The following is a 144,179-nucleotide window of genomic DNA, read 5'->3' on the forward strand; positions in this document are numbered from 1 at the left end:
GTATTTAAAGGGTCTTTCACTGGGGAAATATATATTTATTATGGTTAGGTCTTCTCGATCTATTATTTCTTCAATCATTATGTGCTATCCATTCTTGTCATTGTTATTCACCTTGAAGTCTATTATAAGAGATTAATGTTTCCACACCTGCTTTTTAAATTGCCATTTGCTTGATATTTTGTTCCGTCTTTGATTTTTAGTCTATTTTTGTCTTTGTGTTTGAGTTGTGTTTCTTGCTACTCTCTGTCTCCTGACTGGTGCATGTAGTAAATTAGCATTCAGTGACAATATTGATATGTCTGATTTTTTGCTTTTTATGTTGATGTTTACTTGTGTGTGTGTAGTGTTATTAGTTTCTTTGTTCTTCCTATATTTTTGTGGTGTTCTGGATATTGCTTTGAGTGTGTGAAGAATTGTTTTGTATGTTGATCTCAGGTTTGTCTGCTGTTCTTGTTGATTTGGCCACACTACTTGGCCTTTAATTTCTCCTTGTCTGAGAATAATTTTATTTCTCCCCCATATTTGAGTGATTATTTTTTTATACAAATTTTTTTTCTGTCTTCCTTCACCCACTTTTCTGTTGTCCCCAGGGAGGAGGTCACATTTAGATCCTTGTAATCAGTTCCCTCTTTCAAACCCACCCCCCCTCTACTCTTCCAGTCTCGCCACTCACACCATTGGTCCTGAAGAAATCATCCGCCTGGATTCCCTGCGTTTCTAGTTCCTACCTGTACCAGTGTCCATCTACTGGCTCAGCCAGATTTGTAAGGCAGAATTGGGATCATGATAGTGGGGGAGGAGGAAGCATTTAGCAACTAGAGGAAAGTTGTATGTTTCATCGTTGATACATCGCATCCTGACTGGCTCATTACCTCCCCGAGACCTCTTTTGTAAGGGGATGTCCAGTGGCCTACAAATGGACTTTAGGTTTCCACTCTGCACTGCCCACCTCATTCACTATAAGATTTTTTTTGTTTTAATAATGCCTGATAGCTGATCCCTTCGACACTTCGTGATCGCACAGGCTGGTGTGCTCCTTCCATGTGGGCTTTGTTGCTTCTGAGCTAGATGGCCGCTTGTTTACCTTCAAGCCTTTAAGATCCCAGACACTATATCTTTTGATAGCCGGGCACCATCAGCTTTCTTCACCACATTTGCTAATGCACCCATTTTTCTTCAGTGACCGGGATACAAAAATTCTTGGTTGGCTGGTTTTATTTTTGTCCTTCAAATTCATATATATCACTCCATTGTCTTTTTGCTCACATGGCTTCTGCTGAAAAATTCTAGCTTATCGATTTTTGTATGTGACTGTCCTTTTTCCCCTGGCTACTTTCAGAATTCTTTCCTTGTTTTTGATATTGGAGAGTTTGACAAAAATATGTCACATATTTTATTTAGAGGTCTATCTTGATAGGGGTTCTCTCAGCTTCTCATCTTTAATCCAAGTAGGAAATTTTTCTTCCAGGAATTCTTATTCTCTGAGGAACTTTTTCCCCTTCATGTTCTGAAATCCCAATAAGTCATAGGCTGTTCCTCTTGATTGTGTCCCATGAAGATCTTAGGCTTTCTTTAGTCTCTTCTGTATTTGTTGTTATTGTTGTTGCATGTTCTTCTTATAGATTGAAGTCAAAAGATTTGTCTTCAAGTTCATTAATTTTCTTTTCAATTTCTTCAATTCAATTTATCTATTCCTTTGTAGTGTTGTATAATTCTGTTATCTTCATGTTCAATTTTGGGGTTTCTGTGTAGAGTTTTTCTTGTAAAACTTATAGGGAGATTTCTAGATTTTGATTCTTTTACTTTTTCTCTTATGCTTATTCTCTATCTGTTGATTATACCTGATAAGCATTATTATGAATTATTTTTCTGTCAATTCCATTCTCTTTTAAATTTCAGCCATTTTCTTTTTGTCTATATATTGTCCACTTGTTTTTGCCTTTTTTTCCCCCTTCTGATGTGGACCAATGTTTCCTTGACAGATTGGTGTAGTTGTTAGAGGTGGCAGGGAGATTGGGTTGGGTAATTTCCTTCATCGAGACTGGAGGGAAGGGGAAGAGAAAAAGAATAAAAGGAAATTTAATAGAAGAAAGATTACAAATATCTGGTAGTACTAATTGAGGTACATAAAACAGTAAAAAAAAAGGGAAGAAAACCAAGAAAATTATTTTTTTTCTTATTTTAAGAGAATGAAAGGGTAATAATTTAAAATGAATGATGTAGTGCTTTTTTATTTTAAAGAAAAGGAACAGGAGAGGAGAATAAATGAAGAGCCGTTGCTGTTTGTTGGGGCCTCAGCTGGTCCAGTAGCATTATAGCAAGATGAGAGTGTTTCCAGGATAAGAGTGGGACGGCAAGGTGAGTTCAGGACCTGGGCTCTAAGTTCACATAGCACGGGCCAGTTGAGCATTTGGATATAGTGTTCAGGGGCAATGACTCCAGCTGGTTGGCTATTTGGATTGCCTGGAATAGGCTTAGGCTCGGTGCTGACCTGAAGTCAAGGGGTCAAGTGCGGCAGCCCGAGAGGAAGAATGAGAGCCCCTGCTCTTTGGGAGATTGAAAGGTTCTGCAGGGCAGTCTGAGGCTGTGTGGATGTGAGGCTCCTGTCTTTCAAGAGGCAGTGGTCTCTGAGAAGGACCTGGGGAGGAGGTGGAAGACTTGGGCACCTTTTATTGAGATGGCCCAGTAGAGGGGGGTGAGGAAAGCGCAGTCCCAAGGGGGCAAGTTATTTCTCTGAATGCCTTGGGGAGGTCTAAATGAGGTGCTCCCTGGGAGATGAGAGTATTACTGATTTAAGAAACATAAAAATAGTATAAAATTTTTTATTAAAAAAAGAAAAGGTAGGGGCGAGTGGGTGGCGCGGTGGGGGGGGGGAAGAAAAGGTAGTACTAATTAAGAAGGAATTGTAAAAATATAACAGGCTATTTTTTTAAAAGGTAAAACAAAACAAAAAGATGATTTAAACTTTGCCTATGTGTGCAGTTGGAAGACCTATGTGGGTGCAGTAATGTGCTGCAGGTACACAGGCTGAAGACCAGTTTAGTTGAAAGGAGCACCTAGGGGCTAGTGGCTACACCCCTTTGTGTTCTTGGACCTGCCAAAATGGGATTAGGCAGACTCTGGCTGGGAGGTAAGGGGATTGAGTGAGGCTGAGGGGGCCAAGGGACTGGAGTTCTTGCCATTCGCCAGGTAAAGTGGTTTCACTGATTCAGAGCTGAGAGTAACCACTCTCCTGAAGGGACAGAGGCAAAGTTGTACAGCTCAGGTTGGGCCAGAGGGGCAGGACTCACACTGGAGAGGAATGGTCTCTGAGATGGGCCCATGGTGGAAGGAGCTGAGCCAGGCACTTTCCTGGCAGAAAGTAATCTCTTGGGATGCCAAGGGGGGGTGGGGATGGGGCAAGGCAAAGCCTTCTCAGAGGACAAGCTATTGCTCTATGGCCTGGGGTGGTCAGCTGGGAGTCAAAAAGGCTGCATGGGCAGTCTGGAGGTCAGGTAGATGGAGTGCACAGTATTTGCTAACTGGCTAGATGGCCGCTTGTTTATCTTCAAGCCTTTAAGACCCCAGAGGCTATCTCTTTTGATAGCCGGCACCATCAGCTTTCTTCACCACATTTACTTGTTCACCCGCTTTGGCTTCAGTAGTTGTGTCGGGAGGGTGAGCATCATCGAATGCCAATTTAATAGAAGAAAGTATTCATGCATTGAGGTAGTGCTTGGCTCCTCTTCTTTAGAAAGACTGCTATCAACAACTTTGTTTTCTTGAGAATCATTAAAGTCTATTAAATAACAAACTTCTCTGATATAACTGTCATGGTCAGAGTTTTCTTCAGAAGTTTACAATCATTTGTAAACAGTTTGCTCTTTTTATCTGCTCCATCTTTATGAAGAGGTCACTGGGGACAAGGGTGCTACAGCACAGTGTGGTGCAGGAAGCATATGGTGCCTGACTATAAATTGGAATAGTATCTGTGGTATTAAAGGCTTGCATTCAAACAAGCAGCCTTCTAGATGAGTTGTCAAGTCCACATCAAAGTAGCACACCCACCTCTCTTAGTTCGAGGGCTTCCAATAAGTGCTCCCTGCCCCCAAGGGTAAGCTTATGACTCATTCCTGCCCTTTGTAACACCATTGTGCCTTGGATTTCATATAGGTCACAACCCCATCCATGAGCCATTCATAGCTGCCAGGAGACTGCTGCTGGCCTTCTGAGAGGCCAGGTCCTCTCCCTTTAAAAACAAAACAAAGAAATGTTTTTGTTTCTTCATATATGGTGTCTTTGATATCACGCCACAACTCATATCGCCTTGTCTCTTTAGTGTTCAGTGTTGAATTTATTCTTGAGATGGTCTATGAATTCATGTAGGATGTCCTCAAGGTCATTGAGCTATAGTAAAAGAATATGATCCTTATAGCTACAATCCCTTATGGGATGTATCATAAATTATAACCTCAATGCCTATGGTTATAATCCCATTTTGAAGGGAGTTCTCTGCTATGCTAATGAACAGGATTAAGGTACAATGTATTCTATGTGCCCACCTTAGTAGAGGGAATGAAGCAAGTCATCACCCTTTGTTTCCTTGGATACGGTTTGCTGAAGGACAAACAACACATCTACATCAAAGCTATTTCTTTGTATATAAGAGCTATTTCAGAAGCACAGAGAAAGATCCAAGGACCACCAGAAAGAGAGTAACCAGTGGCACACATTCCTGACCTCCGTTTGAGGTTTGGGAGCTGAGCCTGTGGCATCGAGACTACAGACAAAGCAAAGGCACCACGCTGAGACCAGAGGCAGAGGCCATGAGAGAGAGAGCAGAAGTACAGCTAGAATGTTCCTTAGAAGCAAAGATGATGAAACTTTGTCTCATGAACTTTGGACATGATATCAGGCAAGACCAGTAAAGGACGTCATGTTTGGGGGCGTAGAAGGACAGTGAAGAAGAGGGCTAACATGATGGTTTGAAGTTATTTTGGTAGTTGGTTTGTTTTTGTTTTTTGACGAGTGGCTGTAACGGTGGGCTCTGGCGTAATGACAGTTATGAGATGGCACAGGACTGGGCGCTGTTTCACTCTTTTGCACATACGGTCTCGGAGTTGGAATTGACTTGATGGCACTTAACAAAAACAACACATCTTACTAATCCAACAGTGTGTACTTTAAATTCTACCTTCTATATTGGACTTCTCAGATATTTTAGAACTCTTTCAGTATTTACTGTACAAATCATTCAGTGAGCACCTATTGTAGTCATTTATTATAGCCAGTTTTCATGTGTAGATGTTTCATTCCTTCCCTCAAATTCATCTTTCTGGAGCTCAGGGTCTATATCTTTCATTTTGTGTAATGTATAAAACAATAGTAATTGATGTCAGAGAAGGTAGTGAGACTTGGGTAGGCAGGGATAGATGGGCTAGAGCACTGGTGGTGTACTTGTTATGCATTTGACTGCCAATTGCAAGGTCAGCAATTTGAAATCACCAGCCACTCTATCAGAGGAAGATGGGGCTTTCTCCCCACATAAAGGGTTATAGTCTCAGTATAGGGTGGCTATGAGTTGGAATCGACTTAATGGCAGTGGGAGGGCTAGAAGAGCAACTAGTGAGACATTGCATGGTTTGTTCCAGGAAGGGGAAAGATAATACCAGATAGAGTCTAGATCACTTTGTAACAAAAAGAACCATCAAAACCCAAAAACAAACAAATGGGTAGGCTTGTGCTACCCATTATTCTTTCCTTATTACTTTTCTCCAGACACAACCAAGTTTTTTTCTGTTGCTGTTATTATTTTTAATAATTTCAGGACTTCTGTGTGTGTCATAGAAAATATGATCACCAAAACATAGTAAAAAATTTAAATATACAAGAACAGGAAGGAAAGAGGGGGAGTGTGTACCAAGTGTAGGCCCCACACCTCTGTTCCTTTCTATACACAAATCACAGGTATGGGCAACAGAAGGATTTCTCCCGGTGTCTCCCCCAAATATATGCCAAACTTAGCTGGTTGTGAATGACTATTCACTTGGAGGTCATCAGAAGTAGATCAGGGGTCATTCTCCCTAAGGGTTATCAGCTATCTAGACCAAGCAGTCACCACTGTTTATCCCACAACAAGTAGGGCCCACTCCCTTCTGATAAGGATAGTAGTTGTCTGTTTCCTTGTAGGAGACCCCAGAGAGGTCAAATCCACCCAAGGATGATTAAGGCTAGGCTGCCATCATGAGTCTAGGGTCTGCCCATCTTGTCACATGTACACCCCTAGACCTTCCCATTGCTGTGGGCACACCCCTAGCTCATCCCCTTCCTGTCATGCGTATCCCTATCACACATCCCCTTCCTACAATGTGTGTGCCTATTGTACTGCCCCTCCTGTGACGTGTGGTTACCTGTAATCATGCCCCCTGAAGGAGATATAATCATTGGTTAGCAATAAAGTGGAGGATCCCTCCTGCTCTCAGACCCAGGGGCTCTCTCCAGCTCTCGCAGCTGGGCTCCCCCCTCTAGGACCATCAAGCAGGGCTGAGGTGTGCATGCTACCATGAATGTGTCTAACTCCATTTATTCCAATATTTCTCTTCTATCTCTCATGCTCTCTGTGACTTTAATATTTATATATCTCAACCGTACAATTGTGCTTAGTGAACCCATGGGTAATGGTGGGGGTCTGGTCCCCACAAACCTCATACCACACACAGGGTCCATTATATACCCGAGACCCCCAAGTAAGAGGCCAGCAGGGGATGAAATGCCTCATCGCACTCCACAGCATGGGCTGAGGGGAGCCTTGATTCAAGGTTTGTAAAACTCATCCAAGGCATGCCGAGTGAATCCGTTTGAAAGCAGTTACAAAATGAACATCTGTTGTCCAAGACCTCCCTGTAAAGTGTTGAAGAGCAAGGTGTGACCCAAGTAACGGTACTTTCAATGCCCTCACATCCATGGAAAAGTTGGACCATGAATAAAGAAAGCTGGAGAACTGATGCATTTGAGTTATGGTTTTGGCAAAGAATAGTAACTTGAAGTGCCAGAAATCACACAAATCTGTCTTGGAAGAAGTATAGCCAGAATGTTCCTTGGAAGAGAGGATGACAAGATCTGATTTCACCCACTAAGGTTATGTGATCAGGAGAGAGGACATCATGCTTGCTAGGGGTCAGCAGGGGAAAGAGAAATACCTGAAGCAGACGGACTGACATAGTGGCAGCGACAGTGGGCTCACACATCACAATTGTGAGGGTGGTGTTGAACTGGGCAGTGTTTCGTAGGATTGTACGTACAGTTGCAATGGGCTAGAGTCGACTTCATGGCACCTGACAGCGACAGCAACCACACAGTTTGTTGAGTGACACATTACAGAACTACCAGATCAGACGAGATTTTGTCTTTCTCGGAAACTAGCATCTCATGCTATCAGGCAAAAAAATCATGCATCCACACTGAGAAAGGCATTGTTCTAGGGAAAACATTACTGACCCCCAACAGGCAAAATTCCCTGACTTCATGGAACTTATATGGGGCTGTGGGGGACAGATTAAGCAAAGTTTATACACAGAAAAGTTGAGAAAAAGGGTAGAAAAATACACTATGGGGCTACTGACCAAAGGAAAGCTTACCTAGTTATATTAATGTAAATTAAACATGTATTATGACAAAAGTATCACTAGTCGGGCATTTCATAATGCTAAAATGGTGCATTTATCAGAAAGATCATGTGCTTTCATTTCTGCATGTGTACTAAGTTTGATTGTACGTGAAACGAACAGCTGGTGGACTACAATGGAAAAGTCAGAGCGGGTTGATTTGGAGAAGCAGATTTCTTCCCTCTCCTTTCCCTGATATCCTTGCACTGCTCACTCACTCTCCCTCTGCAAAGGTCACCTCCTCAGAGTCTGAATAGCAGGTTGTTCTAGTTACAATAGTCCCTCACTCTGTCATGTAGGATTTCTCTGAGTCAGAAGGGACTGGGCAGCACTTACTGGCAACAGTAACTATTCTTTATGGCACGTGCACTCGTGCGAAGTTAAAGTATTCCTTTACCTCTTGAGTGCAAGTTCTCCTCTACTAAACTGTATTCCATGGGGCGAAGCGATCCTCTAGTTCACCAGGAAATCCTTGCCACCCTAGTGAATTTTCATCACATAAAATATGTTGGCTGAAAGAAATGCGTTATTAATAGCTAAGATGAATGGACATTTCTGCAGGCCAGGCAACATATTAGAAACCTTGGCAGTTTGGAATTCAAAATCCATAGGCCGTCCGACAGGCTGGAGATCCTAGGTCATCTTCTTACGGTATTGACATAGACTCCTTCCTTATCCCTTGGTAAACCTGTTCTTACCCTTATAGCCTTTAACTGGTTGGGTAAAGCCTTTCTAAATTCTGGAGGCAATGTTAATTACATGCAAATACTTTTAGAGCAACGTCTAGACTAGTGCTTAATTGAACTACACTCCATGTTGTCGTTGTTAGGGTCCATGGCATGGATTCTTACTCATGGAATCCCATGTGTGACCAAGCAGCTCTGTTACACACGGTTTTCTTGGCTGTTAACTTTATGGGAGCAGATTACCAGCTCCTTCTCCTGCAAGGCTGCTGTGCTAATTCACATTACCAGCCTCTCAATTAACAGTCAGTCACATAATCATTTGCGTAGCCTAATTGTCATTGTCTAGTCTAATTGATACATGATTAATCATTATACCACCAACCTTTAAATCACATTTGCTGTTAACTTCTTGAGGCTTTATAATACTATATTATTTTACCCCTTGTCTTTCAAATAGATATGTAAATATATACATTTATAAACACATGTATATATCCATACATTTATAAATATATTTATATTATATATTATAAACATAATGTATATTGTATATTACATGTATTATATATACATTTATAAATACACATTTATAAATATATATGTATGTATATATGTATATAAAACTTTTAAAGTTTCTTCTGACATTAGGCAATTTTACTTCCTTTGTGGTAGTGCTATGATTTAGATGTTAAGCTACTAACTGCAAGGTCAGTGGTTCAAGCCCATCAGCTGCTCTGTGAGATACAGCTGAAGCTTTAGGCTCCCATGAATAGTCTTGGAAACAATATGTAAGGTACTATGTAGCTTGGTTTTGTTTTTCTGAGTTTGATGTCGTCCCAAGAAGTACTAAAGTTTGCTTTTTAAAACGACCTCTTGAACCACTTATGATGAACAGATTAGGGAGGAGCAAGGATGGAAGAGGGATGATCAGTGTGCAGTGAAGTAGATGAGTTCGCGAGACCTTAGTGGCTATAAATATTAGGATTTGCTGATTAATTAATGGGTCAGGTGTGGTGAGCAAGTCAAGGATAACCGTCGGCTCTGGCTAAGAGTTTTTGAAAGAGGCTCTAAGTAGATAAAAAATGGAAAACAGGCACAAGTAGAACAAGAGGAGCTTGTCCTGATGCTGGTCTAATAAGAAACCCAAATGCCTATAATCTGCACATTACTCCTGGGTGGCGTGGCTGAGTGCATTCTTGGACGCTGGTGCAAAGCAATGTGCTCCACATCAGTAACCTAACCCTGAGAGCGTTTTACTCAACAGAGCCATTAGGCCTACTGAACTTTAGGCATGTCTTTATAAGATACAAAGGAACCGAGATGGGGAGAAGAATCTAATGGCCCAGTTACCTCATTTTTGTCCTCCAAACAACTGATTTTGCCTTAGGAATAATTCAAAGCCAGTAGCTGAACTGAATCTAGGGGTTTAACTTTAGACCAGGCCAGGAGGTCTAAGCTAGCTCACCAAATTTCAGTTTGAGCAATTGGTTAGGTAGCTGAGGTTGCTCTTGTTTCAAATAGGGAACACAGTGAACGAAGACCAAGATTCTTGTGTGTTTTGTTGTTGCTCCACTGTTGTTGCACCTGTGGGGAGGGGGAAGGAAAATATTCAGTACTGGGTTTATTGACTTTGAGGCCACTTACCATTATTGCGGAATCTAAAATGCGCAGTCATAGTGTCTGAAGCCAAAGAAAGCAATCAGGCTTCAGACCCTTATGATAGATTTGTCAGGAAAGTCAGCATCGTCCCATGCACTAATTAAAACAAGCCAGTATAATTATTAGGAAAGTTAAACTCAAGTCAAGTCTTAATTGTATTGAAAAAAGGCTTCAGGAAGTATCTTAATTATAATCTATGGATGAAGCCTGAGGTAACAGGTTATGTATGAACAAGTAACCTACTGCCTACTAATTAGGAGGCAGAAATTATTAACCTCTAATTGTGCTATTTGCAAATATTTTTTACATTGCAACATCTTGTACTACAATGTATTGTTTTCAATTAAAATTGTTGCTAAACTTCAGCTTTCTACTGTTTTTATGTTTCCGGTTTAAAAAAATGTCTTTTAGAAAATGAAGAAGTGATATGGGGAAACTTTGATTTCAGAGGGGAAAAACACTATTTCAACCCTCCTACCAAAGCAAAAACAAACAGTAATAGAAGTTGCAGGTCTCATGTAACAGCCGAGAGCCTTCAGAGAAAGGCAAGGATATTTTTAGAGCAGAGTCAGACTCCACCTAAAGCTGCCAGGGGTTCTGAGACCATGGTCACTATGGCCATTGTATGTCCTTTGTTATTGTTTGAATGGAGAAATGTGTCTCAAGTTGAAAAAGTTCAACACGTTATCTTCTGGAGATTTACTTTGGGGAAGTGATTCCACTTTTTTCTGTGGAAGAGTTCAGTTTCCCATTCATGATAACAAAAGCCTTCTGCAGAATGCATGTTGCCCTAAGAGAATAATTCTAGATCACTATCACGTAGAATTTTTTTAACCTGGAATATTTAATCCACCCCTTTGAGTATTTTTGAAGTTAATAAACTGTCTTCTAGTTAGAAATTTTCCGTTCCTGATTAACCCAGAAAGGAGCCCTGGTGAAGTGTTGGGCTGCTAACTGCAAGGTCAGTAGTTCCAACCCACCAACGCTGAGTCAGAGTTGACCTGATAACAGTAAGTTGGTTTTTTGGGGTAGGCTTGGATCAACCCTGGTGGTGCAGCCGATTAAGCATCAGTGGGCAGTTCTAATCTACAAGCTTCTCCATGGGAGAGTTGGCAGTTGGTTCCCTACAACCTTGGAAACCCTAGGGAACAATTCTACCATGTCCTACAGGGTCACTGTAAGTCTGAATCAACTCCAAGGCAGTGAGTGCCATTAAGCTAGTGGTATATTATATCCACGAAAATTGTAAAGGCTGGCTTTGTTAATGTGAAATGCCTGTTGTTTTTGATATTTGGCATGGAGGGATTTCTGTTAGGTTCTGTGTGTGCCTCGGTTTCCCTAATTTTTTCCTGCTGATAGAGCACGTGTTGGTTTGCTAACAGCAAGGTTGGTGATTAAAATCCACCAACCACTCTGCAGAGGGAAGTTGAGGCTTTCTGTGCCAGTACAGAGCTACAGTCTCAGAAACCCTGAGGGGAGTTCTACCTAGCCCTCCAGGGTCACTAGGAGTCGGAATTCACTGCACCTCAGTGACGGTGTCCTTCAGTCCATTGCCTGACAGCATATCGGGCTTCTGCAGCTGTAGAACGTTTTCATCCTTTGTTCATCTTTCTGCTGGCTGATGGGTCAATACCTGACCTTTCCGTTTGCAGGACAGCGCTGAACCCACTGCGCCAACCCCCCCTTATGTATTTAAGATTGTTTAATTAATGCTCATCGGGCTCGTTTCTTGTAGTTGAGCAACCCATACTCCTAAGAACGCGCGTGTGCGTGTGCGTGTATGCAAGACCTATGGCAGGTCTGTGTGTGGGTGTGTAAGACCTATGGCAGGTCTTAAAACTCCTGCCAGAACTCTAGGTCTCATCTTTTTGCTTGTAGACGCTTCATAACATGGAGACGATTCAAGAGTGGGGGTCAAATTCCTCTGAAGCCCCACCTTCTGCTAGAGTCAGAATTGACTCACTGGCAGTGAGTGTAATGAAGGCCCACAGTTATACCACGAGACGCAGCACACACGTATCAGACTGCATCCAACGTGTACAGAAACAATACTTATTCCACTACTTGAGATGCCCCTCATACTTCCTGTTCGTTTAACAAAAAACTACCCCATGCACATCCACCGCATCCCCGTTCCTTCCAGGGGAGTTGCTTCTCCGGCACGTCCCTACCGCGGGGGCTTCTCTCAGCGGGCTCCCGAAGTGGGGCGCTTCCAGCTGGGGCAGCAGCGCTCGGCACGCACACACGCAGCATCAGCTGGCGAAGGGGCCCACTTCGCCCTGTGGACCCAGCACAGCACTCTCCCGGCGGTGGATGATTCCGTACTCGACCCATCTCCCTACCCTCCCGCTTCCTTGAAGTCCGCCCCGCCCCCTTTATCTTTCCGCCGCGAATTTAATTTCTCGGGAGAAGTGGGCGGAGCGCCGAACTATCGATGCAGCCTCAACGGCCCGGGAGCCGCCATTTTTGAGGGGAGGAGAACCACATGTAGGGGCTGCCGAGGACCTGCGAGATGTTGACCGGGTTTTGCCTTTCTTCCCGGTACCGGGGTCCGGGGTCCGGAGAACCCGCCGGGCTCTCTCCTCCGGCTGCCTGTCCGGAATGAGGTGCCGGCGCCCCCGCGGGACGCCCGCTCTCCGCCGCGAGTGAGCGGCGCCGGCGGCTCCACAGTCCGGCTCCCGCGCGCCCCCGCGCGCTCTCCGCGGTCGTTGCCCCGCGCGCTCCCGCCCTCCCCTCGCCCGGCCCAACGCTCGGCGCAGACTCGCTGCTTGGTTTCTGCGGGAGCCCCGGGCGAGGCCCAAGTCGGGAAGATGCCGGGGAAGCTGAAGGTGAAAATCGTGGCCGGGCGCCATTTGCCAGTGATGGACCGAGCTAGTGACCTGACTGACGCCTTCGTGGAGGTTGGTGCGAGGTCCTGTCCCCCCAAACATAGGCAGCGCCAAGCCGCGTGCCTCCGTCCGGTCCCATCTCAGCCCCCAGCTCCTCAGCCTGGTCCCTCCTGGACTGCCCTCCTGCTGCCCAACCCTTTGGCCAGGGCTTGTCGCCTAGACTGCAGCCCGAGCGGTGCGTGCACGGCCCGCAGCTGTCAATGCCACACTCCGCGCCCGCAGCCCGTTTCTAGGAGCCCTGCAGGATGGGGTGACCCTGATGGCAGGACTGGTCTGTAACGGGCCACCTGCCAGTCTGGAGCTCCTAGGGCGTGGCCGCGCGACCACAGAAACACACCCCCCCACACACACCCCACCCCTCCCCGTAGAGCCGGTGTTTAAAGAATGTCGGGCGCAGTGCACAGCCCTTTCTTTATTGGCCCTTGGAGCCCTAACTGGCACGGCAATCCGATCGCCAGCGCAACATTATCTGAATCATCAGTGCAAGTTCTAAAGCACCGCCGAGACACTTCCTGCTCTTGTATAGACTGGTTGGTCTGATGAACTGTTGCTGGATAATGTAATGCCCGAGGGTAGGAAGTCAATTAAGGGCTGTGGATTAAAATTGGAAAATTGCTTTTTAAAATCTAACGATTACTTTAAAACTCATCTAAATTAGCACAGGCCTAGGGCCTGGAAAATAATAGCCTCCTAGAGTCTGGATGAGGCCAAGTAAAAATTGTCAAAATTGACATGATGAACCAGGTAGTAGAAGGATATTTATTTTGGCTCTTTATGCCTAGAGTGGAAAGATACTTGATAATAGCCTGACTTCAACTCCAAATCAAATATTCCCAAGGTTCTCTGTAGCTTCTCTAATTACCGGTTTCTTTCCAAACATTGTCGTGGTAATTCTCTTTTTGTTGTTGTTTTTGTCATGGTAATTCTTAATCTGAAGTTTCCTTGATTTACATGGTAGTTGTATATCTTGAAAATCACATGTATTAGGAACCCCTTAGACATGTGTTATGGATGTAACAGGCTCTAAGTAGTTTTGTACCCATATAACTGTTTTGGGGGGATTTAAAAGTCAAGACATGGACAGGCTTGAGGCTTTCTCTTAGGTGCATAGCTAGCATCCCTGGTCCTTCACTAGATGCTGCTACTAGTGTTTGCCTCGAAACCACCATTCTGTCCTGTTTGCAAACCTGGGCAAAGAAGAGGGAGAGATTTGTGAGGAAACTTGACATCAAGAGGCCTATTAGAAGAAGAGACCGTTGGAAAGGAAACCCTTGGTAGACCATTTGGTGTGAGAGACGTTGGGAAAGAAGCAAGGACTCAGAAGGCAGGAGAGGAGGGTTTCCAGAGAGGAGAGGCTCTTCACTGTCAAATGGGACGGAGAATTAAGAGACAAATCGTTGGATTGAATAACATAGAGGTTCTTCCTGATCTTGCCAGGAGCAATGAGAATGGAAATCTACTGTAGTGAGTCATTTAGTGATTTAGAAACAACTTGTCTTAATAAATATGGTTATAAAATAGGAATAGTGTGGAATCTGGTGAGTACATAGTTTTTCATTTTTAATGCACAATATGAGAATACATTTCTGTGCTAATAGGAATTCAGCAGAAAGGGCCAAATTAATGCAGGAAAAGTGATGAAGGATTAGAATGTATCAAAGGGCTAATTTATGTGGTGCAGGCAGTCAATTCTAGTATATTATCTCATGGAAGAGGGAGATAATGAAGGCAAGAGAAATTGCTGCTGGGCTTGAAGGATATCATTTAGGTGGGCTGAGAGGAAAAGGATTTTAGAATAGGACAGGTTTGGTAAAACATGAAGGATATGGATGTAAACCGAAGCGAGGATTATTGTTGAATAGAAGTAGGAAATAAATTTGGGGAGGTCCAGGGGTCCATGAACGTAGTGGTGGTGCTGTGGTGGAATTGACAATTTCTATGCGGGATATTGAAATTCAGTTTTCAGCGAATACATCAGCTCATGTGCAACTGTTTGTTAGTGGAGGCTTTTGGGTTGCTCTGATGCTGACATGGTTTCGGCAGTTTTGAGACTTAGAGGGGAAGAAAAGCCTGAGAATCCACTTGTAAAAACCAGCCAATGAAAACCCTGCGCATCCATCACATTGGTTAGATCTGAAACCGATCATTGCACGACCCAGGTCCTGGCAGCATTTCGATCTGATGTGCATGAGATCACCAAGATGCGGAGACTTGCTCACTGCAGCTAACAACTGCAAAGGGGGATCCAGATCCCCCAGTGATCTGAAAGCTCTCTTAACCAACTTCGCTGAGCGCCTTGCAGCAGCCACCAGGGTTCTGCATCCCTCCCACCAACCCTGTTCTCGGATGGCCCCACATCATGAGACTGCTCTCTAGTGTGCTGCCCTCTGACTCTCCCTTCAGTTAGCTGATAGGCTTTACCCAGAAGTAGTTGTGTTTATTCCCAAACCTGTCAATGCCAACTCTCTTTTTAAATTTATCTAAGCGTCATCTAAATGAGTGGAATGAATGTAGAAATGATTCATGCTCTGTAGAGCCTTGATGCAAACAGTCCTTTAGAATTACTCTTGAATTAGATGGAGAAAAGATTGTAAAAAGTTTACCATCTAAGCTCTTGCTTATTGACAAGTGCTTTTAGGTTCCATCACCACACTAACGAAACCCAAACCAGAAATCACAGGTGATCCTTCATAAGTGTGTTTTATGCGAAAATAAAAAATAAAAAACCCCAAACAGAACAAAACCAAAAAACCCAGGGGAGATGTTAGTTGGCACAGAGTCAGTGCTGACTCAAGTTGACCATAAGGACACTGGAACTGCGCCGAAAGACTGGGTTTTGTGTTTAATAGTGGAAGTTGAAAGTGGTAGGAAATGCTACTCAGTGGGTCCTCACAAAGAGGAGGTGAAACCTTATATGATAAGACTGAGGAAAGAATGTTGCTTTCTTACTTTATTTTAAAATTATATCTCATATGGTTTTTATCATTTTAAAATGATTCTCTAAGTAATTTTATCTACTGATCAAGTGCTGATTTTATTGGTTAAGAGAATTTCTTTAATATATGAGACAGACAGCCAGTGAAGGCCAACTAGTATTTAAAGATTATTTTAAGTATCAAGAGAGGATTATTCTCAGGGGAACCCACCAGGTGAATGAGATGGAGTCTTATGTAATGGAAATTTCACTGGAAATAATATCCCATTTTAAAAACTTTATGAACTGTTTGCTTAAAGTACATTGCCATTTTGTATGTGTCCAGGAGGCTTTGGGGGAACAAGGAGCAAAAAGGAAATGACCAGATTTGAGTGCAAATAATGTGTATGATATCCTTTCTTGTGTGCGTGCGAACTACACAACCCACTCGTGTGTTTGGTTCTGTGAGTATTGGTCTGTGCACTTCCTGGGTAGGACCACTTGTGAAAAATAATGGTAATAATGAGTGAGTATCTTCTGTGTACCAAGCATTTGCTGTTTGCACTCGTGTTACCTCATGTAATGGTAGCAGACTCTCCTGTTCAGAGGGAGTCTAACTAGCATTCTCTAGGTAACATAGCTAATAAGTGGGGAGAGCTAATGCCTTTACGAAAGAACATAAAAGTTCTTTGTGTCCAGACATTCACTTAGTTCCTGAGTAATAAAATCCCCTTTTAATTAAGTTAAAACTGAATGAAATTTGATTCTTTTCTTATTAGAGGTGAGATCATCATAATCTCAGTAAAATCAACACCCTAGCTATTTTTCTTGTAAAATTTGATTTTGGCTTATTTGTTTAATATAGTTTGGGGAGGAGCAGATCCTTCATATATTCACAGTGGAAAGTTCACCTCTCCTTTGCTCAGCTCCTCCCCGCAACTAGAAAACAAGGCACCATATAACAACTGCTTAGTGGGAAAAAATTAAGAATGTTCTGAACTGTTAAGAAAAATGATAGGCTATTTTTGAAAGTTGAGCCAAAGCCCTTAAATATTTGGTTTTTGAATGGCTTTATAAATCCTAGTAATATTTTACTTCAAAGAAAGCAATTTTTTATAAACAATAATTATATCCTAGATACTTTGCACACAGAAATGCAGCTTAGTCATCCTGTTCTCTTTAGCGACCACTGTTGTTACACTTTGTTATGTATCTCTCTAGAAGTCATCTGTGTATATACAGGCATATATTGCATGCCTCATAACATTTTGTCCTGTGTCCTCCATAAAAATGCCACACATATTGCCTTGATCTAGAAATAGACATCTTGCATATTGTTCTGTACCAGGGCTAGAGAGCTGTTTAGTTTTTTATCTTAGCACTGTGTTGTACGGATTAAGTATTCACAATGACACAGTAGTTAAGTTGCCTGCTAACTGATAAGGTTAGCAATTTGAATCATAGCTTCAAGCAGTTTGAGCTGATTTAGTCATGGCTAACACAGGGAAATCAGAAAGACTAAATTGTAAATGGTGGGGATTCTAGAATGATAACTGGAAAAATTACAGGTCAAAGTCAATGGGAGACTTTAGGAGCCTGATGCAGGAGATTGGATTATTCCCAGGGCTGCCGGGAGTCATGCCAATTAAAAGTGACTGCAGGCAACTGCCATTTTTGGAAAGGCCCAATGATTTCAGATCCCCAGCAGAGAGTCACTGTGAGAGCTGCCTTTATTTTTTAGGAGGGAGATTACATTCTAGCTGGGTGTCAACCAATGAGTTTCTCTTGATCCAGTTATCATTCCAGCATAAGAGTCTGATTTGGTTCAAAACCCTGGTTCAAATGGAATAGCTGCTGCACAGGAGAAACGTGTGACAATCTGCTGAAAGTTACACTGTGTCCTCCAGGGTCACAGTGAGTCAGAATCGGCTAGACAGCATACAACAACAGCATTGTATGCCATTGCCATACTTAATTTAAAATAAATTCTAACATGAAGGTTCTATTGTTTCTCATATTTTTCTACTGTGTATGTTGCTTCTTATATTTACTATTGCACACCTCTGTATGATAAATTCCAACACATAGTGACCGAAAGGCAGTCTAGGTGCCAGCGAGTCTCCTCTGACTTATGGCAACCCCTTGTGTGTCGAGTAGAATGGGTTTCATAGAATTTTCAGTGGCTGTTTCTTCAGAATTAGATTGCCAGACCTTTTCTCTGAGGCACATCTGGAAAGACTCCAACCTCCAACCTTTCTGTTAGCAGCCAAGTGCACTAACTGATAGCACCGCTTAGGGACTGTTTAAAAGGACAGCCATTTAAGGTTTGGATATGTGCAGTTACAGTGCTTTCTGTAGAAATTGCTGTAGTGTGTGCTCCCACTAACAAAGTAAGAGCAGGCCTTGTTAGTCAAGCGAATTTTCAAACCTTTTGATCCTTTGGCAAGGATTTTTTTATTTTTATGAACTCATATGAATTTTTTTAATGAATTGCCCTTTGTTTCTCTATATATTTTTTCTTATGCTTTATATTTGGGAAAATTAGTTTTGTGAGATATTTGGAAAATAGTTTTTTTCTTAGTTTATTACTTATCTTTTGACTTGATCATATTTTATTTTACCATGGAAGAAATGATTATTTTGATATAATTGAAAACTTGTCTAACTCTCCAATCAAACTATCTAGGCACTAAACGATTAGTTCCATCCTTGATCAATCCAAAATTGAGGGACAACATACTTAGAAAAAGGAACAATCATTGCTGTTTTAGATACTAGTAGGAAAATTCCTGGATGGGCTAAGCAGAAATACTAGCAAGTATTCTCATACCAAAAGGAAGATTGTAGATCAAAAAGAAAACAGGAACTTAATTCAACAATTGCATAACACCTTTAGGTGTTGTAATACGGGACATAACCTTTAGTGAATTTTGTGGGTAGGAAAGATGATTGGTGGGGTTACCTGAAGGAAATCGGGTAAGCCCTGGAGGTGATCTAATTTAGGAAAGCTAGGAAGCAGATGTCTAGTTCTTTGGTTCTTGAGCATCTTGACCATTTACCAAGTCCAATCTAAGGGTTTGCGCTTACCATTCTTGGTCTAAAGCAAGTCCCAGAGATTTAACGTGCTTTCTTCCTTAGTCCTTTCCTTGTTTTTTATTTGTTTGTTTTTGAATATTCATGTTTTACTGCTGATTGGCTTTGAGAAAAGATATTGTCTCCACCTAGGCTCTTCCTGTCCCTAAAGATAGAACATAAAACCACTAAAGTATAATGGTTTATTGCTTACACTATATGCTCAGGTAAGGAATGAAAAATAAAGGGAAGGTCGAAAATAAAAGGAACTATACTCAGTTATTATATTAAGGGTCTAGTTCTAACTTCCCTTGTGGAGATGGTGAGATCAGTTAGATTTTTTTAAACATCATTTTATTGGGGGCTCGTATAATTTTTATCACAATCCATACATACATCCATTGTGTCAAGCACATATGTACATTTTTTACCATAATCATTCTCAAAACATTTGCCTTCTACTTGAGCCCTTAATATTGGCTGCTCATTTTCCCCCATCCCTCCCCACCCCCACTACCTCAGGAACCCTTCATCATTCATAATTCATTTTGTCATGTGTTACACTGTCTGACGTCTCCCCCCACCCTCTTCTCTGCTGTCCATCCCCCAGGGATGAGGCTATATGTAGATTCTTGTAATCGGTTTCCCCTTTCTATCCCACCTTCCCTCCACCCTCCAGGCATCATCACTCTCACCACTGGTCCTGAAGGAGTCATCTGTCCTGGATTCCCTGTGTTTCCAGTTGCTATCTGTACCAATGTACATCCTCTGGTCTAGCCAGATTTGTAAGGTAGAATTGGGATCATGATAATTGGGGGGAGGAAGCATTTAAGAACTAGAGGAAAGTTACATGCTTCATCCTTGCTACCCTGCACCCCATCTGGCTCATCTCCTTGCCACAACCCTTCAGTAAGGGGGTGTCCAGTTGCCTACCGATGGGCTTTGAGTCTCCTCTCTGCACTCATCCACATTACAATGATATGCTCATTTGTTCTCTGATGCTTGATACCTGATCCCTTCGACAGCTCCTGGTCACACAGACTGGTGTGCTTCTTCCATGTGGGCTTTGGTGCTTCTGAATTAGATAGCTGCTTGTTTATCTTTAAGCCTTTAATACTCCAGGCACTATATCTTTTGATAGCCGGGTACCATCAGCTTTCTTCACCACATTTGCTTATGCACATGTTTGTCTTCAGTGATTGAATTGGGAAGGTGGGCACTCACTGATAAGATTTTTTGTTCTTTGATATCTGATAACCGGCCCCTTCTCCACCTCCTTGTCAGACAAGCTGGTGTGCTTTTTCTTTTTTTTTTTTTTTGGTGTGCTTTTTCTATGTGGGCTTTGATGCTTCTCAGCTAGATCACCGCTTGTTTATCTTCAAGCCTTTAAGAGCCCAGATGTGATATACCTTTGATAGCCGGGCACCATCAGCTTTTCTTCACCACCTTTGCTCATGTACATATTTTGCTTCAGCAATCGTGTCTGGAAGGTGTGCATCCTGGAATGTCAATTTAATAGAACAACGTGTTCTTGCATTGAGTAAGTACTTGAGTGGAGGACCAATGTCCATCTGCTGCCTTAATACTAAACCTCTAAATATATGCACTTAGATTTTTTCCACACACTCTTATATAAATATATTTACGTATTCACATTCCAGTTTTTAGACCTCTATAAATACCCTTTGCCACCTAGTTCTTTCCTCTATTTCCTTTTACTTTCCTCTTGTCCCACTGTCATGCTCAGCCTTCATTTGAGTTTCAGTAGTTCCTCTCCATTATAGTGCCCTTGCTGAATCCCTACCAGGCTTCTCACACCCTCCTTGCCACTGATTTTGGATCACTTGTTGCTCCCCTGTCCCTGGGTTGGTCAGCACCACCTCCTTACCCCCGCCTCACCCTCTCCTGTGTACCCTGGTAGATTTTTTTTTTAATCTGCTGGTTTTATTTTCCTTTCTCTTGAATTTCCTATTCCTTGTGAATTCATGTTTGGTGAAGGCAATACTGATTCCTTCCTCCATGCTGTCACAATTAAAATTTTAATTTCTCTGTAGACGTAGAGCAGAACAGTGGGTGAACCTTATTCCAGGTGGATTCTGTAAGCTGATCTGGACTCATTCTTTGCTCTTTCCCATTTATCTCAGGGAGTAGTTGTGTTTCCTTATTCCATAATGAATCATTATTAAAATTTACTTTCATATTTTGGATATTTTTGGAGATATTTTGGATATATTTGAATATATTTCGATTTTTTTCTTGTTTTAGGTAAAATTTGGAAATACGACTTTTAAAACAGATGTCTATCATAAGTCACTTAACCCTCAGTGGAACTCTGAATGGTTTAAATTTGAGGTAAGTTTTTGAATGTTGGCTTTAAACAAAAATTATTTTAAAAAATTTTCTGAAAATATGCAGAACACACACACTACCTAGATTGACTATTCAACAAGTTTTACCAGTACAGTTCACTAACATTGGTTGTATTCAAGTTGTGCAACCTTTTATTTAAAAATTTTGACACAAGAAAAGGACAACCAACTATTGGAAAGAATTGGTGTGTAGAAAGGAAACATGTCAGCCACTCTTAGAAAACGTAAGTAAAGCTTCCTTTGATACTCAAAAGCATACTGCCATCGAGTCAGGTTTTACCCTTTGTGACCTTATTGACAGTCTCGCGGTGCAGGGCATCATTAGCGGTGTGCCATCGCTAGCATACGCTTGCCTAAAGAAGCAAAATGCTCACATCCTCACTAATTAAGCCCAAGAAGCCCTGAGGGGGTGTAGTGGTGATGGGTTGCAATCCCAATGTTGGGTAGTTGGAAACCACTAGCTGCTCTCAGGAGAAAGACCGGCTTTCTGCTCCCATAAAAGGCTATTGTCTTGGAACCCCACAGAGGGGATTTGAGTCTTAGTCAACATTGATTCATGTCAGTGTGGGTTTTTTTAGTTTCCTTGCTTGGTTTAAGTGTGACTTCATAGGATAGTTTTATGATTTAAATATTAGCTCAGGGAAATAGTTTTGGGGTTCATCCAGCCTAACTGGCTCCAGAAAGTTTGTTTGCCATGAGAATTTGGAATTCCTGATAATATTTTCCCCCTTTTGATTAGAATTGTTTTGTAAACGTTGGCACTTTTTGAGTGTATGAGGATTGACCCTATGTTATAATTACATTTTAATTCTGGGGTAGTTTACGACAAAATTACAGAAAGATTTTGCTAATTTGTAATACTTTATTATTTGAAATTGGTTATTTAATCTATTCAGTATTCACTGCTATTAATTTTTAATTTCTATATGCCTATTATTTGCTTTCCATATATAAGGGAGCTTAAAAAAGTTCATAAAAAATGAAAAGATAATGGAATTTTTTCACAAACTTTTTGAAATCCCTTACTATTTTAAGAACTGATTTTAAGCACTTATTTGGCACCGAGGCCTATAATGTTAGGGTAAGGAATATATAGGCATACCATGAATTAGATGATAGTCTTAGATGAGTGAATTAATTCTTAAATGAAGTGTACATAGAGAGTGTTATTAATGTAGTTAGAAATTGGAGCGAGGTCTTCAGAAGATTCATAATTAACATGCAGCAAAACCTCTTTAAGTTTGAATATGGCACAAACTTGCCAGAGAAGCAAAACTCAAAATATTTTGCACTAAAAACGAGCAAGAGGAGAGTGGTAGAACTGTACCCTGTGCAAGGTAGAAGCCAGGGGAGCTCAGCAGCCTGCTGGATGCTGACTCTTACAGTTTTCACTACTATAGTACTAGAAGAGCCATTGGACAGTACATGAGTCAAATGATGAGAGATTCCAAGAAATTATTTTATTTTAACTATGTGAGAGACTATAGTGAGTTGTGCCACCTGCCTTTAACCATTTTCTAAATTTTGCTCTCCTTGTTATGTGTAGCTTGTCCCCCAACTTTGTATTTTACCCTCAGATATATTTTAATGTAAGTTCCAAATGTTGCATGATTTTGTCCATAAATTTTAAGCGATGTGGCTTGAGTCATTAAAGGTGGCACAGTGGGTTAAGCCTTTCAAACCCACCAGCCACTCTGTGGGAGAAAGACGAGGCTTTCTCCTCTTATAAAGATTGCACTGTTTAGGATTGTTACGACTTGAAATTGGCTAGAAAGCTCTGGGTTTGTTTCCTGCTTTTGGCGGCATAGTGGGGTCCATGTTTGTCTGGTTATGACAAGATCAACAGTTTGAAGCTACTATCCGCTCCTTAGTCAAAAGATGAGGCGCTCTATTTCTGTAAAGATTTAAAGTCTCAGAAATCCAAAAGGGAATTTTCATTCTGTCTTACAGGGTTGCTATAAGTCAGAATCCACTCTGTAATAGAGTTCTGAGTGTGTTTGTTTTCTCTGTGCGGATTATGTAATTAATTTTAATTATGTGTCCTTTTTTAATCAAATTTATAAATCATATCATTGATGCCAATAATAATCCCTTTATGTACTTTAATGCTCAAAATAATCCTTACTGGCTTTGTTGTTAGCAAAGAATTTATAAGAAATTTTATGGGAAATAGGGAAAGGCATATTTCTTACTATTTAAATATTTAAAATTAACTAGATTATGAGGATTATAGAGGTAGAACTTGACCAAAGCATGTATAAGGATGATAAATTTCAATCAATTACAAAATTAATCTGAATTAGGCTTATGGCATATTGACAGTGGAATCAATTAAGCTTGTTTAAAAAGCATAGTATTTTAGTCATAGGAAATGATATTTATGTAACACTGAGTCTTGTATTCTGACCTAATCTTGGAGTCCTGGTTGTACAGTGTGGGCTAACCATTGGGCTGCTAATCAAAAGGTCAGCAGTTTGGATCCAGCAGCCACTCCATGCAAGAAAGAAGAGGCCATTGCTTCTATAAAGATTTGCAGTCTCAGAAATCCCATGGAGTAGTTCTACCTGTTCTGTATGATTGGCATAAGTCAGACCCACTTAATGGCAGTGGGTTTAGGTAGCTTTGGATATCTTTAATTTTATTATTATCTGGAATATCATATTCCATTTTAGCAAGAATATTTTATGGTAGGTCTTAACAAAGCACAGAATACTGTGGTATCAGAGGATAGCAGCCAGAGTGGAAGACAGCTTCCTCCCGCCACACCCCTTTCTTTCTTGTTCTTCATTATAATCCCAGTGGTTGAGACAGTGCCTGAACTTTTCTTACAAAAAATAATTTAGTTTTACTTACAGTTTTTTTCTCTAAAATTGTCCGTAGAATTTCTGGTGTCACTGGGGTTATCGACATCTTTATGGTCATTAGTGGGTGCACTCTTTTTGGACAGTTCTTGAACATTTTTGCCTGATACTGTAAATAGAATATAGAAATAGAGGGTCATGTGTAGGAAAAGTAGCTAAATTCACCTTTTGAAATATATTTAAATTACCCTATTTTTTTCCTAAACGTAAACTATATCTTTTTTCCCCTTTAGAAATACAGCATCTTATGTAGAGAGAGAAGCTACAGGTGGTGTGTGTGTGTGTGTGTGTGTTAATTTCTATTTTTGTACTTGGAGATTATTTTCCAGAAGCACGAGTCCCTTTCATTTGTTACATGTGTATGTTATATTAAAACTTTAAAGTGATAGGATTTAATTTTAAGGTATATTTTTAGGTGGATGATGAAGATTTACAAGATGAACCTCTCCAGATCACAGTCCTTGACCATGACACTTACAGTGCAAATGATGCCATTGGTAAAGTGTACATTGACATTGACCCTCTGCTCTATAGTGAAGCTGCCACAGTCATCTCAGGATGGTTTCCAATTTATGACACTATACATGGTAAGGAATAATAAGATACTAGATCCCAAGTTAAATTAAAAAAATAATTTATGCTACCTCTCATAAAAATTACTGAGATCAACAATATGTAGCAGAAAAAAATTGTAAAGGGAGTCTTGCCATTAAAACATTTGAAAACTGCTAGCTTACACAAATAAGGTCTCTGTAGATTAGCAAATGGATCCATTCTTAACCATCAGAGGTTTTTTCCTCTAGCCCAGTGGTTCTCAACTGGTGGGCCATGACGCCTTTGGGGAGTTGAATGGCCCTTTCACAGGAGTCACCCGATTCATAACAGTAGCAAAATTACAGTTATGAAGAAGCAACGAAAATAATGTTATGGTTGGGGGGGGGTCACGACAACATGAGGAACTGTATGAAAGGGTTATGGCATGAGGAAGGTTGAGAACCACTCCTCTAGCCCTTCTTCCTCCAATTTTACTTTTGTGATGTAGAAATTACTTTCTTAGTTTTCTTTTTTGGAGCTTCCACCTCAGTGATTACTGAGACCAGCATCGGGGCATTTGAGGCACACAGAATCCAGCGCCCCTCCCTAGAAGTCATCGTCAAGGCTGCCTTCGTAGACGTCATCATCTTTCTTAGTTTTCTAGGAGAAAATAAGATATTTTCTGAGGCTTACTGTATATACTTGAATATAAACTGACCCAAATATCAGTGAAGGCTTCTAATTTTACCACAAAACTGCATAAAAATTGCTGGAAAATCTCAGCTTATACACGAGTATATATGATACCTACAGGATCTTTCATTCTAGTATTATTTGCTAGAATTTATGGTAAGAAGAAAAACGTTTGTACATAAGTAAATTAAGGAATACCGTATGCACTCCAGTATAAGTCAACCTGATTATCAGCCGTGGCACCTAATCTTATCACAAAGACTGCATTAAAAATGTGCTGAAAAACTCGGCTTACACACGAGAATATACGGTATATAGTCCAGGGCTAGGGAACCTTTTGTCAGCCAAGGGCCATTTGAGTTTTTATAACATCATCAAGGCCATGCACAAAAATACGGTCATATTGATTTAAAACCAAAAAAATTGCTAAACGAGCGCTTGACAAAGTTCAAAAAATGAAATCAAAAGGGAGTGGGATTTTTTCCACCCATGTTTTGAAGCCCCACACATGTGCTCTCCCTAGGGAAATGGCAGTTACCTAATACAAATTTTATTCCTGGAGACTTTTATTTTTGGATCATTATCTTAGTTTTCTTGTTTGCTTTTATTCACCCCCCCTCCCCCCTAGTATACATGTAGTCAAATGTTGTCAATAGAAAGGGTCTCTGAGGAATTAATTTGGGCTTTAGTTAAAGGTAGTAGCTGTATGAATGAAAACCTTTTGTAAACATTTCATATTAAACACGGGCAGTGAGTAAACCCGTGGCTACTAACCACAAAGGGTTGACAATGTGAACCCATCATTGACTGTCCGCATAAAGACCTGGTGAGCTGTTCCCTTAGGGACCGCTCGTGTAGTTGTACTCCATTCTGTAAAGTTGCTAGGCATCAGAATCAGTGCAAAGGCACACCACAACAACATAGTCTATTCTGTTTATGAGTGCTTTGTTTAGAACATAGTTTATCATTATCTCAGTGGGGGTGTTAACAAATAACTTTTCTTAGAGCTTCCTTTGTAAGTATACATTTGATGTAAAGACAGGATTGTCATGTGAAATTACTTGGCAGATGTTTAGATGTAGCTGTTGGCCAGTCTTATTCATGAGAGCATTCTCTGAAAATGCTTAATTCTTGTGGAATCTTGTCTCTTTAACTTATGTTCATTGAAATGAATAAAACTGCTTTTATTTTAAATCTCAGCTTTGTATCGTTACTATAAGCATAAACTCTGGAATCCTAACAATCTGACATTAAATCCTATTTCTGCCATTTATTAACTGTTTTTCTTAATAAATAAACTGCTCACACTATTTAACTTTTATTAAAATGGGAATATATGATAATACTATGAGACCACCTAATGGGGTTGAACAGTGTGAGATGCTACATTTACAACCTTGTTGGTTTGACCCACAACCTCATCTCTAAAATGACCCACAAATATCTTAATTTAAATGGGGCTTCATTCTGAATTAAGTGGAAGCTTGTGATAAAAATGAAAATTATTCAATATCTAATAGACACAAATCACTTCAAAAATGCAATAAAGGAACAAACTACTTAGAATGAAAAGAAAGTTAGCATCACTGTTGAGATTAAATTATATTAAAATCAGTAGTTTGGATTTATTTGCTTGATTATTTCATTGTACATTATTTTCTGAAGATAGAAATTATTTTTCTTTTTGTTTTTATAGGTATTCGTGGGGAAATCAATGTAGTTGTCAAAGTAGACCTCTTTAATGATTTAAACCGATTTAGGCAATCTTCATGTGGAGTCAAATTCTTTTGCAGTAAGTAAATATATTCATCCTTTAATAGGAAATATAATAATTGCTAATTATGGGAACTCAAAGACTAATAGAACAGCTATATAACTTTGGCTTAATATAAAAGGGCACATTGTTAATTTTTAAGAAGCTATTATTTTAGCCCTGGGGAATGTTTCTCTGATTTGAGAATAAATTGTTCTAATTTTTGCAAGGTCATAGAAGTTTGTGTTGTAGTGTGTTATTATGTATTACAATGTTACTCTTAATATGAGGTAGTGAAAGACAGAACAGAACACTATACCAAGCATCATGCTGTATCCAAAATTTCAGAGGTTTCTACAGATAGGGAGACCAGAGAATTCAGTGCACTATGAGTCTGAATTGGGCAAATCTGTGCAACTCAGTGTTAGTAAAACCTGCATTCGTAAAAATAGAAAACTTCCCAATTGTTGACTTAGCTCCAAGGCTCCAATTTATTTTAAAAGCCTCCTGTTGAAGAGGAACGATTAGAATAGGCGACCATTCTCTTGATTGCCCAAGGTATCTTGAGTGTCTATTTTGTGAGAAGATGGATGGAGGTATTTTCAAGGTTTTTCCCTTTTTGAATCTGCTCAGGTCTTACTTCAATCCTATGACATTAGATGGTCTACACCTTAAGTGATTTTATTGAGTACTACAGTGACCACTGAACCAGTTAGCTTTATGACCAGGAATTATTAGAAGCTGCAGGGCTGTTTGTGCCAGGCTGTGTCAGGTGAATGGTTTGATGCAGGCTGTCGGATAGAGAGTACAGAGATTCTGCAAAGGGACTTGCATGATCACAGATCTTTATATCCTTTATCTTCCCTCTACTTCTCTTCTTATAATAATCACCTAAGTGGGTTTATCCTGATTTTTAAATTTTTGTGATGAGTGCTCTGCAATAGAACCTATAATTCCCTATATAATAAAAATACAGTTTATATTTATTTACATGAGAATGATGAAAGAACTCATGAAAAAAATTATTATTTCCGAGAATAAAGTTGATCCTAAAACATTGTTTGAGGGGACTTATAATTGTTTTAAGATTACCATAGCAAAAGACATACCCCAAAAGCAAGTCTTTAGATGTACATTTAAACAAACATTTGGATTCAAACCTAACAACAAATGGATACATAATAGTTAATATGTTTTAACAGCAACATCTATTCCAAAGTGCTATAGAGCTGTGATAATTCATGGATTTGTAGAAGAACTCGTGGTCAATGAAGACCCAGAATATCAATGGATTGATCGGATTCGCACACCAAGGGCATCAAATGAGGCTAGACAGAGACTCATTTCTTTAATGTCAGGTATGACAAAAAGTAACGTCATGACGAATTGACTTAATGCTCTGTAGAGCATTTGGAAATACTTTTGTTTATTTCATTTTAATAATTTTTCTTTAGAACTTTTTTGGGGTGTGTGTATGTGTGTGTAGCTCATCTAGTTTGTGTTAATAAACACACTATGAAAAAAGAACTATATGTGTAATGTGTTTAGAAAACCAACATTTGTATGTCTTGTTGATTTTAATATGTGAAAAGCTGAGTGCTTTTACAGTTAACCAGCTTTTTAGCATTAACTCCGTATTTCTTAAGCACAGCGATCTTTTTATTTGCGCACGTAGAAGGGACCTAATAAGTAGTTGTTACATGATAATGGACACAAACCTGTTTAGGAAATGCTGATATTGAAATTAAGTGGAGAGAGAGGGCGTAGTGCATAATAAACATGATCTCATGGAAATAACTTGATAGATGCTATGCATTGGCTTTTTTGGGGGGTGGGTATGGTAGATGAGCACTGTATGTAAGCGGACAGATCATAGGAAATGAAATATAATGAAAATTTGAGGATACACCTTTGATAATATTGAAAAAATCCAGATACAGTAAACATCGTGATCCTATTTTTTATCTTCTAAATGAGTAAAAAATATCCACCTAATGCTAATGAGCTTATATTGAGATCTGTCATAAATGTGTCGGTGACTTTGTGAAATGGTTACAAGCCTGTTAGGATGTAATTGGTCAGTGTATCACGTCCTATAGAAATGTTCATGCCATTTTAACAGCATGAATCAGCAACCAATCAGAACAAAGACAATCAAAATAATATTATCTTAATTATATAGCAAAAACATGTAAACAATTTAAATGTTTTCCACAGTCTAATGGAGAATAGTTAAAAAGTCAGCTCAATGAATCTCCTTCAGTCTTATCGTGAATACTTATGAAATCCACATGAAACAAAATATGTATTTTAATACTTATATTGGCATATAATTCTCATACAGTTCAACAATTCTGTCATATTAAGAATTGTGCATTCATCACCACAATAAATTTCAGAACATTTTTTCTTATTGTAATTTACTCCCCATTTCCCCTCATCCTCCCTTGTCATGTCCTTCAAAAAACCTGAAAAACCAAACTCACTACCATTGAGTCGATGCTGCCTCAGTGACCTTTTCAGGCAGAAAATGAATTGAAAACCCTGTCTCCTGAGGAGCAGCTAATGATTTGGAACTATAGACTTTGCAGAGTTCAGCCCAATACATAACTGCGATGCCACCAGGTCTCCCCTATGCCATGAGGACCACATCTCTAGGCAGTTATTAATACGGTTACTATCTCTATAGACTCACCCGTCCTATATTTCATATACAGAAAACCATTCAGAATGCCAACAACAAAAAAAAGTCCAATAAGAATAAGAAAACAAAACAGAAGAACCTCAATTGAAAAGAAAGCAGAAAATATTAAGAACTTACACAACTTTAAAATAGGTCTAAAGGGAGGGCAGATAATAAGGTGTTGCATTTTTCACCTAACTTCATCTGTCATAGTCAACTTTATGCTGATCTCTGTCTCTAGACTGGAACAGGTGTGCTCTGTCGTGTGGGGACTTGCTGAGTGGAAAAGTAACAGAATGTCACCAAGCAACAATAGCAAAAACCAAAAGCTATGTATAGTAAGGCACATATTATACTTATTTTTGGTTATATATTCTGTACATGCATATAGTCATGTTCATTCACTTCTTTGGTGTCTGTTTTTCTTGCCAGTATGTAAATTCTTGTTAGGTACAGAGCTATTTTTTTAATTCTTTCTTTTAAAAAGACCTCATTTTTAGAGCAGTTATTAGTTTACAGTGAAATTGTGAAGAAAACAAATACAGTATTCCTTTACACCCTGTACACGGTTGCCCCTGTTAGTAACATCTTGCATTTGCAGGGTATACTGATATAATTGATGGGCCAATATTGGTATATTATTGGCAGAAGTGCATGGTTTATATTAGGCTTCACCCCCGTGTGTTGTATAGGGCTTTATCTTTTTGATTCAGTTCTTTGTACCCAGCATAAATTTACTTGATAAGTGTGAGTGTATGAATGAACAAATCTTAATGCTACATGTATAAAATGTAGCTGGACCCCAGTTAAGCTCTTGGGGTCCTTTTACTGTTTATTGTTTCTTAATTGCATTTCTTTCCAGCTTTATCAGCACATAATGTTGACATATGATGAAGCAGAACACATTTTCTTCCTTTCTTGTAGGTGAATTACAGAGGAAGATTGGCCTGAAAGTACTTGAAATGAGAGGAAATGCAGTGGTTGGGTACTTACAGTGTTTTGACCTTGAAGGCGAGTCTGGGTTAGTGGTCCGAGCCATAGGAACAGCATGCACTCTGGATAAACTCAGTAGCCCTGCAGCATTCCCTCCTGCATGCAATTCCCCATCCAAAGAAATGAAGGAGTAAGTATGAATCAATGAATTGTTCTACATGTTCAGTTGAGTTGGAACATTTTAGTAGGGTTGTCCAACATATAAATCTTCTCCCCCGTGGTGGTTTTTCTTGACATCGATCATTGCCAAATGTAATGTTTTAAAATATTTCAAAAATTCAAATATATTTACATTCTTAATTTGAAAATTTTACACTGTACTCTAAGACATAAAGTGAGTTATTGATGCATTGTGCGGAATTTTATTTTCTGAGGAATGTCTAAAACCCTCTATCTGATTATTTCTTAAGCTTACGTTTGGCAACATAGTTCAGAAAGTTGGAAACATTGACTTGTGCAGAATTCTAAAACTCAAATGTGTACAGAGATCAGGCAGTTTATATAAAGACAAAAATTGGGCATAATGAAGTAATAATGGTTATTGGGAACTGCCTAAAGTGGAGGTTGGCAAGCTTTTCTGTAAAGGGCCAGGTAATAAATATTCTAAGTGTGGGCCATGTGGTCTCTTGTCTCGACTACCCAGGTCAGTTTTACAGTGTGAATGCAGCCGTAGACAACTTATCAATTTATAAATGAATACGTTGCTATGTACCAGTGAAACTTAATTTCCAAATACAGGTGTTTGCTGGCCCTAGTCCAAAGGCATTTAGAGTAATAATAATAAAAAAAGAAAGGTGATCCAGCAGAACACATTTTATCTGTTAACTGATTTGACCCTTGTGCTATTATCTGCTTATAGTACTAGGACAGAAATTTTCAATGGTGGCAGTACCATTCAGAGGAGATGTTTGAAAAAGAGCTTCTGCAGTTGTGCTGTAGAGACTGTACAGATAGGGACAATTCTGCACATTGAAGGCTTTTTCTAACTCCAAACTCTAGGTTGTCTTCCCTTGAGGACCATTGATGTAAAGATTCTTCTAAGGGGTGACAAGCTCTTTCTGTGAAGATAAATAATCTTTGGTAATTCCGTGTAATGAAAACAGCTGTAGACATTCTCAATGATAGGGTGTGGCTGTGTTCTAGCAAAGATTTGTGTACCAGACAGGCTGAGTCCTTGGATAGACTGTCGGGAGTCATCATTTTAACCAGGAAATCTAAATTGTTTCCAAGTTCAGCAGTGGTCATAGATAGTAAGTGTAAAGCAGTCAGAATCTCCTTAATGGCTTTCCTCTTTATCTTAAGCTTTGTCCATTAGTCATTTCCTGCCTGCTCTCCCTTAATCATTTGGATTAATTTGTAGTCACAAGAGACAGCACAGTATTATATATATATATTGCCTAATTTAACTTGGAAATACATCAACTAGTGGAAAAATGTTCTACATGAAATTGACTGATAAGCGAATTTGCTTTATAGCACATTTAAAACATATACAAGTGAGAGAGGAGCTACCTGATAACCACAGGTGAAGTCAAATTGCAGATTTTTTTTCTCAACAAATTTAATAAAAGGCCTATATTCTTCTGTCCTCCAACTTTATAAGCATTGCCTTAAGAGGTTTGGCTTTTATGGCTGTACTGTCTAAAGGTCTTCTCTTTTTACCGAATTACTGCATGGAAAAAGAAAGCTTTGTTATGTTACAATGAGATCTGGAAAACTGGGAACTATGTTTGCATGTAGTCAGGAAGAGTTACAGTAATGTAAATCTTCTGAGATTAAGTTTTCTCCTTTTCTAAGTTATTGTAACCATGTGCCTTAAATTGTCAAACATTGACCTCACTGTGGCAAATTTAAGTTACTTCTTTAAGATGTTCTGAAACCCAGCTTACTATTTAAGTCCTGTTATGTAAAAATAACCACAGCAAAACCCTGCTTTATTTCAATGGACTTTGTAATTTTGCTAATGAATCAATTCAGGCACTGTTTAAAAACCTTTACTAGGATTATATTTTGAGATTCAGCTGATTATAACTATTCTGATATTTAAGTTATCAAACAACATTGTTGGTTCTAGGTAGAATTTGATAAAAAGTAGTTTGGGTTATGTTTCTATCTTAATGGATTTAGGATTAACGAATCAGGATGTTATTGTAAATTAACCTTTTGTGCAAAGTAATTGGCAGAATTAGAACCTTAGAAATACATTATGATGATGCTCTAGTATATTTAGATTTAATGAAGTGTCAATCTAAACATCTTATTAGGTGCATTTTATTCAACTTCTTAAGTTTAATTTTGATAGTGAAATATATATTAGTATATATGTTTGTTAGTACTTTTAAGCTGAACAATCTTGATGGTATACAGTGATTGTTAAATATGCTTTATTGCTTCTTTAATTAAGATAAAGAAAATCCTTGTAAGCGTGGTTAGCCATAACTTCCTATGATACTGATTCTTAGATTTTTATAGGGTTCAGTGGTCATTTAGATATAAAACAAAATGAAACCTCCCTTAGTTGTTTGCATAAGTTTCCAATAAGGTATCTCACTTTTATTTGTTGTATTGAACACATTTTAAATTTATACTAGTACCCAAAGCAGAAACATTTTATTGTGGAATCAGTAATATTTCTGTAGTCAGTAGACCCTATGAGAAACCATTAGGGCCAATCAATGATAGCTCATGTTGAATCTTTGTTCACAGGGCAGCCATCCTATAATCAATTGGGGGGGGGAGGGGCAGAAAAAGTAGAGCTTTTGGCTTATTTTTAATTTGTTTTGTGGAAAAATAGATATAAATATTTTTAGAGTATATTCACTTATAATTCTCTCCCCCACCCCATTCATATGTGAAGGCTTAACTCAGTGAAATTATTTGTTAATCTAAAGTTCAAGATTCTTATGTATATAGCAGTCCCTTTCCTCCTATCCATTGTTATTTTGCCCTTTCAGCAGCATTTCTTCCAGAAAATATTAAATGTTTAGATAAAAATATAATATTTATGTCCTTATCTAATTATGCATCTATGCACACAGACGGTGGTCTATTGCAGGTATCTTAGAATATTTTAATTCAGAAGGTAGCTTAATTTCTTCGGTGTTTGAAGTAGAAAAAATAATTTTCTCTTTGTATTAATGTGTCTTGAAAGCAGGGTCCCCTTGCTCTCCTTTGCTCCCTGCATAACCTGGTTCTCAGTCATCTACTTGGTGTGCTGACATCCTGGAATGGACATGCCTACCTCTTGCCGTTCAGTTCATCTCATTTCCTTTTCTGCCAAGTTTACCCAGCCCCCCACTCCACCCCTAGTCCCCAACCTTTTATGTATTCCCGTTTTAAGGTTACATCTAGGAAGTTCTCTTAGTTAAAATTCTGATAGACAGGTATGTCTCAATTTTAAAGGTCATATGAAAACTTTATTTCTGACTTTCCAAAACTCATGATTGTTTTCTCTCCATACTCTTACAGAGGAAGCTGTAGCATTGCTTGTTGTTTGCAGCATTATGAAATGACATCCAGATCCTACTTTTTTCTTGCCTAATTCCACTGACTGCTTGCTACTTTTCTTTATTTGTAGCCCCAATTTATTAATCAAATCCTTTAGAAGTGTAATTATCTTAGCACATTAACATTTAGCTATTTTAAAAATTTCAACTTGTCTTTTGCATGCTAGAGATTAAAAAGATAAATTCTTTCCCCTAACTAAAACTCCCTAAAATTATTTTAGCATAACTTTGCTATCTGTTGTATGTATTGTTTTCTTTTCTTCCACTTTGACCACAAATTCCCTCAGGTCTCCGCTGGTTCATCCTCCAAGCCATGGATGCCGCTCGACTCACAACAGCCCAATTCACACTGCTACTGGCTCTCGACTTACTCAGAACTTCTCTGTGTCTGTTCCCACTCTCATCTACACTGGTACGAGACTGCTCAGACTCCAGAGCTGGGGAGAGGCAGGCAGGCAGGTAGCGTAGGCAGGTACCACAAGCCTTTGCTTCCTCCTTTTCACACTCGAAACCTAGCTGCAGTGAAAGAACTCCTGTATCTAGCCACCTCAGAGGCTCTATGTGGCAGTGAAGGTATTCTGACTCCCAAAGCCTCTTCCACAGATACTCTAAAACCTTTTCCTATATTGTGTATGTGTACTTCTTAGAAGTACATTTGATGATCGGCTATGAGATGAAAAAGATTGTTTTCTTTAAGTCCCAAACCTGTTATAATAGGATTCCATTTTATGTTGTGGAAGAGAGCTATTGGAAAACAGGTAAGCAATTTTTCTGCATAAAGTGTGATGTTTCCATGTTAGCGACTTTCCTCTTCCTCCCTGCTGTGTTTTTAGCTGTGGCACTCTTGATGCTTATAGGATAAGGAAACTATTTTTTTTCTTTTGAAGATATCTATGTGTGTGTAAATATAAGAAAGAGTTGTGAATATTTACACATACCATTTGCGGTCATCTTTTCTTTGGTAACTTAAAAAATTTGTTAATTTGAAAATATTTTTGGTCATTTTTTTTAGTTCTATTTTTTACCCTTTGAGTCTATCATTTCATGCTTTTTTGCTTTTTACATGGCTTATTAACTGTTTCAATGCAGAAAATCTTTCTCTGGAGAATGATGAACTGTTATGCAGCAATTGGTTGCTTTGGCCTAATTCCCAGCTCCACACCTACGAAATGACTGCTGGCCCTGCCCCAGAACCTTCCTGGTGCTTGGATCATGCTGCCATCTGTCAAGCCCTTTGGCACATGATTACTTAATATTTCTCCACCTTCTTCTGGCAGGATTCCCTTCAATGAAGATCCCAACCCCAATACGCACTCATCAGGACCCTCAACCCCTCTGAAAAACCAAACTTATTCCTTTTCACCTTCCAAGTCCTACAGTCGACAGTCCTCTTCTTCTGACACAGATTTGAGTTTGACACCCAAAACTGGTAAGGCACTTCCACCCACCTTTGTTTCCTTCACTTTTTTTTTCAGATTTGTTTCTGTTTTTATTCGCTTTTCATCCAAACTTTTCCTCCTGTTTAAGTTAAAGGATTTTCATTTACTCCAACTAAAGTAGGAGCACTTTCTATAGCCCAGAAATCGTCTTATTTGGAGAGCTGCATAGTAGGTCCCAAAGTAGATTTTCTGGGTAGGCATTTTTCATCTCATGCTCAAAAGTTAAGGGGAATAACGTTATTTTAAAGCATTTGAAATAATACCAGTAGTTTGCAGGCAAATTCCTCATGGAGTATAAACTTTTTGAATTCATTACTTCTGCCTGTTTCAGAATTTAATTCTAAGATATTGCTGGGAATAAATCTTCAGAACTGATATGGTTATATGTCTGACACTTTTTTTTGGTATTTAAAATCTTTGTTTTTGTCAGTCGTACTCAGAAGGTTGCAAAATAATATTTTTACTTAATCTTAAATATTCACCACTCCATAAAAGTGTATAACTTTTTGCCCCTTTTTATATTTTAATGAAATCACTCTGGGCTTTTAGGAATATTTTCTAATTTAATAATTATTGAAAACTGAAATTAGTCCCTTCACATTTAAAATTTACTTACTTAAATTATTATATTAAAGGAAAATTTAAAAACTTAAAAATTAACAGTGTCATTTTTATAAATAGTATTTTTATTTGACAATTTCACCACAATTGTCACTTTTTAGAGTTGTTATTTGTTTTATTTTAAATCTATCATATTTAATAACCTTATTTTTGTGTTTAGAAAAGAAGCATAAAATGACCTTAGAATATTTTAAAACAATTTAAAAAACTCTGAAGCCAGTAACACTTTTAAAATAGAAGATATTTTAAATGTGTGTATATTTAAATTCTGTTTTAATAATATTAAATATAAAGGGAATAATTTATTAATACTTCTTTGAAAGTAATAGCTCTATTTTCATATGTTACACGCTTAGGAATAGCATCTTTGAAATATTTTATTCTTTGTTAATAGGCACTTTGGAGTATGGCTCCTTACCTTTATATATATAACCAGAAAACTGAACCATTTAAATGACCGTGCAGTTTCCCGTTAGCCTCCAAATAGAGTATCAGACCCTGGACTTAAAATTCATAACGATCAACAACGACCAAAAGACTTAGAATAGCATTGGAAGAATAGATCATAACACATATTATCAGGGCTTATCTGCTCTTTCACTTTTTCATATGCTATATTGTTTTATTTTTCTGTACTGCAGTTGTATTTCTGATTTTTCCCCTGTGTTTTAATTCACTCAGACCTCCAAGCCTAAAGAAGATTGCCAGAGTGATGAAGGAAAACTTTTTTCCTTAACTTTCTATAATAGTTAATTACATTATTAGTGGAAACTTTTTGTATATCCAAGTATCTGAATTTCTAGTTTTTAAAAATTTATTTGTAGATGAGGCATTATTTGCCTGTATAAACTGCCTCAAAATAAGTGAATTAATTTTATTTGGGAGTTTTTGCTGCAGAGTAGTATATTTATAAATTTTAGTCCCTTTATCACGAGTCTGTAAATTGTCTTTGAGAAGCATTCCTTTTTCTTGTAGAGATCAAAATGTCCACATTAGTGTGGTTTTAAGATTTCTAAAGCTATCATTTGGCATATATTTTATTGTTCTATTCCTTATTTATACCTGTATGCAAAAACAAGCTCAAGTAAGTTAGTTATGTGACTTATTACAAGTCAACTGACAGTCAAAAATAGAGATAATAGAGTTTAGTCTGGAAGATTTATATTTTTTATAGCTAAAGTTGTGACCTCGTTTTGTAGTAGGTCTCATTTTAAACTTCATTTACTGATTTACATCTGTAAATTTTAAGTTTTTGACATTCTGTGAGACTATTTTCAACGCCCCCCCCCCCCATAAAGACTCAACTAATAGGAATAGAATTTAAAGTGCTAGTTTTGGACATTTTAATTGTTACCTGACTCCAGATAGTTTTACTTTTTAAATGAGGCTTTTACATACATGCAGTGTTTGAGGTTATTTAATTCTCAGTGTTCTCAATCATGTATATGACAACAGTGCTGAGCTCAGGTCTGACTAGTAAAATTTTTAGAGGAAAACGGATAGTATTAAAATACAAATCTAAAATTGAGCGGAAGGAAATTAGTTTTATTAAGATTAATAAAGGAATGTTAAAGCATCTGTCTAAAGCTGAACAGGAAGAAATTAGTTTTTCTTTTATGAAGATTAATAAAGCAGTTGTCTACCTAATGTGATCATGTGTTTCTATTCAATTCAAATTCCCATAAATAAAATCTTTTAATTAACAACATTTGAAGTGCTATATTATACTGTCACTTCAGATAAATGTTTATATTTGAGACATCCAGATTAACAAGTTTCTGGCTTTAGAAATTTTAACATTTTAACCTTGTGCTAGGGGAAAAAAATATAGGTGATTTAAATATTTTAAAGAAATCAGTGAGAAGTGACTGATATGACCTAAAATCCTAAGCTAAATGATTTAAAATTGCTTAGTGAATACAAAATTTATAAAGGCTTTATTCTATGTTTTAACCTAAGCTTTCTTTTTTTTTAATATTATGTTGGATAGAATGGTTTTACCTAGTGAATTTTCATATACTGGTGTAATTTGTATATACATGTGAAAATTTATTTTATTGTTATGTTTTACTTCACCATTGCTTTCCTTATTCAGCATTTTCTGACCATCTTCTGAATCTGCATCTTTTCTCTGCTACTTTCCTCCGCAGCATCTTACTCACAGGGTCCTAGGAGTTACCTGTGCCCCACCTACCCCCCTCTCTCTTGTGGTTCCTTTCATCTTAAAAAGTCCTGTCTTCTCCTCTCGGAATCTAGCCTTACCCCTCACTGTAGTCCTGTCAGCCAAGTGCTGAGGAAAAGTGTTTCTTTCAGTGAAGAGCTGTTCCTGGCTGCTTCTGGTAGGACCAAATTATATCAGCTTTTTAATGCCTGTATTTTAAATCACCTTTGAAAATCAGTCATCTCTGTTATATTGTAAGAAATGCTGGGGTATTTTACACAGGATACACTTCTGTGATTTTCTTTACTGGCAGTCAGTTAACCAGTTAGGACATATTGAGGATGATATGCCTAATTATGAATAGTCTGCTCAGATTATTTTGTTAATTTACAAAAATTATGTGTACAGATATCTAGCTAACTTCAGTAACACTTGGGTTCTCATTATTAGCATTTCTGTTTTAGATACTTTACCTTCTTTCCCTTCACACCAATTCCATTCACATTGAATCCGTACCATCATGTTGCCAAACCATATAATTTTATCAGGAAATTATTCTGTTTGAATCAGTTTAAGTCTCATTTTGATGCTATTCTCTCCTTATTAATTTTTTTCTGTCCATTGCCTATATTATCAAAGTGTTCTGATATTTAATTTATCGTTAGAATTTATATTTTATTTTGTGGCTTTCAAATGCTTCATATAAAGATTGTAGTTTCATTTCTATGCTTAGTATTGTATAATCTCTTAAAAATCATGGTTTATAAAAGAAAAAGAAAATGTTCTTTCTAAAGGACATATAATGGGACTATACACATACTAACCTTTGTTTCCTTATCCGAGAACAGCTAAAAATGTAAAACTAATTCATTTTAAATCTTTGTAATGAATCTGACATTATGTATCTTTAGTTTTGAAAAGTGTGAAATGGAACCATTAACTATAGTCTCTAAAGCCCCCGGCTTCTCACCTGTTGTCTGCTTTCTATAATCCTTTGACCATAGTTGGTATTATCAAAAGAATAAAATTAGATAGGAAAGGAAATTAAAAATTAAGCTTTAAAAAATACATCTAAGAGATTGGGAAATACAATTCTTTCATCCATAACTGTACATTTGTGATGTGTCTATTACATGTTTTTGATTTTTAGTTCTTGAATACTTTTATTTTTACATGGGAACATAAATAGTAATACTTTTATGTCATGATACTATATTTAGGAAAGGGAAAATAGGTTTGCCTTTTAAAATTGCCCCCAAATTCATGTTCTTTAGAGAATTTTGGAATATTATAGATGACTACCACTAATGCTTTTCCATCTGAACTTATTTTTAGATAAACATTTATTATTTCTCTTCTTTCAATGTCTAAAAAGTGTTTAGTATTTTAAAAATAGTTACTCTAATGGTCTTGATTATTTTCTATTAGTAGACTAACTTTAAAAAATTAAACAACATATCCAAATTAATTGCCTTAATATAGTTTTTCTTTTAATTAAAGTTGTTGCAAGTCTAAAACAACCTTTGGTCAATTGAATATCTTGTTTCTAAAGAAAACAGCACACCAGAGTAGCACAGGTTTTAGTTGCCAACCATATAGCTTTAAATGTTTGGATCATTTTAATATACATAATGTATTTAAAGATGATTACAACTAAGTTTTTCTGTTCCTATAGTTGTTGTTTCTTTGGTTGTTATTTATCTACTGATGTCCTGTAGGAATGGGAAGTGGTAGTGCTGGAAAAGAAGGGGGGCCGTTTAAAGGTCTTTTAAGACAACAGACTCAGTCAGCGTTGGAACAAAGGGTAAGATTTACTTGACACGCTTTCATCTTTCCTATTACTAGGACTGTCGTCTTCCTCTCAAGTGCGTTTCTAGAACTTCTTTTCATAAGCTGTTTTTAGTCATCGGTAACTGTGCAATTTTCTCTCAAACCATTCCAGTGCATTTTCAAAGTATACAAGTACTTACAGTGTCAGCATAATTTATAAGTTACTCTTGATAACAGAATATTCAGTAACTTTTTTTGTTTTAGCCTCTAGCAATTTTTTTGTTGTTAAACTATTGTACTTAGAAATATCCTTTGGATGTTGAAATAATGTTTATCTTATTAAAGTTGTTATTTAGAAAGTGAAATGGTCCCTTTTAAGGAGATATTATTTCAGTTGTATTTTATTATATTAAAGCTAATTTTTTAGTATATTAACATGTATTTATTTGCTAAGATTGTTTTTAATCACTGGCCAGTCTCTTAGGAACGAGAAATGCTCAGAATTGAGGTTTTTGCAGATTAACACAAATCATGTTATTCAATATGCTAAGATAGGTATTTATTAGTATACGTTTAACTGTATTTGCTGAGTGGGAAAATGAGTAGTTGCAGCTTTTGGATGATTTTTCTCTTTTTATTTCATATAAACTTCATTGCTAAGGGAGGATCACCTCATAGGTTCTGTAGAAGGCGGGTATGTTTCTGAACCTGTTGAGAGCTTATTCTTGTATTGAGAGCTGCTTTTAGTTTTACTATTGGTATTTAAGTTTAAGCTTTTAACAGATGTGGCCAACTTTTTTGTTTTGTCCTCATGATGCACAGCTGGATGTTCTTTTATTTGAGTAGCACTCATGAGGCTCATGATCTTTTTTTCGATTTATCTAATTCATGCATGGTTTTATACGTCATGTAAGTTGTTTTAGTTCTGTAGTTTTTGTTATGTCTGATTTGGGAGCTGTGAGCATTTAGAGTGTTACCTGAACACGTTCCATTTTACACTCACATTTGAAAACAAGAAAAAGTGAAAACCCCGTTATAGTAAATATCTATAAAAAGGATATATTTTATAAAAGAGATTTATTTCTTTTTGAGAGATTGGTTCTTGAGATCCATAAGTGCACTTACTTGCCTTTTAGACCAGGCTGGAGAGAGCAAAGTTGAACTAAGCAGAGTGACGAGACATTATCTGTACACAGAAGTTTGATTTACCTTATCAAGCAGCTGTTACCGTTCAGCTATCACACCTGGTTGCAGGCTTGCCAACAACAAGAAAGCATCTCATCACAAAACACACCTAAACAGCCACATCAGCCACTGAAACCAAATATAGAGAAACCCAAAGGCGTGGAGGAGAAAGGGGGTCAGAGTGAAGGTGTGTGCATCCACTTAATTTTTTCCGTGCTCCACGGGAAGATTGGCTCCCTTTTTCCTTGCCAGTCTTTCTCTTGAAGATTGTGAGTTTTTATAGCCCAATTACTGTTTTAGAGTTCTCACCAACAGAAGAACTTGGGTTGGTGTGGCGTTTGGTATAATGAGATTTTGTTTACATATGGAGCTTTACTGTCTGTGACTTTACTGTCTGTACCAAGAACTTTTGAGAGTCACAGTAAATAAAGGGGGAATAAAAAGATCAGTGAAGATTATTTTGGATTTAGTTTGAATAAAGTTTATGCTTTCCAATTTTCCTCTAAACACCGTTTAAATTTTGGGTACATTAACATATTGTTAGATACTATTCATGAAACTAACACCAAAGCTGTGGGAAACTAGTTTAAACTATTGCACTTTTGTCCAAACTGAACTCGTAGCATAACTGTGCTGTCTAACCTCACAGTAGCAGTTACTTGGGATTATGGAACTACTTTTCCTGGGTACGTGAAAAATATAAAATGTGGAATTATTTTGTAAGTGCTTTCTTAGTCACCTGCCATTAGTCTGGCTTTTGCTTGGGGGAGGAGGGGGGGACATTTGAAACTCGGATGTATGAACATTTATCAGTACATGTGTTTAGATATATGCTTTGACTTAATCATCATCTTTAACATCGGGTGTTGTCATTGCCACAGAGCTATATATACAACTTTATATAGAGAGATTTTTTCATTTTCATTTTTATCTCTTGTAAAACTATCCTGAATGAATTATGTAGGGCTTATTTTTTTCTTGAGAAAAGGGAAATTATTCATCCAATATCTTTTATTTAATGAGTTAGTCAAGTAGGATTTATTAAAAATAATGTTATTTTTTCAGAAAAGCATTAAAATATAAGTTGAGTAGTGTGTAGTATAATAGATGAGAAATAGAGGTAAAAGTTTTATTTGAATGAAAGGTATACCTATGAACTATGTGATCTAAAACAAAAGATTTTAAATATAATGCAGGTTCTTTTGGTAAATTGTGATACTCTTAGAAATAGGGGTAATATTACACAATAATCATAGTAAGATTTCAACTTGAAGATTTATTTCTAGGAAGTTTGCTCTTGTTTGGTCTCTAGAAGTAATACACAGAGGACTTTCTTTCTTAAACTATTACTATATCTTCTAATAAAAATCCTATTTAATTTTTTTAAAAGTACACTTCTTTTTTTGAAAGAAGTGAATTTCCTTTTATTAAAAAAACCAGAAGCGATTACTTGGTAAAATGTGAGAAATGTAGTGGTGAATTTTCTATTTCGCATGGCGGGAAGAATGATATTTCAAAGCACTTGGAGGCACAGAAACATAAAAGATATTTAAATATTGCTGCATCTTCCTCCAAAATACAGGAATTGTTTTCGGAAAACAACTTATGGAGATGGAGAAAAGATACTAGCATTAGCAGAAGGACTTATGTCTTTTCATGCTATTAATCACAATCCTTCCTTCAGATCTGTGGACTGTACACCACAAGTTGTCAAAAAGTTATTCAACCAAAAATCTGCCTGTGCTAGAACAAAATCTGAGGCAATTGTGTGTAATGTGCTTTCCTCATATGCATTTTCAGAATTAAACAAAAATCTAGAAAAAAATAATTTTATATCCATACATTCTGAGACATCTAATCATAAGGATTTAAAGTTATTTCCAACCTTTCTTAGATTTTTTGATACAGAAACTGGAATAAAAATTAGAATTTTAGATTTCGTTTCTGTGCCCGGTGAAACTTCTGAAATAATTTTCAGTTCCATTATTAATAATTTGGAAAAACCAATTTAAAACATAAAATGATTGCATATAGTGCAGACAACACAAACACAAATTTTGGAGGAAAAGCGAGAAGAGGTACAAATAATATTTTTTCTTTTCTTTAAAAACTTTTAAAAAAACATTTTATTAGGGGCTCATACAACTCTTATCACAATCCATACATATACATACATCAGTTGTATAAAGCACACCCGTACATTCTTTGCCCTAATCATTTTCAAAGCATTTGCTCTCCACTTAAGGCCTTTGCACCAGGTCCTCCTTTTTCCCCCCTCCCTCCCTGCTCCCCCCTCCTTCATGAGCCCCTGATAATCCACAGATCATTATTTTGTCATATCTTGCCCTATCCGGAGTCTCCCCTCACCCCCTTCTCCGCTGTCCGTCCCCCAGGGAGGAGGTCACATGCAGATCCCTGTAATCGGCTCCCCCTTTCCAACCCACTCACTCTCTACTCTCCCAGTATCGCCCCTCACACCCCTGGTCCTGAAGGTATCATTCACCCTGGATTCCCTGTGCCTCCAGCTCCTATATACACCAGTGTACAACCTCTGCCCTATCCAGTCCTGCAAGGTAGAATTCGGATCATGGCAGTTGGCGGGGAGGAAGCATCCAGGATCCGGGGGAAAAAGTATGCTTCTATTGAGTTCTGATAATTTTTTGAAAAGTACACTATTGTATTCTGGTGATTTTTCACGCTACCTATTTGTGAACACTTGCCTGTAACTTTGTTTGTTGTGTATGTATTTGGTTTAGGTCAGAGTAAGCAGGAAGTGCCCATCCAGGTAGCACAGGGCACATATTTGCATTAAGGCTTTCCAGCTCTACTGTCTTCTGTGCTTCCTGGAACTAACATCTACGCATGGACCTAGTTGGTGCTCGAGGCACTCTTTAGGACACTGCTTTCCAATGGAAGAGCACCTATCAACTTACTCAGTCGAGTAAACAAACTTTTAACTGAGTGTTCCAACGAGAACTAACAAGGAAAGCAGTTCATCAGGTTTTTTGCTCAGAGTCCAAAAACTGAGGTTTAATCTCAGCTTTCTCACCCGACATATGTAGACAATAGGATTATAGGAAAGATGATAAAATGAAGTTTTAAAATACTTTGCCTAGGGGTTGGCACATGTAAGAGCTGGCATATTGAAGAACCAACCAGCTAGTAGTGAGTTGCTGATGATAGTAGGCATGTAGCTCTTCGAGGAAGATCGATTTTTACCGTTCATTTAGCAAAATGACATGCTACACTACACGTGAGTGGCCACTTGTTCCTTACTCCTTTGTTAAATTCTTAAGCACGCTAACTTAATTTACTTCTAAACACATGATATTTGTATATACACACACATATATACATATGTACATTTAATACTTCACCTTTATGGGTTAGTGAGATAAGCAGAATTGTTTGCCTTCCTGCTAAATGATTCCAAGTTGTTTTGCCTGCAAGTTATGCTTTTGTGAATCTTAGAGAGCCAGTGACTGATCTTGCTGCTTTTAATGTGCTTGCTTCTAGAAGTAGTCTGTCTCTCTCCCAGCTTTTATTTGCTGCATTTAATCCACTTTGGTCCAGATAATCAGATAATGATAAATATTAGAATGAGATGTTTTCAAAATTTTATATATCATAATATGAATATGATATATGGGAATGTTCTGTGTAAAGTGCATGAGCTTTAGTATGTGGAGTTTTAACGGTCCTTTTGACTGTTGAGAGTCCTGTTCTATTTCTACTCCAGTTTGTTTATAGCAGTTACGGTCCAGACAGCTGGTAAGAGACTTATTAAATGAGAGGTTGCATTAATCTTATAGCCAGAAGAATAAGAAATTAAGTTCCCCTTATCTATAGTCCATTTGTAGACAGAGAAACCCTTCATTTGGGTAGCCACAGGAGCATCTCTTTCTACCTGTTTGCAATTTCAGTGAAAATCCTTACTCCATTTTTCCCATTACTTTCCTGCTTGTCCTTATCTCTAAATGGACAGGTGTGCTGTCTTTTAGGAGAAAAAAAGGCTTAGAATTAAACTTGGGAGAGCTTGTGGAATTTTATTACCTCCCAATAACATACTTTTCTCCCCTTTTACATTTGTTCCTTCTGCACAGATGTTGAAGGAGCCCTTGTAGCATAGTGGATTGTGTGCTGGGTTGCTAGCAGCAAGGTCAGCAGTTTGAACCTGCCAGCTGCCCTGCAGGAGAAAAATGAGGCTTTTTTGCTCCCATAAAAATTTACAGCCTCACAAACCCAAGGGTGCAGGTCTGCTGTGCCTGGTGGGTTGCTGTGAGTTGGCATAGACTAAACAGCAGCGAGCGAGCGAGCCCCACCATTGAGTACGAGCGGAAGTCCTTAAGAGAGATTCTCCACACCCTCAGCTTGGTATTTGCCCTTCTCTCTTATCTGTACATCTGATAACCCACTTTGCCTACTTTCTCATTCCCCCTCCTCACATCTTCCTTCTTTCATATCACTGTCCCCGGCTTAGGAGTATGACAGTAGGTTGAAATGATCTGCGAGTGTGAGGGAGCACACTTGAATGAGCAGTGCGCTAGAGAAGTAGGGGATCTCCTTATCCCATTGTGAAGTTAAACCTGAGTTAGGAGGGTGAGAGTGAGAGACAACATTGTACATATTTCAAATTGGAATTCTGAAAACATTTTTCTCATCGAAAATTGATAGTGTTTGGATTCCATATCACGTTGTATGAGAGAAAAATGGGTTCAGAACTCTAAACATCAAAGGAAACTTTGAATTACAAAGCATGTATCGTGCATAATAGATAGTCTTTTTGTGTCAAGGGTTAGCATATGTTCCTTATGACAAGCTTTTAGATTTTTTTGAATGCTTTGCACACGGTCAGTTGTATTTCCCCCTATTCTCTCTACTAGGAATTTCCATTTTTCACCCTGACGGCGTTCCCTCCTGGATTTCTTGTGCACGTTGGGGGCGTTGTTAGTGCGCGCTCGGTGAAGCTTCTGGATCGGATCCACAATCCTGGTAAGTCCCTGAAAAGTTTGTTGTTAATGCTTCGTTTACGTAAATTGTGGATTTGCCACTTGATTAAAAATATTTATGGTAATCTTAATTAAAAATGATCAGGCTAAGAGAAGTGTAGCTTAGTTACTTTTGTATAAAACACCAGCAAACAAATCTGGATTTGTTTTTGCCCAGAGTGTCTGAGAGCCTTTAAGTAACTTTTCAGTCTGCTATTTCCTTTGATCTTGGCAGATGGGAAAGATGATCATTTCGCCATTAACTTAAGATGCTAATTTTTTTCATTAGCTGTAGTTCATTATAGATTACTGGAGCATATTTATTATTCAAAGAAGAGGTATCTTTTAATATATAATTGTAAGGTCAATTGTGAAGATGATTTTTTAAATGAAGAAGAATTTTAAAAAGAACCAAGGATTTCTGGTTTCCTGACTTACTATGTGTATTACTTTGCTTCTACTCTAATTAAGTAAACAAATGTGAATACTAACCCATTTCTTTAAACATGATTATGAGAGTAGATAGATCTCTGAGGACCAGTAATTTCAGGTCCTTTGATATGAAATGCTCTGATGGTTTTTCTAAATCTAAATTAGTAGGGTGAATGTTAAGAATTGTCTGTATGGATGTATTCTTGCATCTCTCATGAATTAGATGCTCAGATTTTGCTCAAGTCACTGTTTTAATGATATACCATAAGCCAGTGTCATACTAATTTTCCATTTTTGCCATATATACATGTATTTCTGAAAAATGTAAATTGGCACTTTGAATAGCTTCTTTCAGCGCCTTGTATTGACAGCTTAAAAAAATACTTTAGAATTACTGGGTGGAAAATGTTGCTGCTGGTGATTTTGAGCAAGCATGCAGAACATTACTGTTCTATTTGCTTTTAAAATTCAATCTATGCCCTATGGTTTGATACCCTTTAAATTAATAATTACAGCGAGACAGAATAGAGTTTTTCTGAAAAGGTTAACACTTTTAAACAGGGCAATCATATACTGAATGAGATTATTGCATAGCCAATGCTTAATTTTCTAACCTAAGTGGGTACGGCTTCTTTTTTTTCTAGCTTGTTCTTTTTATTATTATTTTTTAATTAAAAAATCATTTTATTTGGGGATCGTCAAACTCTTATCACAATCCATACATCCATCCATTGTGTCAAGCACATTTGTACATTTGTTGCCCTCCTCATTCTCAAAACATTTTCTTTCTACTTGAGCTCTTGATATCAGCTCCTGATTTTTTTCCCCACCTTCCTTCACGAACCCTTGATAATTTATAAAATTATTATTTTTTCATATCTTACACCGTCCAATGTCTCCCTTCACCCACTTTTCTATTGTCCGTCTCCCAGGAAGGGGGCTTTATGTAGATCCTGGTGATCGGTTCCCCTGAAACCCCACTTCCCCATCCCCTCCTGGTATGCCTGCTCATTATTGGTCCTGAGGAGGGTGTACATCTTCTAAGCAATAGACTTGTACTTTTCTTCCTCCTCCTTCTTTTTTTTTTTTTTTCTGTTCTTATTTTCTGGTCAGATGAACATCTTTTCTTCAGATTGATGGCAACTTAATATTTTTAGATTTTGAAAACTTAACTAATTCAGAAAGGGCAAGAAAATTTTAAGCTATTTGATATTAAACTGTATGACCAAGGATAATTGTTGGTGCTTCTATGGGCCACTGACGCAAATATTTTGATATATGTCACCTAACAATATGATAAACCCAAAAGTAGTGTCAGAAATGTATTTTATTGTTGCTAATGTCTCCTGCTGTGGGGATCTTGGTATCACAATGGTTAAGCTGCCAACCAAAAGATTAGTGGCTCAAACCTACTGGTGGCACCTCAGGAGAAAAGAGCTGGTGAGCGGCTCTTGAAAAGATTAGTCTAAGAAACCCAGTGGGGCCGATCTCATTTTCCCCTCGTGCAATTAGTCGGAATCTACTTGATAACATACATGAACATAGTGCCTACAATTTGGTTGCCTTTTGTTGCTCCTACAGACTCTGAGTAAACTCTAGAATCTGGGAGAACAAATGATAACTACTTAAATTTAAGAAGTGCTTTGTACTTAATCTCATTATTATATACACACAAAAATCTCTCTCTTTTTTTTGCTGAAGATTATTCTACTTGCCAATTACATATGCATAAGAATGGTGAGAATTCCAGTCCAGAGAAGAAAAGAGGAGCCCTTATCATAGGTGTTTTTATGTTGCTGAATGCAGCTCATACATTCTCCCCTTTACTCCTTTTCCATAATGTGTTCTCAATTTACATATAGAAGTTGTATATCACTAATACATTACTTTCCAGAAGATATGGTCATATACTTATAAATTACTTTTAATGGTATATGATTTATAATTCCATTTTGTTTTATTTTTAGTTAAGTACATATCAATTATATGTTTATTACTCCCAATAAAGTATTATTTTGATTTAAAATAATTACATTCTTTGAGTTGTTATATCTATGTATTCTAAAAATTTTTTTTGTTTCTCAAGAACATTTTATCTCCAGAGCCCTTTAAATGATTATTCATGAAAAAATGTTACTTTTTAAAAAAATGTTGAATGTTAAAACTAAATATAACAAAAATCTAGCATCTATCATAATGTTTATTAATTAACTTAGTGACACTGCTTTACTCTGCTGAGAGAAACTAATGATAGATTAAAATGCATGTGCTGATGATGAAAGTGCTGTTTGCACTTTCAAATGACTCTTACAGCTATTTTCTGAATATGGGAAATCTTTATTTTTACAATTAGAATAGATATAAGAATCTTATTTTAAAACCACTACCATACACTAACTCTACAAATTATTATGTGGAAGGATTTTTTAAAAGCATTTTCTTTAAAAAATATTAAGTAAACATGCACATGTATGTCAAGAGAAAGAATGGGGTGGTTTTACAAAGCAAGATAATATTCAAAGTAGATTTGAGTTAATTTAGTTTATATAGCATGCTCCTTCACTTTCTATTTCTACTTCTTATTAACTTTGCTGTGTCATTCCAGTTCCTTGTCAAGTGGTGTTGTCAATTGTGTTCTTGTGTGTAGTGTTTTATTTTTTAATTTTTATTCCTACTATTCTGCACCTAAAACTGATCTACTAATTTGCTGTTTTGAACTCAGCCTTTGTCGGAATTATGGGTAACACCAGACCTTACAAACTGCTAGACTGGAATAGTTTCAATTCAGGTATTTTAACGATCATTCAGTACTACATATGCTGACAAAAATTATGGCAGCTCAGTGAAGTTTTTAGAAATATTTTCAATTAAATAGGCTTAATGTAAATTTCATTATCAGCTACAGACTGCAATATATTTGTCATAACTTTTAATTTGTACAGAAATGCAAATAAAATATTTGTTAACTGAAATGAAGTAATCAAATCTATAGAAATACGATAAATTATGAATGTCTTTTTTTACATGGTTAACTTCCAGAATATCAATTTAAAATTACCTATATTAGTTTTAGACATTTCCCCCCACATCAGATAAATGATAAAAGCATTAATTCTCAGATTAGGCAAATATTTTAAAACATATTATAGTAATAACTGACGAGGATCATAATCTTGGAATAAAGTCTATTTAAAGTTTATAATTAGATTTGACTCTATTACACTTAGTATTTTTTAAAATGCTATAAAATTGTTATTGTTCAGCATTTTCATGTATAAATGTAAGTGTTCCAAGAGCAGGGATTTTTGTTTGTTTTTAAATCAACAGTTGACCTAACTTTTGCTTCTTTGCCCAAGAATATTATATCATTTATTTTTGGTAATTTTACATATGATTATAATCTCTAGCTTTAAAAAGAACTTTATAGCTGGTGATCTGATTTAAAATCATAGTCAGTTAATTTTCCTTTTTATAATAAACATGTTTGTTCTCTTATTAATATAAATATTTAAATTTTATATGTATCAGAAGATGGTATTTCAGTAGAAAATTTGTAATTCTTTTTCTATCATAAAGAAAAAGTGCTTTACAGAGCAACAAAAAAACAAGGACTCATATTTAGATAATATCCCATAATCTTTTCAATATTATCAACTATTTTTGTTCATAGCAGACTGTTTTGTAGGGTTGTAATTCTACTGTAAGTAGTGTACCTCTGACTATGAAGTGACTCATGTTCATTGTCCAGATTTGCTTAAGTTCAGCCTGATAAATAATCTGATATCAGGTCTAACCTTTGCAGATTTTTAGACGGGTATCAATTGAGAAATCTCTTAGAGAAATTATCTCTATTTCCTACTCAAGTTAGTATGTTGCTACATTGGTTAGCCAAAGAATTATTTTTTAATGCAAGATGTTAATATAATTGAATTCTAGTGGGAAACCAACTATATCCTGCAGATTAATTTAATAAAAATAAGTATGTTTTCAAACCATGGGCAGATTGGCATACTGTGACTATGCCAATAATTAACAATTAATTATATAATTAATAACCAACATGTTAATCATTGTATAATTAATAAGATATTAATTATATAGGTTAAATATTGAGAGCAGATTGATCTTTAGTAAATTGAGGAAGTGAAATCTTGTTAAGCCAAATATGTGTAGGGTTAGGTATTTGCTAATCAGATGATAGAACAGTCTCAGGAAGAGCAGAGAGGAAAATGACATATTATAGTGGGAACATTGTCCCATGTGAGCAGAATTAGGGAATTTGGCAAGGAGGAATGGAACATGGTTGAGGAAGCAGTGTATCTTGCCATCATTTAAAATAAATTTATATAGTAAGTATATGAAGAAAAGACATGACTATAAAGGTTAAAATAGTAAAAGAACATTCAGTTTAATAATAGCATGCTTTTGCTTGAAGTATTAGAATCTTTCTGGAAATAATTGGTACATCTTCAGATTGATTTTCAATTGATAATACTGAAAAATATTTAATATATATTTAAAACATTTTTTTACGACTTGGGAGTACTTATCTACTGCTTTGCTATATTGCCATAGGAAGGTAAGGATTGACCATATTAGTGAAAAATAATAAAATATGTTTTTATTAGTGGTGGAAATTGTTCACCCACACTGCTGTTCCTGGAGTCTCAGGTATTATGTGTTCTAGTATGCTGCATCCATTGAATAGTAACCTTTCAGAAGAAGAAAGAAAAGAACAGTACCACATTACAAGGTGAAGGGCGGCGACAAAGAGGAAGGCTCTGAATGAGCTGGACTGACACAATGGCTGCAGCCAGGGGCTCCCGCATAGCAACAACTGTGAGGATGGCGCTGGGCCATGTAGTTTCATTTTGTTGTATGACTTGATGGTACCTAACAGGAATAACCCTATTACATAGGCTTATTATTAGACAGTCTCTAATTTAGAGATAGTAAAATGAACAAAAATCTTTCAGAGTAGGAGAGCCTGCTGTATCACATAATACTTCATAAAATATATATTACATGAACAATTACTAGAATTTAGTGAAATGATAGATAGATGGTGTACTATATAGTATTGTGTGATATATGATGCAGAATTACAGAGGAAGGCATGAGAAGTGTTCGTTCTTGAGCTTAGTTTTGAAGAATGTGTAGCAAAATATTATGCACAAATAGATACATATTTCACACAGTATATTCGGAGCTTTGTTAATACAGTGTGGTTCTGAAATTTTCAGAATTTCAAAAACAGGTGCTAACCTCCTCTTAGGTGATAGTAACATAGTTACTTAATGCTAAGTTGTTTAACACTCAGAACAGTAGATCTGCTTCCCACCTTCCACCCTTATTTCCTTTTTGTTGTACTGCCTTAGTTTGTGTTAACTAAGTGATAGAAAACATTTTTATGGGCCAGGAAGAAAGTGAACTCAATATCTGAGAATTACCTTAAAAAAAATCTTGCTTCTGTATATCTGGCCTTGTGTTAAACTTTGAGGACAAAGATATTTTAGGATACAGCATATATGAGGGTAAGTCACAAACTATCACCACAAAATCATAGAAACCTTTACTAACGTATCACCATGTGAAGCCATTGTTTCTCAATATATCCTCCATCTAAATCTTTCCACTTTTGAAGGTGCTATTTTGTCTGTAGTTCCTCCTGTGGAGCAGCTGGTGGGTTTGAACCACCAACCTTGCAGTAAGTACAGCGCTTATTAGACAGCGCCACCAGGGTTCCTTTTTTGTTTGTTACTTATTTGAACCCTTCCTCCCAAATTGCTCCATATTTGATTTATGCCACATCAAAATAGAAGTTTTGGCATCTTCCCGGGACTTGGTGTTCTGAGTTTGGGGAAGAAAAAGAAGTCTCAATGGGCAGGATAAGGGCTGGAGGGTAAATGAGGGCATCTGTTCTAATGAAATTCTCTGCAGAATGGCCTTTGGTACTGTTAAAAAGAATGAGCACTTCGATTGTCGTGATGGAAAAAAAATTTCTCCGCATAGTATCCCTGGTCTTCTCCTTATTCCTGCAGTTACAGTTTTCTTAAACCTTTTTCTAATGCATCATGGTAATTGTCCTGCGTCCTTCAAGAAAATCTATCAAGATTACTCCTTGGGAATCCCCCTCATACATGGTTGCCAGAACCTTCTGAGGTGACTTCTGTTTTGAATTTAACTGGCCCAGTAGATCCCCTCAGGAACTACTGTTTTGATTGGACCTTGCTTTGGATTGTATTGCTAAATTCAAGAACAGTTCGTGGTTACATTGAATGCCATAAAGTTGTCTTCATTGGCTGCAATCTTGCTTATCAAACTGATGGAAAAATCAGCTCTTTAAGTTAGCTGATCTTTGCAGTATGCTTTAGGCACACATCCAGTCGGAAGCTTGCTGAGGTCAAGATCTTCGCATTAAAACAAAAATGTTGATCCCTAGGAGATCCCATCTTCAGCAGCTATTGCAGCAATGGCAATTTTAGGTTTTCTACCAATTTCTGGACGTCACCCCCAAATTCTTCATTCATTGAGATTCACACTCTTCTTGCTAATGGCTCATGTTTGAGGTCTTCAAGACCATCCTTAAAGTGCTTGATCCATCCAAAATCTTGTTTCATGTGGCACGGCCTTTTCATAGACGTGTTGTAAAGATTCAGTGACGGGAAAATATCCACTTTGGTTTCGTTAAAATTTTGGTATTAGCCCAGACTACAAAACCGTTTTATTTTGTAGCACAAAAATTATCCTTTTTTTGAAGGCCTTCTAGTGAGACTAAGGTGTATCAGCGAAAGAACTTGTATGCAGCGATTCACTGATCACAGAGGCATATTTAAATGCATTTTTTATTAGAGTAAACTTGTTTATGTATGACCTGGAGCGGTGGTCGCAGTACTTATTTTACTTGCCTCCATGCAGGATGGATAATGGATTTACAGGCCCCAGGACTGGGGACAAGGCTCCCAGCTCCCAGACTGCAGTAGTCTGTGCCAGCCAGAGAGGTGTCTGATCTAGGTACCTGGAGGTGATGGGAGAGCTGTAGAGCACTTTCTGTGTCCCAGGCCCTCTTCTCAGTTTGTTCCAATAGTAAATCATTTAATCCTCAAACATGTTTCTGAGGTAGGCACTGTTTCCATTTTGTAGATGAGCAAAATGAAACTCAACATTTTGCCCGAGACAAAATAGTTAGAACACGATTGAATTTCATTAGAGAACTGAGTAGTCTGACTTCAGAACCTACATTTTTCCTTAGAAATAATTACACTATGCCATTAGCAGGATTTAGTAATTAGGAGGATGAGCAGGAGTGAGTCAAGATCTTTGTAGCTTTCAGCTGGGGCAGAGAACAAGAGTGAGACAAGACAATTCCTCCACACCTGTGGGTCTAAATTCCAATATCAATTTCCTTTGGAAACCAAAGTTTATTTGAAAGTTGAATTATAACAAATATCTTAAGGCTTAGATCTCATTATTTATTAATGACTGATTTATTTTCTCCAGCATTTAACACAAAAAGTATTTCTGAATAGCTGATGTAATTTTTAAATTGGTAGTAAGTTTAGGATAATTGAGGAAAAAGTTAATATGTTTTCTCTGTAGTATGCCTGTCAGTTTATAATTTTAAAAATGAGATAGATTTAGTTAGGTATTGTATAATGTAGTTAGATAAGTTTTAGTGTAAAATAACTTCCAAACCTAGTTAGTATTTTTATTTTTCCCCACCCCCAGGTAATATTTTTAAAATTGAGTATTTTAAATCCTAATTTAATAAAACTTGTTTAAAGCTGGACACGTTTTTATTTGTTATTGAGATTTCTTTGCTTTAGACGATTGTAGAACTTAGATATACCCTAGGTGTTTTTCGGCCTTATATAATTGCATAGGATGAGACAGTATTTCATTATAGTTTACTGTATATAGTGTTGCCATGAGTCGGAATGGACTCTGTAGGACCTTGAAAAGACAGGGTCAGTAGTGACAGGCAGTGGTCTGAAGTAGGGCATTATTATTCCTTCTGGTTAATTGTCAGAAATATAATTCTTTAGAAGATTAACCTTATTTTAAGAGCAACAATGAACAGCCATGATCAAGAAAGATAATGATATAATTATTTTGAAATATTTAATTTAACAAAATAATGTGTAAAGACATATCAGTCTGCTCATCCAAATCACTTTTTTTTCTTTCTTATTTTAGTCTTATTTAATGTATCTTCATGGAGTGCTTGCTATATACCAAGTACAGTGCTGGGTACTGGGACATCATTGATGAGCCGGGCAAACATCTTGTTCTGACACCCAATCTGGGTTATTTATTACACTATTTTGCTGTGTGTGTGTGTGTGTGTGTGTGTGAGAGAGAGAGAGAGAGAGAGAGAGAGAGAGAGAGAGAGAGAGAGAGAGAGAAAGAGAGAGAGGAAGAAGAGAGGGAGAGATAAATAGTTCTATAGTTTGATAAACAACTCGATAGTTGTCTTGGTAATTGAATTGTGATCATCTCATCAATTATCCCTTTTCTCTGTATCTAATAGATGCATATGAGCAGATGTGAGATTAAACTTAAAATAGTCCAGCAGTTTTTTGAGTTTTATTATTTTGAGGTTTTGTAGAATGTGGAGTTGATGAAAGCATGAGTATGTATGATGTGTGCTATTTATTCCCAGTAATATTGGAATGATAAATATATATTATTTAAATATGTTATGTATATTTAAAGAATGACATTTTGTAATTATGGAATAGATTCTATGTCTGACTTTTTTTACAACATGGATTATATCCTAGCTAGCATCCTAATATCCCAGGTTGCTACAGTCTTCATGTTTGCTCTGGATTAAGTATACCACTTCCCATTAATAAGGCTCTTCTTCCTTGCTCAGTACTAAATCCCTACTTCCTTTGAGATTATATACTCCCTTCAACCTGAATTCCGTAATATCTACTTCATTAGGGGAAACATATCTTCTTCTAAGATTGCTATCAATTGGAATATTACTTTCAGATATTTGATAATGTAGCTTTTTATGCTGTTCATTAACAAGACAAAATATCATTGAATTTTTAAAATCTTATGTGACCCAAACGAACACTTTATCTCTTCCTAATTATTTAAGTATTAGGGCAGTGGTTCTCAACCTTCCTAAATGCTGCGACCCTTTAATACAGTTCCTCATGTTGTGGTGACCCCCCAACCATAAAATTATTTTCGTTGCTACTTCATGACTGTAATTTTGCTACTGCTATGAATCAGGCAACCCCTGTGAAAGGGCCATTCGACCCCCCAAAGTGTCATGACCCACAAGTTGAGAATCACTGTATTAGGGTGAATAAATGTCCACTTCCTTTTTTGCTTTCATCCAGTTTAAAGGATTTTTTAAGGACGGAATTATTCTCTCTCAGACGTTTGAAATGAATTTAACAAGTCAGATGAAAAATATATTTTCATTGCAAGTGGCTGATTGCTTAAGGTCTCAAAATGATAGTATTTAATAAAGATACTATGTTGAGTTGTTCACTATTTTTGTTTTCTTAGCTATAAACTTTTACTGTCATTTTCAGAACCTTTGTCAGTTTCACCTGCTCTTTAGAAACATGATGATGATAAGATATTAAAAAGATGGCAAGATATCAAGTTACGACCATGCTTTAAGAAAGCACCAGTAGTAAGAATGAATTTTAACTATCAATTTATGCCTATAGTTAAAGGATATATGAAAAGATTTGTGATATTATCTATGAAGAGTTTTGACTCTGAAAACAAACATAAAGTTGTACAAAGTATAAATAAAAATTTTAACTTTTTAAAATATATTTTAAAATAATTACAACTGATTCCATAAATTATTGAAAAGAGCATGGTATGTAAAGTCAGTAGATTTTTTTCTTGGTATTTCTTAAAAATGCCATTATAAGGATTAAATGCTATGATATTTCTGACTTTTTGTTTGTAGCAAATTAGACTGAATTCTAACCCTGTTTTAATGTTATATGGCTGTTCTCTGGTGTTAGCATATAACATAGGCTTTGAGGACAAGTTTAACTTCACTTAAATATTATATAAATTGATAATTTTAATTAAACAACCCCCAAATTTAGTATCCATCAGTTTCTAATTTACAATTTTAGGTAATTATTAAGACAATGACTAGTTCCTGTTAGAAGTGTTCCCTACTGTATGCTTGCCTTGCTTTCACCTAGAATCTAGGGCCATTACTTTCTGTAACCATTTCAGTGAGCTGCCATAGTTTTCAGTCTGTACTGTCACCTGATCCAAGCATGCGCCAAAATATCCACTGGTATTGGCTCCTGTCTGCTGAATCTGCTTTGCAAACCCTTCCCTTCTCTGAGCTTTTGCTATAACCAAAAAATAAATTCAAGAAATTATTTGGAGTGTGGACATATGCCATTTGCTTTTCTAGCTCCCATGTTGTGTAACTCCTTAGTGTCTATGAAACTTGTAAATACGTTATTACATACAACAATGGCATCCCCATGTGCAAATGTGTGGCTCCTGTGTCAACATAAAGGCTGCTTGTGAACTTGTCAGAAGAATATGAATGCTACACTTGCGCTGCATTCAGTTGTGTTTTGTTTTTTATTTTTAATCAGTCACTTCTTTCATAGTGTTTGGTTTAATTAGCTGATTATTTTATGTGTTATTCCAAGGTAAGTTTGATGTAAATAAATTTTGTATTTTATGTGGTTACACGTATTTCATAGTAATTATACATTTCCATTTAGACACACTGGCCATTACTACATCATTAGATTTGCATTTAAAATAACTAGCTTCCTCCATTTCTCATTAACTTTTAAAGCAATCTTATAAATTACTGCCTATGAATTTCAGTATTAAACCAGAAAGCCTAAGCTACCATGTATTACTTGTGATACAGATGTAGGCAAATCCAGTATCAAAAAATCTGTTCTATGCAAGAATCCTCTGCTTTAGTAAGTAATATTTTAAACTTTCAGAATGGTTTAAGAAATCAATAGTAGCTTCTGCTAGAATGTTCGAGAAAACCAGGACTTCACACAATTTTCTTCCCAGGAAAAGAGTTTCTGAACTAGCTGTAGTTCTGCTGTTCATTTTGCTATCCTACTTTGAAAAATCAAAAATAATTTGATAGGCTTGACCAGCTATCTGAATAGTAAGCAGTAAACATTTTTTATTTAAGAAAGGAAGGTGTTTAAAGGACATTTAAATTGGTACACACATTTTCCTTAGAAGAAAAAAAGAGAATGGGTCTGAAAGTGTATCTCTGTTGCTAATGTGTGCACTTCAATTAGGAATAAAGAAATTCTCTAAAGCAATAATGTCTACACAGAAAGGACCACCTAGTTGTCTTGCACATTTAATTCATAATATTGATTGATAATGCCATACTGTAGTCTTTTCTATTTCTCTTCCTCTTATCTTTATTTTGTCTAAAACTTTGATCTTTCCCTCAGTTTCCTGGAATCTGCATCTTTGTTTTCTTCTGAAAGAAAGTTTTAGGGTAGCTCTGTCTTGGATCCCAAACCTTAATTCAAGGATTGACTGGCATCATTTGTAGTTCTGGCTTTTCTCTTCTCCTTTTTCCCTTTTGCTGATCCCCTCCCTGTGGAGGAAACCAAACCACATCATATTAATGTGAGCTATAACAAGCCTCGTAACCTTTCTTTACTTTGCTGTCTTCAGTATTTTAATAGTGAGTATAACTCTATTTGTTCTACTTATTTGGAAAAACATTTTGAAAATTGGATAGATACTGCAACTCAAATACAAAGTGTTTGGTTTGTTTGGTTTTTCTTTTCAAGTTTTAATAGTGCTTTTTATGTGGGAAATTACCAATAAGAGTTTAGGATTCTATTTAGAGTTGATGATGATGATGACGACAACGATTTTCATGCTCAGATTGCTCCCAAATGGAAATGGCCACAAATAGAAATAAGCCAGGATATGCTGATTATAGATGGTTTCTGTTTTTAACATCTCTGCATATAAAAAGTCACTATAATTTACAGCTGCTGTTCACTAATAGTTTGCAGCTAAATGCAAGTGATTAGGAAGTACATGCGACAGATGCTCCATTTATTATGTTTCATTGCAAGCAATTATTGGACTTCCCTATGGTAATAAAATACAATTCTGTGATTCTAAGCCATTTTCTTAATTCTAGTCATCCAGGGAGTTTATAATAATTTATCTAAAAGTTGCCCTTGCATATATGGATCAAATGTGTATTTTTTTTACGTTATCTTCTCCAAATTTGGATTGGCTACTCTTTTTCTTATAATTTTGCTTACATCTCATTTAGAGATTGACTAACGATGAATTTATTTCTTTTACCATTAACATACATTTGCCTTAGAGAGAACCCTGAATATACTGAGTTATATTAAAAATGACACTAGGAAATAAATAAATCTAGATTTAAATTAAATGTATGAATATGATACAACATTCTTGTTAGTCATTTAATGATTGGAATCTAGAAACTCAAACATTTTAAGTTGTACCTAATACAGTATCAGGCATCCCTTAAAGTAATAAAGCAAATAGAACTGGGTGTTTTATTTTCCTATAGTCATGTTTAAAATGTTAAGTTGTACGCTTTCTAGAAATAATATTTTAAAGAACAGAAGTTCAAAATGCTTTTACAGAAGTGTACTCTGTTACTACCTAGAGTATGTTCATTTGAAAGATAGTTTGTTCATGTAGACCATGTGCTACTGAGTAGTGAACTGAATTAATATTTACTTTTCAGATGAACCAGAAACTCGCGATGCGTGGTGGGCTGAAATCAGACAGGAGATAAAGTCGCATGCTAAGGCTCTGGGCTGCCCTGCCGTCGTGGGCTACAGTGAGTCAACCAGCATCTGGTACGTGATATTGAAATGGTTTCTTCGGTGCTGCGATGTATGGGGTGCGGTCCGAAAAGGAAACAGCGTTACGTAAAATAGGGAAATTTGGGTGGGGGGAGGGTGAACGGTTTTTTCACAGGGGTGGCCCAATTCATAACAGTAGAAAAATTAAAGTTATGAAGTAGCATCAAAAATAATTTTATGGTTGGGGGTCACCACACATGAGAGAAAGGGAGGCATAAGGGTTTTGGAGTATATCAGATCAAACTTCACGTGCAATTTTTGTTGCTTAATCACTGTGAAACCTTGAGCAAGTTACTCACTTCTGCAGCTGCAGTTTATACATTCAAATGGAGGTCATCGCACCTATCAAATAAGTTATTGAGGATTAAATGTGAATGTAATATTCACACATAGCAGGTATTAATTCTAGGCCAACTTGATTCAGGTCTTTATTGTACCTAATAAAATATCAGGTGTCCCTTAAAGTGATCAAGCAAATAGAACTGGCTGTTCCATTTTCCTGTATTCATGTTTAAAATGTTAAATTGCATGATTTCTAAAAGTAATACTTTAAAGATGAGAAGTTCAAAAATTTTTCACTGAACAATACTCTGTTGCCTCCATGATTTTGCTGGCTTCTTCTATTGGGTCTTTTCCGATCCCTGCTTGATTGTAAATATGTCTTTAAATTTTATTTGTGAACGCGTACTGCCACCAACAGTAACTTTCTTCTGCCAATAAAATAACCTTTCAAACTCTGCCCAGCCCAAAAGTTTCTTCATTGTTTCTTCCTACCTTCATTTGACAAACTTCTTCAAAATCCATTCCATTCCATTGTTCAGAGTTATCTGCCACCAATACATTGCTTTTTGCCTTAATTTTTTTTCTTTTTCTCTCCTTTCCTTAATTATATCTTCTCCAGTCATGAAGGAGGAGCCCTGGTAGCTTAGTGGGTTAAGTGTTGGGTGGCTGACTGCAAGGTCGGTGTTTCAAACACAGTCGTTCTGTAGAATATTAGTCTGATTGATAGTCTCAGAACCTCGAAGAAGCAGTTTGCTTCCGTTCTGCAGGTTGCCATGAGCTGGAGGGCCTTGGGCTTGGTTTGTCTAGTTTCCCAGTTGTGCACGATTGCTGCCTAACAGCCGCGTAGCCCTGTGCTTTCTTCTTCTCTAGTCCCTTCTTGCCACTTGATTTTCAACCCTATTTTGAACCTCATTATTGTTAGAAACTATTCCATCTTGAAGATTTTAAGCTATAAAATTTCCCTCAGGTAATAACATTTCCCCCTGTGTCGTCCCATTTTCTCATTTGTATGGTTGGTTTGTTCTTTACTCTTTTTTCCCCCCTTCCCAACAGTATTATTGGCACAATTTACATATACAATTGAATAGTTCAATCATTCAGTCAAAGCAAGGGAAATTGTACAATCACCACTACATCAATCTTAGAGCACCTCCCCCCCCCATAATGAAATCTCCTTTAAAATTAGTTGGGCAGTCACAGTCAGTTCTAGGGCTCCTTCTTCCCTCCCACCTGCATTGTTTACTCCTGAAATCCCCTTTCCCTCCCTTTGACCTACCCCACACTCCATCCGTTATTATGCATCCATTCCTCTTGTGCTTCATGGTTGGAAACCCAATAGAAAACAATAAAAACAAACTTGCACTAAGATGGTAAGGATAAAATCACATTGGTTTAAAGATAAAAATACAAATAGCTGTACAAGCCCCCAATAAAATGATTTTAAAAATACAAATAATGCGTGAGAGGGAAAAGACTCCCATCAACATTTAAAAAGTCAGAGAAGAAATGTCTATCATGGAACCTCTAAGCCAGCAGTTCTCAACCTGTAGGTCGAAACCCCTTTGGGTGGCGGGGAGGGAGGTGAACGGCTTTTTCACAGGGGTGGCCCAATTCATAACAGTAGAAAAATTACAGTTATGAAGTATTATTAAAGGGTCACAGCATTCGAAAGGTTGAGAACCACTGCATACTTGCATCCAATCTTTACCCTTGTCTTATTAACAAAGACTTCCCAGTTCATCACTTAGAAAGTTCTGCTTTTACTTGCTGTTTTACCATACTTGAATCCCACTTTTAATCCCTTCAAAAATTTTAATTGATAGCACTCTAGAACCTTTTGACCTTCCATCTTTCCTACCTTCTAGTTCCTGTTCCTATGATCATTATCATTGCAAGAGAGAAGTCATTACACTGTGTTAAAGTGCTACAGTGCCGAGCTATGCTCTCTTTCTTGGCAGATTGGGTATTAGACTATGTCCCTAGTGGTTCTGCTTTTCTTTCAGCTTTTAGCTTCGTTATCCTTATCCTGCCTTATTACCTAATACATAGTCACATGCCATTTGTTGACTAAGAGTAAAACACCTTCAGGGCCTAGAGATACAGTTTTAAAAGACAGGCCTTGTCATCACACACATTCCGTGGGATATTATGGCAATAATGAATTGCATGGAAAAAAAACCTCAGGACTGGAGGACAGGGGAGCATTGGAAGGAAGGAAGTGATGCTTCAACTGGGCCTTAGAAGATGAGTATGAATCACATGTGGCAGAAAAGAGGCATGGGGGTGGCATTCCCATCTCAAGGGATCACCCGTGTGAAGAACTAGAGGTGTGGATTAAGTCAAAGTGGAGGTAAGTTACAAAAGGAGAAAAGGACAGAAATGAGTCCATTTAATTGACAGAAAAGTTTGAGTTGATCTGACACAGCTCCTTAATTGGTTTCTCTGACCACATGTAGACAAACAACTTTGTATTTAAAACTCATCTTTACTCTTTTTCCTGTTCCAGACCTTATCCTCTTCGCTGACAGTGGATTGAACTCTTTCTCCTTCATTTGCGTTTCTGCCCCTTTCCCCCCTCAGTTTAAAGAGAATATTTATTAAGTCTTAAAGAGACCAAGGCACAGACACATCATCCAGACGAGGGAGGCCTTAACACGAGGTTACAATGGCATCCCCCAGTTGCTCTTTTAATTCTTTGGTTCAAAATGTGTTATCAACTCCATGTTACTCAGTGCGTTAGGGGTTGACTTTGCTGACGTCCCCCCTGCCCCCTTTGCTTTTCAACCAGACTCCCTCCGCTCCGAAGCTCCCGTGGCCATCTCTTTCCCGTCCTCCAGGCTCTGTTCACCTTATCCCTTGTTCTGGCACTTGGCCCCACTCCGTCGCTTCGGGCAACCTCCTCCAATAATTGTGTTGACTGCTTAACAGTTTATTTTCAAATAGGAATAAGTAATAGCTTTATTTTGTAGAATTGTTTTGAAAATGAATTTTTTAGCATATGTATAAATTGATGGTTTGTTTCTTGCATTTTGGATGGCATATGACTTATTTCCGATCTTCTATGCTATTAAAAAGAGCCTTGGGGGAAATGTTGGGCATGCATTGGACTGTTACCCACAAGACTGGCGGTTCAAACCCACAGCCACTCCACAAAATAAAGATGAGGCTGACTGTTCCAGGAAAGATATAGCCTCAGGAAACTTATATGTAGGCTTGCTCTCAGTTAGAATTGATTTGATGGCAGTGAGTTTTTGTAATTAGTTTTATGCTCTTAAATTTTAAACAAGCTATAACAATATAGAAACTTACAAAGTTGTGCTTTTAGAAAAGTGTCAGCAAGATTTAATGTGCCTTCAAAGAGCATTTTAATAAAATTTAATGAATTATTACTGAATTTAACAATGTAAGTTGTTACTACTTATAGTCTGCAACATTCTAACCTCTCCATCTTAACATATTTTAAAGGAAACTGTTGTTGTTATGCTTTATTTTATTTATAAGTTAAATATTAGGGAAGGCTTGCCGTTTTCACTTTAATGTAGCTATTTATGTGTTCTACCCTCGCTTTAGAGGTAACTGTTGATACTGTGTAGTATTTGGTGGAGTCTAACTTGGACCTACTTGGATACTGAGCATTTCCCGAAGTGTTGACTTGTTTGCATTTTGTTTTGTGTTTCCTCTTTCCTAGCGAAGAGGTCTGTATTTTGTCTGCATCCGGAACGGCAGCTGTGCTGAACCCTCGATTTCTACAGGATGGGACCGTGGAGGGCTGTTTGGAGCAGAGGTGGTGATGACAGCCTGCTTCCTTTTCCGCAGGGACAGAACGGGGAGAGGCCGGCTTCCTCTTCTCAGAGCCACGATAGTTCTTCTCTGTGTGGGTGGTTTACCAGTGGTGCAGTGTAGTTCTGGGGATCCAACTCTTCTCTAAGTTTTCACTATATTGTGGATGTTGTTTCAAGTACTTTAAGTGACGTGCCATGTAGGCCTACCAATTGGAGAAATGAGAGTATACAGTCTATTGGTTTTGTCACTATTTAGAGATAATTTTCTATACTTGATTTTTTTCCTTTCTTTTCGATAGTTTTCTCTCCCGAATAAAAAAAAGTTCATGATGCAGTTTTCAAAAAGAAATTTGCAAAAGAGAGCAATACATTGTATAAATTTATATATAACAACTTTATAGAAAGTGAAGGATAAGTTTGATATATGAGTGGAGCTTCATAGCAAAATTCTATGATCTTTTCTATTTTTCTGCGAACTTTTTGAAGCCTCCTCATATGTGGAAATGAAAGTGAGCGAAAGTATTAAGTAAAATGAGCCTTTTTTTTTAGTTTATTTAATTGTTAGCCTTTGTCAAAAATCTTTTCCATAAACAGACAAAACTGGTCAAATACATTAGCATCAAACCAAGGAGCCCTTGTGGCATAGTGGGTTACCTGTGGGCTGCTAATCTCAAGGCCGACAATTCGAAACTGCCAGCCCCTCCATGGGAGAAAAATGAGACTTTCTGCTCCATTAAAGACGTACGATCTCAGAAATCCACAGACGCACTACTGCTCTGTCAATACTAGGATCATTATGAGTCAGAAATGACTTAATGGCAGTGAGTTTTTTTGATGTTCGGATGTGTGCACCAACGTCTACTTGGATAATATAAATCTCAATAACCCCTCACATAATTAATCCAGCGTAAGCTTACATTTTTTTCTTGTCTGTTTTTCTACTAATAAGAGTACATTAAGGGCAAAAAGCAAAACTTAATTGATATCTTTTTAGGTAGATATTTTTATTTTTTGGAGAAGGCTTAAGAGTTAGATAGTTAAGGTCACACAACTCCAATTTAGATTTGCCCAACTTCTTGGCTATTTCTGTTTTATCAGAATACCATCTCAACAAGAAAATAAAATCTGTGAACAATAGAATGTGATTAGAGGTTTTTATAAGAATTCAGTCCAGTAAGTATGTAAAGAATCTACAGAAATCCTCTATTATCATACCTGGAGTATGAAGTTTCTTTTCCCTTTCTAATGTGTCGGTTTTCTAAGTTTCAGCTTCTTAGGTGTTGCTTTAAATTAGGGAGCTTGAGACCCCACATCTTCCCAGAACCCTTAAAAATGTGGCAGAGTGAAGCTCTGGGGTCTCTACCTTTATTCCTGTCCTTACTGAAGAAAAGAAGTCTAGTTGTTGAAACTCATAGTGAATGACCCAGTAGGACAGTAGAACTGCCCCTGTAGGTTTCTGAAACAGTAACTCTTTATGCGAGTAGAAAGCCTCATTTTTCTCTGGAGGAGTAGGTGGTGGGTTTAAACAGCTGATCTTTGGATAGCAGCCCAACTTCTAACTACTGCGCCACCAGAGTATCCATAGAGTTGCTGAGTCAAAATCAACTCAATGGCAATGAGTGACTCTTTTCTATGAGTTAATGAAACATCTTACTTATTCTGAAATGCATTCATAAATAGCATATTACTACAAGCCATTTATAATAAATGGAGAATTGCAGATGGTACGTTTATGGTTCATGTATTATAGAATGTTTATGGAACATCGGTGTTTTGATTTTCAGCACTGTTAAAACAGTCATTGGTAATTTGAAATATTGGGCTGATTTATTTCTGAGTCGAGTTTTTTTTCTTTTCTGACTTTTTTAACATCAACTTTTCCCTCAAATTGTTAATTTGTCTGGTTTTTAAAATATTTTTCATAGGTTTGGTATGTTTTTATGTGATTATATTTCTTTTAAATTTGTCCAACCAGTAGGAAATTACCATTAGTGTACACCCATTTATATGTTTTATGTACTCACCACTGTGTCTACAAATGTTTAGAGCTTTCATGTAGAAAAAAATATTTGTGGTAATAGTGGTCTTTACCTGGTGGTAAATCATCAAGCCAGTGAATTGGTTCAAATGATTTTCTGCCTGTCTAATCCTTTTCTCTCATAGAAAAGTAGATGGTTCTGATGTTATGATCACTTGTAATTTGTATCAATCATATTGGCTGTAGTAGAGTATCCTATAGTGTGACATGCATGCATATGGTATTCGCTTTTTGAAAGAAATCCCAAGACTTTTCAAGAATGCCTTTTTTCCCCTCCCTTTTTAATGCATCTATAGGCTAGAAGAAAATTTGCCTGCAGGCTGTGGATTTTGCCATATCCCATATGATGAACTAAATATGCCTTTTCCAGCACATCTAACATATTGCTGTAACTGCAGGAAACAAAAAGTTCCTGATGTTCTCTTTACAACTATAGATCTCCCCATGGATGCCACAGTTATTGGGAAAGGTTGTCTTATTCAAGCAAGGTAGGCTTATATCACAGAAAAAGTATGGGGTCTGAAGTCAGATTGACTTACTTTTAAGGATTTGTGTTAATAATGTGGCACTGTATGATACCAACCTTCCCTAAACGATTGCTGAAGACAAAATGGATGCATAAGAAAATGTGTTGAAGAAAGCTAATGGTGCCCGGCTATTAAAATTTATAGCAACTGGGGTCTTAAAGGCTTAAAGTTAAACAAGTGGCAATCTAGCAATGAAGCAACAAAACCCACATGGAAGTAGCACACCAGCCTGTGTGACTATGAGGTATCGAAGGGAATAGGTATCAGAAGTTCAAAAACAAGCAATCGAATTAATGTGAAGGAGTGTGGACAAAGTTGAGACCCAAAACCCACCTGTCAGGCAAGTGGACAGTTCCTCACAGAAGGCCCACACAGAAGAGATGATAAATCCAGGGTGCAGTATAGCATCGATGAACCATATAACCATCTTCTAGTTCTTTAATATTTACTCCTCTTACTATTACAATCTTAGTTTTACCTCATTCATCTTGTTAGACCTGCGTATGTTCATTTGTAATAATTATGATCCATTTGATGGATGAAAGCCCAGATAGATAAATCCTTCAGAAATAGCAACAGTTACGATTCCCTGAGGGTACAGGGAGAGGAAGGAATGGGGGAAGGAGGAGCTGAGAGCAAGGATGACTATAACCCTACTACTGTATAACCCCACTTGAGGGGAGTGGATAACATAATTGTAGGTGAATTGATATAATGGATGGGGTAAGATACAGCAAAAAATAATAGTAGTAGCACTTGTACAATTATGCTTGATCTAATGGATTTATGGAATGTTATTAAATCTGTAAGAGCTCCAAATAAAATGATTAATAATAAAAATTTTCACCCCCCTTATTTTAATTCTATAACTTTATCCTATAGCAAGTGCTTGATTTATTGACTTGTTACATAAAAAAAATTGAATATACTCCAGGTTCTCCTGTATAAGTTTTACAATTTGCTACAGTTTAATACATAACCAGTTGCAAACAAGGAACTATGCTTAATGCCATAGGTGACAATAACAGGTTGAATGTGGACCCTTGGCCACATTAACAGCTTGGAGAGAAACAAGAATCAAATAGCAGTGCTACAGGAATTTCTCATGTGAACTTCTCTTCAGCTATGAAACACCTATTTTGAACTTGTAATTATCTTTAGTGTTCTATGAAGGCATGCAATAAGTTATTCTTTGAAATATGCTGGGCAAGCTGATTATAAAAGAAACAGAAAGGACATCCATTGATTGTTCCCACGATTTTTTTGGTATATCCTCTCTGTATGTTGCTATCTTGCATGCATTTTTGTCTTGTCTTTTTATGCTACATCTGGCATTGCTCATTTACGAGGGGGTACCCAAAGAAACCTGGAATTTTTCTCCCAAAGCTGTGTATTTAAATTGTTTTCTACAACCTTATCATCTTCAAAGTACTCTTCGTTACCCTTAATAGATTTGTCAAATCTGCGATTCTGTTCTTGGAAACTCATATGTTTGGATGGCTAACAAACACCTCTCTTGTTTTTTTCTTAACCTCTTCTAAGTTGTCAAATCGCTGACCTCTCATGTCCCTCTTTAATCGCAAAAGTCGCTGGAAGCCAGGTTAGTTTAGTAAGGTGTGGGGCAAGAGAGGCATGCTGCCTTTTGCCAAAAACTGGTTCTCTAAGAGTATTGCGAAAGCAGGTGCATTGTCGTGCTGGCAAAACCAGTACCCCATCTGTCACAAATCAGTCTTTCTTGTCCCACACGGTTATGCTGTCATTTCAGAACCTCTAAGTAGAAAGTTTGATTAACAGTCTGACCTGGTGGGATGAATCCACATGCACTATCCCCCTCACATCAAAAATAACAAATGAGCATCATCTTGATCTTTGATTTCACTGGAGTTTTTTGGGGGTCGAGGTGGTGGTGGTGTCTTCCACTCGCTTGATTGATGATTGCTTTCGGGGTCTTAAGAATAGCACCATGTGTTGTCAACACCAGTTGCGAAAAAAAAAGCCTGGGTCACTTGGGAGCTGTTCTTTCAAAGCATGGTGTGTTTCCAGTTGATACTCTTTTTTCCGGGCCAGTCAGAACCTGAGGCACAAATTTCCCAGCGACCCTGCTCATTCCCAAATCTTTTGTTAAAATTCGCCAAACCAAGTACTGCAATAGTCCAGAAACCTACCCACCTCTTCAGTGGTCTGTCATTGGTCTTTGAGCACAAGTACACTAATTTGTCGACATTTTCATCCCTTTGAGAAGTTAGTGGATGTCAGAACAAGGTTTGTCATCAATCAACATTTGACCTTTTTTGAAAGAGAAAACCACCAGTGCACTTGAGTTTTTCCCATAGCCCTGTCCTTGTGAGCTGTGTTCAACATCCCAATAGTTTCTGCGACTTTTTTCTTGAGCAGGAAACAAAATTTCACAGCCACATGCTGTTCTCTTAAATCAGCCAGCACAAAAAACGTTAGAGTGAAATTGCTATTATGAAAAAAATTCACTGACCAAAGAAAACCTTCCCAGGTGACATCATTAGGTACACTACCTCAGAGTGAGCTGCTTGGTGCTTGTCTTGTGGGAAAATGCATGCTATGAAAGTTTTGCCTAGCAGAGCTTTTTCCACCTGGGTGGGGTGTAACCACCACCCCCCTACTAGTTTTTTCTGTTTTTGTTGCTGTTATTGTTCATGATGCTTGTTTCCTTTGATTTGGGGATCTTTGAGGAAATTTTAATAGGAATAGCTTGAAGCTCAGGATGCAGCATGTTCCTTAGATTTGTCTGAGTTTTGCCTGAGTGTCTGACGTCATATTAAGCCACGGTCAAGATTTGAGGTTCCCTGGAACTGCTGTTAATTTATGCCCCAGGTGGCAGTATTTGACAGAGCCGGTGCTGTTTGAGTGCACCTTCACTTTGATGACGTCGATTTTTGATGTCCCAGATGAATGTAAGGACTTTTGTGCCATCCTAGACCTTTTTTTAAATGTATGTCCCCATGTCGTGGTTATGCGTTGGTCTGCATGGTAGGAGGTTTGAATCCAGCAGCCTCTCTGAGGGAGAGAGACTCGGGTTTCTACTCCCATAAACAGTCTCAGTCTCGGAAACCGCCAGGGGTCGCTGTGCAGCAGGACTGGCTGGATGACAGCGAGTTTGGATTTTTGGTTTTAGATTTATAGGTAATTGTAAAACGAGAACAGAGTCCCATGTGCACTTGACCCAGCTTCCTTCAAGCGTGACATATCGTTATGGTAGAGTATCATAACTAGGAAATTAGCATTGTTACAGTACTGTTAACTAGCTATATTTACAGACCCTATTCATTACTATAAGTTTTTATGTTAGTCTCTTTCTCTCTCTGTGTGTCTCTTCGTGTGTGCATGTGCGCTTTTGTGTATTTCAATGAAATTGTATCCCAGGAGTTAGATTTGTATAATTACAACCATAGTCAAGATATAGAACTCTTTCATCATCACAGACTTCCTCATGCTGCTTCCTTATACTTTAATATTCTCCTTTTCCCCTCATCTCAGTCCTATCCTTCTTTTGGGAATGTCCAATTTGTGTCTTTTTTGGTTTTGTATTGTTTTGTAAGTTTGGTGTCTATGTGAGTGCTTCTCAGAGGGTGGTTGCTAGGTCGGCAGCATCGCCATCTTCTGGGAAAATGTGAAGTTCACATTCTCAGATCCCACCGCAGATCTACTGACTCACAAACTCCTAAAATACAAACTGTGTCATGTTAATATCTGAGATTGCCCATTGCTGGTCAAATAAAAGCAAACTCCTGGCTCTGACTAATCGCTTGTTAATAAGATCATCCCTGCTGAGCTTTGTACCCGCATCCGTACTACTCTCCTCCTTGTGTTCTGCACCATGGCTCTAAGCGTCTCCTTGTTTCTTCCAATAGTCTGCTCTAGCTTTTTGTGCTCTTACGCCGTCTCCCCCAGTACCATCATATCTGTTAAATCCTCAGGTCATGAGCCCCTCTCAGATTCTTTCCACGTCACCTGGGTTATTAGATTGAGATAACTGATCCTTGAATCATCTGAAATTGCTCTGTTTCTTGTTTACTTTCACTCCGGCACATTGACATGTAACCATGAGGGCAGGACTTTTGTTTTCTGTTCAAGATGAGTGCTTGCCACCTAAAACAGTGCTTGCTGCATAGAAATTGCTCAAGCAACTTCTCTAGATTGTAAATGAGCGCATGAACTTGTTTTTACACCCCTGTTATGTGCAGTTATGAGACATAAGATTTCATATTTAATGTTTGTTGTTTCTAATTAGTATTTACATATATTTCTTGTGGGTTTGAGGTTGTTCACTTTTGTTTGTTAAATTGTGACTTTTTTGTGCATGGTTACACAATGAGAGAAATGTCAAAAGATTATTATAATTGCAGTCCACTTAAAACAAGTAAATAGTTTAAAAACCACCATACTTTTAGAAAGTTTTACAAATTACACGTCTTAAGATGCTACCAAGGAAATTGTCCACTGATTAAATTATTTTTCTTAACAGATTATGTCGATTGAAAAAGAAAGCACAGGCCGAAGCAAATGCTACAGCCATCAGCAATCTGTTGCCATTCATGGAATATGAAGTGCATACTCAGCTAATGAATAAACTAAAGCTCAAAGGAATGAATGCCTTGTTTGGACTGAGAATTCAAATCTCAGTGGGTGAAAATATGTTGATGGGCTTAGCTGTAAGTTTACGTTAGTTTATTTTGTGCTTTCTGTAGTTGTACTAGATTCTGCGGTGTGTTTTTTTTTGGGGGGGGAGAATGGGGTTTCAAAGTTTTGTAAACAGTCTTATCTATAGAAACTGGCATCAAAGACCCTCATGGGTGATATTTTAAGAAAGGAAAAATCTGTTGGCAAGCTTTCAAAAAATTTCAGGGGTTCAATTGCATTTTAAAATTTATCATGTTTAGTGGTCCAGTACTGTCCATGTACTGATAAAATCAGATTTCTCCATCTCGGCAGTATTGTCACGTTGGGCCGAACAACTCTTTATTTCAGGGAGCTCTCCCGTTCATTGTATGATGTTTAGCAGCTCAGGTGCCTCTACCCTCCTTACATGCTAAGTGCCAGTAGAATCCCCTAGTGGGGCAACCGAAAATGTCACAAGGCATTGCCAGTCGTCCTTAAGAAGACAAAATCACCACTGTGCTCATAAAGTGATCTGTAGTTTTAATGAGACAGTAAGGCAAAATGTGAGACACTGCTTACTTTTGGACCAAGAATTAATGTAAATGTGTGACCAACAGGTGGTGCAGTAGAAGATAGGTGTTTCTCATAAGATGTGAGGCAGTGAATAGCTCTTGCTCCACGTCTGTTCACTTTGCCTTTAGAAAATGAGTTCTGATTAGAATGATGTCATGGGGAAAACCAGAGCTGCCTTAGAAGCAGTGTGTGGCCTGGAGAACTAGGTAGGTGCCTGCCAAACATACATGACTTTTGATCAGATGGAATCTGAACGGTTTCTTACTCAAAGTATGTATGGGAATTATTGTATATTCTAGTAGGTTTTTTTGCTACCTGTGCTTTTTAGTTATATCACTGGCAGTTTTTAAATTTGAATTTTCTGCCATCTTTGTGATACTTGCATAAAAATCCAACTTTAATAAGTTTATTAAATTGGAACTTGGGTGCGTTTACAGGGAAATGGCTAATTGTTTTCTGCTGGCTTTCTGCTTGAGAGCTAATATGTAAATTTCTGTAGGGGATAATTGTGTAATGATGACAAACTGATTAGGTATACTTTTTATGAGAAATTTATAATGATTAAAGAAGCTAATTTGGTGTCTGTGAAAATATATGATGATTAGATTAAGAAAAGTATTCAATTTAATTTAGTGGTCTAAACACACACAGCAAAATGAGCCCCAAATGGAGTTTGAGTTCCATCCGAGACTGCAGTGATTCAGGAGTACCTATGTCAACTAAGAACTCGATTCAAATCAAGTTGATGTGTGAAAACAAAACACAGCCTTTTTAGGTCTTATTAGTATTCTCCTTTTAATCACTCGTGGTACTGAGTGCAACTGTTTGGCATTTGGATTTTGGCGCTGTTGTTTAACGTGTGCACGTAAACATCATTGTCTAACAGTGGCTTCTACGATAGCTACTCTGAAGAGTGCACCAGCTGTAGGGCACTGTGTGGCTTCTGAAGGAATACAATATTATTATCTTCATTTTTTAAGAGGCATAAGCAGATGTTCTGATGTGTTGACATTTGCTCAAGGTGATAATGATTATATATGCTGGCACTGGATTTCAAACTTGGGGTCTGTGTTTTAAACTTTCAAGGCTGTTGCTTTGCTCATAGCGACAGCTAAGAATGTGCCCCAGATGGTGTGTTTGAGCTTCATGTGTCGCAGAGGCGGTGTTGCAGTTGATTGTCAGAGGCAAGGTCAAGGTGTAGTAACGGAGACCAGGGAACAACCAAGAGAGAGAGAGACACAGCGCCTGAGTATCAATGTCATGGGTTTGATAAAATTGGCAATTTGATACTTTAAGAAAAATTAACAATATATAACTCTGATACATAATTCAAAATACAGAAGCATCTCAAGTTAAAAGAATCATCCTCTCTGTTTTCATCCCTCCCCTTTAATGCTGAGAATTTGAGGTCCATGCATCCTTTTGTAACTTTGTATAGTGGAACATATTTTAACATAAATATACATGTGTATTTATCAGTTCTATCCTGTTATGTTTTCTAGGATTAATGATAGATAGTACTATTTGAGTCAAATATTAGTAGGCATTTAATTCAGTATTTAAAATAAATTAGTATCGAGTACCCTTGGAAATACAGAGATAAATTGCTTGGCTTTTAGAGTGAGAACCATATTTATCAGCAGTTGTGATCTGGAGGATTTATCCTTTTCTGAGCTTCAATTTCTTCACTTGGTTTTGCTAGTGTCCCATGCATTACAAATGTTCCTTTTTATTTTTGCCAGTATTAAAGGTAGGTCACCCCATTTATGAAAAAAATATTTTTTAATAACATCTTTGTTTTTTTGTTAAACTCTTTTCAAATGTAACTTACTTTTCCCCTTTGTAAGGTAAACCTGTAAAAGCTATAATTGAGTATGTTCTAAAAGTGAATCCTCCCTCTAAGTCCCTTTTTTTAACTCCCCCATGTTCTTCCCCCGAGGAGCCTTGGTGGCATCTTGGTTACGTGTTAGGCTGGTAACCGCATGGTCAGCAGTTCAAACCACCAGTATGCTCCTCAGGAGGAAAACGGAGCTGTCTACTCCTGTAAAGAGTTACAATCTTGGAAACTCACAGGAGGTAGTTCTACTCTGTCTTTAGAGTCACCACCAACTCGATGGCAGTGAGGTTTTTTGGTTTGGTTTATGATCTTTCCTGGAAGCAACCATCTGCCGCTACCAATTATTTTTCTGTGTGCTCTTTCAGAGATGCCTTATGGATATACTAATGCTATTATCTTCTTCCTACATAACTAAGACCGCATTCCTAAATATAAGGATTTAAGAACCATGATTTTTCCTTTACTCTGATCAATTTCCCTTTATTTTTACAAGTCTGCCACAGGTGTGTATTTAGCAGCTTTACCAACACCTGGTGGTATTCAGATTGCTGGGAAGACCCCTAATGATGGCTCCTATGAACAGCATATCTCTCATATGCAAAAGAAAATAAACGACACAATTGCTAAGAACAAGGAGTTATATGAAATCAGTCCTCCAGTAAGTAAAATAAACCTGTAACGACATGCACCATTTATTGCTTAGGTATTAGTACAATTTGGGGGGAATTTCATTTTAGATAGAAGAAATGGATTTTCATGCTTGAGATAATGTTACTGACCCCTTCTCTCATCTCCTTTCCATCTGTACTCAATTGCCTCTTTGAAAGGAGGCCTGCTCTGACTCTGTACACATACTGACTCCAGAAAGATTGCTATTGCAACTAGGTTCATTTGAATCTTTGGGGATGGTGCAAGTGGTTAGTGTCCTCAGCTGCTGACAGAAAGATTAGCAGTTGCAGTCTACACGGAGGTGCCTCAGCAAAAAGGCCCAGTGATCGCCTTCTGAAAAGTCAGCCATTGAACCCCGTGTGGAGCACAGAGGTGCTCTGACCCCTGGGGCACCGAGAGTGGAAATTAACCCCATGGCAACTGGTCACCGTTTAAACTTTATTTAGCTTAATATATCACATAGGAAAAATGTGCATACTTTTGTGTATATATAACACATTTATACATAAGAGGGGGCTTCAAAAAGTTTGTGAGGAAATGAATTTAAAAGATAACGGAATTTTTCCCACAAACTTTTTGAAGGACTCTTGTATGTATATAATATTACTACATTAAAAAAATAATTTTATTGGGGGCTCTTACAGCTCTTGACATTCCATACATCAATTGTATCAAGCGTATTTGTCCATATGTTGCCATCACCATTTCCATAACATTTTGTTATATACTACATTTAACTTTGTAGCACTTGGAAAAAAAATAACCAATCAGTAAAAAAAGCCATAAAGATCAGCATCCTGTTTAGGTATATAAATCTTTAAGCCTTATGGCCTATGTGTCTATCGCCTAGTGTGGTGTTTGTGACCTGCATTACCAATTCCTTACTCATTGTAGTGTCCTCTGTGTCCACTAGATGTCAGCGTTACCCTCACGTCCGACACATTTGTAAGTTTAGGATTAGTGTGTGTCAGCCTGTGAGGCTCCTGCCACAGATATAGGAAAGAGCCTTCGTGAACGCTTGTTCCAGTAGTCAAAGGTCCTACTTCTCAGAATATGTTTTGCAGACAGTCTTTCATTCCTTCCAGGGCCCCTCCCCACCACTCAGCACATATAATTGTCCTAATTTGTCCCCCTACTCGCTCCAGATAATTGTCTAATTAAAGTACTGAAAGCCAAACTGGAAAAAAAAACAAACAAAAAAACAATCTTATATGAAGGATTTTTTTTTTTTTTTAGGAAATATCTGAAGAGATTATAGGATCGCCCATCCCAGAACCTAGGCAACGTTCAAGACTTTTAAGATCTCAGTCAGAAAGTTCTGATGAAGTTATGGAATTAGACCTATCACATGGAAAAAAGGATGCCTTTGTATTGGAGGTAATCTTACAGTGGACTCATTTTGTCAAGGTTTCTTAAGATAGGATGCATTTTTGCCACCAGATCCTGAATATATAGTATATAAATATCAGAAATACTATTTTCATAGAAATTAAAACGAATTTGAGAGTATCAGAACATGATAATACTTTTTGATCAACACAAAATGATTAATAATGCTCAGATTCTTGAAAAACAACTATTTGGAATTTTTGCCAGCTAATAAAGTCCATTCCTGTTTGAGCCAAAGACAGGTTGATTTGAGAGATTCTAAGTTTATTTCTGCAAGCACTTGACAGAAGGAAACAGTGGGATTTACAGCCTCTCACTGAGCTTCAAAGAATCTGAAAAGCAAGCAAGTTATATACCCTAAACCACACGGCAAGCCGAGGGAATGCTTAACAGGTTTGTTACAATAAGATAAAGGAGGCATGGCTCACGGAAACAGGAGAAACCCTGGCCTTCAAGGTCTCAGCCTCTATTGCCTTATCTAACCGGCCTTACTTGCCTAGATGGTTTTGTTTGACCAACCTTGCTGATTAGAACATTCTTAAGTTTAAAGGGAATTTTACTGCAAGGATGGGGAAGGCTGTTACATTTTGGAAGTATTTCCCCCACCCCAAAATTGAATAAACTTTTTAAAATTTTCACTTGCCTGCTTATTTTGTTTAATTATTTAAATGTGTTACCATAAAACCATTTGTAGATTCTTGGTCCATGTCTCTGAAGTAAACAACAACCACAAAGAACCCCAAATTCACTGACACAGAGTCAGTGCTGACTCACAATGACTGTAAGACAGGGTGGGACTGACCCTCTAAGTTTCTGAGACTGTGATTGCCGGAGGTGAAGCCCCGTCCTTCTCCCTTGGAAAGGCTGGTGGTTTAGAACTTCAGATCTTGAGGCTAGAAACCCAATTTGTAACTATCATATCAAAGGATGGCTCAGGAATCTCTTTAAAAATCTGTTCAGGTAATTATAACTGTTAGCTAAAGTTTGAGAAGCACTGACTTAGAGCCTCACTGGTGTGATCCTGGGATACTCGCAAAGCAGGGCTTCAGGTGGCTGTGGACTGGGGACTTAGGAAGAGGCAGAGTCACTAAGAGGGGCTAAGAGATAGGGCATTATAGGTGGAAAATGGGTGAGATCTTGAGTGCAGAGTGTGGGGGGGAATAGTGTGAGTAGGTGTGCGTGACTGCTGGAATATTTGTACTTAATATTTACAGAATGCTGTAGTGTCCTAAAAATAATATTTTAACTTTTCAAATGTCTGCTTTTAAATTTATGTGTTGTAAAACAGATCGGTATTCAGTAGAAGGTTTTATTGCACTATATTATTTTAAACAAGTTGAGATATAATGACTAAGTCTTTTGAAATACTGTATATACTCGTGTATAAGCCGAGTTTTTCAGCACATTTTTAGTGCAGTTTTTGTGGTAAAATTAGGTGCCTCGGCTGATATTCAGGATGGCTTATACTCGAATATATACAATAGGTTTTCATAATGGAATGCAAAAAAGATAGCTTTGCTTTTTTGACTTGGTATTTTTTAGTATATAAAGTGCTCCATTTATAATATTTTTACAAGCATTTACAAAATTATATAAAGAGTTTTCAGTCACTACTGTGGAAATTGATAGATGTCAGTTAAAGGTATCTGTTTATCAGTTAAATTTTTTTTAACTTAAGACAATAGTAGATCTATACTTCCTTGACTCTTGTGGTTTCTATTTAGGAAATAAAAGTTATTTTTTTTAATAGAAGTGATTCTGCATTGACTACTTACAAAGTATTTTCTTTTAATGTTATTATGTGGTTGGTTTTGAAAATATACACCCACCTATTCGTGCAATTGGGTGTCATTGATTCTGTTCTCACCATCCTCTGCTGAGCCGGTCCTCCTTCTTTAACAAATTCTCTGCCCCCCCAGGTTCCTACCCAATCTCTCCATTTGTTGCTCTTACCTTGATCCCATAGACACAGTGCTTAAAGGAACTTACTGCTAAAGCCAGGCATATTCCACTAGTTTTAATATTTTTACTTTCAGATTGATGACACAGATGCCATGGAAGATGTGCATTCTCTACTTACTGATGTTCCTCCACCTTCAGGTGAATGGAGAGCAATTATTGATGTACCTTTGAGATGAAACTGCTTTTGTATGCAGTGTCTTACTAACACAGTAGCTTACTCTCTGATTCTTACAGTACTAATATGATTTAAAAGACTTCACCAGTGTCACATCCTGTCTTGGGCATTGCTGTGACAAGGCTGGAGTTGTACAACATTTACATCAGAATTTTAGGTAGTTGTGAAATATTTACAGTAGAACTTAGATGGAACAGAATTTTAATCCTTTTATGTTTATCATTGACATATAGAGATTAATATAAAATCTCCTAAATGTGTGTAGCTTTAGAGAAAAAAAGAGGATCTTAAATGTAAGATTTCATATAATTGAAAAATGATGTTTAACAAAAGAAGTGAAATGTCATTTATTTTAATTGAAATTAATTTTGGTAGGTTTTTACAGTTGCAATACTGAAATTATGCCTGGTATAAATAATTGGACATCTGAAATACAGGTAAGCTTTGTATTATTAATTTGAAGCAAATTCCACATACTATGTGGGAGTTTCAAAAAGTTGGTGGAGAAATTCCATTATTTCAATGACATATTTCCAGGAGCTTTTTGAAACCCCCTTGTCTGCGCTTTCTTATGATGTACTTTTATTAGGTGTCATCCTGACACTCCTGGCTCAGCACGGCACCCCTGTGTATAACGGAAAGAAACACTGTCTACGCTTGTGCCGTTCACACAATCATTCCTGTGTTTGACAGCATTAGTGCAACCACTGCCTCAGTTCATCTCATTGAAAGCCTGTTTTTTTCACTGACCCTCTATAGTGCCCTTCTCCAAGGATTAGTCTCTCCTGACAATGTGTCCAAAGTATGTGAGATGAATTCTCGCCATCTTTGTCTCTAAGGAGCATTCTGTCTGTACTTTATCCAAGACAGATTCGTTTGCTTCACTGGCAGTCCAATATTCTTCTCCAACATCATAATTCAAATGCGTTGATTTTTTCAGTCCTCCTTGTTTAATGTTCAACTTTCACATACGTCTGAGGAGATTGGAAAGATCATAGCTTGGATCAGGCACAGAGTAACATGTAGTCTTCAGAGTAACACCCTTGCTTTTTTAGCACTGTAAAGAGGGCCCGTGCGGCAAGTTGACCCAATGCAGCGCATCATTTGATCTCTTGACTGCTGCCTCTCACAGCATCGATTGTTTCAGTTTTTTCTCACGATGTTCATCTTGCTATTACTTGTGGGTCTAGTTGTGAGGATTTTTATTTTCTTTACCTTGAGTTATAATCCATACTGAAGGTTACAATCCTTGATCTTTATCAGAAAGTGCTTCGAGTCCTCTTCATTCTCAGCAAGCAAGATTGTGTCATCTGCATATTGCAGCTTATTAGTAAGCCTTCCTCCAATCCTAATATCATAATCTTTTTTCAAATAGTCCAGCTTTTCTGATTATCTGCCCAGCATACACATTGAAAAGCATGATGAGAAGATACAAACCTAACACACACCTTCCTGATTTTAAACTATGAAGTATTCCCTTATTCTGTTGGTACAACTGCCTCTTGGTCCAGGTACAGGTTCTGCATAAGAACAATGAAGTGTCCTGGAATTCCCATTTTTCTCAAGGTTAGCAATAGTTTGTTTTGGTCCACATAGTCAAATGTATAGACAATGAAACATAAGTAAGCATCTTTCTGGTATTCTCTGCATTGAGCAAAAATCCATCTGACATCCATGGTTATCCCTTCTTCCACATCCTCTTCTGAATTTGGCATAAAGTTTACCACTGCTGCAACTGTTGTTGGACGATCTTCAGCAAAATCATATTTGCATGTGATATTAATGATATCGTTCTATAGTATGGGCTTTCTGTTAGGTCACCTCTGTTTGCAATGACTACAAACATGGCTTTCTTCTAGTCACTTCTAAATTTCTTGTCACACACGGGGGGTACATCCCCAAAACGGAATTTATTTTCAACCTTATATATTTACATTTTTAACAAAACAACCTCAGCACCTTCAAAGTACTCTCCATTACACTTAATACATTTGTCAAATCTGCGACTCCATTTGTTTCTTGGAAACTTTAATCAAGCTCATCTGTTTGGATGGCTGACAGCACCTCCCTTGGTTTTTTTCTTTACTACCTCTACATCGTCAAATTGCTGTCCTTTCAAGCCCCAATCTTCATTCACAGAAACAGAAAGAAGTCACACAGAGGGAGGTTAGGTGATTAAGGTGCAGGAGGCAAAAGAGGCATCTGCTTATTTGCCAAAAACTGGAGCACTGAGATGGCTGTGTGAGCAGGTGCATTGTTGTGGTGGCAAAACCAGTCCCCCGTCTGCCACGAATCAGCCCTTTTTAGTTGCACACTGTTACGCAGTCTTTTCAGAACCTCTAAATAGAAAGCTTGATTAACAGTCTGACCTGGTGGAATGAACTTCAAATGCACTATGAGTTGACATTTTCTTCTGTCTGGGAAGTTGACAGACATCTAGAACAAGGTTTGCCATCAGTTGACCTTTCACCTTTGTTGAACGGAGAAAACCACTTATACACTAGGTTTTTCCCTTAGCACTGCCCTTCTAAGCTGTATTCAACATTACAACAGTTTCTGTGGCAATTTTTTTCCGAGCAGGAAACAAAATTTCATAACTGCATGCTGTTCTCTTAAGTGGATCAGCACAACAAACATGGTTCAAGTGAAACTGCTTTTATGAAAAAATTCACTGTGACCAGAGAGAACCTTCCCAAGTGATAACAACTGGGTGCACTAATCAGAGCAAGTTGCTAGATGCTTGCCTAGCAGGAAAAAATGCATTTTATAAAAAAATACTTATTTTCGGGTTTTTTTTTGTGGGGGGTGCCCATTCGAAGATGAGTGAATGCTTCCAGTGTTCCTTTTTTAAAAAATCATTTTATTGGGAGCTCATACAATTCTTATCACAATCCATACCTACATCCATTGTGTCAAGAACATATGTACATTTGTTGCCATCATCATTCTCAAAACATTTGCTTTCTCCTTGAGCCCTTAATATCTGCTGCTCATTTTCTCCCTCCCTCCCCAATCCCCCCTACCTCATGAACCCTTCATCATTCATAAATTATTATGTTCAATGTCCCCCCCCCCGCCTTCTTCTCTGCTGTCCGTCCCCCAGGGAGGAGGCTATACCTAGATTCTTGTAATCAGTTCCCCCTTTCTACCCCACATTCTCTCCACCCTCCAGGCATCGCCACTCTCACCACTGACCCTGAAGGAGTCATCTGTCCTGGGTTCCCTGTGTTTCCAGTTCCTATCTGTACTTATGTACATCCTCTGGTCTAGCCAGATTTGTAAGGTAGAATTGGGATCATGATAGTGGGGGTGGGGAGGAAGCATTTTTAGAACTAGAGGAAAGTTATGTTTCATCGTTGCTACACTGCACCCTGATTGGCTCATCTCTTCCCCACAACCCTTCAGTAAGGGGTATCTGGTTGGCTACCAATGGGCTTTGAGTCTCCACTCTGCACTAACCCACATTTTCAATGATAAGATTTTTTGTTCCCTGATGCTGGTCCCTTCGACAGCTTGTGGTCACACGGGCTGGTGTGTTTCTTCCATGTGGCATTGTTGCTTCTGAACTAGACGGCCACTTGTTTATCTTCGAGCCTTTAAGACCCCAGATGCTATGTCTTTTGATAGATGGGCACCATCAGCTTTCTTCACCACATTTGCTTATGCACACATTTGTCTTCATTGATTATATCAGGGAGGTGGGCACCCATTGTTATGATTTTTAGTTCTTTGATATCTGATAACGGGTCCCTTCTGCACCTTGTGGTCAGACAGGTTGGTGTGTTTCTTCCATGTGGGCTTTGATGCTTCTCAGCTAGATGGCCGCTTGTTTATCTTCAAGCCTTTAAGACTACAGGTAACTATATTTTTTGATAGCCGGGCACCATTAGCTTTCTTCAACACATTTACTTATGCTCACGTTTGTCTTCAGTGATCGTGTTGGGAAGGTGTACGTCCTGGAATGCCAATGTAATAGAACAACGTGTTCTTGCATTGAGTAAGTGCTTGAATGGAGGCCCAATGTCCATCTGCTGCCTTAATACTAAACCTATAAATATATGCACATAGATCTGTTTCCCTACACTCATATAAATATATTTCTATTTGTACATTCCAGTCCTTAGACCTCTATAAATACCCTGTATTACCTAGTTCTTTCTTCTATTGCCTTTTACTTTCCTCTGTCCCAGTATCATTTGGGTTTCAGTAATTTCTCTCGGTTACCTTGCCCTTGCTGAATCCCTACCAGGTCACTCACACCCTCCTTGCTACTGATTTTGGATCACTTATTGTTCTCCTGTCCCTGGGTTGGTCAGCACCACCTCCTTGTCTCCTCCTCCCCATCTCCTGTGTCCCCCCCGGAACCACTGGTCCCGTTGTTTTCTCCTCCAGACAATTCATCCAGTCTATCTTATCTAGATGGATCTGTAGAGATAATAATATGCACCAAAAATCAAGTCATAGCAAGATAGGCAATGAGTGATAATACAGTATGGCAATAAAAAGGGAAACCAATTACCAACAGAAGAATAAATTAATTAAAAGGAAAAAATATTTTAAAAAGAAAGAAAAACCTGTAAATAGATCAAGGTCTGATTTTTGATCTCTATGCGTGTCCTTCAGTCAGGTCCCATGGGGTACCATGCTTTGGCCCCAGAGTCTGCCCTTTGTACTCCCTCGGGGGCTTCCTACTCTGCTCCCACGGTCGCTCTACCACACGCTTTTAGAGGTTTGCCTCAGTGTCACAGGGTCGGTATGGGCCAGTCCTGACCCTGAGTCTCCAGTGTTGTACCCCTTAGGGCCCTGGGCCATCAAGCGACGGTGTGTCTCATAGTGGGATCAGCCATTTTGTCCACTCTGTGCATTGGCTTTTCAGAGCGGGGATATCATCCTTCAGGCCTGATGGGCTAGCATGTGCTCCACTCTCTTATGTTGCTCCCCCTTCTTTGCTCCCATTTGCTCTGATCAAACATGCCCCTCTCCCCTGGCTGCAGCTTCAGTGCTGTCCTCTCAGGTAAATTCTTCTGGGGGGAGGGGCTTTGGTCCATGTAGCTGGTATGGGGCCGAGCCCTCAGGCCCCTCCACTGGCTGCCCACTCCTTGCTGGCACACTGCATTTGTCTGGCACTGGCTTTATATCTGGTCCCTCTTTCCCTGTGGAGACACAAACAATACCCTCCCCTTGGGTGGGACAGTGCCCTATTCCCCCATCACACATCTTTTTTTTTTCTTTCGCCTTTTTTTCCCTCCACCCCCATTTTAGTTGACCACCATATGTATCCCTGGATTTGGTCTGGGCCCTGCCGTACTACCTGGACCTCACCCCTGGAGTGTTTGTATACGGTAGCTTTTTCCCTGTGCCCCCTTTGTACTTCACACCTCAGCGGACTCATGTTATACTTGTCCTTTTGTTCTTGGCTTACTTCGCTTAGCATAATTTCCTCCAATTCTTCCCATGTGTCCATATGCTTCATGCATTCATCACTGCTTTTTAGCGATGCATAGTACTCCATTGTATGTATATACCACAGTTTTTTAATCCATTCGTCTGTTGATGGAGATTTGGGTTGTTTCCAACTCCTTGCGATTGTGAACTGTGCCGCAATGAACATTGTAGCACAGATGTCTGGCCGTGGTTTGTTTCTTGCCTCTTCTGGGTATATATCCAGTAAGGGGATTACTGGGTCATATGGTAACTCGATTTCCATCTGTTTGAGAAATCGCCAAATCAATTACCACAGTGGCTGTACCTACCTACAGGCCCACCAGCAGTGGATGAGAGTTCCTGTCTCCCCACAGCCCCTCCAACACTTGTTGCTTTCTGATTTTTTGAATCGGGCTACCTTTGAGGGTATTAAGTGGTATCTCATAGTTGTTTTGATTTGCATTTTTCTTATGGCTAATGATTGGGAACATTTTCTCATATGTTTCTTGGCCATTTGGATTTCAGACTCTGTGAAACTTCTGTTCAGGTCCTTTGCCCACCTCCTCAGTGGGCAATTAGTTTTTCTCTTACTGAAAGCTTGAAAAGTATTGTAGATTTTAGTAATAAGGCCTTTGTCTGATGTGTCATTGCTAAAGATGTTTTCCAAGTCAGTGGACTTTCTTATTACTCTCTTGGTGAATTCTTTTGATGTACACAGGTGTCTTATCTTCAGTATATATCATGTGTTTATTTGTGACTCCTCTGTATTTGTATTGTATACAGTTGCCTGTATGCTGATGTTTTTATTTCTGGGTCTTCATCTCTTTTCCATTGGTCTGAATATGTCATTATGCCAGGTACCACACTGTTTTGACTACTGTGGCTGTATAGTACATGCTAAAATCAGATAGAGCAAGCCCTCCCACTCTGTCCTTCTTCTTGAGGAGTTCTCTGCTAATTCTGGGCTTCTTCCCTCTCCATATGAAGTTCATAGTCTGTTTTTCCAATTCTTTGAAGAAGGATGGTGGTATTTGTATCGGGATAGCATTGAACTTATGTAGTGCCTTGAGCAGAACTAACATCTTTACTATATTCAGTCTGCCAATCCATGAGCATGGGATAGTCTTCCATTCTTTGAGATCACTCTTGATTTCTTAAAATAGTGTTTTATAATTTTCCTCATACAGATCTTGCGTTTTTTAAGTCAGGTATATCCCTAGGTATTTCCATTTGTGCTTGGCAATTGTGCCTTTTTAATCGTCTCTTCTGTGGTCTTGTCTGATGTGTAGAGCAGTCCAATAGACTTCTGTTTGCTGATTTTGTATCCTGCCACTATGCCATATTCCTCTATTGCTTCCAACATGCTGCTCGTGGAGTTTAAGGGATCTTTAATATATAGAATCATATCGTATGTGAATAATGATAATTTCACCTCTTCTTTCCCCAGCTGAATACCTTTAATATCTTTCCTTTGTCTTATGTTGTTAGCTAGGACTTTCAGTACGATGTTAAATAGGAGTGGGGACAAGGGGCATCCTTATCTGCTCCCCTCTTTCAGTGGGATTGTGTTATCTTTTCTCCATTAACTACCACATTAGCTGTTGGTTTTTCATATATGGCTTGTATAATATTGAGGAATTTTCCTTCTATTCCTATCGTCTTAAGTGTCCTAAACATGAATGCATGTTGGATGTTCTCGAATGCTTTTTCCTCGTCTATTGACATTTTTCCTCGTCTATTGGTGAATGCTGATGGTCTTTCGTATGTTGAACCATACCTGCATCCCTGGTATGAATCCCGCTTGGTCGTGGTGAATTATTTTATTAATATGCTTTTGTATTCTTTTGACCAGTATTTTGTTAAGGATTTTTGCATCAATGTTCATTAGGGATATTGGTCTATAGTTCTCGGTTATTGTTGCATCTTTTCCTGCTTTAGGTATCAAAGTTATACTAGCTTCATAGAAAGAGTTTGGGCATTTTCCATCTTTTTCTATGTTCTGAAAGAGTTTGTATAGGATTGATATCAGTTCTTCCCTGAATGCTTGGTAGAATTCTCCTGTGAAGCCATCTGCCCAGGGGGATTTTTTTTTGTTGATAATCCCTTGATTACCATGTCTATTTCTTCCTTTGCTGTGGGTCTGTTGAAGTTGTTGACATCCATCAGGGATAGTCTAGGGAGGGATTGTGTTTCCAAATATTTGTTCATGTCTTCCAAATTGTTGAATTTGTTAGAATATAGACCTTCATTGTACTGTGTAATTATCCTTTTGATTTCATGAGGGTCCGTTGTAATGTCCTGTTTCATCCCTCATCCTTGCAAATGTCATTGGTTCTTTCCTTTCTTTGGTTAGGTTTGCCAGAGATTTATAAATTGTTCATTCTTTCAGAGAACCAAATTTTAGTGGCATTAATTTTTTCCATAGTTTTTTGTTTTCCCTCTCCTGTATCTTGGCTCTGATTTTCATTAAATCTATCCTCTTGCTATTAGTAGGTTTGTTCTGTTGACTCTGCTATAATTGGAGTAAGTTTTTTGTCAGCATATCATCTAGGCTGTTTCCTCTTTGTGGCCATATGGGTGGAGTTGTTCTATGTGATGGTCTCTTATTTGCCCTCGGTCAGTGTTGATTTTCTGCCCATAGTAGACTGGCAAGGATCTTTTGTAGGGCTGGGTTTCTGTTTATGCATTCAGTGAGGTTGTCCCTGTCTAGGAAAGCTACTTCTCCATCTATCTTAACAGATGATTTGGCTGGGTAAAGAATCCTTTGGTTTGCTTTGTTTTCCTTCAATTTGTGGAATATGTTACTCCATTCCCTCCTCTTCTTCATTGTTTCTGCTGATAGATCTGAACATACTCTTATTGGGGTACTTTTAAACGTGACTGTTTGCTTTTCCCTGGCTGCTGTTGTGATCTTCTCCTTTTCCTCATAGTTGGATAGTTTGACAATTATGTGTCTTGGTGACTTCTTCTTGGGATGCAGTCTGGCTGGTGTTCTTTCAGCTGGTGTTCTTGTATGTTTGATTTATTTTCATTTATTAAGCTGGGGAAGTTTTCCTCTAAGTATCACATTGCTATTTTTGCTGTCGACTTCTTTGTTGTGTCTTGTTCCAGTAGTCCAATTATTCTAATCTTTCTTTTCATAGCATCTGACATGCCTCTCACGTTCTCTTCAGCTTCTTTGATTGTCTTATTTGAATGCTTTCCCCTTTTGCTGAGGTCTGCTTGGTTGTCCTCTAGGTCACTGGTGTGATTCTCTGCCTCCTCAAGCCTATTTACAAGGTCTGTCCATTTGTCACTGGATTTTGTTCTTTCATCTCTTAACTCTTGTATTTCTCTTTGTTGTGTTGCCTTTATCTCCTGTATCAATTCATCTTTTTTCAGCATTGCTTCCCTCATATACTTTATGACTTTAAGCAGCATTTTGAAAATTTCTTTTTGTGGCAGGACAATATCTGTTTTTTCTATGCACATTGTTAAGTTCATGACTTTTTCCAGCCTTGTTTTCTGGTTTTCCTGCTTTTTAGTTGAAGCTGTTAGAACTGGTTGTTGTTTTAGAGGAACCTGGAGCCATCTTCCTGAGTTGAAGATTCCTGGGCACTCTCTTGGGGGATTTGTATGAGTACTTCTATGAACTACCCCAGTAGCTGTTCTTAGGGGTCAGGATATCGCTATATCTTCATGTGGTTTCACTCTTATCCTAGTGGTCCAGAATTCCGTTACTTGGAATGTGTGTTGGATATTCCTCATGTGACACTGGTCGGGTTGTTGTGGGCCCATGATGGCGTCGCTTCCCTGGCCGCTCTCTAAGTATGCTTCACAGTTCTTGGAGCACCTCGGCTGTCTTGTTCTTTTTTCTCTCTGCAACTGTAGTGCTGAGGAGGGCATGTGGGTATACCTTCGTTGGTGTAGATCTCTGTAGCTGGTAGGGGAATTACCATAGACATAGAGATTGCCTTGGAGGTTGGGTGGATGTTCCCGTAGTAGCATAGAGCCCTACAAGAGGCCAGGTGTTTCCCCCAGTCACTTGTAGGGCCTCAGGATTTAGGCTGGGAATGCTCCCACTTTTTTTAGGGGAGAACTCCTTGCTGCTTGGTGTGTGGGAGAGGATCTGTGTGAATTCCTCATCTGCTTGCCACGTCAATAAATGCGGGTGGGAGCGCCCTCAGTTGGGCCTTAAGAGTTGTCCTAGACAGAGGGGAGTGGCCTGGAGGCTGCTAGTGTTTTTTGACAGGAAAGAGAGTGAACAGAGAAGAAAAATAGAGCAAGAGGAAGACACAGACTGGGGCAATAATGCCAAGTAAACTGACACCCACTCACCCCCACACACAAAAAATGTACAGAGTAAACAGGTGAAAACAGTAAAGAAAGAAAAAACAATTATAAAGGAGAATTAAATCTGTTGAGGCTGTGGTAGGAAATAGAGAAGAGCCAGAAGGAGAAAAGAAGAAAACGTGTAAGAAGAATGCAATAAAAAAAAAGAGAAGAGAAAAGGAAGGAGAAGGAGAGAGAATTTTTAAAATAGTTAATGAAATAGCTGACCCCGTGCTGTGCTGTGTGTACCACTGACTCGTCCTGTGTGCAGCACTGTCTTAGGGGTCCGGCTGCCCACTGAGAGGACAGGGTTGCCCTAGGCCGAGTGGAGGGGCCTGGGAACCAGCAGTGGCCTGTGAAAGGAATGAGAGGGAGCAGAGAATCATACAAGCAGAGGGAGAGGTGAAGAGAGCAAAGACAGAGGAAAGAATGAAAAAGAGAATAAAGAGAAAGAAGGACATAAACCCAACTGAGTTCACTAAGGTTGGCTGTGATGGTAAAGAGGGAGGAGGAAGTAAAGAATAAAGAGATAGCTGATCCCTGATTGCTTGAATGTGGGGCCAGAGGGGTTTAGACCCTGCCCCCAAATGGCAGGTTGGTGCGCCCTTTTTATGCCGGAACCCAGTGGTGCTGGACAGAATTGCCCTAGTTGACGAGATAGCCTTTGAGGTCTGACGGAGGTTCCTGAACAGCACATCGCAGTGTAGGTGTTTGTCCCAGTTGCCTTGTGTGGTGTACGGCACTCCCATGGAGGGCAGGCTGGAGTTCCTCCTGCTATTTGGGTTGATTTGCCCTAAGTGGAGGGTAGTGACCTGGAAGCCAGTAGTGGCATATGATAGGAGAGAGTGGGAGAGAAGAGGAGAAAGGGGGAAAAACAGGAAAAAAAGAGGGATAAAGAAGGAAGAGAGAAAATAAAACCCCAACACAAACCTGAGTTCATCAAGACTGAGTACGGTCAGAAAGTTAGAAGGGCTAGTGAATAAATGGAAGAAATAGAGTAGTAGGTAAGGAGATAACTGAGACTTGATCACCTGTCCTTGAGGCTGGAAGAATTCCAACTCTTCCTCATGGTAGTGGGTGGTGTACCCTTTTGATGTAGGGTTCCACAGATGCTGTGTGCGATTACTTCAAAAGCAAGATTGCGCCTGTGGCCAGGGGTCACTTGTGTGCTGGAGTTCGCTGATGTACCTCCCTTGTGCTGTATGTAGCACTGCACCAGGGGTTGGGGGTGGGGGGAAGGGCTGGAGTGTTCCCTCAGCCCCATCTAGGGCCCCAGGACAGGCAGGGCCTCTCCAGCTATGTGTAGAATCACTGAGGGGGAAGCTGGGCTTATTGTCCTATCTAGTCTGCTGGTGCTTAGTAGATCAGAGGATTTTATTTTTTATTTTTTTATCCCCCTGGCCAGCTAGAATAAAATCAAACGAAATTGTCTTCCATAGTCACTGGGCTGTTTTAAAGCTGACACTTGCTGCAGTGGTTCTTTGTTATGCTAAAAGCTGTCAGGCCCTGTAGCTGAGTTCTGGCGTTCCTTAGCTAGCTTTCTTATGCTGATTTATGTTAAGGGCCTCTATCTATGTGCTCCTTGGAGCTGAGCAATCAGACTTGGGTTTGAGTTTTAAACCAATAATATATATTTTACCCTTTTTTCAAATTGTGCTTGTGATGTGCTCTGATTTGGGTCCTGTCAGGCTTGACCCCCAGAGGGGGAGATCCAGCTTATCAGGGAGGTTGTTTCCTTCTCGGCCAATTGGAACTAAATTTTCTCCCTGGGCTCCCAACTTCCCGCCTATTTTCTCCCACACCGCGATCTTCCTGAGGTAATAATATACGTTTTTCTTCTACTCCAAATTATGGCTACCTGCCACCACCACTCCCCTAGCCGTGGGCTCAAGGCAGCCAACCACGCGGAGAGCTCTGGCGTGAGGTTCCCCTCTTGTCTGGGATTCTGTCCCCTCTCGGGCGTCTGCCTACTGAAATCGCTGCTCCCAACAAAGGCACAGCCAGCACCGGAGGGCTCGCCAAAGCTAGCGCGCATTAGAGCGCTCTTGGTTTGCTCTGTGAGTGGAAATCCCACACAAAAAGGGGTTCAGGAGAGACCCTGGTACCCTAGTTCTAATTTCAGGATTCTACCTCCCCGTTTCCTTCACCTTACATCCTAATTTTCTGGTCTGGCAGCAGGAGCTCTGGTCGGATGAGCCTGTCTGGTCGCCATTTTCTCCCCTCTCTGCTCCCAGTGTTTCATCTGCTTGTGGAAACATTTCAATTGGTAATCCTCCAATACCTGAGCCTTGTTTTTGACTTGCTTTCAGTGAAGCATGGATTTCTTCCTTCAGTTGTTGGTTCTTGCCTCCTACACTACCTCTTGAAATAGCTGAATGTTGACTAGTCCTTTTGGTACCTTTACTCTGTTATTTTTATCTTCTCTTGATGCTTCCTGCATCATTCAGGATTTTGCTTATAGACCTTGCCATATTGCTACTTGGGCCCGAATTTTTACTTGAGTTCTTTCTATTTCAGATATGCTGAGCATGTTCTTCATTTTTTGTTTTCTAACTCTAGGTCGCTGCACATTTCATTATAATATTTTACTTTTATCTTAGCAAGCTGCCTTTGAAATTTTTGGTTCAGCTCTTTGACTTCACCTTTTCTTCCATTTGCCTTGACTACTCTACAATTAATAACAAGTGTCAGAGTCCCTTCTGACAGCCAATTTGACCTTTTCTTTCTTTCCTGACTTTTTAATGACCTTTGCTTCATGAGTGATGTTCTTGATGTCTTCCCAGAGCTGATCAGGTCTTCTGTCATTAGTGTTCATTGAATAGTCTGTACTCAAAATTCAGCTGGGACATACTCTAGGCCGTATTTTGGTTCTCAGGGACGTGTTTTCATGTTCTTCAACGTCAACCAAAACTTGTTTGTGATCAACTGATGGTCTGTTCCATAGTGAGCCCCTGGCTCGGTTTTACCTGCTGATGGTCAGCTTTTCCGTCATGTCTTCCCACAGATGTAGTCAGTTTGATTTCTGTGGATTCCATCTGGAAAAGTGTTGTTGAAAACGGTATTTATGATGATGATGAAGTCACAGTGTTGCAAAATTGTATTATGGGATCTCTTTCTTTACTTCTATTGCCAGGACCATGTATTTTCAACTCCTCTTCCTATCTCTTTGTTTCTGACTTTTGCATTCCAGTCACCTAAAATTATCAATGCAGTTTAACTACGTGTTTGAGCAGTTTTAGACATTGGTAGAATTCTTCATTTTCTGCATCACTAGCTGTCATGGTTCATGCGTAAATTTGAATAGTTGTATTGATTGGATGTCCTTGAATGTGTATACCTGTCACTTTCAGCACTATACTTATAGATCTTGAATGTCCTTTTTGCGGATGAACTTGAAGCCATTCCTCTTGAATCTGTCAATCCCAGTATGATTTTATGATTCAAATTGGCCATTACCAGACTGCTGCAGTTCATTAAGGCCTAGAATATCAATCTTTTTGCATTCCTTTTTATTTCTTACAACTTCCAATTTTGCTAGATTCATACTTTGTACATGCCAAGTTCCAATTATTTTTGATGTTTGCATCTGTTTCTTTTCATTTTGAGCCATGCCCTATCAGCACAGCGAGGTCCCAAGGACTTTATTTTTTTTGCAGGCTTTACCCCATCCCCATCATTACAGTCGACTGCATTTTGAGAAGTCAGCCTTTTCTCCGTCGTGCTTTGAATGCCTTCTGTCTGAGGGGCTCATGTTCTGTCCCTCTCTTTGACAGTGTTCTGCTTCTATTCATGAGGTTTTTAGTATCTGACACTGTTTTGATGCTTTCCATAAGCTTTTCAGTGGCTAATTTCTCCTTCTTTGTTGGTCTGTTCTTAATCTTGAAGCTCTGTGGAAACCTGTTCATTGTAGGTTACCCTGCTGGTATTTGTAGTTTCAAGCCACTACAGTATGACAACTTGGTGGAGGAATATTCATACTGTACTTATTCTCAGAGAGATTTCTTTGTTCTTTTGATAATCCATGGCATTTTCAATATTTTTCACCACCACTATAATTCAAATGCATCACTTCTTCTGTCTTCCGTATTCAGTGTCCAGCTTTCATGTACACGTGAGGCAATTGAAAATAGCATTGCTTGGGACAGGCACATCTCAGTCTTCACGGTGACATCTTTAAAGTGATCTTTTGAAGCAGATTCCCAATGTAAAAGGCCATTTGATTTCTTGATGGCCATTTTTATGAATGTTTATTGTAGATTTAAGTAAAATAAAATTTTGACATCATTGCATCACACACCATCTTTATACAACGTTAGTTTTTATTATGACTCATTGGCAGATATAGCAACTGCTATTTTCTTAAAAATAATACAATTTGTTATTTTGCTAAAAATAATAAAATGCATATTGTTTTATCCATATTTAGATGTTTACCTCAGTAAGAGTAATCAGATTAAGCAGTCTTAACCTGACTAATCAAGCTCTTAACAAGAATTTTAATGATCTCTGTGAAAATTTGCTCAAGGTAAGGAGTCTTTGTACTGACTGAAATTTAGATAAGATGAAGAAACATTGAAATTTGTATCTATTTTCTGGGATACCTAACAGTTGTGGGCCATGTTATTTTTGTTTACAAGTAAAATGCTTTTTTTCTTAATGATATCATACTATAAAATATAATCTAAGTTAATTTATATCTTTAAATGTATAGAATACAGTATGTCAAATTTTAAAACCTTATATTATTTTTCACTACATATTGCTAAATATTATAAAATTTCATTGTCTCCTTTAATATTAAAAATGTGCTTTTAATGTCTGGTTATACAAAACATATAGTCAGCTTTATTTTAATACTTTTTGTCCAAAGTAAATTTTAAAAGCAATCAGATTTTATAAAATTTTAAAGCCTGAACTGAAGTGACATTACTAATATTTTTTATTATACAGAGCCTCTATTTTAAACTACGATCTATGATCCCCTGCTGCCTCTGCCATGTAAATTTTACAGTATCTCTCCCTGAAGATGAATTAATTCAGGTAATTAATGTTTAGTCTTTTAGTGAATAGGAATGTAGCTTTTATCTGATCTGTTTAATGTTATAATTTGATTTAATTAGTCATTTAAGTACAAACTGTTTTACCTCAAAACATTTCAAATACAGTGGCAGAATCTGACTGATTTTCGTATCTGAGCCTTAGTCCTATTGCGGGTAGAATTGCCCCATGCTGTCAACTATAGGAAGCAGCGTGTAGACTTCCTTGGTGAGGTTTGCTAGAAGACATTCTGTGTGCTTTCTAGAGCATCTAGGTTTAGACATTGCCATCACTGGGTGTAGTTGTAATCTGAGTATCTGAGCTAATATGAAGATCTGAAACAGGAAGCCAGCCCAGAAAATTATATAGGCTCTTGCAAGGTATGCAAAAAGATTTGTATAAAATTTATTTTGGTGATGATTTTTCTTTTGCTGCTCATATTATTTCTGTGATTCTAGGTTACAGTCACAGCAGTGGCAATAACTTTTGACAAAAATCAAGCTTTACAGACCACAAAAGCACACGTTGAAAAGTCTTTGCAAAGAGGTAACCGTTGTTGGATGAGAAGTGCAGTCCATGTTTGCCTGTGTTATAGCCCAGTGATAAAATTTAAAGGATTGGTATATTAAATAAATAGCTTCTTGAAGAGATTGTTTTTCCCTCTTCTTTTTACCTTTACAAAGATAATTACATGCAGAACCATATGACTCACTTTATTTTTCTTAACTTTGCTCTTTAGTATAGTAAACTCATTCCTCACTCATCAACATAGCTAGGCTATTATTCAAAAATTGGTGTTTCACAGAAATGGAGGATGCTTACATCAGATCATAAAATGAAGAGTAATTATATCATTAAATAACTACCAGATTGCATCATTACATAACTACCAAACCACTGAGAATCATGACCCAACCAAGATGACACAGAATCTTAACCATCATAGCCAAGTACTATTGCCTTGCACCTCAACCTTTGCTACCGGCAGACATATGCTGTTAATGCACAAAATAGTTGGACTGGGTTTTTTTTCACTGTTTTTAAATGCAACATGTTAACTAATGAAATAGTAGATAAATGAGGAGTAGGTATAATTCTGCAGTAATTCAGGACTTTTTAATCTTTGATTCTGTGAGGAAGTCCTCATGGCATCTGGGAAGTCACTGATAATAGTAACCAAATTATATATCTATACATTTTTTCTTTTAAAAGTAGTTTTATTGGCATGTCATACAATTTAGTAATTTAATCATATTAAGAAGAGTCAGACAATCATCACCACAATCAATTTCATCTATACATTTTTCTCAGGAACGATTCCATTGCGTTCAACAGCTTCTCAGAGTTGTCCTTAAATCTGTAAGATTTAAGATTAAGGATTAATAACTTCCAAAACTTTTCAGTTATTGTAAACTGATTATGTATTCTGGGGAATAGGGAATATGACTTACTTGCTAAATAAATGATGTATTCTCAATTAGTAAATTTTTAAAAAAAAATTTTTTCAGTTGATTACTTTATGTATGATGTTGATGATAGACTTGATGATTGAGTTACTATAAGTTGTATTAAGTATGCTCAGATATTTTTGAAAGAAGATAGATGATAACTGGTTTTAAGTCTCACAGAACTAGTAAGATACAATGTATAGGATTAAAATCATTTAAAAACCTCATTGCCCACTAGTTAATTCCTGCTCTGGATGGCTGCACGTGTCAGAGTAGAACTGTGCTTCAAGGGTTTTCAATGGCTGGTGTTTGGGAAGTAGATGACTAGGCCTTACTTCAAGGCACCTGCAAGGGGTTGGGGAGTGGTGACTTTAAACTGCCTTTATGCTTAGTATCGAAGAGCAATAATTGTATCAGCCAGGCACTCTGTAATAATTATTACTGAGTGCTTATTACTTGTAAGGCACTATGCGGAGTGACTACAGGTATGTTACTTTTTAAATCTTGTAACAGTTCCATCAGGGACAGTAGCCCCACTCTTAGCTGAAAGGTGCCCATGGGAGAAATCAAGGAGCAAATAACCAGAATAAATCAAGAAAAAATGTTAGAGGGGGGTGCTATATAAGGAACAATATTGGCACAGTGATTAAAGCATTCAGCTTTAACTGAAGGGTCAACAGTTCAGACCCACCAGCCACTCCATGGTAGACAGATACAGATGGGGCTGTCTCCTTCCATAAAGATTTATAACCTTGGAAACTATGTGCCACTTGTACTCTGTCCTTCAGCATCACTGTGAGTCAGAGTCGCTCACAGTGGGCTTTGGGTGGTAGGAAGGTGTGTGTGTTGTGTGTATATATATATTTACATATCTATTCTAACTTTTTAATTTGTCTTTAATTAATAAATAGAGCTTTACAAAATAATTGGTATTTTTCTTACTTTTTAAGCTTCTACAGACAATGAAGAACTCCTGCAGTTTCCCTTGGAACTCTGTTCAGATTCACTTCCTCCTCATCCTTTCCCACCAGTTAAAGGTTGGTTAAGTGAAGGACATGCAAACACAAATCACAGTTTCTAGCTCCTTTCACTGTGTCCTCATTGTAGGCAATACAACTTAATCTTGAGCTAAAGATTTAGCCCTTCATTTTCTCATTGTTTGTGTCTTCATGTTCACAAAGGATAGAGAGTTAAGCTCCTATTTTAATTTCTCAAGTAAATTCATCATAAACTATTAAGGTAACTTTTCCATATATTATTCCATTCTCATATCTCAAACATAGCTTTATTTTCAAAGATTTGGATTTCCTAAAGTAACTATTCACAACATATTTGTATTTGTATTATATATATTATTTTCTAGCAATAATCGAATCTTTCCAAAAATTTGTGGATTTTCATAGACAAAAAGTACTTGTGTTTCTTTTTTGAGATGATATATGTGTACGTGCACACCCACACCTAGGGGCTTCAAAATATTTGTGGAAAAATTATCCCTCTCTCTCTTAATTCCCCTTTGCCATAAACCTGTAAAGCCTCCTTGTGCATTAATGCCCATACCGATTTTAGGGGAGAGGAGCATGCAAGTGAGAAAGAAACAGGAAATGAGCTTCCTGGCTTTTGTGTGCCTTGACTGTTACTGAGGAACATTGCTATAAACTTTTAAGTTAGTGCCATTTTACCAAATGCAGAATCATTACCCCTTTTAATGTAATAGTACTAAATTGCTTTGATTTATGAAACCTTTGGAAAAACTGGGAGGTCCTTTTTTTTATTTACCTTTTTAGTACAATTTTTATTATAAAAATTTTCAAACTATTGTACTTGGTTTCCTAGCATTAGATATACTATAAAATGTAATCTGTGTTTTTATTTACATTCTTATTCTGAGAAATGGTGCATGTTATTTAAACCAAAATAACTTTTGTAATGCTTACATTTTATAAATGACATTATTATATCATTTCTCCTTGCTGGTGATTTTATCTGATACAAAATTATGTATAAAACAATCATTGTATATTCACATTGCATTTATGTCAAGAGAGTCTTTGCTGTGTCAGCATAAATAGGTTTTGTTTCATGGTTTGAAGATGGAAAGATAAAGCTGTTTTCAGAATCTGAACTATCTAACAGAGTAACATTGGTTCTGTTTTCTTTCTGTTAACACCTAAATTCTAATTTGAAAGTCCATAAAGAATTTCAGCACACTCATACTTTATTCAAAGAATAGAGAGGGAAATAAAATTTTAAAATTATTTGAGTCAGATTTATAAATGAAATATAGCTTTTAATACAAACTAGACTTCTCAAGAAGCTGCCTTGAACTCCTTAAATTACAAGGTTTGAAAAAAAAATTTTTATACAGAAACTTACGGCAGTTAGTTCTAAATTACTTGCATAATTAAGAAAAAAATCTTAATTGAAAGTATTTGATTAAATCCTAATCTGAAGCAATTAGTGCCTTAGACTTGGGATCCCTGCCAGCTCAATTTTCATATGGCAACAACAGCATTTTACTATTATTAATTCTGCAGAAGATTAAAGTTAAACTCAAAACTCGTTATATCTGTGTCCATTGTACTATATAATAGCTTTTAGGATGTTTTCACAGGTAATTATTACCTCTGTTCATTGTGATCATTCATATATTTTGTGCAAAATGATATTTTGTGAGCTCAAGAACAAAGAAAGGACTTTTCGTGGGAGAGGAGAATGCAGTTATAGCCAAATGATTACTAGAGTAATTGCCAATCATCTCAGGGAGCAGAGTGGGGGACCTGGTGGTAGAATAAACACCAGCAGCACAACTGGGTTCACTTCTCAGTTCGGCGGCTGATCAGAAGTGAGTAATGTAAAAACCAAATTGTGACGAGGTGATTATTCCCTTTAGCTTTTAACATTGTGTGAATGCTTGGGCTTCTCTAAATTATAGAACTTTTAATTATTAACATCTTCATTATGTTAAAAAATAAATTTAAGCCACAGTAGTGCCGGTGATAACATTGGATTTCTGTATTTAGGTTAAACTCAATTCTCCTACACAGTTTCTAAATTAAGTTAAATATTTGCCTTAAAGGTTTCAGAGGTTGGAGAAGGAGTTAAGCAGGGAGGAGGAGTGGAAAGGAGGTCTTGGGCCCTCTGTTTCTTTGGACTAGAGCAGCTCTGATTCAGTGTGACTTTACATATCAATCTTCAAGGTGTGGTTTTATAGGAGTTAAGTGTTTTAAGCAGTTGAAAACCGTGGAATCAGATCATGCCATCCTCATCATCATCAATAAAATCATCATATCTAATACTAATATGTATACAACTTTTTATACTAAGCATTTTCCTGAAGCCTCTGTACTTTTCCTTCAGTATTACATTTAAAATAATTGACGGTGAACTCTAAAGAATTTCTCTGTACCATTTGTTAGTAGTCTGGCAAAATGTGGTTTATGTTGCATGTCTGTATATTGTCTTTACATCTTCAAGCCCTTAGAGGAAAACATAGGCTATCCTAAATACATCTTTAAAAATTTATTTTAGAAGACTTAAGGGGCAGATAGCTTTTTAAAAGGTTTATGAAGAATGTAACAATTGAGTGTTCTAAAGTGAAGGAAACCTTTAGATAGAGTACAGAAATATCTGGGAAAATGTAAGCATAGTAATTTAGAGGAGACAGGCTGGAGAAAAAAGTAAATGTTGGAATGAGTGCCCCAAAGCCTTGTCTACTTTTTCATATACAACCAGAGGAGGCTTAACCTATAGTCCACAACTACCACTGACAATGAGGAAAGTAATCTAGTCTATGTCGTTTTGATTTATAAATAAGCAAGCTTACTAAGGTGACAGAGCATTTTCTTTTTTAAAACTGAAAGAAAACACTTCGGTATTCAAGTGTAATTTTTATTTTCTTATTACAAATAGGACTACTGGTTATAGTTTATTTTCTTATAGTGACGGGGGAATAGTTTCCAGGGCTACATATGGTGTGTTTATTAATAATTCCATCTTTTCACTTGTAGATAAACCTTTACCTATTATGTTAATGTAAATGGGTGATTGTCATGTAAAGAAAAGATGTTCTAAGTTATATGTATCCTATTTCAGTGTATATAGTAAGCTTAGGCCTGAATTGTCCATCCATGTTCAGTTTTTTCCTTTTAACTTTTTTATAGCTGGTTTTATTTCTCTAGGTAACAAAATGGTTTGCTGTGTGTCTCAAATTTATGGTTGATTTGATGTTACCTGGTAGTTATCTTGATCTTTTTCAAGTAAAGATGCTGAGTCTAAATACTTTTTCAAAAGATATTCAAATTCTGTAGAAACCATCAAAGATCTTTGTTGAATACTATGAGAAACATGATGATGTAGAATCAACATAAACTGTTTATTCTCTTGAGAATTACAGTTTTCTGACTGAAAACAGATAGCTATAGCAAGGTTTTGGTTTTTTTCCCCACCACTTTTATAGTTTTTCCCTCTCCGCAATTTTGCTACCAAGAGATTTAAAGAATGGTGTGTACGAAGATAAGAGGGAGAGCAAATATAGTAAAAATAGAGTCTTTACATTAATACAATTCAGCAACTCTTTGTGCTCTTGATGCTTTTTGTTTGTTTTATGTATTTTTTATATAAGCCTAAAGGTAAACGTCAAGGAAAAAACCAGTAAGATATTTGCATTTACTGGCATCGATCTCAGATGCCATGCGCATGTATATTTGTAAAAGATTAGTATAAAGCTTTAGATAAATGCCTAAGAAACTAAAGAGTAGATGACTGTAGGAGCTAAGGAATTATATTAGGCAGATGTGTGTGACTCAAATACTTTTGAGGCCTAATCCATAGAGAGATTATAGTTTTTATTTAAAATACTGGTAGGCAATTGAAACTTTTTACGCTGTTTACTTAGATTACCTTTTGTTTTTATTTACTATGGAATTAAGCTACATAGAAGAGTGGTTTTTACTGTTTTCTTCCATCTCTGCTTGATGCCGGGATGATTACCTTATTTCCCATTGCATAAGCTGTTGATTAGTAGAAGCTGCTGACTGCACCGTTGTGAAGAGAAGCAGTCAGTGTGACAAGCATAGATGAAAACCTCAATTGAATATAAGAGGAAATTAATGGACCCAGAGACTTGTACTCTAATACATTGTCCTTCATAGTTAGGTATCTACATCAGAATTTTTTAAAATCTTTGTTTTAATTGTAGGCTGTAAGATTTACTTTTTCTTTTGGTCATGTTGAATTTTATTTAAAAAAATAAATAGAAAAAAATGTAAATCTTTAAAAAAGCACAGATGTTAGCTTTTCTTACCAGTTGGTAGGTCTGAATTCTTACAAGCATAGATAATTCCTTATACTAACCAAAAAAATTTTTGTAGATTAACAATCCATTGCATGCCTGTTTTCTGTCTTTAAATATACTTTGTTCCTGCAACCAAATGGCTGCAACATTGACAAATGAGGAGAGCTCTCCCTGTCCTCGTGTGCCAGAGCAGGCGGTGGTGCCACTGAAGGGAAAGAGGAGGTGAGCCAGGGAAGTAGAAATGAAGGGCAGGGCAGTGTGTGGGAAATGGACAGGGCTTAGGGAACCAAGAATTCCTGGACCTTTATTCTCCATCAATTCTACCTTTCTTTCCTGCCTGAGTGGAATCCAATGCTGGAGGATAGTCAAATGAACAGGGAATAGAGAGCAGAGAGAAAGCAAATTGGATCTCTGACCCAAAGCAGGGGATGGTTGGTAGAGAAGATCTAAGGGACAGGAATGAGGGGCAATGCATGCTTAGAAATGGAGGTAGGGAGACGTCCGAAGGGCATTGAAGAACAGCAGGATGTTGTACACCTTTGGTTGGAAGAAAGAAATGACCGAAATAGAGATGCTCATTGTCTTTGTTATCTAGCTCATACATATGAAGGAGCTTCACAAAGTTTGTTGGAAAATTCCGTCTTTGAAATCTATCTTAACACAAGTTAGGGAAGGTTCCCTCATGTATATTAGATAGCAAGGAGAAGTAGCATCTCTATTTAAGTTACCTTCAATTAATATCTCTATTAGTCATTTTCGTTTCACTTGTATGTTACAACTGAATTTTTCCATTGTGGATTTTTCCATTTGTATTTCCAATCATCCAAATGGAGATTATTTTTGTTTTATGCCTTAATAATTTATCACTGTAATATGGCTTTCATTAACATTCCTCCAGTATTTGAATACCCCCGAGGATAAGATTTATAGAGTATGTTTATATGCATCATTTGTCTAAGTCAGGCTATCAAGCCAGCTTTTGTAGTTATAAGACATGCATGCTAGATTGATGGAAATACCCCAGTAAAACTAAATTTTGACCATAACTTAAAACTGATTATTTACATAGGAAAATAATAGAGTTCAGGTTGCATATGTTTTAATCTAGGAATCTCCAGAAGCTATCTAGTTAAGATTGTGTTAAATATTTTTAAATTATTTGTGGAAATGATCTGAAAATTCTAATGATATAAAATGAATAAGTAGTCGGAAAAGTTAGTGACCAATGTAGAACCTTGTCACAGCTAACCAATAGCTTTTGTCATGGGTTTTGACAAATTGAGGAAAATGCCAAAGGCTCAAATGTTAGAAGCAGATTATATGTAAATGAGTGAGAAAGAATCCTTGCCACATTTTGTCCCTTGTGTCAACAATATGGTTATCTCTCTACTAACCTGCTTCTATACCGTGATCCAGGCCCTTATCACCACCCCTCTAGGAATAAGGTTTGCTGAAAATTGCTTGAATTAACTTTAAGATGCTTATGTGTAGGAGCTCTCAGTGGCATAGTGGTTACATGTTGGGCTAAAATCTGTAAGGTCTGCTGTTCAAAACCACCAGGCCCTCCTTGGGAGAAAGATGAGATGGACTCTCCCATAAACAGTTACTGTCTTGGAAACTCAAAGGCAGTTCTACCTTATCGAATAGGGTCGCTATGAGACACCAACTCAATGGTAGTGAGGGTTTTGTTTTTTAATGCTTTATTGGCCTCACTAACTTTCTAGGGTAATTTTTGGGGGGAGAAAACAAAGTTAACACTGTTGCCTTTTTCCAAAAATCAAAATAGTTTTTTTGTACCTAAGGCACAAGGAAATCGTAACAGAAACCGGCTGCTGTGTGATTTGATTGAGACACTGCAATTAGATTGGAGCCCTAACATACAAAGCATGTGTCTCAAACTTTTCCACGGAGATATACAATAACACAACTGAGCATGCAGTCCTCGACAAAGCCTATTTTAATGTTTTTAATGAAATTTCTACCCTTGAGCGATAACATCTTTTAAAAAAATTAGCCTAGAAATTGCATATTCTTTTGAGCCAGAGTGACCTTTTTGTCAGTGAGCCAGACTGCGTATGTTGTGCAGTTGCCTTATCTTTTGTAAAAGTGTACTCCATGGGAAGCCTACCTGATTTCAAAACGCTGCAGCCATTAGACATTAGAGCTGTTCAAACCAGTCTGTGATGCCAGTGTCCATCCAGATCAGTGCAGGACAGCGTGCGCCTTTCTTCTAAGAGACAAATTAATATCATATCATATATAGCCAGCATGTTAAAAGACCTACTTGTTCTTAAGTGAAAGCTCTTTAGAATACTTAAAAAATTTTTCTCTCTTAATCTTTTCCCCTAAGATTATCTCTAACTTAAAAACTTTATGCATCCAGATTTTGATTTATATGAATTCAGATTTCAGGGCAGTGGGTTAATTTTTCTCTCATCGCTCTGAGCTCTGTCCCACACTTGGCTCAGTTTTGGGGGATAGTAATGGATGCCCAAAGGTTCTTGGTGCTGCAAACTGTTTGCTCATTACCGCTAACCTCTTAAGATCGGCAGTTCCGGCCCACTCGGCTTCTTTGCCAAGGAAAGGCTTCCTGATCTGATTTTGTGAAGATGACCGTCAAGAAAACCTCTGCAGGGGATGGACTTGGTAACACAAGGGCTTACTATGAATGGCAGCTAGCAACTCAAATAAACGCACATGACAAAATTTAAATGCCTTGGAAGTTATGTTGCCCCCAAATCCAGGTCCCTCACCCTCTTCTGTTCCTCCCTAAGAAGCAAGTACTCTTTTTGTTTTAAATATATAAGAAAGAACTTTATATCCAGAGGCAAATTTACATCAAGAAGGTGCCCCAGTGACAAGCAAACACTAGTTGCTTACTATCTTCTTTGAAATTTTTTTAAAATTACATAAACAAATGCTTTACACATTGTTATATACCTTGGTGTTTTTTTTTTCATTTGATCTAGCTTAGAGATGGGAACAAATACTTTACACCTATTTAAGTTCTTTTTAAATATAAAATCATATAAAATTGCCACTGGGGAATTCCATGTAACTTGGCTAATATTGAAGTACAAAAGAGAATTTCACCTTAATGATTATTTACAAGCATTTTTAGCCACCCCTCCTGCCTAGATATTTTCAAATTAATTTCACAGATCTTCGGTATTTTCTGTAATTAATCACCCAGTTATTCTGTATTGCACAAGACACATGAGAACCCTCGTAGCTCCTGTCATGTTCAAACCTAGAGAAGGTCAAATGCTACTCCAGCCTCTGGCTTGAGTACTTTCCGGGGGTCAGCTGTTAAAACTCTGAGGGTGAGGTCTACCCTAAAGTTCCCACAGGCTCCGAGTCTTCCTGGGCTCCCAGAGCCCCTCATGATCCTGAATCGGGCACTCTGTCTCTTCTGTGGGTTCACAATCTCAGGGCATTTCCTCACAGGTATTTTGTAGACCTCGCTGGTTGGTGTTAGGTGCCATTGAGTTGATATTCAATTCACAGTGACCCCATGTGACAGAGTTGATTGGCTCAGAGTAGTAGAGTTCACTTGACTAGAATCTTTACAGTAGCGCCTTGCCAGGTTTTCCTCTGGCCAGTGGGTGGTTTTGAACTTTAAAAATAGATCAGATGTGTTTTTTTAATGCTGTTCTTTAAATTTGTTCAATGCATTAAGTATAATAAGCATTAAAAAAATAGATGCCCTTTTCATGATATTTGGGATAGACAACTTTCAACTCCCGTGAAGAGTTACTGTCTTGGAAATTCACAGGGACAGTTCTACCCTGTCTTATGGGGTCACTATTAGTCAGCGTGGACTCTGATGTGAGTATCACAACATAACTAGAAGGATCATGATTTTAGTGTCTTGTTAATTAGCCTGGAGAGCAGTCTTTCTCCCTACCGTCCCCCACCCCTTCAGCCCCCTTCCCGTCACCACTCCACAAAAAACCCTTGTAACCACTAGAGGGAGCAGTTGAGATAGTGAAGTCCTTGAATGGTAGTGGGGATTGGTGGTACAGGACATCCTGGACTGAGAAGCAGCTTGTGTTTGAGCCATCAGATGATGCTTTGTAATTTTTAATCTTATTGCTCCCCTCCTCCACCGGCTAGGCATTTCCCTTTCATGTACATTTCAAATTGTCTTCCCAACACAATGACTCTCTACCCATTCTTTTCCTGTTTTCATCATCATACTAACATTTGTTACTGTGTTTATGTTCTTTCATGAATATAACGTTTCTAAACCTTTTTTTGTGTTATAGTAAGCAAGTTGTCCTTGCCATGGTATTTATTAACTGAACTAGTTTTCATATATCAATAGAGACTGCATCTTAAACCTAATACTTCTATTTGATTTGCTTTTATAATGAAGCATTTCCTCCTATTCTTCTGACTCATAGACGGTATTCACAAACAGCAAAGAAGAGATGCTGGCTTATACGTAGCATCCAAGCTAATGTTGTTCATATTGTCTCATTAGAAAACCTGGAGGGTGCAAGTGCTAACTCAGGTATACCAGCTGCACAGAGAGGTGAGTTTGTGTCATTAAGCAAACAGCCACCAGAGGTGTGTACTTCCATGGCTGCGGTGCATGTAAACTATAGACAGTGGAGAAACGCACTCTGGACAGTGGGATAAACACCAATATGCGGCTTTAATCTAGTTAGAGAAATGCATTAAAACTGGACAAAACTAGCTCATGTTTCTTTAAAAATAAGTATTTCAATGGTCTCCAGTTTCTAAAAATAAATTTATTAGCTCCTTAATATTTATTTTAGCATAGCAAAATTTCTTTTAAGAGATGGGCTTATTAGGCTCTCACACAGCTCCCGCACACATTTTGTTTTCGATGCCAAAATTAGAGGTGTAAACAGAATAATGACAGAGGTGACATCTTGGCTTTCCTGTTACTAAGTAGTAAAAAAAAGTATTTTAATGAATTCAAGTCAATTGGTGATTTTCTTTTTCTTTACATCTTCTCCATCATCTGATTCTCATTTGTATTTTTTATTTCAGAGTATATGAGGGAAGATAATTATTTACAAAATTTGAATCATAAATTATAGTCCTAAGATAGGAACAACTAAACTATTAAAAAGTGAATTAATGGTAAAGTTATTTTTAAAGCACAGCATGTGGTGTTTTGAATATTTACATTAGATCCCAGTTGTGCTCTCCCTGATGATCACAGACACACACACACACACACACACACACACACACACACACACACACACGGCCATCTATGACATCACAAAAGCTCAGCCAGCGAACTGAGAACTTGGTTTTGGACAAATCAGTGTCTAAAGCTTGACTCTGTGCCAACTTTCTTGTCTGACTTGAAAAAGGACCATTCTTCTAAGTTACAGTTAAATTACGTCATCGGAAGGAGTGTTAATGACGAGCAAGAGACGTCATCCATATTTTTTCTTTGTTTTTTCTTTTGTTTTCTGTCTGTGTTTTCAGCAACGTCAGTTGATTACAGTTCCTTTGCAGACAGATGCAGCAGCTGGATAGAGCTCATTAAACTGAAAGCTCAGACCATAAGGCGCGGATCAATTAAGACAAGTAGGCGGATGTTTCTACCACATTATGATGATGATCTGAGAAGCATATCTCTGATTTCCCAGTGGTGAAGGCTAGACCTGGCTACCAGTAATAACATTGCCAATCAGTCATATATTGGAGTGTGAAAGCTGCAGACGCTTAATGGTTATTTAGCAAAAGACTTTAAAGGGCTTGTAGATTTACTGATTTTAACTATATCATTGTGTTTTGGAATTTTACTGTTGGTGAACATTTCCTTAAAAGTACACAATAGATGTTTGACCCTTGTAGATGGAAGGACAACCACAGCTCGCCCATGGTGCTGTTTCATATATGACATATGCCAGATTGCTAAGGGTGGTATTTAGAGGGCTAAACGAATGAGACATTTCTAGAGAGAGGAGGGAGGTACCTTCTCTGACTTCTAGAATCAGACGTGTTCATTATTTACTTTTACTCCATGGGTTTTGATAGACTTTGAAGAAAACGTACTGGAGCAAAATAGTTTTCAGTACATTAAAAGGAGAGGGTATGTTTTATAGGAAAGAACACAGGATATGGAACCAGCCAGATTCAGATTTGAGTCTCAGAAATGCCATTTTGATAGTTGACCTTGGGCGAGTTATTTAACTTCTTTGAACCTCCGTCTCCTCGTGTAAAAAGGGGTTCATGTACCTAGGCTGCTGGTTATTGTAGAACAATATAGGCATGTACATAAATATATAAACTTTGTAATTCCTTAGCAAATAGCTTATAGTAGTTATTTAATAAATGGTGAATCTTCTTATTTTATAAATATTTCTCAAACAAGGCCATTTGTTAAGTTTGTAGAACTATGAGTTCCTTTAATTGAAAAGGTTTGGAGGAAGAAATCTGTTACAACTGTAGTTAACATAAGGTTTATCTACAAGTTGACAATGATGTTGTCTGAAAAAGGTGGAAAAACTGCACTGGGCAATAAGACAACTTTCACACTCGTAATAATTTGTTCTTTCAGCAGATAATTTTTAATGCTCTGCCGCTTTTTCTTTTTCTTCACTTTGTAACCAATCATTGTGTGTGTAGCTACACTGCATCAACATTTTCTTTTGCAGGAATGCCATTTTCTTCCAAAAGAATTCCATTCCAGCATTTCCTCTGTTTTCTTTCTTTCTTTCTCTTTTTAAGTTGCATGCAGTGCATGATGATTTCTTTTCTGTCATGACATGGCTTAGCCTCACAGACAGCTGAATGTGGTCACGACTTGTTTGGAACCCTGGGGAATAAGCAAGTTATCAGCCTTTGACTTGACACGTTCTCTTCTCTTCCCCCTTTTAGCTGTGACGGTGGAAAAGGCAAGCCCAATGGGGGAAGGAAATTTCCGGAATCGATCAGGTCCATCTTGTGCCAATTCTACAGTGGGGGTCGTTAAGATGACGCCGCTTTCTTTCATTCCTGGAGCAAAAATAACTAAATACCTTGGAATAATTAACATGTTCTTTATTCGAGAAACCACTTCTCTTCGTGAGGTATGTTTTTAGAATTTTATGAGATGTTTGTCTATATGAGTTTTCTCTGACTTAAAGATATCAGTAACAAAAACCTGAAACAGTTTCAAATAGCTTTTTTTTCCTTACCAGAAATAGCATGGTGGGTGGTGTGCTGCTGAGTCAATCTGACTTAGAGGGCAGAGTAGAACTGACTGACTGTGGGGTTTGCTTGGCTGGAATCTTTATGGGAGCAAATCACACAGAGCTGCTGGTGGGTCCACACTGCCAGCCTTTCAGTTCTCAGCTCAGTGCACCAACAGGGATCCCAGAATACATGTTTGTAATGATCTACCCGGATCGATTCTAGGATAGACTTACCAAATTTTATATTTCAAGTTAGCATAGCAAGTATCATCACAACTTGTGTAAGGCTGAAATCCACTTATTGCTTGAAATTCCAAATCCTTAACATATGGTAAATAAAACAAATGCATACAAGTTTGCTTAGAGATTTAAGAGCCCTGTGAAACAGCTTAGTGTTTTCAGTAGTTAGTTGCCTCAGTTCTACTTCCAGTAAAAAGTTTTAGGGATCACAGTTAGGTATTATTATTATTAGGTACCAAGTTCTTTCTGACCCATCTCGACCCTAAGCTAAACAGAATGAAACACTGCCCAGTCCTGCGCCATCCTCAGAATTATTCATAACAAAACCAAACAAAGTTTCAAATAGCTCTTTTATAGGTCTAGTAGACCTCTAAATTTTGTCTGCTAACTTTTTTAGGTCATCTTACTTTGTTTCTTTCTTATGAAAATGATAGAGACTGTCCCTTTTCCTCCTACACACTTTTCAACAGTACATAGGAATATTGTTCCTTCAAATTCTCATCTTACTCGCTAACTAACAAACAAAAAACCCTCCAAACAAACTACCCTCGGATTGGTTTTGATTTTGACTCATAGCAACTCTTTTAAGGACAGTCGAGCTACCCGTGAGCATTTCTACGACTGTCTGCCATTCTTTATGGGTCCAGAGAGAGAGATTCATCCTTCTGCTTAGATCGAAGCGCGAGTTCAAGCTACTGACCCAGTGCATAACTCCCCATGCTCCCAGGGCTCCTTCACCGTGCACTGGGGAGCCTCACACTTTGTTTTTAAGAATAATATTTATAATATTGCACATGACATGGTCAGAGTTATGAATCAGAGTCAGCCGATCATTTCTTTCACAAGATAGGAATGTGGATTCAAGAAAATTGCATCCATCTTTTCTCGTAGTTTCTGAACTAGAGCTGGTGAGCAAGTTACTATGTGAATAGGGACATGTAAAAATAACTGCAGTTGTGAAACCTACCAAGTTCTTCAGGTTGTATCCTAACAATATTTTCTTTTTAGACATGAGTTAGCTGTGCTTTTGTTTCTCCATTGTTTCACCAGTTTATAATTTCGTGGATAATTTAGGGTGCTCTGATGTGTCTTGCTTGATGTCGATATATGCACATAGTGTCATTTTCTTGTGAATTGTCATTACTTAGGAAGGAGGTGTCAGTGGCTTTCTCCATGCCTTTATTGCTGAAGTGTTTGCAATGGTGAGAGCTCATGTCGCTGCGTTAGGAGGGAATGCTGTTGTCTCCTACATAATGAAGCAGTGTGTCTTCATGGAGAATCCAAATAAAAACCAGGTGAGATACGTTTAAAATCTCTGAAGGTAATTTCATCTGGGCTCCTCCCCTACCCAGAAAAAAAAGGAGACTTGCTCTGTGAGGCTCTTGGGCTCTTAGACTTTACATGTTCTAAACCTGCTTAATAAATATATTAGTAACCACGGCCATGCATAACTCAAATGCTGTTTTCACATCCCAGGTGGCTGTTGATATTCTTAACCTCTTGAACATTCCTGAGTTGCTCTTCCCCCCTCTTTTCGCTGGTGTCTGGGAAGCCGCGGTAGCCGGCAGGAGCTGATGAGGCTGCACTCCAGGCCCTGGGGCAGAGCGTGCACCGCAATGCTCCTCAGTTGTAGCTGCACGCTGGTGAAGCGCGCACGATGATGGGGCTCACAGGCTGTTTAATTTTGATAAGTGATAGCATTCTTTACAGGGAGGGGGTACTGTTTGCTTACATTTAGAATACATTTTTTATCTGTTTTAAGCTAAGATAATTATAGCTCACTTACAATTATTAAAGCTTTCCTTTAAAATTCCATAACTATATTAATGCTTGAGATGTCCCCAGAGCAGAGGTTTCTAATCGTCTTCATTGCATGCTCCGAAAGTGATGTTAGTGCTGTTAAATGGATGTGACCTGGGGGCTGGCCTGAGAGAGGTGATCAGTAACTTGGTACACCTTGGCAAATCTGGAACATCAAAAGCTCAGGCGTAGCCTAATTAGCAATCATTTGTGTATGAATTAGAATGGATGGACATGTGTACCAGCATGACTTCAAAAAGCTGGTAGGAAATGGACTTGAAAGATAATGGATTTTTTTACACCAACTTTTTGATGCCGCAATGTATGTGTGTGTGTGTGTCTGTTGTGCACTTGGTCCCCAAATTTATTGCTAGGGAATTAGAACCAAAGACTAATCATTTAAATTTCTAGTTTCCCATTTCTTTCATTATAAGTCACCTTATAATGATAGAGATTCTGCCATTAGCTATAGAAGTAATTTGAAAAGCTATTACAGAGATTCAAAGTACAGTTTTTAACTGTACTTTGAAATAATTTGATTTAATGAAGTTGCTACAGTGTTTTCAGTTTTCCCTGACTCACTCTCCGTGGTGTATTTTTGTTGTTTGGGAGTTGGATGAAAATAGTGATGCCATAGATGGGAAGATTACTGACAAGTTTTGATACTTAGCTTAGATAAAACACTCAAATATAGTTGAAACTTCTATGGACTGATCTCTTGCTGAGAAGATGACCCTCTTCCTATTGTTATCATTCTTAAGCAGGCTTTCATATTTTTGAAATATGTTTGTAAATATAGCATGCCTTGAAAATACCTACTGAGTGAAAATACCTTACCGAGTGAGATTGAGATTAACCCAATCTCCCTGCTATTCAGTCCATTTTGCCTCATAGCAAACCTATGGGCCAGTGTTCAATTGCCCCGGTAGGTTTGGGAAGGTCTGAATCTGCACGAGCGTAGAAAATGTCATCTTCTCCCATGGATCAGTTGGTGGGGTCAAAGGACTGAGTGTGCAGTGAGCAATCCAATTTGTTACCCAGCCCCCCCCCATTGTTGCAGAAGGTAATTGCTTGTGGCCTCATTTACGTGAAGTAGCAGATCTATAGCATGAACTAGGCTAATAGTGAGGGTGCAGGGGAGGAGGTGGGGGGCACTTGTGCTCTGGGAGCATGGAACTTCGGGGGATGGCGGCGGGATGACTTAGACAAGGGCTAATGAGAATGGCTGCACAGCTCCCTGGGTGGGTTTGCATTGTCACTGAACTGTTTGTGTAGAAAATGTTGAGGTGCTATTTATTTTGTCTTATGCTTTTAATACACAAAAAAGTAGAAAAAAATGTTTTTCATGTGATTTTGACATGATTCCAAATTCAAAAAGATTTGAAAGTGTACAAACTTGAAAAGTCTCTACCTGCCCCGTGTCCTAGTCACTTAAGGAAAGTTGCTAGGTATTTCTTTTTCAATGAGATGCGACACCGCAGAGAGGTTCTGGGTGCGCTTGAGCAGCCATCTTGGCGGATTTGCTGCTTCCTCCCTTTTACTTGAGTGGCGGCATCATGGTGCACACGGTTCCACCGCTGCTCTCGCTCTTCTAGGAGGTCATTTCACTAGGGCATAAAGAGCACTCTGTTTTCTTGTGGTAAACAAATAACACCGTATATGTATGGTGTGAAGGAACGACGTTTTTTTTTTTTTTACATCATATTGAAGAACATTTAGCTATGTTTCTGGTAAACGCTACATGACAGAACACAGTGCAGGAGCCGCTTAGACATAAGTGATTGGCACAGTTGTGTATGATGAATTCCTAGAAATAGAGAATTGCTAGATCAAAACATAAATACCTTTGTAGATATTGATAAAGCTCATTTCTACGGAAATTATTTTGGACATTTTTTATAATTTATATACATCTATTCATGGTTTTACATTGTATGTACAATTTTATAACTTCCTCTTGTTAATTCACGATGGCATGAGATCTGTGTTGATACAGCCTTATGTTATTTCTGTATAGTATCTCAGGCATGAGTACTCCACAAATTTTGTTCATTCTCATTGAGCATATAGATGACTTTGCTGTTGCAAATATTCAGGATGAAAAGTTTTATACTCATCTTTTTGCATAAGTGCTCAAGATATTCCCCTCTAGTACAAATAATAAGAACGGATTGATGGTTCATTGTGGGATATATACTTTTCAGCCTTACTAGGTATTGCAGGATCTCTCTCTGCAATGACTACTCTGGTGCCCTGTATTGGTGCCAAAACTTGGTAACATCTTTCTCTGCCACCTCCCTCCCACCTTTTGGCCAATATGTTTGAAATGGTCTCTTGTTGTCATCTTAATTTACTTATCTCTGACTTCTAGTGGGCTTGACCATTTTCTCATGTGTTCATGGTTTGGTTTTTTAATTTCCATTTTGTCCATTACCTTCTTATCCTTCATTTGCTATTTTTTTCTTACTGATCGTTAATCCTATGCCTTGTCGGCTGTACAACATTGCTCGTCGCCTCAGAGCAGAATGAGCTTATCTTTGAGTTGTTGGTCAAATGTGTCCTGTCATTCTTCTAGGCGCAGTGTCTTATCAATGTAAGTGGCGACGCAGTGGTTTTTGTCCGTGAATCTGAATCAGAAGTACCAACTCAGCAAACAACGGCCAACTGCCAACCTGCGTGTCCTGGAGGGGAAATCACAACCTGAAGGAAACTAGGCAGGACGCGGTCAGCGAGAGCGAAAGCATCTGTTTCCGTGGTTTGGCTATAACTGTCTTCTGAGATTTAAAAAACTTGAACTACATTTGAGGTACTTAAGAAAGACTTGATGCATCATGAGAAAATTTGATTTGTTTGGAATCTCTTAGAGGCGAGACAGGAGATGTTCTCATCTTTTCTTTTGGTTGCCTGGGATAGAGAGACCAGCCCTATGAAATCTTGATCCTTCCATAAAATAAACTCAGAGCATTTGGCTTCCCAAAGATGAAAGCTGTTTATAATACATGTTGATTTTAATGCAATCATAATTTAGATGGTGAAAAAGAAAGATTATAAGGAAGGTAGACTAGCTCCCCTATTGTAATTTTGAAAAGTTAAGCAAAAGATTCACAATTTGTGAGTAAATAATCTAATTTGAGGAATGTGTGGAGAAAACTTTTAAGAATACTACATAGATTTCTTAATTTTGGGGGTTGAGATTCGTACCAACTGAAAATGCTTTAGTCATCTTTTGAAAAGAATCTAAAATCTTAAACATTTATGCATAATATGTCCTTACTACTATAAAGGAAAAATAATTGATCAGAGCTAGCATCTTTTTATTGTGAGCTTTAATAATACATCATAGAAGGAAGAGGCGGGGGGATAAAAAATTGCTATATAATTTCTCTACTGGTCAAATTTCAGTTAATATTTAATTTTTCTAGAAAGTTCCTTGCTTCAATTGGGAGGAAAAGATCAATGAATTTTGATGAAATAGTTAAAATCCCGTTGATCTAGTGGTAAAATAAAGTCATCTTCTAGTAAAACTCAATTGCACTCCCACCAAATAAACAGAATACTAGTAATAGCTTTGAAATTTTTAAATAGTGGTTTAGCTGTATTTGACATAGAATTTGGAAATGTAACTTGAATGTAAATATGCTGCAAAAGGTTGAATGTATACCTAGAAATACTTTTTCTGTCAATGCCAAATACCTATTGTAAATGAACCTTAACAATCACATTCCTCCTTTGAACAATAAAATTTCTTTATAAAACTCCTAATTTTGCTCTTCCACGATAACAAACTGCCCAAAGGATTAGGAATAATTTCCTTGTTATATCACAGGTGTCAATATTTTTCTGTATTTTGTTTATAATTTTATTTTTTAAATAAAAGGTTTATAAAAACTATAATACGTCTAACTCTCCTTTTTGCCTTCTGGACGTAGTACTGTCAGCTGTTTGTATAACTGTCCATCCTAATCCCTCCATAAATACAGTTAACAAACATTTGTTGAGCACCTATTATATGCAAGGCTCTGGTCTTAATGTTAGAATATATATGAGGTGGCTTCAAAATTTTTGTGGAAAAATTTCATTATATATTAATTATATTCCTCCATGAACATTTTTAAGCCTTCATATAAATATAATTTTGGTGCTTTCGTTCTCTTTGGGTAGGTGGACATGCAGCCAACAACTTTTTCTTGAGTACCTACTGGATTGTAGGTAACTGCTACAGGCCACACAAAAACCGCACAAACTCCGGCTTCGTAGAAGCTCAGGTATCTGTCTCATGAGTAAAATTTTCAAATGTGATGTGCAGTATTGCCCTAAAACCTACTGTGATCCAGTCGATTCGAACCCCGAGCAAACCTATGAGGATTTCTGAGGCTATAAACCTTCACAGGAGCAAGTCAGTTGCTTGGTCGTTTCTCCCTCGGATCAGCTGGTGGGTTTGACCCTGCTGACTTTTTGATTAGCGGTGAGTACACTGCTCCCCTGACAGCACCAAATAGCTAAGAATTATTAAAAGGCTTAATCAGTGCACTTGAATTGTAGTGTTGGGGAATATTGAAAATGCACGGGCTGCTAAATTCTCACAAAAAGTTAATAAATTTGAAGGCTATGTTGGACTGTTAGATTCGGGGAAGGAAGGCGAGCTTACCCTGGGCGCAGGGAAGTGGCAAAAGAAGTTTATTTACTAGCTCGAGCTAGGGCTTCCTCCCTCTGCTGCCCGACACAGGGAGGACCTAGCATCCAAAAGGGAATCAGCCCCAAGCGCTTCATTTTCTGGATTTTCATAGGGCCCAGGGCAAGGGGCGGGACAAGGGGCAGTCCAGGGTTGCTGTTCTTTAAACTTTATTGGAGAAAACCTGGCACCAGCATTGTCCAACGGTGATTGGTGAGTTGGTTCGCGCGTGCTTTCCTGATTGGTCGGTCACTGGTGGGCTGTCACTCGAACTCTATTGGCTAAGGCGTCATCAGGCGATGTGTCCCATTGGTTAGGTCGGATCAGGCGATGTCAGTGAATGTCTCATTGGCTAGGTGGATCAGGTGATATGTTGCATCAGTGACCAGGAACTTGAAACCGAAACTGGAACGGAGGCCTACCTCAAACCCCGGCTTTCATCCAGCCTGTTTAACGTTTACTCTGCTGATTCTAGCAGTTCCACACCCATGCCCCACAGACAGAAGAAACACATAGGAACACACTACGGGTCACTGCACGTCAGAATCAGTTCTGTGGCAGTGGCTTTGTGTGCGTGCTTGTGTGCTTGTTCTCATGGACACATGGTCTCTCCTGGGGGAGGGTGCCTTCACAGTACTTTGAGAGTTGGCTCCAAGCTCTGACCCTTTCCCCCTAAAATAGATGTTTCATTGAAACCCTTGTCGACTCCAGGACCATTTAGTGTAATATGAATGAAGGGAGGATAAAGAACGAGGCTCGAGAAAATGTTAGGAAAAACGGAATAAAAAGCCATCCTGAAAAAGGCGGGAAAAACGGAACTCCTCTCCCCCCCACCCACGTTGCTCATAGAAAGTGACTTGACAGCACCTGACAGGTATTAAAGCTAAGGAAATTAACCTGAGTCGTCGAGGTTGGGCTCAGAATCTAATCACGTGAGTCCATTAAAGTTACAAACTGGCCTCAGAGCAGTTGCCGTGCCGTTCATCGCCGAAAGCCGGAGCCCACAAGCCAAGGAATATAGGTGGTCTCTGAAAAGTGGAAATGCCCATCAGCTGATAGCAAAAATCCGGGGATCTTAAGTCAACAAAAACGAACCAAATCTTACCATCAGCTGATGAGCAAGAACACGGATCCTCCCCTACAGCCTCCAGAGCCTTGCTCGGGACTGATTCAGTCTGGGGAGACTTCTGACCTCAGAGCAGTAAGATAGTCAAGCTGTAAGGCACACGTTTATGTCAGCCACATGAAGATGAACAGAGTATCTTTAAAAATGGAACTATGGATCTGTAAAGTCACAAAACGAAACAAAAACCCCCAACACCAAACACAGCTTTTGAGTGGGTGCTGATTGAGAGTGACCCTGCGGAACTGGTGGTGGAGTGGTTACAAGCGGGGCTACGATCTGCACGGCGGCAGTTTGAAACCACCAGCTGCTTTGTAGGAGACCGCCTGGGCTTTCTACTCCCGGGAACCGGAGACTGACTCTCAGAGTCAGCATGGACTCCAGGGCAGTGAGTTTGGTTTGGACAGAACAAGGGTATCCGAGACAGTAATTCTTCACCATCGTGCTTTCAAACTGCCGGCCTTGAGGTTGACAGCCCAGCGTGTAACCAGTGTCACCAGGTTCCTAAGTTCCCATAGCAATGCATCATTCGTGGTAACATTGAATATGAAATCCTTCAGAAACTCGGTGTAGAAGCCCTATTTTCCCAATTAATTTTCATGTACCCAACAACCTCGTCAGCAGAAAGTCCAGACCTCCCGGGGTTCGATGTAGTCCACCTGGAGGTCAGGGTCAGTTTACGCACACAGGTGTGAAGACTGGAGATGTCATTGGCGCAGTGTTGTACTTGCTCTTGCCTGCCACAAGGTGTTGCTGTTGGCTGCGGGTTTCCCGCGGTGATGCTGCGGTTCTGGTCCTTCAGGCATGCCCACTGCATCCAAGGAAGGTGCCAACTTTCCGTGCCTAGGTCTCAACGCTCTCAGTTCTCATTGACGCCTTCCTCCAGGAGACAGTTGCGATTCCCAGGGACTGCATGTCGTGCCCGTTTCTGTGTGTCATTTCATGGTGGGTCACTTCATGGTAGCCAGTCCTCAGGGAGCTCACCTTTACTCTCCAAAGGGATACTCTCGGGAGTGTCCAAGGCAGGCTCACCCTTCTAATTTTGAGCTTGGTGATATAAAGATGTTTTTCTGATACCAACAAATGGTCTTGCTGGGACTTCTCAATAAATGTAATCTTTGGGGCCATACTTCCATTTAAAAGCATAAGTAGGTGGTGGGTGGAACAAGTGTATCTCGTGAATTTAATTTCCATTTTCTACTAATCTAAGCCACTGCCATCGGAGTCAATTCTGTTTTCAAAACAAAACGCACTGCTATTGAGTTCATTCAGATTTACAGTGACTAGCACGCCCTATGGTTTTCTTCAGTGAAAATGTCCAAATCTTTTGCCCAGTTTGGTTTTTTCAAAGTTTTATTTTCAATTGACCTTGAGTGTCTTGTAAAATTAGTATCTTCCCCTTAGTATCTTAGTATCTTCCCCTTAGTATCTTATTTATTGAGTGTTGCTGAAACAGAAATACCGCAAGTGGAAGGTGGTATTTAACAAAATAGTACTAAAAACAGAAGCATCTGTAAAATGGATAAAAGGGAGATCAAGTGCTAAGTTGTTGCATTTTAACCTAATTACATCTGGAGAAAGAAGGAAATGTTCTGAAACTGTGGTGATGATTGCACAATTCCTATTAATGTGATTGAATGATTACATTGTATGATCTGTGAAACTCACCGCCATCGAGACAATGCTGACTCATGGTGACCTCCTGTTGGTTTCTGACACTAACTCTTTACACAAATGGAAAGCCCGGTCTTTTTCCTAGGGAGCTGTTGGTGATTTTGGACTGCTGACCAGTGTGTAACCACCACACCACCAGGGTTCCTGAGCCAATCAACTATTAGAAGAAAAAAAGACTATGAAAAATAAACAGTTTATGATGCGTATCAGAGTCTATTCATGTATTTGTAGAAAAAGTGCACCGTTGTATGCATTCATGGAAGAAGTAAAGTTTAAAGAGAGAAAAGTGATGGAACAAACAGTGGCAGCAAGATTGTTCCACAACAGGAATTTCATCTCTTGCTTTTAAAATACTGGTGGTGGTCTTTTATGTCTTACTCTTTATTTTTATCTTTACATCATTATTGTTGTTCTATTTTTTTCTGCCCTCTGGGTTTTAAAATGTTTGTTCTATATTGTTTCTGTTGGGTTTCCCAGTTTATGAAGGACAGAAGGAGTGCATGCATAGAGACAATAACTGATGGAATCGTTTATCGGGAACGAGGTGGGGGGCAGTGAAAGGAATTGGGGAGCAATCAACGAATGTAGGAGGGGGGAAGGAGCATTGGAACTGATGGTGATGATGCATATACAACTCTTTTTAAAATGCGATTTAACTATGAAAGTATATGATATATGAATAGTACATCAAGAAAACTGCTAACAAAATCAAAAACAAAAACAACCTGTAGTTACCATGGGTGAAGGAGGAAGGGTTTTTGCTTAGGAGCATTGAATTTATTTTAATGGTGGTGAAACAATTTGGAGAGGGATATCAATAATGTTTGTACAACATGAAGAGTATAATGAATGGCACTGAATTGCACATTTAGTTGTTGAATTGGAGAATGTTTGGTTGTGCATATTTTTGTCACAGTTTTAAAAATTACACTAATCACAATGAGTACAAAGAAGCAGTAAATGTTCCAAAATTGTAAAGATTGTATAACTCATCTTGATAAGCTTGAACGTTGAATTGTATGATATGTGAAAGACCTTCTTTAACGACAACAAAAGTCTCAGTCTTTGAAACCCACAGGGACAAGTCTCCCCTGCCCTGTACAGTTGCTCTGAGTTAGAATTGACTACATGGCAGTGAGTTTGTTGTTTGTTTGTTAATCATGTAGATTGCATCTTGCCTCATTAATACAATTGCCACCAATCTTAGGTCGTAGAGATTTAGATTTATAACACATAGAATGATTACATAAAATTACAAAATGGAGATAATTATGTAATATTGAGATTCCTAGTCTAGCCAAGTTGACATGCATTTGGGGAGAATGCGATTTAATCAGGGATGGAATTTAAATACTTAACAGCCAGTTGATGCTGTGGTGGTTACACATTGGGCTGCAGTCCTCAAAGTGGGCAGTTTGAAACTACCAGGCGTTCTGAGGGAGAAAGACAGCGTTTGCCATTCTGGTAAGCAGTTACAGCCTCAGAAATTCAAAGAGGCAGTTCTATCCTGGTCTCCAGAGTCATTAAGTGTCAGCATCGATTTGGCCTCGTGACCGTTTTAAGCATAAAAACCCCAGTATACCTACAGATTGTTTATTATGTCATACAGTTAATTCTTAAATAAGAACAATAAAAGCGACACAAAACTAGATCTTGAGTTTTAAAGTATTAATGGAAAATATTAATACCTGACAAAAACCAATAAAAATGTTATTTGCATATTGTTTCTTGATTGGCTTCCTCATTTGCAATAGTCTTTGCTTTTATCTGAGCATCATGGACTATGTAATTTATCCCTAACCATTTTTCACTATAGAAGTCCATTCGTTTAGAGGTAGGCTAATTAAATAATAGTTATTGTTTTGGATATATTATAAACAGGCATCTTCTTTGCTCTTAACATTATTTTCAGCTTGGAAAAACCCCTTTCCATTTTTGGCGAACTTACAGCCATTGTTCTAACAGTCTTTTTAGCTCTTTGAATACTTTCAGGAATTGCACAATTCACTCAGAGTATCTCGTGGGAATTTAGGGTATAACACAAAGCTGAAACGAATGACAGTGTTTGTCACTTTACCTCCTTATATGTTATGCTTATTTACTGATGTAACAAATTCAAGGGAATAAAAATGTAGTATTTAATCAAAAGTATAATGAGATTTAGGAAATAAATAAATACTACAAGTATAGTTCGGTTTAATTTTTTATACCTACAGCTGGAATGAACATTACTGTGGGTGTTTAGCATACCCTTGTGCAATGGCCCTGCTCCCTATCCTTCATGAAGAGACCCTGAAGATGAGGTGCTACAGCAAAGTGTGATGAAGCAAGTAGATGGTGCCTGACTATTAATTGGAATAGGGCCAGAGTCTTGTCTTCAAGCAGCCGCCTAAGGGAGGAGTCAGTCCTCATCAAAGAAGCATAACAAACTCTAAATATGATGAAGGGAAGAGTATCCGAGCTTAAATTGTGAACATCTCATTTGTAGAAGACTCTGGAGTTCGGTAGGAGCCCAAATTCCATCTGCACAGTATTTCGTTCGATTAAGCCTCTGGCAGATCCCCCCCCTCCCCCCTGCAGCCACAGGTGAAGGACTCAAACAGCTCTGCTATCAGATATTGATTATTGTAAACATGATTACGGTGGATCAAACCATGGTATAATATGATACTTGGTCAGTTGACCTCTCTCAACCCAGCCTGAATTTGTAGGTTTAAATATTTTTTGTTTGTTCCGTGACAGAAATTTCTTCTCTGGCTTTTAAAATATTGATGGTGGTCTTTTCTTTCTTCCTTTTAATTTTAATTATTTTTTTCCAGTTTTAAATTTTTATTGTTTCTGTTAGGTTTTCCAGTTTGTGAAGCACAGAAAGAGTGGATGCACAGAGGCAATAACTGATGCAAGGGTTTATGGAGGGGGGTGAGGATTTGGGGAGCAAACAATACATTCCGGAAGGGGGAGGGAGCATTAGAGCTGATTGTAGTGATGTATATATAGCTCTTTTAAAAAGTGATTTAACTATGGAAGCATATGTTATGTGGATTTTATATCAAGAAATCTACTAAAAAAAGAGAAAAGAGAAAGAAACCAATGCTGGCCAGTGGTTAACAGGCGTGAAGGAGGAAGGGTTTTTGTTTCGAGGGCATTGAGTTTATGTTAATGTGGGGAAATTATTTGGAAAAGAATATCAATAATGGTTGCATAACATGAAGAGTACAATCAATGGCGACACTGAGTTACACATGTAGAAATTGTTGAAGTGGAGAACATTTGATTGTGTATATTTTTGTCACAATTTTAAAAATTACATTAATAACCATGAGTACAATGAAGAAGAAAATGTTCTAAAATTGATTGTGGTAATAATTGGACAACACTCTTTGATATGCTTGAACTGTTGAATTATATGATATGTGGGTAAAATGCAATAAAATGTTTTTTTTTAAAGAATATGCCATTTTTCAGATGAACTCTAAAAAAGAATAAGGGTGTAAATTTGTGATTTCCACATTGGACGGCAGTTTTTAAAAATTTTGAGGAGGTCCAATTCACCTGTTTTTTGCTCTTGTGATATTGTTTCCTAAGAAACTGTAACTAGTTTCTAAGAAACAAGATCACAAAAATCACAAGAGAAACATAATAGAGGAAGGAAATAGGATTAAGTGATGTCACTTCAACTAACATGTTGAATTTAGTCCTATGCAAACAAGCAAAACCTTGACCTATTCCTGACACTATACACCAGATATAGAAGGTGACTTTTCATGGTCATTGTGCTATTCTGGGTAGACTACAGAAACAAATTCATAGACACTCATATGTATATAAGAAATAGGTTTATATACAAGAGCAATTGAATATTGAGAAAACATTCCAGCCCAGCCAAGATCAAGTCCAAAAGTCCAATATTATAACCCATATGTCTGATACTAATCTATAAAGTCCTCTTCATACTCACGAAATACATGGAATGATGCCGAATGCAGGCGGATCACAGGCCAGTGGGTTGAAAGTCTTGTGGTGGATCCAGTGGTGGTGTAAGCATCTCAGCACTGGCAGGGGTCTCTACATGGTTTCTCCAGCTCCAGAGAGGTCTGGCTGCATCAGGAGAGGTCCATGTGGCTTCCCCAGATCCCAGAGTATAGCGCCATGTGTCTTGTCAGTGGAGCGTCTCTCTGGGAGTGAGCCCAGAGAGAGTCTGTCTTCTACCTCCAAGGAGGAAATCCAGGAATTTCCAGACACTTTAGGGGGAGACCATGCCCACACAGAGGCCTCCTTGGCTTTAATCCAATTGACAGACTAGACTTCACTCCTCCCTTCACTCTTAATCCTTTTAAATCCCCTATTGACAGCAGATTGTGTATCAATTATGTGTCAACTACCACAGTCATATACAACAACATAAAGCCCCAAACTACAATTTCTAGAAAATCCTTTTAATCTTGAGGTACACGTTTCTTAGGACACAAAAAGCAAGAATCACAAAAGGGAAAGCTGGTGAATTGCACCTTATCAATGTACATGGCTGTACCTCAAAAGGCTGTTGAGCAATGTAAAGACAAGCCTCCAACTGAGAAAGAATGTGTATCAAACACACACCTCATTGTTATGAGTTCCACTGTAGCCTCCCCAACTGTGAGTCAGCTTGGCTAGACCCTGTGTCTCAGCATTAACAAATAGCCTATATGTTTAAATGTTATGTAATTATTTTATGTGTTCCTAGATCCTAACCTCTATGATATCCCTGAAACTGGATTACTGGCAGTGGCGGCAGGGTGCAGTCTACAGAATAGATTGTGTTTTTTTACTGTTTTAACATCTAGGAGACCAGGTGGCATGGTGGTTCCACGTTGGGCTGCTCGCTCCAAAGTGAGCAGTTGGAAACCACCAGTCACGCCGAGGGACACTGACAGGGTTTCCACTCCAATGAAAGGTTACAGTTTCCGAACCCACAGGCTCGGTCCCATAAGTCCACCTGAGGAAGAATCGACTCCATGGTGGTGAGTTTCCATTCGTGGTGAACGTGTTTTTCTACATTGAAAGCAGCTTTGTTGGAAATGCATTAACCACATATGTAGAAGAGGACTTCCAAAGTTTTTGAAAAAAATGGAATTGAAAGCTAATGAAAAATTTCACAAACTATTAAAAGTCCCCTACTTCTCGACTTTTATGTGTTCCACTGACCTAAGTGCTTATTGTTTTAGTCAATCTGGAATGTAACTCCTCTGACTTCATTAAAAAAAAATTTTTTTTTGCTTATCCTACTTCTTTTCCTTTTTGCATATAAATTTTACAGTAAACTTTATGAATAAAAATATTGTTCATAATTGGATTAAGGGTGTGTTGAATCCATAAATCACTTTTGAGAGCATTGACAGTTTAACAATGCTGAGTTTTGAGTTCATGAACATGATATTTTTGTTTTCTTAGGTTTTGTTTGAGTTTGATTTGTGTTATAAATATTTAATAGCTTTCAGTACACAACTTTGCATATTTTTTGCTTTATTTATAAGATTTTCATTTTTTGTTACTATTTAAAAGGCATTGGTTTTGTGTTAACTTTAATTCCTAGTTGCTTATTTTTATCACATAGTTTATATTTTATATTGATTTTGGAGTCTTGCAAAACTCTAGTAGCTTTTTTTTTTTGATGTTTGAGTTATTTCTCTACCATTAACTCTAATAAATGTTTTTGGTGAATCCTTTGTGTTTTCCATGTGGGCAAACATTGTTCTCTGTTAATAGGGACAATTTTATTTCTTCAAGCCCAATTTAGATGACTTTTTCATTTCTTTTTCTTATAAAATTGACTTTACCGTTCATTGTCTTATTAAATTACTAAGTGCAATATAGAGTGGTGAGAATGAATATCCTTCCTGCTCATAGAAGAAAGTAATTCAGCTTTTCAACATTAAGATGTTGATATCTGAATTTTTCCAACATGGTTTTTTTTTTATCAGAGTGAGGAGATTCCCTTTAATTTTTAGTGTGCGGAGAGTTTCCAACTTGCATTTATGTTGAGTTTTCTCAAATGTTATTCTGTATGTAGTGAGATGATCATAGTGAGATGTTTATTTTACTCAAATAGTGAATTAAATTTATTGACTTTAAAATCTTGAACTAAACACTCCCTCCTTTCTATTTTCAGCAAGAGTGGATGTATAATTAACAATATTATGTCAAAAATGTGTGATAGAACTTTCCAGTTAAACCATCAAAACCTTGAGCTCTCCATTGAAAGGTCTTTATCAATTGATTTTATTAATAGACCTTGGGCTATTCAGATCATTGTTTTCTTCTTGAGTAAACTTTAGTAGTTTGTATCTTGTAAAGAATTTGTCCATTTTTCTAAATTATTAAATGTAGTGTTATAAAGTTATTCACCATATTCATTTAAAATATTCATTATTAATTGGGAGTTAATACATATATCATATCATCCCATAGTTCAATCATATCGAGCAGTATTGTGCAATTACTACCACAATGACTTTCCAAACACAATAATCTCTTATAACTTTTTTCTTTTAAAAAATGATTTACTTCTTTGTTTTAAAATTGAATTTAATACATATACCATAACATTCCATATTTCAATCATGTCAAACATAACTGTACAATTACTACTACAATTAATTTCCAAGCTTTCTTTTTCTACATGCAGTCCTTGACATCATCTCCTCTCCGCCCCACCCCCTCCCACTACCCTCTGCTTCCAAACCTTTATTCTGTTGTCTCTATAGGTTCATCAATCCTGGGTTTCATATACTGATAAGTGGAAAAACATATGAAACAACTTCAAGAAGGTGACCTCCAATGACATAAGACCTCTGAGATACACCCTAAAATGAAGAAACAAGAACCAAAGCAAACAATGCAAACCAAAAATACATAAAATTTTGGAAACCAGATCAGGTCCAGCGTGCATCTTAGGGGGAAATTAATGACAAAGTTTTAACTGTTCAAGTCAGGTTTATGCCTTTGATCTTCTAGACTCCTCTCTTCCATGCACTCTGTTTAGTGACCGCTTTCCTCCCACCCCTCAATTGTAGCTAGAGGGAGTTCTCCAGAGACTTATTTCATAAGTGGTTCTGCAAATGAATCTTGGACTCCCACTGTCAACTGTAGCCTTCTGCCCACCAGTCTCACAATTTAGTCTCTGCTTCTAGTCCCTCCTTTGACTTCAGATGATATGGCTTACAATCCTTTGGTGACTGATGATGGTGTGCTTTCTTCCATGTGGACTTAATTGGTTTCTCACTTAGATGGCTGCTTATTTGGAAACAAACCTTTTAGAACCCAGGTGCTATTTTATCTGTTAGCTGGGCACCATCTAAATTCCTCACCACATTTTGCTATAGCACCCATGTCTTCTGTGTCTTCTTCCTGAAGAGCAGGGCCATTGTGCTAGGATAGTTGACTAGAGGAACAAATTCAGAGACACGCATATATGTCTAAAACAGAGCTTTATATCAAAGAATAATCGTATATATATCAAATATCTTAGTCCAATCCAAATGAAGTCCATAAATCTGGCATTAGCCTGTAATTCCGATACTAGTCCATGTCCATAAACCCCTCTTTAGACTCATGCAGCCACATACAAAGATGGAGAATGCAGGAAGATTACAGGCTGGTGGTGCAAAGTCTTATGGATCCAAAGGTGGTGGATGCATCACAGGGCTGGCTAAGATCTCTGCATGGCTTGACTTGTCAACAGGAAGGTGAAAGTAGAGAAAGTTCCCAGGATCCTCCTTATGGGAAGGTCACACCCACTGGGAGGCATCATCAGACTGTGACCATATTGATAGGCTAGACTCCACCTCTACATTCTATATATCAAGTTGACATGAAATTATGTAACAACCACAGTCATGATATAAGAATGAATTGTTCTTACATTAGAGCTTTCCCATCATTCTCCCTCATCCCCCTGATGAGGCTTTCTATATGTCTGGAGTAGGGGGGTGGGGAGGCTCCTCACTGATTTACATGACAGCCACTCAGTGTGCAACATCCCCTCTACTCCCTTTCCTTGGCCATCTGCTCCCAGCTGACAAGAGGCACCCTTTGGCCAAGTGATCTGTAGAATCCATTGTATGGCTCAAGCATGAAAACAATTGTGAGGATGGTTTTTCCTTCTGTTGTGCTTAACAACACGGTGGATCAGAACTGATTAGAAGAAACTTAATAACAATATGATCTATGACTATTGCTGATTTTGGTCATTCTTGGCTTCTCTTCCTTTCTTGTCTGTCTAGAAATTAATTTAAATTACTGAGTGCTTTGAAGAAGCTGCTTTTGATTATTTTGGCTTTTTAAAGTTGTTTTTCTGTTTTCAATGTTATTATTTTTAATCTTTATATTTTCTATTTAAAAATTTCCTAAGGTGAAAGCTTAGAGAATCGATTTACATATTTTCTTTAATATAATAATTTGATTCTTGAGATATAACTGTATTCTTTGATTTTATGCTCTTTCTGAATCCCTACATTTTCAGATATTGTATTTTTATTTTCATTCAGTTGAAAATATTTTGTAATTTCTCTTTTAACTTCTTTTCTGACCCTGTTCTTTTGTTGATTTTTAATTCCATTGTGTTTTCAGAGGAGATTTTATTTTTTCTTTATTTTTAAAACAATTTAAACTTTCTTAAATGTCTTGAGCAAATTTCATAAACCAGCATATGAAAGGACTTCAAAAAGTTTGTGGAAAAATAGAATTGAAAGATAATGGAAATTTTCTATAAGCTTTTTGACGCCCCCGTATGTGATCTATCTTATTGGAATGTCCATATGTACTTAATGATTATGCTGCTGTTTTATAATAGAAATTTCACAGGTGACTATTAAACCAATGAAGTGATAGTGTGTGTAAGTCTTCAATATCCTTACTCATTCTCAACTTGTTCTGTTGGCTTCCTAAAAAATAATGTTGAAATCTCAAGGATAACTCTCGATTTGCCTGTCTTACCTTTCAGTACTGTTAAATTTTGCTTTCATTATTTTGAAGTTCTGTTGTTAGATGAAAACACATTTAAAATTATGTCTTCTGATATGTAAATTCATTTATATATAATACGAGGGGAATAGATCTATGTACTTATATCTCTATGTTAAGAATTAAGGTTGCAGATGGACATTGGGCCTCGACTCAAGTACTCCCTTAACACAAAAACACTTTGTTCTAATAACGTGGCATTTTGTGATGCTCACCTTCCCGACATGACCATTGAAGACAAAATGGGTGCATAAGGAAATGTGGTGAAGAAAACTGATGGTGCCTGGCTATCAAAAGATAAAGCATCTGGAGTCTTAAAGGCTTGTATTTAAGCAAGCAGCCATCTAGCTGAGAAGCAACAAAGCCCACATGGAAGAAGCGCACCTGCCTATGTGATCATGAGGTGTCAATGGAATCAGGTATCAGGCATCCAAGATCCAGAACAAACTCAGACTCAATGTGAATTGGGGGTGGAGCAGGGAAGTGGAGTGAAGACCCAAAGCCCATCAGTAGTCAATTGGACATCCGCTCACAGAAGGGTCACAAGAAAGATATGAGCCAGTCAGGGAGCAGTGTAGCACCGATACAACACATAACTTTCTTCTAGTTCTTTTATGCTTCCTTCCCCCCACTATCAGGACCTCAATTCTACCTTACAAATAGGATTAGATCAGAACATGCACACTGCTACTTATTTTAAAATTCATTTTTTGAACTATTACAGATATCGTGTCATTCGACAGTTCAGTCACATCAAGCAGTATTGTATAACTGCTGCTACAGGCAGTTTCACAACATTATCTACCTCCTTCAATTCCTTGGTATCAGCTCCCCTGTAACCCACCCCCCTCCTCCTATGGTACCTCTCCAGGAAACCTTATTCTATTTGTTGTCTCTACAGGTTCATCAATACTGGGTTTAATATATTGAAAAATAGGAAGACATATAGTAACAATGCAAGAGGACGACCCACAATGGCAAAACACATCAGAGATAAACCTTAATATGAAAAAGAAAACCAACCCAGAAAAAATTGAAAACCACATAGGTTTGAACCATTCAAGTCAGGTTTATAATTTGAGTTCCTATAATCATCTCTTCAGTACTCTATTTGGTAACCAGTTTATTTCCAACACTCAATTATGGGTAAAGGGACATTACTGGAGGCTTATATCCTGTGTCAATCTCACAAATTCATCTTGGTCTTCCGCTGATGAGCATCACCTTCTGCACACCAGAATCTCACAAATCTTCTCTGTTATTTTCAGGAACTGTGCTGACAGGGATTTCAAGCACCACTAACAGAAAGGTCCTTGGTGAGGACACACCAGTTGCTCTGTGGGAGAAATAGGTCTCAGTCTGTTCCTGGAAATAGTGATAACCCTGGGAACCCTGTAGGGCAGAGTCAGTTTGAGGATCATGCTTTGATTTGGTTTGATTTTTGTATTACTATTTTGTCAAATTGATTTATCAATTTTTGAGAGAGGTGAATGTGGCACATTGATTCTGCTGATGACTCCAGTTAGTGGGCTCTGTGTACCATGACAGGTGACTTTGCAGCATCTCCCGTCAAGAGATGGAGGCTCTCTTCTCCATAGCTTGAATTTGGGCTGACCTTCTGTTATAAGATTGAATTTTTCACCAAATATATATATATATATGATATAGATATAGATGCTCCATTCCTCAATGCCTATAAGTTAAACTGCTTTTGGAAATGATATTTGCAGATATTACTAGTTAAATTATCATAGAATCAACTAGAATATGGTGGGCCCTATTCCCGTGTCTGGTGACCTTTAGAAAAAGAACATGAGAAGTGACATGGACACAGGTATAGAAGAAGATGGCCATGCACAGATGGAGGCAGAGATTGGAGTTAGGATGTTACAAACCCAAGGAATGTCCTGGGTCTTCAAAAGCTGGAAAAGACAGTCAAGGACTTTCAGAGGTAGCATGGCCTTGCCTACATTTTGAACGTTGACCGCTAACCGTCAGATCTATGAGAGAATAGGCTTGTTTTAAATGACCCAGTTAGTAATACTTACAGTAGCCCTTGGGAGCAAATATGCACCTTTGACTTGCATTGGCTAATACAGCAGACATGACGAGGCAGTAATGCTAAACATAGAACACCGATGTAACTTCTTTGTTTCTGCTTTCTCTCTTGAACCTCTATGGCGCCATGCAAACAAGCATTGACTAGTCAGCTAAAACATCAGAAACCACATGGAGCCGAGTGAAATCATCCCAGCTGTGCTTGTCCTTCACCTCATTTAGCTAGCTGATGAGTAATGAGCAATAATGACTGCTGATTATTTTTAAGCCAGTGAATTTGGGGATGATTTGTAGATTTATATGTGTCTAGCTAAGTGATACACTAAAGTTTGAAAAATTCCACCGTAACGATGCAGTTTTCAGTTTCTCTTTATAAATTCTGGCACTTCGCATTTCAAGGCTATCATTTTAGGTGAATATAATGTCATGATGTTCACATCATGCTGGTTGTACCAATATAAAAGGCATCATTTATCGACGTGAAATGTGTGCCAGGTAATGCTTTTCTTAAACTCATTTTTGAAATGTCAAGTGGCATAAACATTGCCACACCGGTCCTCTGGGTTAATTTTTTCTCGGTAGACTTCTTACTCAACCTCTTAGATTTAAATTCCCTGCGGTGTTTTTAAGTTTTGATTGTACCTGGTATGTGGTGTTCACCATACCTTTCTTCATTTTATTTCTCTGTCTTGGCTCTCTGTTGACTTGATAAACCCTATTAACTTTTGTATTTGTCTTTACCAGTTTTGAATTAGTTGAGGTTATCAAGAAACTAACACAAAATATCTGCTTACTGTATATTCTTGGGGAATTAAGAGTTAGATGAGACAGTTAAGGATGGATAAAAACTAAACAGTGTCTCTATGGCTAATCATTTACATCAACAACCTCAGATTTACTTAGTTCTGGTTACAAGCATTGCTGAGCACCGACACCCCTTTCCCATAGAAAGCTGTCGTTCAGCAGACTGGTCAGGGAGCAGTAGAGCAGAGCAGAAAGCACGCCTAGCTTGACATGCGGATTTCAAGGACATTTTAAATGAAGTCACCCTCTGCTTCTTCCAAAGCCCCATTTCAAGATGTCATTTTCTCTTCACGGGCAAACGTGGAAATAGGGAGATCAATTATTCCCTTAATCTATGTTATATGTTCTACATCTATTTTTTAGCCATTCCTCTACGTTTTAAATTGATATGAATTTCCAGTGACTTTTGTAACAAAACACCACAAATTTGGTGGCGGCTTACAACATCTCACATTTAATCTCTTCTGGAGGTCAGAAGTCGGGAGTCTATTTCAGTTGGCTGAAATTAAGGTGCTAGCAGGGTCGTGGTCTCTCCAGAGGCTCTGGGTGATTATCTGTTTTTTGCTTGTCCTTTCCAGATTCTTGGGTTGTGCTCCTTAGCTCAGGGTCTCTTCCTCCATCTTTAATGCCAACTGTGAAGCATCGCTATAGCTTAGCTTCTGTCCTCATATAAACTTTCTCTTCTATTATAGTTAGATGTCCCTTTATCCCCCTGTGAGAAATTGATTGCCAGTTAATTAAGGATAATCAAGATCCTTTATTAATTATATATGCAAAGGATTAAGGATAATGAATATCCTTAATTAATCACATATACAAAGAATCTTTTCTGGGATAGAGGCCAATGAACATATATTTATATGTTAAAGTTTTAAGGTAGCAGATGGACTTTGGACCTGTACTCAATAATCTCCTTAAACACAAGAAAACTTTGTTCTAATAAGCTGGTACTCTTTGATACTCACCTTCCCGACATGATCACTGGAGACAAATGGGTGCATAAGCAAATGTAGTGGAGAAAGTGAATGGTGCCTGCCTATCAAAAGATATAACATCTGGGGTTTTAAAGGTCTTAAAGGTCTAAAAGTTAAAAAGGCAGCCATCTAGCAGGGAATCAAATAAACCCACACAGAAGAAGCACACAAGCCAGTGTGATCATGCGGTGTCGATGGGATCAGGGATCAGGTGTCAAGAAATCCAAAATAAACAATTATATCTATGTGAATGAGGAGGGTTGGAGTAGAGACCTAAAGTCCAGCTGTAGACAATTGGACATCCCCCCACAGAAGGGTTTCAAGGAAGTGACAATTCAACCAGGGTGCCATATAGCACAAAAAAACCCACAAATAATTCCCGTAGTTCCTGAATGTTTCCTTTCTGCCATTACCATGACCCAGATCTACCTTACAAATCCGGCTTGGCTGGAGTACGCACATTGGTACAGATAAGAGCTCTGGACACATGGAATTCAGGATAGATAAAATCCTCAGGAAGAGTAGTGATATCATGAGGGTTGAGGGCTGGTGGGAGTGCAGCGGTGGGGAGGAAGGGGGAACCCATCACAAGGTTGGATATATAGCCCACCCCTCAAGGGGATGAATAACAGAAATGTGGGTGAAGGGAGACAGTGGACAGTGTAAGACCTGAAATAACAGTAATATATACTATGTATATGCATGTATAAGCCGAGTTTTTCAGCACCAAAAATGTGCTGAAAAACTGGGGTTCAGCTTATACACGGGTCAGTGGTACCCCAGCGAGATGTAACATCTCGCAGGTGATTGCTGTTCCTTCCCTCCGCTGTTCATTCAAAGCCCCGCTGACACTGCAGGGCTTTGTTTATTTACTCACATCTAACCAATCAGAGCCGTCCTATGACGTGGACGGCTCCAATTTGCAGAAGCACCCATAGTGATTCACTTACGCTAGCAGCTGAACTGGTGAGGATATGTCTGTGGCTGCGCTCAGTCTCTCCCCTCTGGTCTCTGTGTTAATTCACATCTTGCATTTCCCACCATAGGCTTATACTTGAGTCAATCAGTTTTTCTAGTTTCCCCAGTAATAATTAGATATATCGGCTTATACTCGGGTTGGTTTATATGTGAATATATATAGTAATTGATTAAGAATTCATGAGGGTGGAAGGGTGGGGAAGGGAAGGGGGAAAAGAGGAGCTGATACCAAAGGCTCAAGTAGAAAGAAAACGCTTTAGAAATGATGAAGGCAACCTATGTACATGTGTGCTTAATACAATTGAATGATGGATTCAAATGATAAGATTTGTAAGAGCCCCCAATAAAATGATAAAACAACAAAAAAACTCCAAAGAAATTTTTCCTTATGTGGTAGTTATATAAACTGTTGTCAATTTGAGAGGATTAAGAATTAAGGCGTGCAATTTAGCCTGTCAATAAGGTGGAAGCTTGCTGGCCTCATTGGAGGCGCTCAGGAGATAAATAGCTCCTGGGATACATGCTGATTCCCTGGGAGACATTGCAGTTGACAAGACACATGAAGCTATGCTAGTGCTCTGAGCTGGAGGAGCCATGTGGAGACCCTGCCAGCGCTGAGATGCTTACAAGGCCACTGGATCCACAAGATTTTCCACCCACTGGCCTGTGATCTTCCTGCATTGAGTGTCATTGTATGTGCTTCATGAGTCTGAAAAGAACTTTATAGTTTGGTATTGGACATATGGGCTAATATTAGACTTATGGGCTTGATCTGGACTGGGTTGGGATGTTTTTTTTCTTTCTTTTTTTTGTGAGAGTGAGTGAGAGAGTAAGTGAGTGAGAGTGAGTGAGGGAGTGAGTGAGTGAGAGAGTGAGAGTGAGTGAGAGAGTGAGTGGGAGAGTGAGAGAATGAGAGAGTGAGTGAGTGAGAGAGTGAGTGAGAGTGAGTGAGAGAGTGAGTGGGAGACTGACTGAGTGAGAGTGAGTGAGACAGTCGGGATGTTTTCTTAATGTACAATTATTCTTTATATAAAGCTCTTTCTCATACATACAGGAGTGTCTATGAATTTGTTTCTCTAGTCAATCCACACTAACACACCTTATAAGGTGGCAGTCAAAGTTTCCAGCAAAAAAGGATGTGAAAATCCATTCTTCAGACTACCAAATATATCAGAAAAGTGTTGCTATAAAATCATAGAAACATTTAGTAAACAAAATGCCAAAATGCAAAGCTATTATTTCTTGACATATGCTCCATCTAGGTCTACACACTTCCTGAGGCGTGTTTTCATCTCTCTCACCCTTTCCCCAAGAACTCTGTAGACTTTTAAATTTACTCATACACCACTCCAAATGGCAGTGTTGGTACCCTCCAGAGACTCAAATCCTGTTCCTTTTCAATGTTCTCTGAATTTATGGAACCAAATGAAGCCAGAAGGAGAAAAATCAGGGCAGTTAGGTGGATAGGGTAAGGTTCCCTAACAAAATTCTCATTGGACAACTCTTGCTATATTTGAAGTTGAGGAGATACATTGTCATGGTGGTAAATAATTTTTTGTCCCAATTTTCCTGGTCTTGTTCTTACCCGTGTAGTTTTCAATTTTCTTAAAATTTCCACAAATTAAGCCTCTGTGATTAATCTTTTTCCTTTCAAATTTTTCTAGATTACCCCTTAATTCAGTCATTAAGTAGTTCTGACTCATAAGGGTCATATATAGGATTTCTGAAATTGTAAGTCTTTATGGGAACAGATACCGTAACTCTCCTGAAGAGTGATTGAATTTGAACCATCAACCTTGTGGTTAGCAGCCCAGTACTTATCTCACAGTTCCAGAGCATTACTCCTTGGGAATCTTCAAAGAACTGTCACCACAGCCTTATGAGCTAACCTCTATGCTTTGAATTTAACTGGCCCAACAGATCCCCTTGGAGACCATTGTTTGGGTAGGGGCATTTTTTTTTCAAAAGCACCTATTGTGGTTAACATTTTATGTCAACTTGGCTGGACTTGGATTTTCAACAGGTTGGTAGTTCAGATGAAGTAATACAAGATCAGCTACAATGTCATCACTTCTACGATGAGATCTGCTATAAACTCAATCCATGGACGTAGTTTCCTGGGTATGTGGCCTGCTTCCAATACATCCATGGAAAATGTTTCCTGGGAATGTGAAGAAAAACTTGTGTTTTGCTTGGTTTTGATCCTCTATCTCACTTGGCATATGACCCTCTACTATTTGGACTTGTGCCAGTGGCCTGCAGTATTGCCTGATGACCCTGGGCACTGTCAGCAGCATTCCATTTTACTTGTCAATCTTGGATTCATTTGTCTCTGCTGGCAGAAGCCTGTCGTCTGATCCGCGGATCTTGGATTCATCAGCCCCGGCAGCTATGAGTCAGGAGAAGCCTCCAGTCTGACACCTGACCTATGGACATGGAACTTGCCAGCCTTCACAACTGTATGAGCCATCTCCTTGATGCAAACCTCTCTGCACACGGAGCCCTGGTGGCACTATAGGTCAGTAGGTGCGCTGCTCATCACAAACAAGGTCAGAGATTCCCAATTCACTCATTACTCAAAGGAAAAAGATGAGACGTTCTGCTTCCATAAGGATTTACACTCTTGGCAATTCTATGGGAGAATCTGATGAGGCAGAATTGGCAGCAGGTTTGCTCTTTGATTTTGTTTTGTTTGGGTGTGTATACATGTACATAGATTCATGGGTTTTGCTTCTCTAGAGAACTTAGCCTAAAATAAAAAACCGAATGAGACTAAGTCTTTTACCGAAAGAACTTGTCTACAACCAACTGCTGATTGCAGAGACAGTTTGCGCATGCTTTGTTTGGAATAAACCCATGCTTGTCTGAGCTGCACTGAGGTTGGTTTTGGTTTGTAAAGAACTGGAAACTCTAATAGCTATATTTTTAAAATTTACACACATAGATACGTAATATTTATTTCCCTAACAAGTCCAATCTTAGAGCATCTTTATTTTCCTCCCAAATAATCACAATCTTGCTATCCATGGTAGTTACATAATCTGGTGTCCATGTGAAGATTAAGAGTGTAGGGGTGTTGTGTAGCCTGTCAATCCAGAGATATCCAAACAGACCTCTATGTGGACATGTCCTTCTCCTGAGAATTCTGGGAACTGCTGTATTTTCCTCCTTGAAGACGGGAGAAGCTTCTCTCTCTCTCTCTGCTCACTCCCTGAGAGACACTCTACTGACAAGACAGATGTCACTACGCTGATAGATCCCATGCCTTGGGACCGGAGGAGCCACGCGGAGACCCCTGCCAGTGCTGAGATTCTTCTACTGCCACTGGATCCAAAAGACTTTGCCTGTGATCATCCTGAATTCGGCATCATTGCATGTGTTTTGTGAGTCTGAAGAGGACTTTATAGATTGGTATCAGACATATGGGCTAATATTGGACGGGGCTGGGATGTTTTCTCAATATTCAATTGCTATTGTATATAAACCTCTTTCTTATATATATGAGTGTCTATGAAATTGTTTCTCTATCTACTCAGATTAATACACTGTCTATGATTTTAAACACCAAATTATTTTTAAGCAAACATAGACTATTGCTATTTTGATATTTGACTATTTATTTAGATTCACCTACATGAGCTTATGATATCTGTTCAATATTATGTTCTATATCCCATTTCTTCTGGGTTCGTTTTCTTTCTTCGGTCTCAAGTATACTCATCAGGAATAAGTTTCCTCATGGTCAGTGTTTCTAAAAATACCATTATATCTTTATTTAGCTCTCATTCTGGGTATAGTTTTCTTAATTACACACATTAACATTTACAATTTTTTTCCCTCAAAGTTGTGCCACAGTTCCTGGCTATGACTACACTTTGCAGATATTCGGGAGGCAAAGTGCTGAACATAGCTCTGGGACAAGGGTCAGAAGCACTGGCCTTACATTTTAGACCTAGTCATTGTCATCTGGTTTTAGGGAAGTCATTTTAAGGTACTCTTGGTAGTTAGATATTATGTCAACTAGACACGGCTGGCTGTGGGTGGAGCTCAATCTGTCAATCAAGTGGCAGCTTGATAACATCTCCTTGGGAATGTGGCCTTTAGAATAAGAGCAAGATGGAACAGAGCCAATGGCGCTCTGGCACTTCCACTTCCTTCTCAAGGAGGCTTCTCTGGAACTTTGTGTCTGCCTCCAAGGTGGCCTCATGTGGAGGGCCTGGTTCTGAGAACCGTCAAGCCCCTGCCCTGCTTCCACGGACCTTGGATCCACATGACTCTGCACTTACTGCATCGTAATGACCCTGCTTTCTGCTTAGCTTTCAGCTCCATTGGCCTGCATCTGGGTGAGTCTAAAGAGGGCTTGGGCTAGCCTTGGATCTATGAACTTGAGCTGAACTGGGATTGGGCACTTTCTTTTAGAATCAATTTATTGGGAGCTCCTATAGAGATCATAGCATTCCATAGTTCAATCATCTCAAGGAGTATTGTAAAATTGCTACCACAATCAGTTTCAAAACATTTTCTTTCTTCTTAAACTACTTGATATCAGCTCCTCTTTATCCCCTTGCTCTCCCACCCAACTCCCCAGGAACCCCACTTTTCCCCTATAATAGTATTTTCCCCATATCTTACACAATCCAATATATCCATTCACATACAATACAATAAGAGTGGGGTTATATAGTCATCAATGCTATCAGATCCCCATTCCCCTTACCCCACCCCCTCTTCCCATGCCTCCAGGAACCATTACTCCTGTTACTGTTTCTGAAGGGTTATCTATCTTGGCTTTCATGTACTGAATGATTTTAAATACATAAATGAGCATATGCAAATCTAACATGATTAATGAGGTTAAATAATAAAAACCATAATAGTAAGGGGAGAAATTATTAAAGAACTAGAGGATAGTTATGTGGTTCATCAGTGCTATACCACACCCTGGATTTATCAACCCTTCCATGTGGCCTTCCTGGGATGGACTAATTCAATTACAGTGGGGTTTGAGTCTACAATATATCCACACTCCATCACATTGATTTGGTTGCTTGTTTTTGAACTTCTGCTACTCCTTTCGTTGAAGGGTGCCTTCTTGATATAAAATTCTTTCTTGTTCCTAGAAGAGTGTCACAGGTTTGTTTCTCTAGACAATCCAGTCTAACACAGATACCAAAAATAAAGTCTTCAAAAATTCATGGAAAAACTCAACTATCTTTTCATTTCATTTTTCCATGAACTTTTTGAAGCCCCTAATTTTTCCTTTGAAAAATGAAAATAATATATGTCCTTATTCACAAAGTCTTTGTGAGTTTCAAAATAAAACGGAAATGATATTAAAATGCTTTGCTAATTCCAAAATTGTCCTATTTCTGGGACAAGAATGCGATTGTGACATAACTAGTATACATTCTGAAACCCCTTCTGAACGCTACGGTCACTTACTGAGCTTGAGAAGGTGTCTTGAAAATTACTTAGAACATTTCAAAGGAAGTAGTATTTCATATTGACAATAGTAGCTTCAAATTAATATGTTTTACAGACTTACCCTTATCTATGGAACTTATTTATGCTGGTTAATTTTAAAAAGTATATTGTCACAGAAAAAAGAGATCTTGAATGTTAAAAGAATCTCCTGTAGCATATCAATAATTCATTCCATTGTGATAGTTTTCAAGGTAGTTTTGCGTATAAATGGTTAAATGGAAAAACTTGCTATTACAAGGAGTATTATTTTTCTTGACAGGAAATTATTTATTTGAGATTGCTTAAGGGAATCTGTTCGATCCCTCAAGAGGATGATAGATGAAGCTCAGAATAAGTAATATCCCAGAATCCGTAACAGCTAAGCATTTTCCCCTCACATTTCACTACTGTCGGTCACCCAGCATCTTATCCCCATGGCTAACATTTTAAGGAAATTACTAGAAAGAACAGAATGGATTCTATATATGTCACAAACAGCACAACACACACACACATGCACACCTATAGGCTTTACAATAGTGAAGTAAGTGTACTTATGCTGGTATGCCTTATGAGGTATCTGCTAGGATTATTTAGAGAATCTAAGTAACATGGAAATTACTTAGATAAAATTCCTATCTATCTCTAGCACTCGAATTGAGAAAAATTATTTTTGTTTTTGCCTGGCCTTCTGTCCTATTTGAAAGGTTTCCTCTGAATTTCAATTGATCTCTGTCCTAATCCTCCACTTGGAAACAAAGTACTCAGCTATTATTGATTCCTCATGTAGATATTAAAATACTTATTGGTCTATAATATTTTCCTTCACACATGGCACAAACACCTCACCTACTGACATGGTTATAATGTTGGCATAAAAGCTGAAGCGTCCATTCATAATGAAAGAAAGAGGCAGTACGCAGCTGGGGTCAGTAGATTAATTGCTGTTTATCCCTTCAGGCATTTTCCAGAAAGGCCATTCAAATTTATTCTTATTATATTCCAGAGGCATGAACCTACAGATTGCTGCTTATTTGTCCCAACTAAAAACTATTTTTTTATGTTCAACAGAGTGAACATGTTGTGTGCCACTGAGTTGATTCTGACTCATAGTGATCTTATAGGACAGAGTAGAATGATTCCATAGGATTTCTCTGGCCGTAATCTTTATTGAAGCAGACTGATAGGTAGGAACTTCAGATCTTTGATTTCAGCTGAGCTGTGTAGCCAACACTCCTTAGCATGGACATGTGCATTCTGTATTTCTCCCACGTTAGATCTAAAACAACCAATGACTTGCTGACAGTTGTTTTTAAATTGTCTCAGCTGTTAGTTTTATTGGAAGTCATCTACCAAGGGCAGTGTTTGGCCCGCAGCATGGGCACAATAAATATATGGGTGTTTCCAAAAGTTCTTGGAAAACTGGAATTAAAAATAAAGTAATTCTTCCATAAACTGTTTGGAGCTCCTTTATGTTCATTACATGTTTAATGAAGAAAGCTTTCATTTATTTCCCCCCCCCCTCCTCCCCCTCATAGATAACAAAATGTTATTGTTTAAGGTTCAATTCTATTAAAGCTTAAGTTTCTGAGCACTAAGATTGTGAGGGCTATCTTTTACAGTGAAGTTGAAAACCAATATTTGGGCCTGCATATCAGTCAGCCTCTGACACATTCCTCTGGACCATAACCAGCCAGCAGTGCAAATAGTTTTGCCTCCAGGCGGGCTGTATTAGAAAGCAAATTGTTGCCACCCCGCCAGCCAAAACAGGGAGAAGCAGATTTACCTTCAGGGTCTTGCCTATGTGAGCCCTTCATGGAAATGGGGTTCTGGGGGTCACATGGCAATAAGTCACTTCCTGACTGCCTTGGTCAGAGGGCCCAGAACCTCTGTCAAGTATAAGGTATGTGTCTCAAACACGGTCTCATTCCAGCTTCTGTGGTCCTGCCTAGAACGGTGATGGATGAAGCTGCTGCCCATCATGCTCTCATGACAGTTTGCTTTCCTTCCCACAGCCTGTTTAAGTGTCAGCTTCTCGGAAAACCCTTGGAGGGCATTCGAACCCTGTTCTAATGGGACCCATTACCTGGATGCTATATCTTTTTTGTTTCAGCTTTCTTATTTTAACGTTTTATTGGCACATAATTACCATATCACACAGTCCTATAGTTGAATCCTATTCAAAAGGTTAGACAGTCATGACCACAGTCAATTTGAACACATTTTCTTTTTCTTGTACTTATTGTTTAATTCTATTTTGCCATGAATTTTTGGAAGTCCCTGTATCTTACTCTTTGTCTCATTGTTTCCTGTTTATGACTTATTAAATGTTCTCCTTAAATTATACCTGAAATTTTGGGTCTCTTCTGTATCCTAAAAGACAATCTAGACTTCCAATTTTAGCAAAAAGATGTTTCAGCTTAAAGTCATTTAATGCACATATGTATCCTATTGTGTCTCTAACAGTTTCTTATTATTATTTTTGGTTGAGATGACATGTTGATCACTAAACACTCCAGGTCAATTTCAATTTTAATTTCCTCTCTCTCTCTCTCTTTTAAAGTCACTCAGACCATTATTTATGTTTGAGAAATAAGGAATCTGGAGGAATTTTTTGTAGGTTCAAGATTTAGTTATGCTTTAATAAAAGTTATTTGTGCTGAGTTGTATGATACATGAATTATATGTCAATAAAGCTGTTCTGTTTTATGTTTAAATCATTTTATTGGGGGCTCATACAGCTCTTATCACAATCCATACATGCATCCATTGTATCAAGCACATTTGTACATGTTGCCACCATCATTTTAAAACATTTTCTTTCTACTTGAGCCCTTGGTATCAGCTCCTCATTTCCCCCTCCTCCCCCACCCTTCCTCCCTCATGAACCCTTGATAATTATAAATTATTATTTTTTTCATGTCTTACACGGACTGATGTCTCCCTTCACCCACTTTTCTGTTGTCCATCCCCCAGGAAAAGGGTTATCTGTAGATCATTGTGGTCTGTTCTCCCTTTCTCCCCCATCTTGCCCTTACCCTTCTAATTTCGCTACTCTCATTATTGGTCTTGTGGGGTTTATCTGGCCTGGATTCCCTGTGTTCCAGCTCATATCTGTACCACTGTACATGCTCTGGTCTAGCTGGATTAGTAAGGTAAAATTGGGGTCATGATAGTATGTGTGTGTGGTAAGGAAGCATTAAAAGAACTGGAGGAAAGTTGTATGTTTCATCTTAGTGCCATACTGTACCCTTGTAACCCTTGTACATCTCTTCCTTGTGACCCTTGTAAGGGGATGACCAATTTTCTACAGATGGGCTTTGAGTCTCCATGTCACACTCCCCCACATTCATATTGATATGATATTTTGTTCTTTAATGCTTGATACCTGATCCCATTGACACCTCATGTTCACACAATCTGGTGTGCTTTTTTTCCATGTGGACTTGGTTGCTTCTCAGCTAGAGGGAAGCTTGCTTATCTTCAAACCTTTAAGACCCCAGACACTATATCTTTTGATAGCCGGGCACCCTCAGCTTTCTTCACCACATTTGCTTATGCACCCATTTTGTCTTCAGCATTCATGTTGGGAAGGTGAGGATCACAGAATGCCAGGTTATTAGAACAAAGTGTTCTTGCATCAAGGGAGTACTTAAGCAGAGACCCAATGTCCACCTGCTACTTTAATATCTAACATAAATATATGTACATAGATCTACTTCCCTATCATTATATATAAATATATTTATATATGTACATGCCTATATTTAGACCTGTAGCAGTACCCTTTGCCTCCTAGTTCTTTCCTTGATTTCCTTTCACTTTTCTCTTGTCCACTATCATGTTTGGCCTTCATTTGGGTTTCAGTAATTCCTCTTGAGAAATTATTTTAAAGAAACATATTGTGTATATCTTACACTGCCCACCTCAAAAAAATGAAATCAGCAATAACATCCTGTCAAACCCTCCATATGTGTGATTCTGTTAGGTTTCCCAAGTGCGTAATACCTCAGTTCTTTGCTTTGCACACTGAAAGAATCCACACTGAAGCACATTGTGTGATCCAATTGGGCTTTTATGAAGGACATTTCAAGTTTTACAGTCTCAAAGGGTTTCACTACTGGGCATGAACAACCATGTGGAAAAGAGCACCCACACATACAGAATTGGGGTGAGGGGGATCCCGGGAGGCCAGAACCCCAAGAACCCTAGAGGCTAAGAGCATGTGGGCCCAGTGGCTGTGGGTCCTGAGTAGGCCTAGAGTGGGCTCGTGTGTATCTGTGCAGGGGAGTGAGACCCTCCACTTCCACCTCCTTCTGACCAGGAGCAGGATAAGAGAGCAGCCTTCCCACAGGCAGAATATTCCAAGCCTCTGGCTGGGGAGGCATGGTTGATGGAATTGGTTGACACCATTGACTGTTGCCTGGGTGAGGTCATGAACCTGCGTTTAGTTTGGGTGCCCAAGGGTACCTGTCACCTGGCTCGAGGGCTTGACATGAGCATGCTTGGTTTGGGTCTTCATAGTTGTTCAAGGGTTACCTGATTTCTTTCCAACCTCCTCTATGGGCATCTTTGCAGGTATGGGGGGGACCACCCTCCTGTCCCTAAGCTAGCTACCTAACATTTCCCCACTGAAGGAGTATGGACCCAAATCTTTGGGGGTACTGGGCGATGACGTGCCTGACTGCTTCCTGCTGACAAAAGGGATGTGACGTGGGGCTTTCTGGGTGCACACTCATCCTGCTCTGTTAGCAGGGGTTGTCCACTTAGGGGTCCATGGGGATGAGGTTGGGGGATCCAGGAGCTGGTGATCCCGGGGTTGGCAATCTTGGTTTAGGGTCATAGGTAACCTGACGACTTCTGGAAGAAACAAAACAGGTGAATAATTTAGGTAAGGTTGGGACAACGCTGTGAGGGAGCAGTGCCCTTGGAAGTGTGGGTTAGGGTCACTGGAAGATTTGAAAGGAAATCTTAGGACTGACAGGCTTGGGTGCTGGTTAACTTTAAACACAAGGACTGTGTGGGGGCATTTACGCCCATACAGACTGGCGTGGGCCTGAGGGAGGGATTTCTGCAGAGCACTTACCTGTCTCAGGGTGTCGGTGAGACACCATCGTAAGACCATCCAGCGGCTCACAGGAGGACTTGTCTGTCTGCTCCACTTTTGAGGGGTCTGGTTGTGCTGACTCATGGTGTCACCCATGAATGGTGGATTCAAGCACCTTGCCCTGGAACTTTAACGGGAGTCGAGGTAGTGAGAATTACTGGGAAGAGACCCTTCTAGACTGACTGCAGCTGGGAATTGGGGGATCTGTCCTTGAGGGTTTTGGTAAGAACTAGGTCTCCTGGCAGGCACAAAGGTGGTAACTTTTCTTCCCCTTGGGCCTGGATGAGCCCATGCTGATGGAATGCCTCCGGGCATTTTGCTGCCCTTATGGCATATTGGTGTGTTAAAACTACCTCAGAGTCCGTAGCTGGCTCTGTTACAAGAAAATGCCGCTCATATAAAACTTCATAGGGGCTTAAGCACATAGGTTACTGTGGAACAATTCAGAGACACAACAGAGCTATTGGCAGAGCATCTTTCCAGTTCATCTGAGTTTCTTGTGTCCGTTTCCTGATGGTTAGCTCTAAGTGTTGGTTAATTCTCTGTACCTGCCCGGAGAACTGTGTCCTCCTTGTGCAGTGGAGAGGAGAGTTTATTCCTAAGTGTTGAGAGACCGCCTGAATGACTTGGGAGATGAAAGCAGGCCCGTTATCACTTTGCAGCAATTTGGGAAGCCCAAATTGAGGAACTACTTCCTGAAGCAATGTTTTAGACACTTCATGAGCCTTTTCAGTGCAGGTGAGATATATTTCAATCCACTTGGCAAAGGTGTTTGTGAACACTAAGAGATACTTGAATCCTTGGGCGGCTGGAAGCTGGGTAAAATCTATCTGCCAGTCTTCTCCAGGGCAGGATCCCTTGCGCTGGGCAGGCTGAGCAAAGTGACTTAATCTAAGTACCTCTTGGGGACTGCTGGTGTGGCATTTGGGACAGTGAGAGGTTACTGACTTGATAGTTGAGGTCATGTTGGCCCCACAGAACTGTTGAGTAAGCAGGGTCAAGGAGGGTTTATAGCTAAGGCGGGTGGTGTTGTGCAAGGCTTTTACAACTTTCCACTGGAGCCTTTCTGGCAAGAGGAGTTTGTTGTTTTTCTCCCACCATCCATCAGGTCAAAGGCAGATTTCCTGGGTTTTAGCCTGTTCCACTTCTTTCGGAGACTAATCTGGTTTGGGGGAATTTTATAGGAAAATTTTATAGATTGTTATCGAATATATGGGCTAATATCAGACTTTTGGGCTTGGACTGGCCTGGGCTGGGATGCTTTCTTAATGTACAATTACCCTTTATATAAAACTCTCTCTTATACACATAAGAGTTTCTATGGATTTGTTTCTATAGTCTACCCAGATTAACACAGGGGGCCTTTGCAGGCACGGAAGGGACAAGCCCCCGTTCCTAAATTAGCTACCTATCAGTTCTTTTTCTTCCCCCTCCTCCATCCCTCCCTCTTCAATAACCTAATAGTTTATTAACATTGTAAGGTCATGCTACTTGAATTTTATTCTCTTCTAGGAATTACCTTATGCTGTTTTTGCTTTCAGCATTTTATTAGTCTTTGCGCCCTGTGTTTTGGGATCTTTAAAATTTTGTAATAACTTTCTAAGAGGGTCCTGAGAATTTCAACCAGATATTTTAAATTGAGGTCACTAACCAAGAAACTTTCAGTCAATCCTTTTGTAAACATCTAGATATAAAATTCATTGCTATTTAAGTAGCAATGAATCAGGAAAAGAATAAAAAGCCAGTAAGGTCCCTTAGGTCAAATCTCAAATTAATATTTTTTTTCAACTGTTGTATTGACTTAATCTGCTTTGCCCAAGTTTTTTGCTGAGTAAGAAAGTTGACCATAAGCAATTCTGTTTGCTGTTGCTTGTTTTGCAGTGTGTAGGCATTCTGAAGATCCCCTCTCTTGATACCACTTACTGCGTCAATAGTGGAATATGTTTTATTGCATAAATTATCACCCATTAAGAGGGATACACTCCAATGAAAATGACCAGCGAGAAGTCCACCTTCATTTCAAAAATGAGAATTTTCCAGCAGAGTGACATTAAAAACCCTAAGTCAGGGTTTGCACACTAACGTTATTAATTTGGCTGCTGACGTGCGGTGGACTGAGCACTAGTTCAGCAGCCACAATTCCCAACTGCACAGGGACCCTATGGGGAAGGGGAGAGGTGCCCCTGTGAGCTGCTAACTGTCTACGGGAAAGGAAGCCTGCTCTTTCTCCTGCAAATGGCCAGCCCTGTGGACCGTAGACTAATGCGTAACCACTATGCCACTTGACTATCTTAAGAAGCCAGCAAGCAGTGCACTTTCATATCACTTAATTTCAGTTATTTTCCTAGCACATCACTCATTTCCTGATATTTTCCTTGTTTCAGTCTTTATAGCCTTCTAGAACCTAAGCTTCAGAGATTTTTTGTGTGTCATTGTTCAGTGAGGAACTTCCAGTGCTAGAAAAAGGGCAGGCAAGAGAAAGCACATTCCATGGAATCTAAGATGACATCAATTGCAAGGTGCACCTTCATTTTACATACGAAAGAAATAAGAAATGCTGCCAATGAAGCTTTCTTAATTACGTTTCCTGGTACAATGCTTTTCTTGTCACTTTAGACTTTTTGTTTTATTAAGGAATTTGTTTGGATTTATTTAGAAAGGACAAACATCCAAGACATATCTTTTTGTTTGTTTTTTCTTCTCTTTTTTTGGTCTTATAAGTCAACTTATTGTTAATAATTTTTTTAAAACATGGATGCTTGTATCTTCAGAAATTAATTCAAACTATTTTTGCAAAAATTTACCATCAATCAGGTCTCAGCAAACTCCCAAAGATAAATATCTAAGAAAAATGAGCTTTCAAAAATTATAGACAACAAAAGACAATAAATCAATAAAAATGAGAGTCAAGAGCAGTATAAAGCATAAATCAGATCTGCAAATATTTCAAATCTTGGAATTTTCAATATAAAATATAATTAGTGTTTTATATCTTTAAAGAAATAAATGGTAGTGATGAAAAGATGAAAAATAAATGCTAGTAAAAAAGTAGATGTTAAAAGTTTTCTACTATCAGAATATAAAAATGAGATGAAATAAAATGGATAGGTCTAATCTATTGAAATAAAGTTTTTTAGAACTTGCTTAATTGGAAAATATTTTATTGTGTATATTTCTGCCACAATTAAGAAATAATTATACTAATGTCAATGAGTACATGGAAGAAGAAAAAGTCCTAAACTTTTTTATGGTAATGACTGTATAACTCTTTTCCCCCCAAAAGTTTTATTGGCACATAGTTTACATATTATATAATTTGATAGTTCAATCATACAATCATCTCAAGGAGAATTGTGCAATCATGATCACATCAATTTTCTGAGCACGCCACACCCCCATGGTTACATCACCTTTAAAATGAGTTATACAATCCCAATCCACTCTGCTGCTCCCTCCCCTCCTGCTTTCATTATTTACTCCCAAAATCTCCTTTCCCTCCCAAACACCTACCCCTGCCCCTCATTCCCCACCCCTCTTGTATCCGTTATTATCATTATGCATCCACTCTTCCTGTTAACACATATCTTAATGCATATGTGAACAATGAAATTATAAGCAAAGTAAATTGCATTAACTGGGCCGCAAATAACTTCTAATTCAGAGCCCATTTTTCTTTTTTAAAAATTTTTTTTATTTTAACAATTTATTGGGGCTGATACAATTCTTTTCACAGTTCATACATATACATACATCAATTGTATAAAGCACATCTGTACAGTCTTTGCCCTAATCATTTTTTTCTCTTTTCTTCTTTTACATTTTATTAGGGACTCAAACAACTCTTACAACAATCCATACACATACATACATCAATTGTATAAAGCACATCCATACATTCCCTGCTCCAATCATTCTCAAGGCATTTGCTCTCCACTTAAGCCCCTTGCATCAGGTCCTCTTTTTTTCCCCCCCTCCCTCCCCATTCCCCCCTCCCTCATATGCCCTTGGTAATTTATACA

General features: G+C 38.2%; 1 protein-coding gene across 11 annotated transcripts; it reads left to right on the forward strand.

The window, feature by feature from the left end:
* Nucleotides 1-12,430: 12,430 nt before the first annotated feature.
* Nucleotides 12,431-112,170, forward strand: C2CD5 (C2 calcium dependent domain containing 5). Of its 11 annotated transcripts, none has more exons than XM_075552002.1 (26): nucleotides 12,431-12,888; nucleotides 21,128-21,214; nucleotides 24,508-24,679; nucleotides 27,016-27,111; nucleotides 28,275-28,430; nucleotides 30,680-30,878; nucleotides 34,542-34,666; nucleotides 40,194-40,279; nucleotides 46,314-46,422; nucleotides 59,599-59,713; nucleotides 63,690-63,785; nucleotides 66,118-66,309; nucleotides 70,847-71,033; nucleotides 73,884-74,048; nucleotides 75,296-75,436; nucleotides 77,485-77,548; nucleotides 77,961-78,022; nucleotides 91,747-91,845; nucleotides 92,271-92,360; nucleotides 92,816-92,903; nucleotides 94,756-94,842; nucleotides 103,588-103,638; nucleotides 104,574-104,675; nucleotides 105,972-106,162; nucleotides 107,656-107,802; nucleotides 110,883-112,169. In XM_075552002.1, the coding sequence occupies exons 1-26, from the start codon at nucleotides 12,799-12,801 to the stop codon at nucleotides 111,009-111,011; spliced, it is 3,126 nt and encodes a 1,041-aa protein (XP_075408117.1). In that variant the 5' UTR covers nucleotides 12,431-12,798; the 3' UTR covers nucleotides 111,012-112,169. The 11 variants fall into 11 exon arrangements, with proteins under 11 accessions (XP_075408117.1, XP_075408118.1, XP_075408119.1 ...); XM_075552003.1 differs by having other exon boundaries at nucleotides 104,604-104,675; XM_075551998.1 differs by lacking the exon at nucleotides 34,542-34,666 and adding an exon at nucleotides 35,532-35,683 and having other exon boundaries at nucleotides 12,432-12,888; nucleotides 104,604-104,675; nucleotides 110,883-112,167.
* Nucleotides 112,171-144,179: the final 32,009 nt, after the last annotated feature.

Source organism: Tenrec ecaudatus, chromosome 6, assembly GCF_050624435.1.
Source record: "Tenrec ecaudatus isolate mTenEca1 chromosome 6, mTenEca1.hap1, whole genome shotgun sequence".
In the NCBI taxonomy this organism is placed as follows: domain Eukaryota; kingdom Metazoa; phylum Chordata; class Mammalia; order Afrosoricida; family Tenrecidae; genus Tenrec; species Tenrec ecaudatus.

What these genes read in the sequence shown, in the direction of transcription:
- C2CD5 (XM_075551997.1), top strand. Translation starts at nt 12,799, where the DNA reads ATGCCGGGGAAGCTGAAGGTGAAAATCGTGGCCGGGCGCCATTTGCCA. An exon ending in GGATCGGATCCACAATCCTG is followed by an intron (nt 46,423 to 59,598) that starts GTAAGTCCCTGA and finishes TTTACTTTTCAG; the next exon opens with ATGAACCAGAAACTCGCGAT. An exon ending in AGAATCCAAATAAAAACCAG is followed by an intron (nt 107,803 to 110,882) that starts GTGAGATACGTT and finishes TCATTCTTCTAG; the next exon opens with GCGCAGTGTCTTATCAATGT.